This window comes from Anabrus simplex, chromosome 14, assembly GCF_040414725.1.
Source record: "Anabrus simplex isolate iqAnaSimp1 chromosome 14, ASM4041472v1, whole genome shotgun sequence".
NCBI lineage: Eukaryota > Metazoa > Arthropoda > Insecta > Orthoptera > Tettigoniidae > Anabrus > Anabrus simplex.
The window spans coordinates 83690074-83799407 of NC_090278.1; the positions used below are offsets into that span (position 1 = coordinate 83690074).

General features: G+C 40.2%; 1 protein-coding gene across 5 annotated transcripts; it reads right to left on the reverse strand.

Annotated features, from left to right (window-relative positions):
- Positions 1 to 42251: 42251 nt before the first annotated feature.
- On the reverse strand, positions 42252 to 104634 carry LOC136885723 (RCC1 and BTB domain-containing protein 1). Of its 5 annotated transcripts, none has more exons than XM_067158458.2 (12): positions 104560 to 104634; positions 101232 to 101326; positions 99759 to 99908; positions 97323 to 97534; positions 93123 to 93281; positions 87520 to 87770; positions 84469 to 84557; positions 81063 to 81220; positions 78731 to 78855; positions 74247 to 74344; positions 62844 to 62974; positions 42252 to 44618 (listed from the first exon to the last, which is right to left on the reverse strand). In XM_067158458.2, the coding sequence occupies exons 2-12, from the start codon at positions 101308 to 101310 to the stop codon at positions 44478 to 44480; spliced, it is 1593 nt and encodes a 530-aa protein (XP_067014559.1). In that variant the 5' UTR covers positions 101311 to 101326; positions 104560 to 104634; the 3' UTR covers positions 42252 to 44477. The 5 variants fall into 5 exon arrangements, with proteins under 5 accessions (XP_067014559.1, XP_067014557.1, XP_067014558.1 ...); XM_067158456.2 differs by lacking the exon at positions 104560 to 104634 and adding an exon at positions 103709 to 104037; XM_067158457.2 differs by lacking the exon at positions 104560 to 104634 and adding an exon at positions 102750 to 102870.
- Between the last annotated feature and the right edge of the window lie 4700 nt (positions 104635 to 109334).

Below are 109334 nucleotides of genomic sequence, written 5' to 3' on the forward strand. Positions count from 1 at the left end.
AAGTGAAAGCAATGCCAGGACTCAGCTGAGGGCCCCATGGTCGCCAACACACGCTCCAAAGTTCAGAGCCCCTGGGACCCCTTTTAGTCGCCTCTTACGACAGGCAGCGGATACCGTGGGTGTTATTCTACCGCCCCCACCGACAGGGGGTTACGGTTTTTGGAGATGCCGAGGAGCCTAAATGTTGTCCCACAGGAGTTCTTTTACATGCCAATAATTCTACCGACACGAGGCTTCATATACCACCGGACTGAACCAGGATCGAACCTGCCAAGTTCGGGTTAGCGCCTCAACCGTCTGAGCCACTCAGCCCGGCCGATTCTTCTTCTGCCTTTTGTTTTCAATGGGCGTATGTAATCATCCTGTTCCACAAGACTTTGTCGGTACAACTACAAAGAAGGCATATCCGACCATTGTCGAATAATTCTGAGCCACAAAGCCGGTCGTCTTCTACAGTGCGAGCCTCAGCCAAGTTGGCGGTTATTCTCCGTACCCTAACTGGGCGAGTGGTTGATGCAATAGCCGCCTAACCCTCATAGCTCGCCCAGTGATGTCCTAGTTTCAGCTAGTCTGCGATAAACTTTCCGTACAACGGTATTGCTTCTTACACAGCAGTAATTGATCGGTTCACTGCCTGTCATGGCTTCTGAATTAAATGAACAGGGTACAGTATGTCCATGTGCTGTGGATGTTAAACTGAAACTTGCATTGAAATCTTGAAGATTCTTGAGGCTGAATTGTGAAGGGTAAACGGCAATGCCACAGGCTGAGGAAGAACATTTTTAATACTTACTGCAAAGGCGGGCACAATGAGCATCACTCCAGCTCAGGCAAGTAAAGTAACAGAGCACAACCTAGCCGCTGCGTGTACGGCTCTCAGTTACAAGTAGTGAAGGGGTGCGTCTCTAAACAGATTTAAAATTATAACAGTTGTATTGTGCCTAATGTCTCGTTCTATTCGGTGCATTAGATTATGGTAAGGAAACAAAATAAGTTATTTTGTATGCAAACACAAATGGATCAAATTCTTGAAGTAGACAAATAAGCAGTTAAAACACGTCTTCACGTCTCCTTCGAAAACCCCAAAATCACGACAAACAACAAACAACCACGAAATACCTCAAAAGTTCAAAAAATAGTGAAAGAATTCAAATATCTCGGATAATGGATTAGTTGAAATCCTTTGAAATGCAAAGCAATGGAATCCAGGAAAAATAAACTTAGACAGGCCCTTCAACTAACAAAAAATACATACAAGGAATCCCTTTCATGGCCGTACAAAATTGAACATTATAAAACAGTGATTAAACCAGAAACACTATACGCAACAGAAACGCTAAACAAGAAGTTCAAAGGCCAGATGGAGAAACTCGAGCTAAAAGAAAGGAACATTTTAATAAAGATCATAGGACAAAAATTTCAGGATAATAAGATAACATACGTCAAGAATGCAACACACTACAAGAAAATTGAAAAACCTCTCAGATACCATGCGAAAAAGGAAGATAAATTTTTACGGTCATCTTCTCAGAATGAACTCTAATAGATTAACCAAACAAATCTTTGTCTTCTCCTGTAACCGAAAAACAAAACCCAACTGGTTTAAAGAACCTGAAAAAGACTCAGTGGAATTAAAAGTTATAGATTTCACTATTCGATCGAACAGCAAAAGTAAAAACTACAGACGAAAATATAAGGTTCTAAGACAAATCTACATTAGAAGCCAACCTTATTATCTCGGAAGACGAGAGGAAAGGAAGATCAGAGAGAATGAAGAAATACTGGGCACCAAGAAAAGAACAACACACAGGGAAATGATTGATTCAACGTACCTCAAAGAGAGTGAGAATAAAGAAGGAGAAACGCCAAGTGCTTTGACATGTGATGACTAGAGCCCGGATTTTTATGCATTAATAGGTTAGAATGCAAACTTACTGAAGCGAGTAGCAAGTATAGCCTACCTTCACAACGACTATGCTATGGGGTTTGCATAAACATTAGGGGTACGGCCCATCAGAACCCCTACAATTTACGTTACTCTTGCTACATTATGGAAGAGCGGGTGGCCGACATTTCCTACTAACAACATTAATTTGCAATCTAACCTGTTACTGCATTAAAATCCGGGCTTTAGTGAAGACTAAATAAGTCAGTTTGAGTACATAATGCATTTTGTACATTATCTCTTTTCATTTCCTTATTCCAGACAAGGTTTCTTACACTCCTTTAGAATGCATTGCTCTGTTGCACCCTCAAAATACAATTTATTCTCGGAAAATCGTCCATTAATTAATGCGAAAGAGCATCGTCTCTAGCAATGGCTAAGAAGAATTTTCAACAGTTCCAAGAATACAGGCGAGTGAAAAACACGCATACAATTTAATTTTATAACAAGGATTCATCAGCGGGGACTACATGACTTGCTTCTAACTGAAACAGCATCTAGGAGGCAACATTATATTAGGTGTTGTTCAATAATTATAGCAGGGGAGCCAGCATCCTCATGTTGTCTTTCCATTATCTAGAGTGGCGTGATCCTGTAGTACGTAAATCTATAGTGTTGTTATAGAAAACAGCTCAATATCTTTTTTAAAAACCGCTACTGTTCTTCCGTGTTTACATCCCCCATTCGGCCTCGGAGCCTAACGATTTAAAATTTGAATTTGTTTGGGAGTTTGTTTTCAATATCGGGTTTCCATCAGCGCTGATGGATGGAAGGAAGTCTTGGAAGATGTTTTTGTTAAGAAAGAAAAGACTAGGAATAGAATAGCAGCGAGGCAGCTCTCGCTTTGCATCATCTTATGTGTCGCGGTTATTGATTATCGTCTGTGGATAAACCTGCGTTTTGTCTACTACCAGCTTTATACTAACAAGGAAGACCTGGAGAATTGTACAGACAAATGTATCTTATAGCTCACCTCCACGGGTCAACAGTACAGCAGTGATGGTGATAACTATACCTCGAATTTTTAGGTGGTAATAGGTTAGAATGCAAAGTAATTTCGTTTGTAGAAAGTGTGATGCAACCCGTTGTACTACAATGTAGGAAGAGTAGCATCAATTCAAGGAGTTCTATAGGCTTTACCCCTAATATCTATGTAAATCTCATAGCATAACCGTTGTACAGTGTAGGGTATATTTGTCACTGGCTTAAGCAAGTTTGCATTCTAACCTATCAGTACCTAATAATCCGGACTCTAGTGATAACTCCTTTAACCCCTACGCCGCCGAGTGAAATCTGGAGCTTTACTGCATTAAGGATGTAAAGGAGAGAGCATATAAGTCTCTGGTAAGACCTAGTAGCGTAGCCAGGATCGGCCGCTCGGTGCTTGCGAGTGTGTGGTGCACGCATATTATAAGAACACTGGCACAAGTGAATTATGTTGATAATCAGGCACTACAAAACCTTACATTAATCCTTCTGAGTGGGAGCATTTAACATTCTAGCCTTCACTCGATGCGGGAAGAGCATTCACTGGGCATTTAAAGGCTAACATACCTTTACACCAAACTGTTTTATGATACCTTATCTTCCAACCAATTTTGATTATATTGGAAATAGCTTTTCAATCCACCATATATAGTGTGTTTAGTCTCGTTGTCGTTGAAGTGAGGTAATTTTCATACATACATACATACATACATACATACATACATACATACATACATACATACATACATACATACATACATACATACATACATACATACATACATTTTCTTTATAGACTGTTATGCCTTTCAGCGTTCAGTCTGCAAGCCTCTGTGAATTTACTAAACATCACCACAATCCTCGATTTGCAACTGGTGTTGGGGCCTCATTTAGTTCTATACCTCTTATCTTTAAATCATTAGAAGCCGAGTCTAACCATCGTCGTCTTGGTCTACCTCTACTTCTCTTACCCTCCATAGCAGAGTCCATTATTCTCCTAGGTAACCTATCCTCCTCCATTCGCCTCACATGACCCCACCACCGAAGCCGGTTTATGCGTACAATTTCATCCATCGAGTTAATTCCTAAATTAGCCTTTATCTCCTCATTCCGAGTACCCTCCTGCCATCGTTCCCACCTGTTTGTACCAGCAATCATTCTTGCTACTTTCATGTCTGAACTTCTAATTTATGAATAAGATATCCTGAGTCCACCCAGCTTTCGTTCCCGTAAAGCAAAGTTGGTCTGAAAACACACCGATGTAAAGATAGTTTCGTCTGGGAGCTGACTTCCTTCTTACAGAATACTGTTGATCGCAACTGCGAGCTCACTGCATTAGCTTTACGACACCTTGATTCAATCTCATTTACTATATTACCATCCTGGGAGAACACACAACCTAAATACTTGAAATTATCGACCTGTTCTAGCTTTGTATCACCAATCTGGCATTCAATTCTGTTGAATTTCTTACCTACTGACATCAATTTAGTCCTGGAGAGGCTAATTTTCATACCATACTCATTGCACCTATTTTCAAGTTCCAAGATATTAGACTGCAGGCTTTCGGCACAGTGTGCCAATAAAGACTAAGTCGTCAGCATAGGCCAGACTGCTTACTACATTTCAACCTAACTGAATCCCTCCTTGCCATTTTATACCTTTCAGCAGATGATCCATGTAAACTATGAACAGCAAAGATGGAAGATTACAGCCTTGTCTAACCCCCGTATGTACCCTGAACCAAGAACTCATTCTACCATCAATTCTCACTGAAGCCCAATTGTCAACATGAATGCCTTTGATCGATTTTAATAATCTACGTTGAATTCCATAGTCCCCCAGTATAGTGAACATCTTTTCCCTCGGTACCCTGTCATATGCTTTCTCTAGATCTACGAAACATAAACACAACTGCCTATTCCTCTCGTAGCAATTTTCATACGGATTCAAATTTGTCTAAAGATATGAATCAAATAAGGGGGTGACAATGGTACAATTTTTCGAAAGTAGGGCCTAAAATTTACTTTCTGTACTATTGCCATGAACATTATCTCATTTTAATTGATTGGATGCAATTCCGTCACCCTAGATCGAAATGGAAATAACATTCCTCGGGACTTATGTACGGTACCGCTAAGTGTAGTTTCCGTTACACTTCGCTGGACGAGTTCAAGTGAAAAAGGAACGCTTGAAAGAGTTCACTGGTTGCACGACATTTAGAGCTAAACCTTGGGGTGAAAAGACCTTACAAAATGTTTATTTCTGACGTAATTATCCATGTTGTGCCAGTAAACATTACACGCAGCACTACCAAATCTAGAACGAATAACAAAGCGAAGCCAGTCTAAGCCTTATTGCCGTCACCTCATCCCAACCCTCAAACCCTTCTAAGTGGCTTCCAGTGTGGTCAATTGCCATATTCCCATTTATATAAGTTATTAGTTTGCAGAGAGAATGGGATACAATTGGCAACATCTGTTTCTTAGCCCGGCGGTACTCCTTTCTTCTTTCTTTCTTAATCCATTTGCTATCCTGCGTTGGTCTTTCCCTCGGACTCAGCGAGAGATCCCACGCCTAGCGCCTCAAGGGCAGTGTTCTGTAACGTGAAACTTTGGGTCGGGGATACAACTGGGAAGGAGGACCATTACCTCACCCAGGCGGCCTCACATGCTACGCTGAACAGAGACCTTGTTGGGGAATGGGAAGATTGGAAGAAATATACAAGGAAGAGGGAAGGAAGCGGCCCTGGACTTAAGTAAGGTACCATTCGGGTATTTACCTGGTGGAGAAGTGGAACATGGAAAACCACTTCGAGGATGGCTGAGGAGGGAATCGAACCCACCTCTACTCAGTTCACCTCCCGAAGCTAAGTGGACCCCGTTCCAGCCCTCGCGCCACGTTTCAAATTTCGTGACAGAGCCAGAAATCGAACCAGGGCCTCCAGGGTTGGCAGCTAATCACACTAATCACTACACCACAGAGGCGGACGGCCTTCCTTCTGCCGTATTAAAATACTGTGTACTCTTAACATGAAAGCTCGCCGACTGGAAACCTCGTGGCTGAGGCGACTATACACTATCACCAAGCAAAATTAAATTAACTCCAGTAGAATTCAGCTTTCGTTGTAAGACGAGAGCACAGTGGTAATGTCGAAATAGATATGTGGCTACTTTAGAAAGTCTGCCAATGCGATTAAGTTACAACTATCATTGTCTGCCAGCCCCGTGGTGTACAGGTAACGTGCCTGTCTTTTACCCGAAGGCCCTGGGTTCGGTTGCCGGCCATTCCAAGGTCGTGGTGGTGATTATTGTTTTTAAGAGGAAGTACAAGTAAACAATCGTCCACCATTGACACTAAACAGAGATATAAAATGGAAGTAAAAAAGCAAAGTCATCTCCGTACAGGCCATGAAGGCCCTTGGAGGGGTGGAAGGTAAAGGCTTCCACTATCCGTAACCTCGGCACTTGATGGGATGGAGTGGTTATCTCTACGCCCGGCCGCCTTTGCCCCCAGGAATTAATCTGGTACTCATTTTTGGTGTAGGCTGAGTGAACCTCAGTGTCATGTGCACCTCCAGAAGTGGAAATCTCGTTTCTTAAATGTTACGACTTCCTGACGGGGATTCGAACGCACGTCCTTCCGGGCGAACCGAGCACGCCTTTACCTCCTCGGCCAGGCAGCCCCTATGAAATGGAAGTGATTGGAAAAATGAAAATATCAGCTCTAATAGCGGCGGGGTTGGAAAAGAACAAGAGTTGACCAAGGAATAGGATAAATGAAAGTGAGGTTACGTGCCACATGCGACCCATCAATCACTTACAATTGATCTGCATTAAGGGCTGTCACCAAGTGCCAGATTGCTTATACGTAACTAACTTGGTCTTTTCTAAAATAAAGGTCTGACACCGTGGTTAGCAGATTCGAGTGCCGTTGGTCGAAAGAAAAATATAATAATGTTGCTGGCTTTACGTCCCAGTAACTACTTTTATGGTTTAAGGAGACGCGGAGGTGCCGGAATTTAGTCCCGCGGGACTTATTTTACGTGCCAGTAAATCCACCGACACACCGGACTGAGCCAGAATCGACCCTGCCAAGTTGGAGTCGGAAGACCAGCATCTCAACCGTCTGAGCTGTCTGAGCCACTTAGCCTGGATGAAAAATAATGTTGGCCGGCAGGTAGGAAAGTTGGTGGTAGACAGTTTCTTTTTGCTAGAGGCTTTACGTCGCACCGACACAGATAGGTCTTATGGCGACGATGGGATAGGAAAGGCCTAGGAGTTGGAAGGAAGCCTCCGTGGCCTTAATTAAGGTACAGCCCCAGCATTTGCCTGGTGTTAAAATGGGAAACCACGGAAAACCCTCTTCAGGGCTGCCGATAGTGGGATTCAAACCTACTATCTCCCGGATGCAAGCTCACAGCCGCGCGCCTCTACGCGCACGGCCAACTCGCCCGGTAGGCAGTTTCTAATCACTAGATTGCATGCCAAAAGCCTGGATTCAAATCCAAAACTTTTCGCAGTATTCAAATGCAGTGAGGGGATATGATGCTGTTGATGGTGATTCGGCCGTCGGATGGAGACGTAAAGCATTGAGCAGACCGCTTGGTATTATTCGAGAGGAGTAGGCTGACCATGACTGAGAGACGTATTATCAAAGAAGGGCGTTAGAGTTCAGATAGTCCATGTGATCTTGCAGGCTGTGATGTGAAGTATTAATGGATGGCCATGACTGAGAGACAAAAAGAGTACAGATGGCCAATGTGATCTTGCAGGCTGTGATGTGAAGTATTAAAGGATGGCCATGACTGAGAGACATGTTATCAAAGAGGGGCGTTAGAGTACGGATGGTCGATGTAATATTGCAGGCTGTGATGTGAAGTATTGATGGATGGCCATGACTGAGAGACATATTATCAAAGAGGGCGTTAGAGTACAGATGGCCGATGAGATCGTGCAGGCTGTGATGTGAAGTATTGATGGATGGCCATGACTGAGAGACATATTATCAAAGAGGGGCGTTAGAGTACGGATGGTCGATGTAATATTGCAGGCTGTGATGTGAAGTATTGATGGATGGCCGTGACTGAGAGATATAGGGAAGACTCCTTTCAACGAAACGGTATCATCTCATTAGCTCTATTATTATTTCATTCGTGCTAGTTTCACAGGCCCTGATAGGTTTCTCCCACTCGATGCACTGAATCCTACACTTGTCGACTCCAAATTTCATACAGATGTCTCTGGAAAATGATTCGTTAGATGCAAATTAAGTAATCGTTATCAATTTCAATTTCAATTATTTATATTTGCTTTACGTCGCACCGACACAGATAGGTCTTATGGCGATGATGGGATAGGAAAGGCTTAGGAATTGGAAGGAATCGGCCATGGCGCCAACATTTGCCTGGTGTGAAAATAGGAAACCGCGGAAAACCATTTTCAGGGCTGCCGACAGTGGGGTTCAAACCCACTATCTCCCGGATGCAAGCTCACAGCTGCGCGGCCCTAACCGCACGACTAACTCGCCCGGTAGTTTCCTTTATTGAAAGACACATTTATGATCATTTGATTTTTCCAAAATTTAATCACACACCACTTGTTTCATAACGTACTGATTTCTACGTATGATGTTTACTTAAAAATTGTTTATTGTTTATATACTTGTTTATAGTTTCCACAAATTACTATTACTTTTTTTAGAGATGCCGAGGTACCATCAATTTGTCCCTTAGGAGTACTTTTTTATGGATGTTCACACTACTATAACTACTACTACAACGTTTTCATTCCTGCCCTGAAGGGGGAGGCGGGCCTCTCAGACCAGGAGATTTGTTACGGTGAAGGAGATGCTTGGAGAAGGTGAAGAGGTTGGCAGCCGTGGCCTATACTAGGAACTGTCCTGGCATTCGCCTTAGTACGGAGAATGGGAAACCATTCTCGGGACAGCCTTCTCCGTCTCCCGAATACAGAGGCGTAGAACCTCCTCTACTCGGTTGGCCGGTCCGAGTGCAGAGCTGTCGGACCACGGACCAGTCGTGAACACTTGTATACCGAAAGCTACTCTGCAAAATTATAGAATCTTCGCGCCAAGTAATCTGTGCAGAAATTTTCCTACAATCCTCGTTCAAACTTTGAGTTAATATCAAACTGTTGGACCAATGGTTATAGATCACAACCTTAACGGTCACGTAAGCCAGCGTTTCCAATCACAGCCTTTTATTATAATAATAAGATGACTGCAAACAGTGGGATTAGGCGAGTCTCCAAACTATGCAGTACATTTAGTACACATGACGCAGGTTCTGCCATCTATTGATTAGACCAGCAAGTCAAAAGAGCTTGTTATGTATTCCCTCTTCTTTTTGTTAATATACCACTACTGGACTGGCTTATAAACGTGAGACTGGGCGTATGATAATATAAATCGGATTAGTCCATTACGTTTCACTACCTTAAAGCTGGCTAATAGTTAATCTTCGCCGAGGATTTAAACTTCCACTGAGATTTCCATTAGCAACAGGAGTCTTAATTTTATGAAACGCCTGCGTAAGTGTGAACTTAAACGCAGAAGGAAATGGTATTCTTTATAATAAAATATATGTTTCTTGGCGAGTCGGCGTTTCTTCTTTCTTTCTTAATCTGTTTACCCTCCAGCGTTGGTTTATCCCTCGGACTCAGCGAGGGATCCCACTTCTACCGCCTCAAGGGCAGTGTCCTGGAGCTTCAGAATTTGGGTCGGTGGATACAACTAGAAAGGAGGACCAGTACCTCGGCCAAGTGACACACTGATCAGGAGCCTTGTGGGGGATGGGAGGATTGGAACGGATAGACGAGGAAGAGGGAAGGAAGCGGCCGTGATCTTAAGTTAGGTACTATCCCGGCATTTGCCTGGAGGAGACGTATGAAACCACTGAAAACCACTTGGAGGATGGCTGAGGAGAGAATCGAACGCCCCTCTTCTCAGTTGACCTGTCGAGGCTGAGTGGACCCCGTTCCAACCCTCGTACCACTTTTCAAACTTCGTGGCAGAGCCGGGAATCGAACCCGAACCTCTGGGGGTGGCAGCTGATCACATTAACACCACAGAGGCGGACCTCCGTAATATTTCTAAACAAAACTGAACCAATATTGATGAATGTCCACATGACATGAACCTGAATCCTTTGAGGTTTCTAGACAGATGCGATGATAGCTCGTTTTGCTAGAGTGGCCTCCACGAGAGAAATTTACGACGGCTTATAATGGGCAATCTGTGGAAGCCATGTTGTTTTGCTTGTGACTGTAAATGCGTACGTCAGCCATCCATCTTGTGAAGCTCGGACTGGCTGTGTGGAAGCGCCGCACTTTGTGTTACAAATTGCAGGCTGACATTTAAATAAAACCGACTCCATCATGATTTGGAATGTGTTTTCGCTCTAGCCTCCAATACCCGTACATCAGCGCACAGACAAAATGCCGTTCTTGGTTTCGGGTCGTCAACATTATCACTTGTTTATGGACTAGTAATTATGTGCCTATACAGTACACAGAGGGCGGTGGGCATAAAACTGCTGATTCTCGCTTGTTTCAAATACACAAACATATGAAAGCGTCTCATCCCTCAGTGGGATTGATGGCATAGCCCTCTGCGTCATATTAAGCGTCATAACACGCAACGTCGATAACTCACAGATGGCTTTGTTCTAGGTATTATTATTCCAGTGAAACTTCCCTTAACCCAGACATTTTTAACAAACAGAATCAGCTTCACCCGAAACGAGCAACTACCTTTATACAGAATGTATATGTTTTATATTAATATTATGTCTTAAGGCTGGCAGTCATCTGAAAATAGTGATACAAAATATATGACACGATGTTACCTAGCAACTGTGCAGGCTGTGATGTGAAGTATTGATGGATGGACATGGCTGAGAGACATATTATCAAAGAGGGGCGTTAGAGTACGGATGGTCGATATAATCTTACAGGCTGTGATGTGAAGTACTGATGGATGGTCATGACTGAGAAACAGATTATCAAAGAGGGGCGTTAGAGTACGGATGGTCGATATAATCTTACAGGCTGTGATGTGAAGTACTGATGGATGGCCATAGCTGAGAAACAGATTATCAAAAAGGGGCGTTGGAGTACAGACGGTCAAAGTTATCTTGCAGGCTGCGATGTGAAATATTAATGGATGGCCATGACTGAGGGACATATTATCAAAGAGGGGCGTTAGAGTACAGACGGTCAAAGTTATCTTGCAGGCTGTGATGCGAAGTATTGATGGATGGCCATGACTGAGAGACATTTTATCAAAGAGGGGCGTTAGAGTACAGATGGTCGATGTGATCTTGCAGGCTGTGATGTGAAATACTGATGTATGTCCATGACTGAGAGACATATTATCAAAGAGGGGCGTTACAGTACAGATGGTCGATAAGATCTTGCAGGCTGCGATGTGAAGTATTGATGGATGGCCATGACTAAGAGACATATTATCAAAGAGGGGCGTTAGAGTACGGATGGTCGATATAATCTTACAGGCTGTGATGTGAAGTATTGATGGATGGCCATGACTAAGAGACATATTATCAAAGAGGGGCGTTACAGTACAGATGGTCGATGTGATCTTGCAGGCTGTGATGTGAAGTATTGTTGGATGGCCATGACTAAGAGACATATTATCAAAGAGGGGCGTTAGAGTACGGATGGTCGATATAATCTTGCAGGCTGTGATGTGAAGTATTGATGGATGGCCATGACTAAAAGACATATTATCAAAGAGGGGCGTTAGAGTACGGATGGTCGATATAATCTTACAGGCTGTGATGTGAAGTACTGATGGATGGCCATGGCAGAGAGACATATTATCAAAAAGGGGCGTTGGAGTACAGATGGTCAAAGTTATCTTGCAGGCTGCGATGTGAAGTATTGATAGATGGCCATGACTGAGAAACATATCATCAAATAGGGGCGTCAGAGAGTACATATGGTCGATGTGATCTTTCAGACTATACAGAGTGTCCCAGCAGGAATGATCATTATTCAGGTATATGACAGAAACTACCATTTTAAGCAAACAACTTGATATAGACATATGCCCTTTTATCGACTGTATTCCGAGGTAGAACACATTTAAGGGGCATGTATGAGTCTTACCCACCCAACCTCTTTGACGTTTTGAAAAAGGTACAAGTTTCCCTCATGTAATGTTCGCCATACACGTGTTCGTGAGACGTTGATCCGTGCAGGAAGTCGCCCTGTGCCGGAAGCAGGACTACGCTGCTTCATTTCACACTGTGTTGCTATTCCTGCACAGCTTGTTGAACCACACGTTCAGAAGAAAAATGGGAACTTGAAGAATACCTGTTTCACGTGTAACGGACTCCTCACTTCACCGGCAACTACTGTTATGAACTTCGCCACGCACATAACCCTTTTCTACTATTAATATGGACTTACCCTCATCATGATATAAACCGCATTTTCTCTCTAACTGGAACTTACATACTTATGTGAATTTGCACACATCATACCTTGCATGAAATCTGCTCTATCCACCTTTACGATCTACGATAAACTAACTTCCTTTTCGCCGCCTGACGTCATGTGACATCGCCTGGTTTGTCACGCATGCTCCACTAACCTCTGGAATCTTCCAGACATATCTCTCATTATTTCCCCTCTACTCCACACTATAAATACCCGGTCTTCCTCTTAATGTATTGAGATGGACTTTGGCCTGTGTGGAGGGAGCAACATCCAACGTCAACTCTATCCTTAGGGGCATGTGCCCAGAAGTCTCCATTTTCGGGCAGTTGGTGCAATTTGGTTCATGATGAGGTATGACAAACTGATTTCTTCACTGTAAATACCTTTAGTTGCATTGGGAGATACTTTCCTTGCAAATTCTGACTGGGAGCACGGCATTTCCAGGCCGAAATTTCACTTGTCTTTTTTGTATTTAAACTTTTCGTTGACGAACCTAGTAACGACTTTCTTTCTAAATGTGCGTGGGGTGTATTGGCAACTGTGCGACTCCTACTGTACACACACTTCTACCCGTTCAGTGCTTCGCCATTTGAGTTTCTGAATGTTGTGAAACTGGTTCACTTGAAGTATATTGTGATCATTCGCCTGTAGAACTACATTACTTTGTGTCAATCGAGTGATAACGGAAGTGGTTGTGACTTGCATATAGCATTTAGATTTTGCTCAGAAGATTTTCTGCTGGCATACTCGAATTTGGTAACTGTAAACATCCCCTTTTTCTCGTTGTTCTGGGTTTCTCTTTTTACAGCTACATTTATCCTTTCCTTGTTCGTCCCTTTCCATTCCTGCGCTATTCTCTCTCATTTGATTTCTTTCTCTTGGATATTTTATTTTACTATAATGAATTTGTATTTTGTATATGTGGTTGGGAAATTTTCATATTTGTACAGTTCATGTAAATTGTTCGAGTTTTGATTTATTATTCTAATATACACTGACTGACAGAGCAAATGCAACACCAAGAAGGAGTGGTCAGAACTTTATGCCAATTTCAGGGTAGACTGACGTCACTGAGGTATGCTCATGATGTGAAATGCGCCGCTGTGCTGCGCACGTAGCGAACGATAAATGGGACACGGCGTTGGCGAATGGCCCACTTCGTACCGTGATTTCTCAGCCGACAGTCATTGTAGAACGTGTTGTCGTGTGCCACAGGACACGTGTATAGCTAAGAATGCCAGGCCGCCGTCAACGGAGGCATTTCCAGCAGACAGACGACTTTACGAGGGGTATGGTGATCGGGCTGAGAAGGGCAGGTTGGTCGCTTCGTCAAATCGCAGCCGATACCCATAGGGATGTGTCCACGGTGCAGCGCCTGTGGCGAAGATGGTTGGCGCAGGGACATGTGGCACGTGCGAGGGGTCCAGGCGCAGCCCGAGTGACGTCAGCACGCGAGGATCGGCGCATCCGCCGCCAAGCGGTGGCAGCCCCGCACGCCACGTCAACCGCCATTCTTCAGCATGTGCAAGACACCCTGGCTGTTCCAATATCGACCAGAACAATTTCCCGTCGATTGGTTGAAGGAGGCCTGCACTCCCGGCGTCCGCTCAGAAGACTACCATTGACTCCACAGCATAGACGTGCACGCCTGGCATGGTGCCGGGCTAGAGCGACTTGGTTGAGGGAATGGCGGAACGTCGTGTTCTCCGATGAGTCACGCTTCTGTTCTGTCAGTGATAGTCACCGCAGACGAGTGTGGCGTCGGCGTGGAGAAAGGTCAAATCCGGCAGTAACTGTGGAGCGCCCTACCGCTAGACAACGCGGCATCATGGTTTGGGGCGCTATTGCGTATGATTCCACGTCACCTCTAGTGCGTATTCAAGGCACGTTAAATGCCCACCGCTACGTGCAGCATGTGCTGCGGCCGGTGGCACTCCCGTACCTTCCGGGGCTGCCCAATGCTCTGTTTCAGCAGGATAATGCCCGCCCACATACTGCTCGCATCTCCCAACAGGCTCTACGAGGTGTACAGATGCTCCGGATCTCTCACCAATCGAACACGTGTGGGATCTCATTGGACGCCGTTTGCAAACTCTGCCCCAGCCTCGTACGGACGACCAACTGTGGCAAATGGTTGACAGAGAATGGAGAACCATCCCTCAGGACACCATCCGCACTCTTATTGACTCTGTACCTCGACGTGTTTCTGCGTGCATCGCCGCTCGCGGTGGTCCTACATCCTACTGAGTCGATGCCGTGCGCATTGTGTAACCTGCATATCGGTTTGAAATAAACATCAATTATTCGTCCGTGCCGTCTCTGTTTTTTCCCCAACTTTCATCCCTTTCGAACCACTCCTTGGTGTTGCATTTGCTCTGTCAGTCAGTGTATGTTTTCAAATTTTATCTTGGTTTCTCATCTATTTTCACCCGTCATGTCCCCTATTTCTCCTCACATTCTCTTTTAATTTTCTAATATTATCTAGCATGGTTTCCACTGCGCTATCTGCTGTTACTCTGGAATGCTTATTGGAGATATATATTTTTTTTTTACCACGGCCTCCATTCTCAATTTGGCGTTTAATTCGCTGCGTAATATTACTACCTACCGATTGAAAGTACTCGGTGTTACCGATACTTTGTGATTTCCCTCGGCAGTATTATTATAGATATATATATATATGCATATAACCCCTATGACGGATTACACACGCAATGTGCTGAAAACTCTGGTAAACACTCTACGATCCGGAATTCGGCGTGTTGGAAAGCGCTGACGGTATTCCTCGACAGCAGCAGGAGCATTATTACCGCAGAAACCGTAAACATCCACCATATCTGCATATTCCTCATTAGTGTAGATGTGTGGCATTTTAGCCAGCGCGTGAACAAGTACAGTTAACCAACGCTTCTCTCTGATACACTCTCAATCCCTCGCACTGCTTAACTCACAACACACCATGGACAACTGCGCGTTCATCGGACTAGTTTAATGACAGAAAGACATCCCGAGCAAAGTGACTGAAAACAACGAGGGAGGTTTTGCTAGAATAAAACGTGGTGGGTAAAACACATACGCGTGCAACACTTGCGCAAAAACAAATGTACATTAAAAGAGTCCCATGTCGAAAACCATTCGGAATAGAATATTTGCCCACATGAAGCTTTTTCAAAGTATCGTTCCTATCATATCCCTGAAAATTGACCATTTCTCCTGGGTCACTCTGTATATAGCTTATTCATGTTATGTTATTACCGAATAAATAAATATAAGGTACCAGCTATCCTCACTCGAACGCATAGCAACTAAAATAGGGCTGAAAATCGCTGTCAACAAAACAGAATTTCTGACCAGCATCAGAGAAGCACCCGACTTCATTCCTTTGGGGGACAAAATAACAAGAAAAGCCAACTCATTCAAATATCTTGGAGCATGGTTAACCCCAAATATTTATGAAGACCGCGCAATGAAGAGTAGAACAAATTAGTAAGAACATATACAAATCTAAATCCTTCTCCTTGAATCTTAGACAACACAACACCGTAGTAAGACCATCTGTACTGTACGCCTCAGAATGCCTAAACACGACCCGGAAAGGACAACTCAAAAAACTGGAACTGAAAGAGCGAAAGGTCCTCAGAAGGATTATGGGTCCAATTAAAGAAGGAGATGAGTACAGTAAAATAGAGAGCATTACAACAGCTATGAGGAAAAGAAGACTAATGTTCTATAGTCACGTAGTCAGGATGGACAGCCAGAGACTTACTTCAAGGATCTTCAACACTGTATCTATAGGGAAAGCAACAAATGCCAAATGGACGAATTCAGTTCGGAAAGATCTACGAAACATAAACATTTATCACATTGGAATTTACAACCAAGATAAGTTCAGAAAGTTAATCAAGACATCTGATTATCTCCAGTCACTAACAGCTAAATCACTGCATCCAGGCGTAAGAGTGAATTGAACTCAAGAAAGAAAAGACATCCATAGCGCTAGAATTAAGGAATACTGGGGAAAGAGGAAGAAAAAAAGCTCACCAGAGTTAAGAACCACGTGGTCCATTGTAGGCCTAAACGAAGAAGATATATAAATATAAACATCTCTATTCTGATTTTAGCAACATATTCAAAACGTGTTCATCTCAAGGCTCCTTACTCAAACAGACGCCATCTGCAGAATAATTATTCTAAAACAACCAAGTGGTAATCACGAGCAGGATAAAACGAGACAAAGATAATATCATGAGAACAACGAAACTCTTACTCTGTTTCAAACCCAAACACTTCGTAAAGGAACACAGCTAAGAAAACAAAGGAAAAAAACAATATCCTAATTTCTCTTCAACATTGCCGCTTACGTCAGGAGAGACAGATACCATAACAAGTTCAGACAAAGGAAGCAATAGCGCTTTCTCAGCGCAAAATTGAGTGAAGGAATAACTTCCACCGAAAAGTAACAAAGTCGATTAACAAGTTTTGTCGGAACTCTTTTGGGCAGATTCGACTGGTGTATGTACACTCAGCCACACAAAGATTGGCTGTCGCAGAAGATGACATTGTTTTGTTTGAAATGAGTTGAACATATCTTGGAGGTGCTAGGATTCCAAGTATCATCTGTTCGGTCACCGGCTATCCACAGTTGACGCAAAGGCCAATTTTTCTGCGGTGGAGTGTACAATATCTCCACACAATAGTGAGTAAGTCAGCCGACTTAAACGAACGGGATAAATTTGCAAAAAATGATTCTTACATTTCTTCCCTTACAATATAGACCGGTGGAGTTCAATCAATCAATCAATCAATCAATCAATCAATCAATCATCTGCATTTAGGGCACTTGCCCGGGTGACAGATTACCGATCAGTTGTTTATTTTTTTTTTCAAATGACTTCAAAGAACTTACAAATTTATCGAACAGCTCCCTTGATAAGGTATTCCAATCCCTAAACTCCTCTTCCGATAAGCGAATTTTTCCCCTAATTTGTCCTCTTAAATTCCAACTGTATCTTCATAATGCGATATTTCCTACTTTTAAAAACACCACTTAAACTTGTTCGTCTACTAATGTAATTCCACGCCAAGTCTCCACTGGCCACCTGTAGGTGGGGGGGGGCGGTGAAATAACACCCATAAAATCCCCTGACCGTCGTAAAAGGCGACTAAAAGGGGCTCCAGAGGCTCTTAAATTTGGAGCGTGAGTTGGCGACCATGGGTCCTTTAGCTGATTCCTGATATTGCTTCCACTTACTTGTACCAGGCTCCTCACTTTCATCTATCCTATTCGACCTCCCTTGGTCAACTCTTGTTCTTTTCCGACCCCGACGGTATTAAGTATGGAAGCCTAGGGAGTCTTTCATTTTCACGTCTTTCATGGCCCTTGTCGTTCTTTGGCCGATACCTTCATTTTTCGAAGTGTAGGAGCCTTCCATTTTTTCTCTCTGATTAGAGTTATATAGAAGTGTGTTGCCTAGTTGTACTTCCTCTTAAAACAATAATCACCACCACTCCGGCTCCGTGGCTAAATGCTTAGCGTGCTAGGCTTTGGTCCAGGGGTTCCCGGGTTCGATTCCAGTCTGGGTCGAGGATTTTAACCTTAATTGGTTTGTTTCGGGGGCTGGGTGCGTGTGCCGTCTTCATCATGAAATATCATCTTAGGAAGAGCCCAATACTCACAGATGTGCAGGTCGCCCATAGGCCATCTACTAGAGAAAGACCTGCACAAGGCATCTCCGGCGAACATACGCCATTAATTACCACCACCATCTTACACAGGCACAAAAAATCATCACAACACCGCAGGTCACCGTATCCGTTTTATACTCACAACAGCAAAATAGAATCGAATCTGTAAGTGGTTACAGTTCTAATCAGACTGTTAGAAATCGATTCCTAGAGATAGAGTTGCGTTCTAGGAAGCCATTCTGACGATAATACCGCATTACATGCAATCAGGAACATACCATTTGCAACGGACACGAAATAGTAACTTATCTGGTGAAGCGTGAGTTCAAGTCGAGGGCAGACACTTTTCAGTTATATCCATTTCTACGCAAATTATATTATAACTAATTTAATATTAAAATGAATTTCACATCATGTTAATATTTTAATGATAATACGTGTATTATCATTATTTTATAAATACAAGCAAATAATTTCATTTTGTACATTTGAAGGCACAATTTTTAAAACCTTTGGAAAAAACATATGCCAGGGTAGAGAGAGGAAATGTGTGGGAATGTTTAGAAAAACATAACATCCCAGAAACGCTAATTAAAAAAGTTCAGATGTTGTATGATGGTTGTGAAAGTAGTGTGCAAAGAGGAGATGGAAGATCTCAGTGGATTAAAACAAGAAGAGCTGTCCAACAAGGAAGTTCTCTTTCCCCATTACTTTTCATTTCACTCATGGATGCTATTATAAAGGAACTCAAAGAAATAGACAAGAAAGATCTTAACGCATTTGTTTTTCCTGATGATGTTGCCATTCGGGGAGAAACTGAGAGAGATGTTCAGAGGAGACTGGATCTTTGGTACACCAAGTTTAAATAATATAAGTTAATTGTGAGCAAGAGCAAAACAGTGGTAATGGAAGCTAGTAGGACAAGTACACCTTGTACCCTCACTCTAGAGGGAGAGAAGATTGAATGTGTGAAAACCTTTCATTATCTGGGGAGTACAATATCGAATGACGTAAGTGCTAAGAACGAAATGTTTAACAGGGTGCAAAAAGGTTCCAAATTCTTTCATCAAGTACGGAACATAGTATGGGACAAAGGAGTTTCTCAGAGGGCTAAACAGACCATGTTTAAGACTTACATCCTGCCCATCATGACGTATATTCTGAGAGTTGCGTCGTACATAAAAGAGAAGTCAGTCAACTGCAAGCTGCTGCAATGAAGTCCGGCTCCGAGGCTAAATGGTTAGCGTCCTGGCCTTTGGTCACAGGGGTCCCGGGTTCGATTCCCGGCAGGGTCTGGAATTTTAACCATCATTGGTTAATTTCGCTGACACGGGGGCTGGGTGTATGTGTTGTCTTCATCCTCATCATGACGCGCAGGTCACCTACGGGTGTCAAATCGAAAGACCTGCATCTGGCGAGCAGAACATATTCCTCGGACACTCCCGGCACTAAAAGCCATACGCCATTTCATTTCATGCTGCAATGAAGTTCCTTAGATCAGCTGTAGAGAAAACAAGGAAGGACAGCATTAGGAATGATCAGATACAAAGAGAGAGAAGAGAGGAGAAACATAGGATGCCCCAGAGAGAAATGGAGGCACATCATTCTTAAACATCCTACCCGGCTCTCTCGAAGGAATTCATGATGATGATGATGATGATGATGATTATGATGATGATGATGATGATGATGACTAAATTATTTATACGTGAAATCCAGCCGCCACTCCTTCACAAATGACTTAATGACGGCACCATAAAAAGCAGACAAACGATTTTCACACATGGAACTGTGTGCAGAGATTTCGATACTCTTTTTTTAGTTGCCTCACGTCGCACCGACACAGATAGGTCTTATGGCGACGATGGGATAGGAAAGACCTGGGAGTTGGAAGGAAGCGGCCGTGGCCTTAAGTTACAGCCTCAGCATTTGCCTGGTGTGAAAATGGGAAACCACGGAAAACCTCTTCAGGGCTGCTAACAGTGAGATTCTAACCCACCATCTCCCGGATGCAAGCTCACAGCCTCGTGCCCCTGACCGTACGGCCAACTCGCCCGATTTTGATACGTTTCAAAGTGGGGAAAGAGATTTTCCACGCCCAGTTAACCACGTATGTTCTTCAAACTGCGTTCTACTGCAAGACAGTTAAACCCTTTCTTATCGCATATCAAATGTGCTAATTTAGGCTTTTGTCTATCCCGAGATTAAGTATAATTTTTCCTCATAATGTACGGTATCCCTCTGCATGTCGTAATAAGCGACTAGAGGAGGCCCCAGGGGCTCTGAACTTTGGAGCGTGGGTTGGCGATCACGGGGCTCTCAGCTGATTCCTGGCATTGCTTCCACTTACTTGTGTCAGACTCCTCACTTTCATCTATCATATCCGACCTCTCTTGGTCAACTCTTGTTCTTTTCCGACCCCCACGCTATTAGGTTTGCGAGGGCTAGCGAGTCTTTCATTTTCACACCCTTCGCCCTTTGGCCGATATCTTCATTTTTCGAAGTGTCGGATCCCTTCCATTTCCGTCTGATTAGTGTTATATAGAGGATGGTTGCCTAGTTGTACTTCCTCTTAAAACAATAATCACCACCACCACCCCAGGGTCTCTTAACTTGGGAGTGTGGGTTGGCGGCCACGGGACCCTTAGCTGAGTCCTAGCATTGCTTACACTTACTTGTACCAGGCTCCTCACTTTCGTCTATCCTATCCGACCTCCCTTGGCCGACTCTTGTTCTTTTCCAAGGAGTAGGGAGTCTTTCATTTCCATGTAATGTCTGTACATTTTTTTCTATTTGTTTTACGTCGCACCGACACAGATATTTCTTATGGCGACGATGGGATAGGAAAGGCCTAGGAAGTGGAAGGAAGCAGCCGTGGCCTTAATTAAGATACAGCCTCAATATTTGCCTGGTGTGAAAATGGGAAATCACGGAAAACCATATTCAGGGCTCGAACCCACTATCTCCCGATTACTGGATACGGGCCGCGCTTAAGCGACTGCAGCTATCGAGCTCGATGTAAGTTATTCGAGGCCAACGGAGTCTTTCATTTTCATGTAATGTTTGTAATTTTAAGGCTATGTGTACAAAATAGTGTGGTGCCGTTTAAAAAGCGAAGGTAGTACCATGATCTCAGAAAATATTAACGCCATGAAGCAGTACCGTACTGTGAGTCCGATTAATTAGACCTTTGATACCTACCTTTACTGAAAATGAAAACAAAATGTCAATATCATTAACCATTCACGAGATAACTGAGGTGGACAACTTTGCTGAAAAACCCTGTGTATGGGAGGAATCTTTGCAATGAGCTCATAAATTCATTATTTTAAGTCATTTTATTTTTAAACTTACATTAAGTACTGTAAATAATTTGTATCCCGGAGACACGACACGGGTAATCACATTACGTTTGTTGATTTATTGCACATCATGTTAACAACCTTTTCCCCATGCATGATTAAAATTTTACATTTTATATATCAATATTATTTTTCCCACTTCGAATATCCCGAATCTTCCGAAAAATACTACCCGACAATGTCATTATATCAACTAGAAGCCGCCCGCGACCAAAGAGTGACCATGACGATAATCATATGCTTGTGCTTCCTGTGACTGACTCACAGATAAAAGTCACAGATATTTTTGTGTCACTGATACGCCGGTCACATATATTCTGAAATATCGTTTAAGCTCATCTCTAAATATGGCGAGTTCATCAGTTTGGCGTACGGCTTTTAGTGCCGGGAGTGTCCGAGGACATGTTCGGCTCGCAAGGTGCAGGTCTTTCAATTCGACTCCCGTAGGCGACCTGCGCGTCGTGATGAGGATGAAATTATGATGAAGACAACACACGCACCCAGCCCCCTTGCCAGTGAAATTAACCAATGATGGTGAAATTTCCCGACCCTGCCGGGAATCAAACCCGGGACCCTTGTGACCAAAGGCTAGCACGCTAACCATTTAGCTATGGAGCCGGACACCATTGTTGTTAACATAACACGAAGAGAATCCCTGATTATTTTTGTCGATATGGTTATGATACACTTTGTATTTGGGCTATTTTTAGGTCCTAACACTGCAGATCACCATGGCATCGGAAAGAAAAGTTGTGTAATACGTGCTGCAAAGCCACAGAACTCTAATTTGTCCACCCCTTCCCTATCACTGGCGGCCTGCATAAATGTATGCCCCATAAATGAAATCGGTGACATGAAATCTACTGGCATAGAACATATCAGTTGAATAGAGGCATCGTTAGGATGCTGATAGCTTACTCTTTCACTACTCCTCTTCATTAGCGCCATCCAGAACACGACATGTCAGTTAAAAGCAGATTTATGTTCGTATAGAAATCATTCGCTGGGTTACGTTGAAAATACATCACCCGATACATAACAGGGCGAAAATGACCCTCAAAAATAAAGTTGATTTACTATCTTTCATTTGACTTTTACCCACAGCAACACCGTAAAACGGGTATGCTTTGCATCTTTAGGGTTTAATTGCATGTATTATATTTCATTAGCTTTCTAGAAATTATCAGGGCTGCCACAAGATCAAAGACAAACAACAATACGGAAAAGACGGCTGCGATTCTATGGACACATGGTCAGAATGGATCCAGCAAGGTTAAATAAACAATTTTTTAATAAAATATACTACTTGAAGAGCCAGGGGGGATAGGCCAAGCAGATGAAGGAAGAACTCAAGAGGTGAGGAATTGCAGAAGAATATCGTGATAGAGATCAATTCAGGAAAAGACTTTCCAACATAAAAGTTCTTGTGGAAGAAAAGAAAGAGCGCAGAGGGGGAAGATGGACTGAAAAGAGAAGAGCGCAACATTCTGGAAGAAAGAAGGCACTGTAGAGAAAGAGGAAGGAAGAAGGGATGGTAAGAAGGAAGTGAAGTGGTATTGGCGTGGTCCTAAGTTTGGCCGATTCCCAAGAAAGAAAAGAAAGACAAATAATATTGTAATACAATTTTGATCTCCGACTTTTTCCGCACGACAGGTTCAGGTTCCCCAGAATCCGAAAACCTGCAAACGCCACCGCTGGTGGCGAGAGATTGGATAGTCCCCGGGGTAGTGACATCTATGTCGTTGTTTATCATCGCAGAAGAGATAATAAAGGGATTTGCTAAGGGTGAGGACCCAGTGCCTTCAAGGTTGGCCACTCCGAATCTTATTCAGGAGTGTCGATTATTCTTACAGAGCAATTGCCAGTCACTCCAACACTCCTCTTTTATCCGGGCTTGGGACCGGCTACAGCACTATTAAGCTACTGATGAACAGGAAAGGCACAATGGAGCACCTGGAAAAAGTCGAAAGATGTACCCTCCGGAAAATTCATGCGCCAAGAGTGTTCCCGGATGAAAGCGAACTGTGAACTGTACCAACAGTTGAAAACGGCTAACACTAGCATGCGACGTAGGCGGCTGAAGTTTTACGGCACCTTCTGAGAATGGATAACGGCAGCCTTAAGAAGATGTCCTCACTCATCAAAAGCTACAAGACTGGAAGCATGTGGCTCAATGAAGTAAAGAGAGACGTAGCTTCCACTGGGATTTCTGATACTGATGTCTCAGACCGCCCCAAATGTCGTAAAATGGTAAACTCGTGGTCGCCTCTGCCAAAGGTGGTTAAATCTCACAAACCTCTTTCACAGGAAAAAAGGAAAAACGAATATTAGGGCTCAAGAGATATTGGGAAAGAACGCGAACATCAAAAAATGAACTATATAGTGATAAGCGCTCCCTAGTGGGCTTAAATTATTAATAATAATAATAATAATAATAATAATAAAATAACCGTATGGCCTCAGCTACCGTGTGCAGACATTTCTATTTGACGCCATCTGGCTGTCTGCTCGTCAATTTCGACGTTCCGTTTTATTCTAGGCCCACTAGATGGCAGACCAAGTAAACCGAAACTCTCTTGGGCGTCTATGGCTGAGATTTAATTAATTTTGTCGGCTAAACACCAAATGTGTCACCAGAGATCTTTTACATGCCGATATTGTACGACATGGAGTGTCGAATGGACTTTTTTCCGCCCTTCAAAAATCCGACTACCTCTGCCGGGTTTAAACCAGCTCTCTTGGGATCCCGAGGCCGACACTCTACCGCTGATCCACCGAGGCAGCTTAAATTATTAATGAGTAATGGTTACACAGTCCGCCTCTGTGGTGTAGTGGTTAGCGTGATTAGCTGCCACCCCCCGGATGCCCGGGTTCGATTCCCGGCTCTGCCACGAAATTTGAAAAGTGGTACGAGGGCTGGAACGGGTTTCACTCAGCCTCGGGAGGTCAACTGAGTAGAGGTGGGTTCGATTCCCACCTCAGCCATCCTGGAAGTGGTTTTCCGTGGTTTCCCACTTCTCCTCCAGGCGAATGCCGGGATGGTAGCTAACTTAAGGCCACGGCCGCTTCCTTCCCTCTTCCTTGCCTATCCCTTCCAATCTTCCCATCCCTCCACAAGGCCCCTGTTCAGCATAGCAGGTGAGGCCGCCTGGGCGAGGTACTGGTCATTCTCCCCAGTTGTATCCTCGACCAAGAGTCTGAAGCTCCAGGACACTGCCCTTGAGATGGTAGAGGTGGGATCCCTCGCTGTGTCCGAGGGAAAAGCCGACCCTGGAAGATAAACAGATGATGATGATGAATGGTTACACAATTGCTGATGATAAATGATAGAAAAATAGTAGAAAATATTAAGGAAAATAGGACATTGTTTCATAGCATTTAAATGAATAATTTCGTAAAATCGCCACAGATCCCTTAACTGCCAAGAGTGCAATTCCTTTTATGGTATTATTTGGGATGGCTAACATTTTGCACGTCTTTACAAAAAAACAAAGCTTGGTATCGTTACACGAACACGCACCATCTACCCAGTCACCTCAATACGTTCAAGGTTGTGCTTTAGGGCACTGTGAAAGTGAAAAGAAATTTACCTTCATCTGTTGGACAAAAAGCTATTATAACCGAAGTTAATTAGTTTTGACACAGAACTTCAGAACATGCCTTGAACAACTTTATTTCTTGGTCACTCTGTTTGCATGCATTCATTGTTGTGACCACAAGCTATTCGGAAAAATCCATCAAAGTAATAAACTAGTCTATGAATGGAAGGATGTTATTGGAGGAATAGACCCCTAAAGAGACTGGGTAAACGGGGAATTTTTCAAATTCCTGAACTTGAAAGAAAATCGTAAAATTGAAGCCAGGCACTGCAACGTCGTACACAGTGTTTGCTGTTGTAAATTGTATTTTGTCGATTACATCGCTGTAAAATTTGGATTATAATTGCGGTGTTTAATTCCATAAAAATATACCAGCAGTTTCTCGCTGGCTCCGCCCGCAATGTGCAAAATATGTTGTTCGTTACTATTCTCACGGATGTATTTGCAAAGTTTCGAGTTAATGAAATAAAGCACATGAACTGCTGTGGTAATAGAATGTAATATTATGTCAACAAAACACTTGAAAATACATCACACAAAGAAATTGATTTAAAAGTTCCTCGGAACAACACTACGCCCCGAACTGTTGAAAAGTCCTTTGTCATGGAGACAAATGTACTCATAACTTTTCTCATAATCTACCAATTTAAGTAGTTATTACCTCAACAGAAAGCGCTTGATCCACTGAGTGTATTTAGACCAAAACGAACTGTGTACCTCAATTAAAACGACAGATATGATTGCTTCAAAGAGACAAAAAATTGAAAAATCATATAATTTGAGGAAGGCAGAAGTTAAGTGATTTATAGTACCTGATGACAAATCTGTGCATGAATAGCTTTCAGTAAAAAAAAAAAAGAATGAAGGAAATCGACCGGATAGAATGGCCGGACTGACTGACTTTAGTTTTCATAAAAATTTTAATATATAGATTATTACTTTCTTTAAATTTGTTCATGTCTAATGCGAAAGCCTATGTTAATATGCTCTAGTTCCATTACCCGGCGCTGCCCGGGCTATTTATTGACTGTTTACCTTCAGGTATTTTATTACCTGTTAATTACGTTTGAAGCCTTTTTATTTTTTTATTTTGTAGATTTCATTATTGTTACGTTGACTGACACTTCACTCCCTTTCCACCCCCGCCCAGAAGGGTGCACACACAAACCCTAAATCCATAAACTGGGCCATTTTGGACTATTTTCACCCCTCCTCCCCCCCCCCCCCAATGGGACTGAACTTGGACTTAAAAAACATGTGGAGTGTCACCTGTCATCTCAGTGGCCCCAAAACCTATGGATTCGACAATATTTTAATTATTTTTATATGCCACCCCCTCCCCATCTCCACCTCTCGGGGTGGCTTGCCCCCACAGTTCTTTTTTCGAGACAGTCATACGTTGCTGGTTATAAACTTCATTTTCCTTCTTCCGTATTGAAGATCTACTTGCGATACAATTCCTTTAGTTTTGCCAATTGCCACCTTTTCAATACAATAAAAATATATTACAAACATATTTATTATGATGTTTGCATGGTACATGTTTCGCTCCTTTTCGTGAGCATCATCAGCCAAACTATCATTAATCTAAGATTGTGTAAGATCATAAAACAATTCTTTTGGTTCAAGATTACTCCTATAAAACTAATTGACAATCTTATAACATTTTAAAAGTCACACAACAATAAAATTATGTCTTAAGTTAACACTTTTGTCTAAAATCTTCTTCAGTCCAAACATTTTATCGCCGAAACTCATCCGGTGAACATCTTTTAAAATTGTTTAAAAATATGAATAAAATAAAAAACTTTGAAATCTGGCTAGTTGTGTTGATTCCCATTGCTTAACTTGTATAATTGTCATTAAAACTTCATAACAGTATTGAATATTTACTGCAGTTGATAATTGTCATTATGGTCGATAGACTTGTTCTCGCTGCTGGAGTAACATTCATAAAATGTATTGGTATTAATTTATATTATCAAGAAGATGTACAATATTATAGGGAAGGATCCACCTTTCAATACTCCGTAGTAAGTTGAACTAAAAAGTAGTTACAACCTGTTTATTGGGACCGGTTTCAACACATTTCAAGTGTCATCATCAGCCAATTAGCGAAGATCTTAAAACAACTAATATATTGAACACAGGCAAAAAATTAACATTGTATCATATCGTAGATAGTGATGTTCTGTTTACTCTCTTGACTGTGATTATTGTGTTTTGAACATTAACTGAATTGCTACGATATGATACAATGTTAATTTTTTGCCTGTGTTCAGTATATTAGTTGTTTTAAGATCTTCACTAATTGGCTGATGATGACACTTGAAATGTGTTGAAACCGGTCCCAATAAACAGGTTGTAACTACTTTTTAGTTCAACTTACTACGGAGTATTGAAAGGTGGATCCTTCCCTATAATATTGTACGTCATCTTATTTCTCTATTCAATACGGAACAATCATGAAGTTTTTAACTTTAAATTATATTATCAATGCGGTAAAATTGTTCGTGAACAAACTTGTTGATGAAACACTTTTTGATATGATATTGGATTTATGGCTTATTGACACAAACAAACTCAACTCCTCCCCTCACTTCCCCTAGACTATCCCCTCCACAATCTACTGCAGCTACCAATGCGCCGCCTACCTTAACTTCCCCTTCCCCCTCCCCGCCAAAACGTAAACTCATCCACACTCGCTCATACAACACAAGAAGTGCAAACAGGATAACAAGTAGTTCTCAAGAGGCTAGGAGTAACACCAAACAATTACACTGTAGGAAGCGACAATTCTTCCAATAAGATGTTATACAGAAATACAATCAAAATCATAAACATATAATTTTTATCTTTCATTACAGATACACCAACGAGCCATTATGGAACGTTCGAGAACATTTTAAATCCAATATCATATCAAAAAGTGTTTCATCAACAAGTTTGTTCACGAACAATTTTACCCCATTGATAATATAAATTAATACCAATACATTTTATGAATGTTACTCCAGCAGCGAGAACAAGTCTATCGACCATAATGACAATTATCAACTGCAGAAAATATTCAATACTGTTATGAAGTTTTAATGACAATTATACAAGTTAAGCAATGGGAATCAACACAACTAGCCAGATTTCAAAGTTTTTTATTTTATTCTTATTTTTAAACAATTTTAAAAGATGTTCACCGGATGAGTTTCGGCGATAAAATGTTTGGACTGAAGAAGATTTTTGGACAAAAGTGTTAACTTAAGACATAATTTTATTGTTGTGTGACTTTTAAAATGTTATAAGATTGTCAATTAGTTTTATAGGAGTAATCTTGAACCAAAAGAATTGTTTTATGATCTTGCACAATCTGAGATTAATGATAGCTTGGCTGATGATGCTCACGAAAAGGAGCGAAACATGTACCATATAAACATCATAATAAATATGTAAGTTTGTAATATATTTTTATTGTATTGAAAAGGTGGCAATTGGCAAAACTAAAGGAATTGTATCAGTCATGTGTCGCGGAATCTCTCCTTGGTCTAGCCTACATTTACGCACATGCCTACTTCGAACACCAGACCTGTATTCTACTGTAGAATCCTTGAGCTAACGTTGCCATGGTTACGGCTGGTCATTCCTTCATCCCATTCCTAGAGCAGGGTAGTGTGACGGCAAAATCTCCATAACGGTTGGTTTTAGGCCCTTAAAACATGGTTTTAGGAGACCAAATAGGCTTACCAAGTTTTGTTCTTCATGTCGTGAGGCTTAAAATGAGTTTTGTCACGACAAATTCGATAGTTTGCCTATATTAGCCTATGTTAATGTGGCAAAGGGCCTAAATCAAGGAAATGGAGAAAACTGTTAGAATTTATTGTAGACGGGGTTACCCACAGGGTGTTAAAAGGTACCGGTAATACAAAATTTGGTTCAGTTTGGTGGAGCGGTTATACGGAACAGACAAAGAGACATTCTGCTTTATATAGAGAGAGATTAGATAATGTGATGCCCTTGCCATACAATTGGCCATTCCATACTATAACTTTGCATCTGGTCACATTGGTCATTGAAATATAAGCAATGATGCAAAGTTGCCAGCTCATATGAACGGCCACAATAAAATTAAAAATGGAATTGTTACGTGCATTACGCATGCATTTCTACTCATCCACACACCACGTTTAAAAAGTTCCATTTATTTTCTGTGGATGGGGCTGGTAGAATAACGCTCATGGTATATCCTGCCTGTCGTAAGAGGCCCCAGGTGCTCAACTTGGAAACCTGGGATGGCGACCACGGGGCCCTTAGCCGAGCCTTGGTACTGCGTCCACTTACTTGTGCCAGGTTCCTCACTTTCATCTGAACTATTTGATCTCCCTTTGCGACTTTTGCTCTTTTCCGACCCGGACAGAATTAGAGTCTTCGAGGAGTCATTTTCATGCACTTTGTGACCCCTGTCTTTCTTTCGCCCACACCTTTATTTTTTGAAGTGTCGGACCCCTTCCATTTTTTTCCCTGTGGTTAGTGTTAATAGAAGATGGTTGCCTAGTTGAATTTCCTCTTAAAACAATAATCACCACCACACCACCCCTTGTTCCTCAATCGCGCTTGTTTACAAGTATATTTAAATGTATTTAGTTATTTATTTATGGGTTGCCGAACATGACAAACTGTGCCGTAAGAACAGCGTTGAAAAATCATAACAAACAGTGGTTCTTCTATCCACAACCTCTTAGGGTTCCTTCTGCTGTCCACATCCTGCCTAGGTTTCCCTGTATTTTACTTTGTTTAATTTTGATTTTATGATATGGTTTTAACAATTCTAGATTGCACTTAATGTCTTCTTTTTTTTTTTTTTTTTTTTTTTTTTTTTTTTTTTTTTTTTTTTTTTTTTTTTTTTTTAAATAATTGTTTCATTAAAACCCCAAGAATTAGAATTGCTACAAGTTTCTTTCCACCTTTTCCTCTGATTAGTGTTGAATTCTCAAGGGAACTGGTGATTTAAAATTGCTACATCATTGGCCATTTAATGCACTAATATGTTCCAATCATTCCATGCACCTAAGAAGAAACACAACAATAACATAATCCAAGTCTCCAAAACCACAAAATGACACGCACATGCGACAGGAAATTAGGCACAGGAGCTGGTAGAGAAAAAGGTAATAAAAATTACAACATATCATATCAAGTTCCTATGCACCATGATACAGAAGACCAGAAAGGACAAGTTCAGGAGGTGCGAATAGGAGACTCCCTACTACAGAGAATCCAGAAAGCAAGACTGAAATGGTTCGGCCACTTAAGGATGGGTGCAAGCAGGACTGCAAGAAGAAAATATGAAAGAACTAAAAGGAAAAAGACCAGTGGGCAGACCCAGAGGAATCTGGACGAGATTGGGAGAATAATCTGAGAGAACAACGGTTCATGGACAGACACCACACCCGGGCAACTGGAGATGGTCAACAATGATGACGATAACATATCAATAAAGAAATCAGCTGATTTAACAATAAAAATCTTTATTATTCATTTTACACTCATATAAGCATTTAACATCTCATAGTTCATACTATAAACATCTCAATTACAATCAACAATATACATCAGAAGAAAGGAAAAGATGGTTCTTTTACAGGTCAATACGATCTATAAGGCGAGAGACGAATTTCCTCAACTTTAAAAACCTGCTGACATAGGCCAAGAACTATTCCATGACCTTCTGCAACTAGCTTACTATCACTACAGTAATTTTTGTACATTTTCCACTTGGTCAACTGAACATAATTCATAATATAAACAGAAAAGTAAGACACGAGTCCAATTTTTCTTCTGAATTTTCTATCTTTTATAGTTTTTGCCTCATTTACATCAAATTTGGTGAGGGAGTAGTTTAAATTAAGAAGAGACTTAAATTTTGGTTTAAACTGAGAAAGTTTCAGAATAAAGGCTTCTCTTCAATTTTTTTTAAACATGCTCTAGGTGCACCACTGTTTTCTGGCTTGAAATGTGTTTTAAGATACGGAAAGTCATAGCAATAATTTTTAGTATTATGTTTGTTATTAATTTAAAATTTATATTTTTAACACCATTTCTTTGTTAACAAGTGACATACAGTATATCTTAACAGTTGTTTTTCCATGAGTTGACTCAAGGTAATTCATAAAGTTTTCAGCTCTTTTAACAACAAATGATACTAGTTACCAGCAACATGTAGATGCATGTTTGTGCAAAGTTTGAAGCTAATCAGATTAAAACTGGTTGGTCTGGATATTTTGAACTTCTAGAAAAAGTTACTGTTGAGAAAAAAGACAAGTTAGAGTGTCATTTAAATATCCCTGCAGAACCACTAAAAACTGCCATAAAAGTATTTTTTTTTTTAAAGAATGGCTACGCGTATGACCATGTGCCTCAAAGTATGGAATATCTCAATTTTTGGTCCAAAATCTCAGTAGCTTTAAATAAATAATGGTACATTTCGTCCAACATCTTCAGAAATCATTCAAATGACAAAAAAAAAAATTAAAATCACAATAACAAAAATATACAAGTGTTATATGCTGGCCTAAGAAACCCCAAGGAGGGTGGAAGTGGGGTAAGATAGCAGAAATGAGGCCTGGAATGCTTTGAAAGACAAATATTGGTCGTGATCACTGAAACGGCCAGAAAATTAGAAAGTGAGACGGCAAACTCTGAATCCAAAACTATGTTAGGGCAGTCGAATGTTTTGTATCAGAATAGTACTTGCCTGTTGGTCACGTGTCCTTCCTGACAATCTCAATCAACATTCCCCCTGCACCCAGAGGTGCTTAAAACAGCACACAATAGAACACACACACTTTTACAGATTTTCAATTGCGATTTGTAATTTTTGACATGGTGTGCGGAATCTGAAGAAGCTGCCTAGCCAAGAGGTAAGACAGTCGGAAAAACATGGGGTCAATTCCTCGTCAGGATGTTGTAGAATTTAGAAATGATATTTCCAGTAATGAAATGAAATGGCGTATGGCTTTTAGTGCCGGGAGTGTCCGAGGACAAGTTCGGCCTGCCAGATACATGTCTTTTGATTCAACTCCCGTAGGCGACCTGCGCGTCGTGATAAGGATGAAATGATGATGAAGACGACACAAACACCCAGCCCCCATGCCAGCGAAATTAACCAATTATGGTTAAAATTTCCGACCCTGCCGGGAATCGAACCCGGGACCCCTGTGGCCAAAGGACAGCACGCTAACCATTTAGCCATAGAACCGGACGATATTTCCAGTTCTGCAGAGGTACACGGCCCTGACGTTCACTCGGCCTACACCAGAACTGAGTGGCAGGTAGACAAAGGTAGCCGAGCGAACAGCCAACCACTATCCCATTGGAGAGTAAGAAGCCATTATCCTTCACTCCCTGTACCGAGATAGCCTTTTTTTTTTTTTCCTTTTATGAGGAATCTGAAGACGTCCATATGACTGGACGAAAATTGTGTCTGTTTCAGTAATCTGTCATAATTTTTTGTTTATATTGCAAACTGTATTCGACTTACTGGTAAATCTTAACATTCAACAATTTCTGAATCAATCAAATAAATCCTAACAGATATCACAGATTTTTCAACAAATGAGCATTTTAAGGGGAGAGGTACACAATGTGATAGCTTAAATTTAGTACAATTCAAACATTTATATAGCATTGCATGCTTAACATACATTCCTTATCATGGTAAGTTTTACATGTGGTTTTTACCACAAATCAAATTCAGGAACTTTAATCAAACTCATCCTCACCCTACAAATATACAACAGCAGACGTGCAAAATCAGGAGATTTTTTCCTTTTGCATGTTCCCGTCACATCACTGATGACACAACTTTGAAAAATATTTAACCCACGAGGGGTCGCAAAACGGTCTTTTAGACCGGGCGCATACAATTTTTTATTCTTTCTTAATAGTTTCACGGTATAACGCTTCCTCCTCACCTCCTGTACCTTTCAATGGACTCGTCCTCTGCATGTGGAGATGTTCACCGTTACCCTTCCATCGCCAGTCAGTTTAGTGGAGAGCTTTACCTGTAAGCCTGGTTGTTTCCACAGTGCGCAACTCCTGGCGTTGCTGTATTACGCGATCCTTTATTGTTTCATGGGTATATTTTCATTTTCAATATAATGCGTTTCGCTTCATAAACTGGTATTTGATACTCCCCGGTCAAATCAACCGTGCGCGACCCATCACGTAACTTTTCTGACGCGACCCCTCGCGGGTTAACATATTATACTACGCAATTACATAATTTTCCTTATTTACATTTTTTATAAATACTGCATATATCAGAGCTTTAGAACACATGATTCATCATTATACCTGCCTTCGGCCTCTTCATAAATTTCTGAAGTATATTTAACATTTTTTCCAGAATTCTTTTTCAGGAAGCTTTGATCTGAATTGAAGTTTTGTCCCTGTAAATATGCTAAAAAATAGTCTCACTGTTTGCATTGCTATGTAGAAATGATAAAATAAAAAACATTACGTTCTGTCATATTTAAAGACACCACAACCTGATTGCATCTGCGTTCTCAGTGCCCAATGACAATTCTCTCGAGCTACTTAACGAGGAAAAACCTGGGATTTTTAAAAAATACAGGAAATACTAAATCTGCTCACAAAATCAGGAGAAGTCTGCGATAAGGAGGAGGGAGAAAGAACCAAAATAATAAGGCTCATGCTTAAAATAGGGCAGTTCGCATGTCTGCAACAGGAAAACACATACATTTGTGCAGTATTCCGTTGTATAAAGTTGAAACTCAAGTCGCTCAATTGGATTTATTTGTTGTAAAAACTACATCTAAACCGTAACACATTAGGGTAAATACCACAATATCTCTGTTACAACCATTAAACATTCATTATTATTCAAGAAATAACGGAGGATGGTTACCTAGCTGTACACACTTCCTCTTAAAACAACAATCACCACCACTCATGAAATAATGTTCAAATTTAACACTATAGGTCATTCCATGTTAAGAAAACAGTATTGCTCTTATGACGACAAGGTTGCCATATCGAACGGCTCTGCTCAAAAGCAACACGGGAAAACTACGGCAGGTATATTTGCGAAACTCTGTAATTAAGTTGAAAATAAAAGGAGTAAGAAACTAAGCTGCAAATTATTTTTATGAACTCAAGGGGACAGACTGTTTAGAGGGAGCTCGTTTTGGTTTCCAGGGCATGATGGGAAAATGGTGCTGCATATTTGTGAATTCTGTATTTAAGTTTCAAGATAGAAGGGGGATGATAATTTTTTTGAAATCTAGGGTACAGAAATAGACAAAAGATTATTTTACGGACTCAGGGTGGGGAAGCAATTAATTTCATCTAATAAATTTGCTCACGCAACACCGGGTACTACTGCAACGTCGTATCGCCCCATGAAAAGAATGCTAAAAATGAAATGTACTCGAGAAAAATGTGATACAACGGGGCTAAAAAATTGCACTTAAGAAACAACGGCTAAATAACAAAAGGAGACAAAGATAAAAATCACAGTGAATTTATGTATCAGTACAAGTCAAGTCGTGATGTATCGCTGCACACCACAGCATCAAAATCTTCAGAAACAAATATGAGAATATTGAAAAGGAAAAAAAAGACACACACAGATGATTTCTCTTCAACAGTAGCAAGCTGCAAGCCACACACAATGTAACAGATTACATGCTCCATGTACCAGAGCAACTCAGAAGGAAAAATGAAGGCAACAAAGTGATGGCTGTTACTACCATTGTGCTTCCTAACCGCAAAAGTATTCATGAAATAGAGAATGCTGAGGGGTTATTTTAATAACTCACTGGAACAAAAATGCCTTATTTTTTCTTTCGTTCATAATACAATATAAATTACGTTATAATATTCCATAATCATGAGGAATTATGGGTGTCTAAGAGGGGTTGTGTTCACTCATTGTAGGTCCATAAGAGCAGTGCTGTTTTCTTACTTGCCTACCCAGAAGAGCCGTACCAGTCATTCTAACCGGATGAGCTTTCCTCCACTTCTCTAAGGTTAACGGATAATGCGAGCTGGCAGCTTCGTGACCCAAACCGCACAGCCACTCTCTGTCTCTCTTTAGTAGTCCCAGTTCTTCTACATACATGTCTTCCGAGCCAACACGCTTGTTTCTGCTTTCCAGTTTTATCAGAAGCGAGAAGAGTCACACTCACTCAGTAGACCTTTCTTCATCTGAACATCTGCTGTGGAGAATGCTGGATAAGAAGAAAGCTGAATGAATGAACAAAAGAGTTAGGCAAAAAAGTTCCACCGCAAAAGAGTGAGGAAGCCCAACCCTTGGAAAGCAGAACCAAGATGCACACGCACACATTTTTCCTGCCTGCTGGCTCTTCAGAAATGTGTGCGCGTGCATTTTGTATTCAGGAATCATTCAAGGCGAATATTTTCGCACTGCAAGATGTGTGGTTAAGGTTATTTTTAATATGTATAACTTTTGCTTTCTCAACGATTCATTTGTTTCTATATCCGTCCATGCTTTTATCTCCTCGTAAGATGTGTATTGTTTAATGTAACGCCTTGTGTAATATAAATGTCTACATGCTAGCCTATTTCCCACATTTTGGCTGAAGATGACGCCAAACAGCGTCGAAACTAGTTCCAAGTGTAAATATATGTTGTAAATAAACTATAACATTTTTGTATTGAAAAGGTGGACCCCTTTTAAGGTTCCTATCTTCCATTCTCAGTTCAATACGGACAAAAATGAAATTCTTAGATTTGAACATCATAGCGTAAGGAAAAAATAAATCTAATACACGAGTTCATAGCACGTTGTAATCGGTTTAGTTGTTCTCTCGTGGCATCAATTAGTACTACGTCACAGTAGGAAAATATAGGGATGATAAGAGTATTTATAAGCCTAATTCTCATGTTTAGTGGCAGCATATTTTGATGATATTTTAGTGGGTGCTGCACATTTCTGAAACAGTTAACTCTCAGCAGCTGTTACGACGGCAGAATGAAATGTACAACTCTCTCTCTCTCTCTCTCTCTCTCTCTCTCTCTCTCTCTTTTTTAACAACACATTTAAGGAGATCCAAAGACAAAATTTGCACAAAAACTACAAGGTTCGCCTATTCTGCAACATATGAACCAAGTCCTTGGATATATTTTTCCCATCATATAAAGTTGAACATACCTCGTTCACAGAATGCCATTCCGTAGGAATATAAAATCCTGCATATGACTGATTTCATTTCTTCGTCAGAACTGAAGCACTGACCTCCTACGTGTTTCTATAGTGGTACATAGAAGTGAATACAGCATTACCCCGCATTTATGTTACCGTCTTTTACAACATTCTGTTGGTCCCCTGAGATTTTCTATATTTTCAATGTATTAAAATACTCAAATTCACGTTTGCGACAGGCCATTCGAGAGGAAAAAATCTGAGGTAAAATGGTGTTGCAACTAACATAAAACGCTTTGAGTAACCATGGCGTGCCGACCAAATCAAACAACCATGGTCTATAATAACTCTTAGAACTCTCAGGATTGAACTTCTGCTTAACCAACGTGGAGCATTCTTTGATATCAGGTGTTTCCCACAACTTCCTAAACCTTATTTGCAAATCCGACAATGAGTTGAATTAACTCTCTAAATCTCACATACACACAAACTTTCCACCACTTTTTAATACAAGTAAACAAACACCCAATAGAAATAAAAAACATGTATAACACTGCACACACAGTATCTGGGTAATGGCAAAATGGCAGAGCTCAACAAAACCGCAAAAGAGGACGAGGGCGACGAGGAGGAGAAGAAGAAGAAAAAGATATCAGGTGTTTGCTTTATAGCCAAGTACAGTATAACCTTACAAAGGTCTCTAGATTTTTATAATTTGCCGCCCAAATATCAATTTGCGTTTCTCCCGGGTCGCTCCGCCACGGATGCAATTAACCTCTTGGTAACTGACATCAACCTCGCACGCTGTCGGAAAGAACCCTTATTGGCTATCTTTTTTGATCTACGTGGAGCTTATAATAATGTTGACCTCCAAGTGCTATTCCGAAAATTGCTCCATTATAACTTCCCATCCCTTTTCGTTGATCTGCTCTTGAATATGTTGACAGAATGTTTCAATTAAAACATTTTCCTCATATTCAGGCACGTATGATGGCTACCCCCCCCCCCCCCCCGCCCCCTCAAGGAGACCTTCTCAGTCCTATTTTATTTAAACTTTATTCGATGTCCCTCGAGACAATTATAACCCGCAGCGCTCGCATGATGCAATTCGCCGATGATCTAGTGATATTTCCTAGTCTCCCAACCCTTGAAGCTATTTACAAGTCGTTACATACAATGCTTTCTGATTTTTCTACTTGGCTTCACGATCATCACTTAGAAGTGGCTTACGATAAATGTTGAGTGGTTCTTTTCTCTTGGTCCCAGCGTACTGATCACCCGCCAATACAATTTCAAGGTTTTTCGATCCCGATCGTCCAGTCAACTAAATATCTCGGTATTTACCTCAACAGGAAATTATTATGGCACTCTCACGTTAAACATCTTGTGGGAAAGTCTCTTCCAAAAACCCTCTATTTTTTGCCCTATGACCGAGATCTTGGGGATCAGATCCCAGTACTATGCTCCTGTTACATCGAGATATTATTCGTTCAACCTGGGATTATGACTCTGGTTTCATTGACACGGCAGCCCAGCGGAAGCTTGCTCAATTGGACTTGCTTCAGGTTCAATTTATTAAACTTTGTGTTGGGGCTTTGCAATCGTCCCCCAACAATGCAACATTGGTTGCGGCTGCAGAATTCCCATTAAATCTGAGGAGAAAATTGCTTGCCTCCAAGTTTCTACTAAAGACTCTCTCTCAACTCACACCCAATCCTCCCTAAATTATCATTACTAGTCCGTTACTATCAAGATAAAGGTACACCTCTACACCGTTACCCAGCACTTGTCTGGGCATATTATTACTTTAATTCCCTTCGCACTTCTATTATTCGTACCCCATCAACAACTAATTGCATTCTTCCCTATCAAGCAAATTATTTTGTCCCTGCTCTGATTTTACCAGCCTTAAGTGGTTCTCAACCCACTGGCCCAGCCCGGACACATGGTGCTAGGAAATATGTCCATCTAGCATTGTCCCAGGATGTTCATTCTCTTCCACCAATATTTTTTACTGACGGGTCCAAAACTTAAACCCCTCCAGGTGTGGGGGCGGCCTTAGTCTCACTCGAGTTACTCATTTCCAAACAATTCTCACTTCCATCGGAGACAACTATTTCTACGGCGGAGGCTTTTGCCATCCGTCAAGCCTTACTATACATCAAGTATTCGCATCTCGATAGTGCCTACATCGCATCAGATTCCCTGAGTGTGCTCCAAGCCTTACATAATCCCAGCTTCCGGTCCAATTGCTATATTCAAAATCTTCGTGTTTAGATCTACACCAACTAGGTAAAAGGATTACCTTACTTTGGGTTCCGGGCCATTCAAATATTGCAGGTAATGAACAGGCAGATGTCTTAGCTCAGGCGGCAGCTCAAAGTCAGGGTGTTGCGTACCATTTGGCATTACCCTTCACTGATTATTGGAGCGGTTGTCGAGAGAAGATAAGACAGTTATGGCAGGATGAGTGGAGTCATCCCTTGTGTCGTACAGGACGGACTTTGTTTAAGATCCTTCCGAACATCCCACGCTCTCCGTGGTTTACTGAACATTATTATACTAGACGTCACATTACTAATATTATCCGCTTGCGGCTCAATCATATGTGCACGCCTGACCAATTATTTCGTATGAAGTTGGTGAATTCTAACCTCTGTGAATGTCATACTTCAGTTGGTACAATCATTCATATTTTGTTTCAGTGTCCATTGCTCGAAGTTAGTAGGCAAAAATGGTTACAATTCACAATAACAATATTTTATAATAATGAAGTGTATATTTAATCGAAACAGAAAATTCAAAATTCAATATTCAATATTCATTGTATATTTAGTATTAAGACGTATAACAAGTGGACCTTTTACATAGTTTTGCTGTATTTTGATTATGTTTTTGTTAAATTGCATCAGCACATCCAGACTGAGGTGGATCGGGCATTTAACGAGGATGAAAGCGTTTCCAAAGTCAGAACAAGCAAGAGCTAACTTTTGCGCAACCAAGGTCACGCATACTGACGTCACACGAGTGCGCAGTGGCATTGATGAGGGACTCAGAAAATTGGCGCCAAGTCTTACAGCAGCATCTCTCATGGTCCTATTGTATACGGATACTTTATCTCTTAACGTCTCACGATAAAGGTCGCGAGCGCAGCCTTTTGTGGCTGGCACTTAACACTATCAAGAAAGTGCTTCAGTAGCTGTTTTAGAAACAATGCAGTCCTGAAGAGGACTATTTTAATTATTAAGATTAGAGTTGATAAACTTTAAAATATAAAACACAATTTCTATAGATGTAAACGTTGATTCTTCAGATTTTACATTTGAAACTAATGATAACAGATGACCGCTCCATAATTTTGCTTTACATTACAATACCAACGTAACTTGTTAGCAACAGTAGTAGCATCAGCAACCACTTGATCATCAATATTAGACAAGTGGTCAATAGTAGGTGTACCGGTTGGTACATCTCTACGCTGCAAATTTGAATTTTCCGCCTTAAAGTACCTCTCTCCAGGAGAAACCCTGAACTGTAACAACTGAATCAACTCTACTGTTTATCAGAAGATGTCACTGGGTGTTTTCGATTTGCTTTTGTTGATCAAGAAGTGTGGACATTCTGTAACAGGTGTCTCTACTAAAAAACTATGATAATGCACTCTGGTGCGAAGGAATGAACTTTCTTGGAGAAATTTTGTATTCATAAGTTTTGTCTTTACTAAATTTTGTTCTTTCATTTGGGGGTTGGCAATATTAAGCCTTATTTCCGCCTGTTTTGAATTTAACCAATCCTAAATTTCTGTAATTAATTTCCCACCAATTAGGTGTTTCTTCATCGATTTGTGTGTAACTTTTGCTGTTAGCCAATAAACGTTTGTGGGCGGGTCTTATTCATTCATGAAAGGTCTCGAATTTTCCGCAAGGGTATAAAAACTGCTGATTTTCTTGTCTCCGCACCACTCGTTCAACAGCTTAGTGTGTGGATACGTAGCATGAGGCGGGAAGCACCTCTTTCTTCTGGAAGCAGCTCTTAAAAAGGTAATGGCCATTTAACATCTTTTCTTGCTAGCTCAGCAGTTTAACTCGCGGGGAAGGTTCGAAACCTTTAATATGTAACCAACCATTTTAAAATGTAAATCCCATTTCAGTCTATGTAAAAACTACAAATCTCTAACTGTAAAGCAGGGATAGAGAGTGCTTTACCCTCTCGAGCTCCCCTTCATTTTGAAGTTGAGGTGACTACGTTTTCATAACCGTTTCTTCTCTTCCTAGCTTGGGATTAGCCCGTGTAATCGGCCGAGCGCCACTCAGGTTTTAAAATGTGTATTTAGGAGGGCGAGTTCACGCCTCCAGTCCTCACTGTACTTTGGGCCAGTAACTTAACCTGTTGTTTTCCTTCATGCAAAGGCCCTGTAGGTTGGGTACAAGTTACCCCTGTTTATAAGTGTGCCTTGAGGGCAGTTTGTAGTGAAGTCCGTTTATGGCCTCTTAATAGGCTTGAAAGATTGAGAGCGGGTCAGCTCTTTCTGGTATTTTGAAAGGTGCCTCGGGGAGGCGTGACATTTTGATTGCTGGGAGCTAGTGCTCCATGCAATTAGGGGCGTTCTGCCCTTTGGTATTTTGTGGTTGCGAGCTGAGAGCTCAAGGATTGACGAATTTGGGCTCGTAGCCCAGAATTTGTAAAGACCCCTTAACTTGTGCTTTCTTTCGTAAAGTTGCATTGTACCTGATTTTCTTTGTTATTTCACCTAGTGAAAATTGTTAAATGTTATCTGTTGAAAATATAACCTTTATTTAAATTTTAAATTCATCTTTAAGACTTGTAGTTAGACCCATTCCAGCCCGCACCTTCTTTCACCTCTGCCTTCCACGGATAACTCCGTAACAGTAGGTATAGCATCTCGAAATGTGCAGATGTACAAATTCAAACAAGCTTCACCTTTATCTCTTCAGGACAGCTTCTATTAACTTGGAGACATGTAACAGGAAAACAGATGGTGGGAAGATCAAGAACCCACTGGATGATCGTAATAAAGATGGACACTGCACATCGGGGAAAGACACTGGAGGACGTCATTAACAACAGAACGTATCTCAAAACAGAGTGGAAGAGGCTCGCCCACAGTACCCGGGAAACTGGAACTGTAAAATGATAATTGTGATCCATTGTATGTATCATTTCTGTAGTAATTTTTAGAATGTCTCGTCAATTTGTCAACCAGTTGGTGATGGTCCAATGGGAACCAAAACATGTCACTAAAAATGCCTTTCCATTATGTATTAATAGTGTACTAAAAGGTGAAACAATATTATCTTTCACTTAGAAGTATATGAAAAGTCAACCATTTAAAGAATTGTTTCAGGAATAGATAATTTACATTTCCATAAAGCATCAATCCTTGTATGAACTTGTCATATCGTAATTGTTACCAATGCGATAAAATAAACTAACTCTGAAACAAAAAAGCAGCATTGCCTCCAGCTCTATAACGTGAACAAACACTTAAAAAGCATAGTTTTTTTTAATAAAACTACTTTAACAACTGATCAGGATAATCAAAAAGCCACAGTGAACAACGCAATAACGATCACACTCACAGCAAACGAAAATACAAAGCACCACAAGGGAGAAGAACATTAGATCTGAGAATTGTAATATTCACTTTTCACTTGAAAGCTGCCAATCAAAACAGGACTTTTGGCCATACGGCAGATAAGAAGCACACCTTCAGCAACTTGTAACAACCAGCAAGAAAATGACCTTGAAGTCAATGAAGCAACTTCCTCAAATGGAAGGTTTTTAACACATTCTGATTTTGCAGTCATAGACTTAACCCTCTACTGCATGAATTATTTTTCGTTTTCGTTTGGTGAAGAAAATTTCAAGCTTTAATGTTCAACATACATTCAGTGTATTAGATTCTTAAATGGGGCTAATAGCTAAACACTCATATGTGATGTGGATTGCCATATACATATGATTTTTCACGATTTTACGCTAAGCTTTTAACATTCAAAGACCAAACATTACTACCTACTGGTCATGGGTACATACTGCAAGGCGCAAGTACAGCTTGCAGAACCGTAGATCGGTAATGTCTTTGAGGTTGAGCCAGAGGTACTCCTGAAGCCTGTGGTAATGTGATGGGGAGGGCCCACGTAAAATAAACGGTGGTTGGTTCGCGTGGATGTTGACGGGGTGGAAGGAGTACCTTTGGTTGTAGGGCTGTTTTGTCTTATGTTATGTAAAAAAAAAAAACAAGGCATCACTGGGATATGTGTTTAATTGACTGTACAGTTGAAGGTGTGCCGTTAAACTACCCCTGTCTACAATATTTATCCATTTATACAGGTGAAAAGTTATTTGTTGCCTAAAGGCAACAGTATGCAGGAATCTCCCACTAAAAATTGGAAGAGTTAGCGAGTATGCTCATTATATATATTTAATGTTGTACATTACTATCCGATGCACCCTCGTAGTTTGTGAGTATATTGTGTGTTTTGTTTGTCAAGACGTCTGTGCAGAATGAGCAGCTTATAGACATTCACTTACCGAGCTCGATAGCTGCAGTCGCTTAAGTGCGGCCAGTATCCAGTATTTAGGAGATAGTAGGTTCGAACCCCACTGTCGGCAGCCTTGAAAATGGTTTTCCGTGGTTTCCCTTTTTCACACCTTCCCACTCCTAGCCCAACCCTGTGCCATCGTCGCCATAAGACCTATCTGTGTCGGTGTGACATAAAGCAACTAGCAAAAAAAAAAATAGACATTCACTTTGCTTTCAAACTGGGGAAAATGTTTACAGACACACACAGTGGCACGGAAAAAATTCATCGGCACCGAAAGAGGAAAAGTCGAACCTGAAAGCGTAAACAAATTTGACCATTTTTGGTCCTATATTGGTTCGTGTTGACTGCTACAACCTAATAACACGAAGGGTTCTTAATGGGTCTGCCCTGTCAAACTATCTTTCAGTGACAGGGCAGACCCTTTAACAACCCTTTGTGTTATTTGGTCATGAAAGTGTAATCGATTGTGGGTTTTTTTTACATCAATTGTGTTGTGCACCATAAATTCCTATCTGAGGGTCGAACAGTGAACCGCTGGTGCCATCTCAACTCTTTGACCAAAAATGTTAGTACAAAAAGGAGGAAGGAACAACTCCTGGAGCCTCCAGTATGACAATATGCCGGCTCACAAGTCATAGTTGATTGTTGAATTTTTTACGAACTTGAAGACAACTGTGCATCCATAACCATCTTATTCACCTCACCTAGTCCCAGAATACTTTTTTCCTGTTCTCCAAACTGAAATTCGTCCTAAAAGGACAATGTTTTCAGTCAAGTGAAGAGATCAAACTGAAATTGCAGGCAGAACTGCGCATGATCTCTCAGATTGGAAAAACCAGGACTGCTTCCGTAAGTTGAGAACATTGCATTAATTAAAGAGGGAAGCACCTCAAATGAGACAAAGCTAATTAGGCACCAATCACAACATACAATCCACTCGCAAACTATGAGGCTGGATCGGATAGTAATGTACATCCTTTTAAATAAAATATAGTGTTCCAATGTGGGCATAAAATAAATAAAATATTTGATTAACATACCTGCCAACACTCCCGATTTAAGCGGGAGACTTTATTTCTTTTTACATTGCTTTCCAACCTCCTGATCAGTTCATTGTTTCTCCCGGTTTTAAGTCTCAGAACTTAAAATGTTTTAAAACCCCCTCCACTTTACGATGTCGCTTCAGTGACTTTAAGGTCGACAAGAGTTTTCAAAGTTTGGTTACTTTCTTAACAGGCTTCGCACTGATAAGAATACTGAACAATATATACAAACCGACAAAACGAATCTACATACAAATCATTCAACTTTCAAATAATTAAACGTAAAAGAATATTTTAAAAATTACCCATGCCGAACTGTAGGCAATACACACAAGGGTTCCCTGACTTCGTAAAGTGGAATGATAATCAAGATGTATAGGGCAGTATCAAAAAAGTGCTATTGACCTAAATTTATCCATACATAAAACAATTTATATGAAGGAATAGCCTAAATTTATAAAATGATTGACCATTATATCTTCTTTGTTTTCCTTTAAATGTGGAATTTTCTCCTTGCTTAAACCTAAAAATCAGTCAGATTAAAATTTTAAAAAGATATAGTTTATGAAAAGTCACCAGCTAAGGAAGGGAAGCAACTGAGACAAGTCGATGAGGTGAACCAGCACCATTCACGACTTGAATGCACCGGCTCTGGCTGCCTTACGAATGAAGTTCTTCAGCGTTTGCCCGTCTAAATTGTCAAAGCCTTCAGTCTGGATGATCGCTGTCATATGATTCAAGGAAAACTTGAAGCAAAAGTCTTCTAGTTCCTGAAACACACATTTTCAAAAATACAAAATAAAAACTATTGCAATACATAACAAAAATACAAGCAATGTACATGTAAAATACAAATGAAACCACTTATACTTTGACATTCAAAGAGCAATAATTATTTCTTTTTTCTTCTTCTTTTGAACAGGCCACCTGAAGACTACAATGCTGGACTTTTCCACTTAGAGAAGGACTCTACGTCCCCCAGTATTCGCACATTCTCTGGCTCTGTTTCTCCCTTCTCTTCTTTGACCAGAGGGCGCCTGTTTTCTTACAGGGTGCTTGTCCTGTTTGATTATTCTTCTGAGAGGTACTCTGTTTCTTCTGATGTTTTCAGTTACTCCCAGTTCCTGTATATCTTTCTTCACTTCTGTTAGTCATGGTGTCTGTATCTTCCTGTTCTTCCAGTAGCTGAGAAGCCGATAGGTCATCCTAGTAGGGCTCATCCTGGTGACATGTCCATAAAAAGTCAGACGCCTCTTCTTAGCTACGTATGTGATTTTTTCAGTTAAGTGTATAGCTCCTGGTCTGGTCGCCTTCTGTACTCGCCATCTACTTTGATTGGTCCTAGTTATCATTCGCAAGATTTTCTTCTTCTGGATGTCCACTTTGTCCAACAATCCTTTCCTGTTCAGTATGAAGCATTCCGTGGCATATAGGGCTTCTGGTCAGATAACTGATAGTGCCTGAATTTGGTGTCACGCAAGTTACTTATTTTATACATTATTCACTAATCTGCCACCTAGGAGCCACGATGTTTCATCTTACATTCTGGTGTTTATTCAATTTTCATTTGAACCAGTAGGTTTTCATTAGCTTGCTGGGTAGAGCATAGCATTCATCTAACTACTCTGCACCAGTTGTTCGTTTCTCATCTCAACTTCGTTTGGGCGCTTCCCGCTGCTATACACGTGTCAACAGTGCATAGGAAGTGCCCAAAGTTATACGTTCTGAATTTTAGAATGCTGTGTCGTTGGCCAAAAGATGTGGAAAACTTTAATTCTTTTTTTTTTAATATTTAGATTGATGCTTTCACAGCTCATAATTGCAGACATCATTACAGCTTTTGGGCTTTTGCCGCGTCAAGAAAACAAGGTGAAATTAGTAACGGCAATTGGGAATTAGAAACTGCGGGGGAGAGGCACCAAAATTTATACAGGTTGGGCAGGAAGTCCGCATACCCCTATAACTGGTTAATATCAAATGTTCTTTAGGTTATGTTACTTATGCAAGTTTGTAGCTAAATCATTTCTTATCGTCGCCATAAGACCTATCTGTGTCGGTGCGACGTAAAGCCCCTAGCAAAAAAAAAAAAAAATCATTTCTTATTAACTGTTGGAATCAAGTGTTAGTGTGAAGCTATGACATATGTAAGCGGTAAGAGTTATACTATTGAGAAGCGGTTGGTGGCAAGTGTGTGGATGCACGGATGACAACACAGGCCAGACAATGAGAGAGATTATGGGAGCATTCCAGGAAAGCTTTACCAAGGCTCCGCTGCGAAAAGCAACTTATCAATTGGGACAGACATGCTTTTGCCTCTGGCAGTGTTAAAGACAGGCCGCGCGAGTGGAAGGAAGAAGATACGAGAAAAAACATGTGCTTCGAGTGAACAATCTGTTACGAAATCGGCACGTAAACGTGCTTCGGAACTCAGTAGACCGAGAACAACGCGAGATTACATTAAAACAGACCTTCAGTTCAGACCTTTTCACCAACGTTCGTAAACCAGTTACCGGATGGAGACCTGAACGAGCACGTTCTAGGATGCCATGCTTTGTTAACTACAAAGAACTGCACAATGATGTTGAAGATTCATTTTGCACTGTAACATTGGACATGCTCAGAAATATATTGAGGACATGGAGACGTACAGAACTGTGTTTCCAGCATGATGGGTCATATACAGATATAATGGACCCTTAATACATAAATAACATAGGACTTCCTGCTCACCCTGTAGAAAACAAGAAGTGCAGGGGGCCTGGGTAATACAGTGGTGGATAGACAACAAAACAAACAAGCAAATTTTGACAGAAGTAAATGTTGACAGTTTACCAACTTAACTGCAGTAATAATAGATTTTTAAAGATCTTTATTCAATACTACACAATAAAACGTTTACCACAGGAACAACTACACATGTGCGCAACAAAGGTTCTGTACCATAAGATGATTATCACCACGCAAGTCTCCGCTACACGGTGTGGCAGTGAAAAATCAGTTAGCTGCGTCGAATGACATTTTGTGCGTATTTGCGCTGAGTATTCTTTTAATATTTAAAGAAAGGAAAGAAATAGGTAATGGACAATATGGTTTGTATTAATTGCTATTTTTCCTTTTCTTTTTTTAATACAATCGAACCTCGACACCTCAAAACCTCCATTACTTCAATTTTCATATCTTGATGCAACTTAAATTTCCCAGCCGTATGTCCTATTCTTCATGTAAATTTATTTCTCTATTACTCAAAATTCAGTTACACAAATTTCTCGATTTCTCGAAACAAACATATCCTGCCTTGAAGCAAAAACTACTCTGCAACTCGAAATTTTGTGCAACATTAACTGTGCAATGCGGCATTTATGGTTTGTGAGGAACAGTAAGAAGTGAAAAAAAAAAAAAAAAAAAACGAGTTACAGTGAAGCTGGAAGCTAATACGAAGGGAACCGAAAAATTAAATCTACTGATTGGAAAATTGGAGAAGCCTTGCTGTTTCTCGAGTGTGAATTACCGGTCACGGACGAAAGCAGCCCCAGAAGTCACGGATGACAAGCTCCATTTACGAATCTCGGCTGCCTGGTATTGACGAGAAATTTCAATGTGAACGGAGGAAAGGTTAACAGTAACAAACGGGAGACACTAACGTTTTTTTCCAAAGGTGTTAACAGAGGCGTGTTTCTTGTTTCACTATTGCTTGTACTGTACCCTGTCTTCTAAAAAGTTGCTATAATAAGGGCTATATTTAAAGTGATACCATAAAATAGTTCCTTTTAACACTATTTAAAAATACACAATCAATGTATTCAGTTTAAGCCCGTAGATAAATATGATTCAATGATTTGCTATACGTGCTCAAAAATGGTAATCTCTATATCTCAAAATTTCTATAATTCAAAATAAAATTTAGCTCCCGAGGCGATTCGAGATAGAGGTTTCACTGTAATTCCTGCATTTAAGGGGTTAAAACGGAATACAAAATTTTTCTCTCCGCCCTAATCGTTGCTACTGGGTGAACTTTGCTCTGTGTCGTCAGAAGAAAATCTCGTCTGTTCACGAGTTAAGAACTGGTCTAAGTAAGTGGTACCGTCGTTTGTCACCAGGTGGCTTGCCGAGCTCTAGCCTTCTGAGTGGGAGGTGGCGACTCTATCTGAGCAACAATTAAGATGTTACTTGCTGTGCGGTGGGAAGTAAACAGAAAGATCATCAGATGAATTGGGGATGAATGTGGCAGAACAACTAAATTAAATAAAAATAAAGTGTAACTGGAAGCAGTTTATTTCTGTGACCTTATCCATTTTAGATTATCATTTAAATTACAAAAACCCTCGCATAACTGGACTAACTGGATCAAGGACAATCCGGATAATCAGGATTATATGGATTATAATCAAAACAAAATCCTTAAATAAGCAGACTTACCATTTTTGACGACAAAAAACTATGTTTTGTAACAAAAATTATGTACAGAGTATTTCTTGTTTATGAGCCATTAAAAAAATTTATAAAAATCTTAATCATACAAAATCACATCATTTGTTAACAAAGAATTGGTCCACTGTCTTCTGTTTCAGACACGTGTGGCATTTGAATGAAGCACAGTCACACAAACGCTTATCATTCAGAGTTTAACTGGAGTGGTGTAGATGCGCATGCCGCTACAATTTCTTCTTCCGTCGTAGTGCCACATAGACAGTCATACCACATCAGCGCCGTGTGACACTCTAGTAAATCTTTCTTAAACTGAACAAAAAGCATTTTATAGTACAGAATTACCATAATTTATTGTACAATCTATGCAGGAAGTGTACACTGAATCAAACAAAAAAGTAATATTTGGCGTACTTCAGTTACATTCTTGCTATCATAGTTAAAAATTATCTAATGTGAACACTAAATTTTAAAAATGTCTACAAATCTGATCCGGATGATACGGAGATACAGATCAACGAGGGCCGGATAAACGAGGTTTACCTGTATTCCAATAACATTTCTGTATACGGGAGCCATGACGGACACAGTGTGCTGCAGCATATGCGTCATGACAGATAATGAAATGGAATCGGGGAAAAGAATGTTTTGTACATTTGTAGATATTCAATAACTTTCCTACGAAAGATAATTCCGGCCGGGTCGAGGTTTTTAACCTTAATTGGTTAATTCCCGTGGTATGGGGGCTGGGTGTATGTGTTGTCTTCATCATCATTTCATCCTCATCACAACGTGCAGGTCGCCTACGGGTGTCAAATAGAAAGACCTGCACCTGGCGAGTCGAACCCGTCCTGGGATATCCCGACACTAAAAGCCATACGACATTTCATTTTATAACATGCGGAAACAAACGCACGTAGATATGGCATTGTTTGGAGTCAATTACTTCTGTCTTTTGCAGAATTCCACAAAGTATTGCTCAATACACATGCCTGGCCATCCCGGACACACTCTACAGTAGAACATGCAGTCCTACGGCGCCACCCCCGTTCCCCCTTTTGTTACAATGTCAGCAAAGCTTCCACGGTCTATGCCAACTCTCCTTTGCCACACATTTACGGGCAAAATGTGAAAATGTGTTCCTCTAGGCGGTAAGGTAGATATTTGGAGCCTACGAGACTGTTTCTTCCGCTGAGAAGCCCTGCAATCTCATTCCCTGTTAACATTGCCGAAAATTATGTTTAATTGTAACAACTTCAGAGATAGTAACAAATTATTATTATTATTATTATTATTATTATTATTATTATTATTATTATTATTATTATTATTATTATTATTATTTTATGACCACATAGGATCACTTTAGTCAGTCCATCCTCCAGGTCTCGAAGGATTGTTTGGGCTTTGCGTTCTTCCCAGTACTTCTTCAGACAATCCGATCTTCGTGCCCTTTCCTCGATTGAAAATGTGCATGTTGGTTTGTTTCGCGTAAGGGTAAAGCGGAGGTGTGTATTCTTGAGTTTTGTATTCAATTTTATCTTATTTGTGGTGTCTTCTGTTGTAAGGCCTATTTCCTTCAGATCCTCCCTTATTTATCTATAGCAATTGTGCCATGTGTTTTAGGCAATTCCCCTTATTTATTATTATTATTATTAGCTATGTTCGGCCTTTTACAGGTTATTATTTATAAATGGGTCACTAACTAGCACGTTCTTTCGACGTTGATTTTCTCCCTTCATCCTGCCGCCGCGCTACTATGGCAACGTGCCTTCCCCGCTTTTCCAGCCAATTGGGCTGGCCTTCCTCCTCTCCCTCCCGTCCGCCACTCGCTTGTTGAGCTACGGACGGAGGTGAGGGACTTGACTTGCCTGATAGCCAGCAGTTGCAGACGTACTCAGTGCCTTGAGTGACGGCGGCTGGTCCGTTTGGGTTTTGAACCCTGCCTTGTCCATGGTGTGGAGGTAAGCGCTTCTACTAGATAAAACTGAAGTACTAGCGCGGGGCAGAACGAAGGGAGGATCTCACTATTGGGATTCCGAAATATTCAGCCCTACGACATGAGTGTAATTCAGTGCCTTTTAATGTTATTGTATACGTGGAGGCACCTTGAAAATTAGCTGCCACCTCCATCGTCATTGGTTAAAGACAATAGATTCTCTGCTATTGTATGCACTGCGTGCTTTTGAACGGAGGACAGTTTTGATAGGTTGAATTTTGTTTTTAATGTTCTGGCTCAATGCCCAGTATTAATGTACTTAGTTCACAGCCTGAGGCTGTCTTGAGATTTAAACTATATTGTACGTGTTAACACCCTAAAGGAAAACCCACTAAGGGGATCTGTATTGAAATAAATGTGGTTATTTGCTAAAAGGAATGTTAGCTTGAAACAGGCCCAAGCCTGTGCACTTTTCCTTCATTCCTTCTGTGGGAATGTTTGTAAACCTACAAAGGGTACAGCAATAACTGAATTTTCTCCAACCACACTGAGCAACCTCCTGAACACCATAAAAATGTATACCATGACAAGCAAACATGAGAAAAGGCAACGGAGAAAAAGAACACCTGATGTGACCATCGAGATATTCACTTTTCCCATTTAAAGAACAGGACTCCTGGTCCCAGGGCAGCTAACAACAGACCTTCAGCTACTCACAGCAACCAATGAAAGACGGACCTTCAAGCTCTGAAGCAACATCCTCAAACAATGGGATCTTCAAAATATATTCTAAGTTCTGCAGATATTGACTTTAAATAGGAAGAAACAATTAACACACCACAGAGTCAGGAAGCAGTGACAAAATCGGGAGGTTCCCCCCCACCTTATTTAGGAGAGTTGGCAGGTATAATATGACCCAAAAGATTTTTAATGTCCCATGGGTGTAGGACTGTAGCTCCATAACCTGCTGGAATGTAATGATATGGAGAAGTTCCATTCAAACACCCTTAAATGCCACAGACCACATTCTTTACTGAACCATGATCGTGCAAGGAGACATCATTGGGAGAAGAGCACCTGGAAGGAGGAGAATTTCTGGGCCACATAACGCTCGCAAATGGTGCGACATGACATCCGAGGAGCTGTCCAGGGCTGTTGAATAAAAAAGACATCCGCAACTGATAAGGCACCAAGAGGTGGAAAAAGAACTCGGCAACAGACAGCTAGCAACCAACCAACAATTGCACCAATTAGGCCAGCTTTAGTGGTTCCCTTTTAGATGCCTTTCTTTCAGATTTAGCCATTCAGCATTTGGACTACACAGCTAAAGGTGGTGGTGGTGGTTGCTGTTACTTATTTAAGTGGAAGTACAACTGGATAGCTATCCTTGTAACACAGTTAAAGCATTACAGGTTAATTCATGCAAGCGTAAGGCACGCACTTTTGTATGCAACTGACCAGCTAGTTGTTCTTTAAATATCCAACTCTCAATCAATAACCCGTATTATTAATAATTTTCACCATTTATATCAACTGTCAATAGCCACAAAAATAACGCTCCTCTAAAGGATCCTGGATTTCATGGTAATAGCCGTGAATGTACCACGAAAATCTGACGATCATCAACCCAAGCAAGGGACTCCCTCGGCTCAAACAATGTGATTGAGAGTCCCTATGAAGATCAAAGATGTCAATGAAACTAATGTCTCATTACCAAAAATTGATGCCTGCTTGGCCATCAGATGATATAGATCTTGATTCCCATAGCGAGGCAAAGTCTCTCATAGTGCACTGGCATTGTCGGTGGCTCCAAGTAGCCTACACAGTGGCCTCCACGGTATGCACTAACCGTGCGTCTTTGTGGGTGTGCTAGGTACCAACTGATGAGCCCAACTTAGCATACAGGGGCAAAACACTGGCAACCAGGAATGAGATAGGTGGAAAATTTATAATTTGCAATAACAGACCATTTACAGTATATTGGTATTATTCAATGATTCAGCCCAAATCTCAGAGCCATATAAAAGAATAGATTGGACAGTCATCATCATAATAATAAACAGCAACTAAAGTAGAATAGACGATTGCAATTAACAAAACCGAGATCACCAACATCCGATATGCACCCGACACAACCCCACTCGAGGATACAGTAATAAAGAAGACTACTTCCTTCTCTACTGCTTTTCCCACAACTGTAGGGTCGCGGGTGCGAACTGCAGCTCACATGTGGATATCGCCCTGTTTTTACGGCCAGACGCCAACCCTATATGGAGGGATGTAACCATTATTGAGCGTTTCTGTGGTGGTTGGTAATGGGATATGTTGTCTGAATATGAAGAGGAGTGTGTTGGGAAGGACACGAACACCCAGTTCCCGAGTCAGAAGAATTAACCAGGAGCGATGAAAATCCCCGACCTGGCCGGGAATCGAACCCGGGACCCTCTGAACTGAAGGCCGGTATGCTGACTATTCAGCCAAGTCGGACACAGTAATAAAAAAGACTAACTCCCACAAATACCTCGGAAAATGTATGAACTCTAACGTTAGTGAAGATCTAGCCATGAAAGCTAAGTGTACCAACCTGGAGAGAGCTTTCCATGCCTGTAAGAATGTTTAAAAGTCCAAATCTCTTTCCCATTGTCTTAAACTTTGACCCTATGAAACCGTAGTAAGACCTTTGGAACTGTAACATGGTCAAAAAGGGACAACTCACAAATTTGAAACTGAAAGAACAAAAGTTCCCCAGACAAATTATGGGCCCCATTGTAAAGGGAGGTGAATACAGATTCAGGCATAACAACGAACTTTATCAACACTTAGAGAGCAGAATATCAGCGATAAGAAAAAGGAGACTTATCTTCTATGGTCACGTAGTAAGAATGGAGAACAAGAGACCGATCTCATTTCTAGAGAGAAGTGGGCAAATGCTAAGAGCACGAATGTTTAAAAATTTATCCGAAGGATCAGAACATCCGACACTCTCCAGTCTCTGCGTCCATGTTTACCAAATGGCCTCTCCAAAGCAATAATACAAAACAAACAAAACACATAGCGCAACAGCCTGAAGTGCCATGGCTTACCAAGCAATCGCTGCTCACCCCGAAGGCCTGCCGATTACGATATGTCGTGTGGTCAGCACGACAAATCCTCTCGACCGTTATTCTTAGCTTCCTAGACCGGGTCCGCAATCTCACCATCCAGTAGCTCCTCAATTGAAATCATGCAGGCTGAGTAGACCTTGAACCAGCCTTCAGACCCAGTTAAAAATCCCTGACCTGGGCGGGAATCGAACCCGGGGCCTCCGGATAAGAGACAGGAACGCTACCCCTACTCCACATGGCCACCCAATAATAACAACAACGTATGTACACGTATGTCAAAATGGTGTACATTCTAAGATCTCTCCCTTCTACAATGAGAAAAGTTCTTGCCAATGAACAATAAAACTGTTGTGCACAGATGCTGGCTTCTGTTAGAAAAAAATATATATTTTCAAGAGAAGAACGCGTAAGTTAAATTTGAGAAAAACACTTTGGAGACTCACAATGCTACTGGTAGGATATGGTGACTCTACTATGGCATAATCAAACGTGTTTGAATAGCAAGACAGTAAATAGAAACTACCCTTTAAATGTTCCTTTGATACACAGCCTAGCAGTGGGCATTAATATGGGATGGGATGGGATTATTCTTTATAACAGCTTGGACTATTTGGGGGAGATTGTCTAGCAGATGTCCGAATGTCTCCGGAAGAATGGTAGACCATTCTTTCTGCAAAGCAAAGCGAAGTCTTCTCCGTACAGGCCATGAAGGCCATTGGAGGGGTGGAAGGTAAAGGCTTCCACTACCCGTAACCTCGGCACTTGATGGGGTAGAGTGGTTAGCTCTACGCCCGGCCGCCTTTGCCCCCCGGAATCAACCTGGTACTAATTTTTGGTGTAGGCTGAGTGAACCTCAGGACCATATGCACCTCCGGAAGTGGAAAGCTCATTTCTTAAATTTTACGACTTCCCTGACGGAGATTCAAACCCACGTCCTTCCGGGGGAACCGAGCACGCCTTTACCGCCTCGGCCAGGCAGCCCCTATTCTTTCTGCAGCATAGTTAATTATGTGCATCGCTGGGGGGTCTGAAACAGAGTCGCTGTTCATGAATTAAAGAGGAGACCCCATTTTATGGCAGGAAGCATTCATGCTGAGAACGATCTCCAATCTGGTTTTCCACCATTGACAACATGCAGGTGGTCAAAATGTAATTATAATCATCCTCCTTTTAACGTACAAGAGAACCAAGTCACTTCAATGAAAAGCACCCCACACTATCACCTTAACCCTGCTGAATTTCATTGTTGTACTGTACAGGCTGGCATTTACCACACACAAACTCTCCAACAAAACCGACCTCGATATAGCGTGGTTCGTCACTCCAAATCACACGTCTCCAGTTGTCCATGTTCCAATGGCAGTGCTCTTTACTACACCAAAGGTGGCGCTAAACATTCATCGGGAAAATTTGCAGTCATTTTGTTAAATGCACAATTAATGGTACTGTGGAATTCACAGATGGTAGTAGCACACAATGTAATGCAATTACCCCACACCACCACCTGCAACGCTCAACATGCTTGGCCCAACCATGCTTTGTATGTCTCTTCCCACTTCAACTTCACAATCAAGTCCCTGGAGCATCTGTAGCTCAGGTGGCAGAGTGCCGGCCTCTCACCGCTGGGCTCCACGATTCAAATCTCGGTCACTCCAAAAGAGATTTGCACTGGGCAAAGCGGAGGTGGAACAGCATTTTCTCTGGGTACTCCGGTTTTCCCCCGTCATCTTTCATTCCACCAACACACTAATATATATAGGCAATCATTTTCTTATTGAGGCCTCTATTGATAGATATGATTTTATAAGAATAGGAGGTTTTATTGTACCTAATCAGAACATTAATTTTTGTTAATGAGTTAATGACAATGACATCAAATTAATGTACTGATTATGTGGAATAAAACCTCTTCTCATAAATAAACTCTCCAATATACAGTAGAACCTCGATAATTCGAAATCGGTTAATTCAAAATCCCGCCTAATTCGAAGAAGCTCTCGTTCCCGGAAACATGAGATACAGTTTTGCATGTTATTTCAATTGTTTAATTTGAAATACGGATAATTCGTAATTCGAAGTACAATGTCGGCCCCATTACCGAAATTCAGACTTTTAATTCGAAACTGCCCTTACATTTTAAAACAATAGTATGTTACAGAGTAATTTCAACTCGAAATTTATCCGCTCCGCATCATAATAGAACGCACGTTCCGGAACGTGAAGGGGTAGCTTTCCGCACTTACACTCACTTCGGTGGATCTACAGTGCGCTTCATGATTGCTAAGTTGAATGAAATCGGAATTCTTTTGTGTTCAACCTTTTAACGAACGCCGTAATATCACACAACAGGCAGTGTGCGGGAAAACAGAATCCGCGAACATTGGCGATGCCGACAGTTGACGAAAAAACGTGGCAAATATAATAAATTCGTAGGCACTGAACAATATTGTCATTGCCGGTGAAACTGCATTGCTTTATTTTAATGCGAGCCCAAACGGTCTAATGGTTTTAAAGGAGAATTGCCAGCCGGGAAATTGTACAGTGTGAGAGATGGGGGTCATAGTAGTGCGTTGCAATGCACATGGAAGCGAGATACTTTATCCCCTCGTCATAGGAAACTTCGATAAGTCACGATGTTTTAACGTCGGGCACTTTCCATGCCAGTACAAAGCATCTATAATAAAAATGCAAACAGTAAAGAAATCCAAAAAATAATGCATTTGCACAGGGGAACCGGCATAATTTATCCTCGTCTTTGAATTGTGCGATTTTTTTTTTTCTTTAGTTGCGTGAGGTTATGTTTGTCAGTGATTTATCCAAATGCATTATTTGAACATTGTAAATGCACCTTGTTGGATACATTTCGGAAATAGTTTTTCCATGGCACTGGAAAGGTTTAAACTGTGAATCGAGGTGATTGCATGTATTAATGGGTCTTACAATACTTCGTGACGCGGCAAGTGTTTACATTTCTGAAGTACGAGAGAAGTGCCATGGCGGGAAATCGCACAAGGATAGAGTCATAGGAAAGTTCGATTTTAAGGGCATCGGGTACTTTCTGTGTATACACAAGGCATCTAAAATGCATACAGTATAGTAATCCAATTAATAAAGCACTTGCACATGAGAGCGAGCATAGATTTCTCCTCGTCTTTGAATCGTGCTTTTTCTTCTTTCTTTCGTTCGTTGCGTGAGGTTATGTTTACCAACGAGATATCCGAGTGCATTATTTGAATACTGTAAATGCACCTTCTTGGATACATTTTTGAAATAGTTCTTTTTTCATGGCATTTCAAGGTATAAACTGTGAATCAAGGTTAACTGCATGCAGTAACGGGCCTTTTGTAACGCGGCAAGGGTTGGTACTTCTGAATTGCAAATTGGCGGTTAATTCGAAATCACGTAATTCGAAGTCCGATTTTTGAGTCCCAACGACTTCGAATTAACGAGGTTTTACTGTAATTTCATTTTTTTGTCTGCCAGTCATTAATCATTGCCCCAGGAGTGCGATAGGCACAATTCCTCTCTTCATCGCTACATGGGGCCTTTGTACATTCCATTCCTGACCCAGTCCAACAACTGGAAACTGGCTGAGGACTTTTTTCAATCATGTCCCTGACATCTGACTTGGGCGGAAATGGCTCTGACTCACCGCTTACCGACAAGGCAACCAATAACCCTTCAACACTCCAAGTCACTAAGCTCCCTTGCTCCATTCATTCTGCAGATATCTTGCAGCAATGGACAACATCAAGCCCTCAGCCACCTTTTCTAGCAGCATCGGCAGTCACTGTGCCATCTAAACTCTAGAGAGAAGTCCATGTTCTATAGATCAGATAATATTTTGGGTACCATTACCTGAACTATATCCTCGTGGCTTCCCCAATTCTGCACATCACCAGAACTTTTGGATCCTTGTTTGTTCCATTACATGTGGATCAGTTGGTAAGATGTTACTTTCAATTCATTAGTTTCTTCAATCGCATGCTATTAGCCAGTTAATTGATTCACTATTAAAGAACATGCTAGGCTAATATCTGCACAGAACAATTGTCTTACTTCAACTCTGTTGCGATGAGAGGCTTACGTATTTTCTTCTGAAACAGAAAAGGGTAAAAATGTATACAGTGTAGCATCATTTACTGCTGTGGGTGTTAGGATATGAAAAAATTGCAAGCTGAAAGGAAGTGTCGAAAAATCTCACAAGAGACCATTCTACAATAAATAGATTCAAAACGTATAGTGTGTCTCATAAACTAGGACCGTCGAAGCGGCTTTCTTACTCCCCGATACATAAGCTACAGTATGGGAGGCGCGCGCATAGTTCTTGACCTTGCCAGCAGCCTGCACGTGTTCGACCTGGCAAGCATCACTATTAAGTTAAAAGAAGATAAGTGATGGTTCAACCTTTCAATACTATTAAAATAAGAAATGTAAGTTTACATCCCTATTTAATTATAAGTGGTACCAGTTTAGACCAGTATTCTTGGTCATCATCAGCCCATCACAAATAAGTATAAAACAATGCACAGATAAAAAAAATGCGAAGTTAATATAATTCTGTCAGCTGCTGTTAGTGAAGCACTAAAACCTTGAGGAAGCACTGTGCGTTGAGATTTAGTCAATCACAAGTAAGATGCACAGGTAAAAAATAAGTTTAAAATCAGTCGCCAGTCTGAATCTCCGCTGTTAACGTGGTGAGACGGCGACTGTGCAACACAGTATATTTGCATGTAAAAAAGTCCTAGTTTCATCTTAATGGTCATGTGAACCGACATAACTCTCGATATTGGTGTGGAGAAAATACCAATGGTGTTTATGAAGTTCTCTTCTTACGATAATCAAAAATTGCTTTATATATCTTGACCAATGCTTTAACCCTAATTTTAATCTAAATGGAATTGCAGAGAAGCCTAATAATGTTTTCAATTTCCTCATTATCATTTTAAAAAGTATCTTGAAATCTGAGCTCGACCTTCCAAGCCTGCATAGTACCCAACCACGTCGGACACCCCCACTGCCCCATCCCAATGCCCCGCCTTAAAACTAATCCGTTACTTTCCCCTCTCCCCCCCCCCCCCTCATTCCACAGCTATTGCCTTCTGCTCTTGCATACAATCAGTCGTCCAGCTCCTCTCTGCACGCTGTGCAAGGCGAGTTCAATATTTTCTTCCCCCCCCCCCACTTACCTTTAATCCTTCATGCCTAATTTCGCTTTCATTTTCTTATTAGGTCATTCTGGTCCCACAACAAGCTGGGAATCCAACTATGGCTCTATAACAATATACATATATGACCTTCAGATGAACACCTCAAGAACCTCCTGACCAAAGACTTATGACACCGTCGAACACCACTATTGTCAAAAAACAGTTTTATTCATCACATACATGGTTTATTTTAACTTTTCCCTCATAACAAGGCATAAGCCTTAATATATTTATAAGCCTAATGTACCAAATACGTGTGCATAAGACTACACATGAAGATCAAAATAGACTTAACACAACAGTCTAATGACACTTCACTCATAATTCAAGTTTTTATCATATTTATTTTAACTTAACATTACCTATTGTACATTTCTTGTTATGTGTTTTTGTATTGACTTTAGGAATCTGAAACCTGTACCTTTTGACGCAGACTTGTTGTCGAAACTAGTACCATCTATTTGTTAAAGACTTGCAATGTAATTCACATCAAAACTATTTGCACTGAAAAAGGTGGAACCAAAATATACCTATTTTTACTGTTTATGAAGTCCCTCATTATGATAGGAAGATTGGTGTTTGGTGTGCTGTAAGTGCAAGACGAATAATTGGGCCTACTTTTCGAGACAACAGTAAATGCAGAGACGTACCAAGATGACATTTTGACGCAGTTTATCCCATCAGTTAACGGAAGAAGAAAAATCGTGCGGGTGGTTTCAACAAGATTCAGCTCCTTCTCATACAGAAGAAGATTCCCTTCTTACAATCTCTGAAGTGTCTGCAGGCAGAGTGATCAGTACTCGTCTATTTCCTCCTCATTCTCCAGATCTAACAGTGTGTGATTTTTAGTTGTGGGGTAAACTGAAAGAAACGTGTATCCAACAAATCCTCACACATTGGAGGAACTGAAAAAAAACATTACAGTGGCAAAACTCGTTCGTGACAGCCAGATACACAGGAAGGATGACATTCCCAGCATCTTTTATAAGGTAAGATTCCATATAAGATTGCATACTCGCTTAAAGCTGGGAGGCTGTGCGGGACATCAGTTCGACTGAGGCAGCTGCCGAGGCGCAGAGTACAAACACCGTGTTTATATGAGAGACCCTGTAGACGTACAATTTGCACAATTCTGCAGATGTTTAACCCACTACAATCACGGGCCAGGTTAGTTTGCCAGCATGTATTTCCTGTTCTGCTCCCAAGTCAGGCATAGACCACATCTGTATTTATCAATCTCTGGCATGTGGCAGGAGTGGCTTTTGTACAAACTCCACCTTCTGGTGTGTACAGCCACGTGCAGTTAAATATCGTCGTGGATGCAAAATATGACCCTGCAACTCTGATGGCTCTTGGCCAACCAAAAGGCCTGCAGATTACGAGGTGATGTGTGGTCAATGCGATAAATCCTTTCAGCTGTTATCCGTTGTTTCTAGAACAGGGATGCTATCTAACCATCAGATAGTTCCTCACTGCACGACATGAATCTCATTCCGTATCGGCGGCTATTTCTTTACAAATAATGAAGTCTTATACGGTCCTTTTCAATACAAAAAACCATCCATATTGGATGGGATAATGTCTAAACATGTTTCAGCCTATCTAAAGCCCATCTTCAGTAGAAGCTAAAATATTATATGTATATGCAAATTTTAAAAAAAGCACTGGAAAATGAGTGGAATTAAAAGACAATTAACATATCAAAACCACATGTAAATGTTTAGGTAGAATACTACATTTACCTTTAATAATAATAATATCTTCTTGGATGCAAAATACGACTCTGCAACTCTGATGGCTCTCGGCCAACCAAAAGGCCTGCAGATTACACGTTTTTCCGCGTTTTTGTTTGTTTCCATATACGTGTATTACTTTAGACTCTACTGAAGACGACCTTTAGATAGTCGTGCTTTTTTTGTACTGAAAAGGAGGACAGTGTAAGACATTTTTTATTTGTAAATGAATAGCTCCTCAGTCGTAATCATGTAGGATGACTAAACCTCTAACCAGCCCTCAGATCAGGTAAAAATCCCCCTATACCACTCATGGAAATGATTATTAAGTAAATTAAACTAATGGATGTTGGGGATATGTTCCTAATGATTATGACATCTGGGGAAAGAAATAATGTTATTGTTTTTATGTCCCACTAATGACTTTTGACAATTTTTGGAGATGCCAAGGTGACAATTTAGTCCCGCAGGAATTAATTTACATGCCAGTAAATCTACAAACATGAAGATGACATATTTGAGCACCTTCAAATACCACCGGACTGAGCCAGGATCGAACCTACCAAGTTGGGGTCAAGAGGCCAGCGCCTCAATCATCCGAGCCACTCAGCTGGCATCTGGGGAAAGAGAAAAATAGGAGGTATGAAAGAGATTCGATTGTTGGTGCCCCAAATTTAACCCTGACCTACTGATGTGAGATCTTAGGAACTGCTCAGCCCTCAATTTTCCACCCTCTCCTTGTATCAATGGCCTAGCAAATATTTCTGTCTAACTTTCCAACTACCAGTCATTTCTGTGTTCGTATTTTGTTCAAAGCTGCCAGTGTGTCTGAAGGCGACTCTTGTAATAGCATGGTTTTCAGGACGATCCAAATTGAAATTGTGTAACTAAGCAAAATTCATCATATTCCTCATCTGGGAAGTACAGACATAGTCGCACTGAAATGGCATATAGATGATAACCCTAGACTTTTTTTGTAATTGGCTTTACGTTGCACAGATAGGTCTTATGGCGACAATGAGATAGGAAAGGGCTAGGAGTGGGAAGGAAACAGCCATGGCCTTAAGATACAACCCCAACATTTACCTGGTATGAAAATGGGAAACCATGGAAAATCCTCTTTAATGCTGCCCACTATCTCCCAAATGTCAGCTCACAGCCATGGGCCCCTAACCGCACGGCCAACTCGCTTGCTTCCTAGAATTCTCAGTTTTTCTCAACTTCTCAATGCTTTTCCCTCCTTATGCTGTAAGTGAGAAGCGCCGTGCTCGCCCATCTTCACCCCAAATGGTACTTTAAAAAAGGTTATATAAATGTAAATTAAATCAGTTAACTAAATCCTAAACACGAAGACAAAGACTGACTACCAACTTAATTAATAACAATCTATTACTAAATATTAGCACGAAAGAAACTCGTAATAATATGCACAGTCTCTTGCATGTCAATAATACCCGGAACACAGCAGTAAACAGACAGCACATGGGTTGTATGTTAGCTATATGAGCCGCTACTGAATACTGCAATGGCTGTTCCACTTTTGACACATCACCCCTCTCAAAATGCACGAGTATCAATTATAAATTGAAACTAAACAGATTTTCTAAAGTGGAAAGTGAAGTGAACAAATTTAGATGATGTACATAACTTTTACACGCAAATAATATTACTTAAGGCATGTAAAGTATTTTCAACACCTTACCAAAAGATAGAGAGTACCACCACATTTACCACGTGTTTTGGTGTTTACTTTATCTCCCAGGTTATTTGAGATAGGGTATAGATGGCAGACAGAGTAAACCGAACTCTCTTTGGCATCTGCAGCTGAGATTTAAATAATTTTGTCGAGTAAACCCCAAATGTGTAACCAAACATCTTTTACATGTCGACGTCGTACGACATGGAGTGTTGAATGGACTTTCTTCTGCCCTTCAAAAATCCCAATAATTATTAAATTAATGTCATAATGGTCCACCTTTTCAATACTATAATATGCAATATTTTTGAATTACATTACAAAAGAAAAAAAAATACTGCAAAAAATATATATATTGCATATTATAGCGTTGAATAGGTGGACCATTACAACATTAATTTAATTATTATTATTATTGTAATCACAATTCAATTCGGATCAAAACCATCAAGTTTATATCATATGACTTCAAAAATCCAGCTACCTCTGCTGGTCTTAAACACGCTGTCTTGGGATCCGGAGGCCGACACTCTACCACTGATAAATATCTCCATTTTATCTGGCAGAAGATCGAATTTATCCACAACATTTTCAAGTTTTTTGTAACCAATTTGCTGTAGGTCCCACCAATGCAGATACGTCTTATGGCGACGATGGGATAGGCAGCAGCCTTAATTAAGATACAGCCCCGGCATCTGCCTGGAGTGAAAACGGGACACCTTGCAAAACCACCTTCAGGGATGCCGAGGGTGGGATTCAAACCCACCATCTCCTGAATGCAAGCTCACAGCTACGCGACCCTAACCACGCAGCCAACTCGCTCAGTGTCCTGATGAGGTTCATAAAACATGTTGGATAGTGGTAAACATTCTTGAAATAATAACCTACCTTGGCATGATACTCTATGGCAGCTGCATACAGCATGGCAGCATTCTCAACCGTGATACCCTGTTTGATGATCTGTTCGCATCGCCACTTCAGATCTGTTTCGCAGTATGCGCTAGCTAGCACCAGCAGCTCTGAAACACAAACACAACATATCAACCCCTTATAAGAAATAAATTGACAAGAGGTCCACCTTTTCAATATATAATTGCACTTCAATACAGAACAAAAATAAAATTTACAGCTTATATCAACCCCTTCCTACAGGCAAGAGAAACATAATACAAAAAAAAAAAAATTCTCAATACAAATGGCAAGAGAGACTGAAAATCCCCACAAAAAATAGCCAAATATGGATTTAACATGGCCTCAAACTCTGAAAATACCATTTTTTTACACATCCAATGGCAAAATATACCTGAAATTTGGAATGCAGGTATTATTTGGAATATAATATGAGGCGAGTCATAAGTCATGGCAACTTTTTTTTTTCACGCGAACAGGAGACAACACGGAAAATCTAAGATATGCATTTGGAAACTTACAGTATGTACTTGCGTATGATGCCACTAGATGGTGTATGTAAACAACAGTGTGGGTCTAGGCATGCCCCCAAATTCAGTGTGTGAGTGAGTGTCACAAAATGAAAGTCAACAAGCAGGAGCAACGATCGTATATTCAAATAGCAGTTCTCCACGGCAGAAATGCACGCCAATGCCATGCACAGCTGCGGGAAGCATTAAGTGTGCATGCCATGCCGTACAGAACAATGGCGAGGTGAGTGGAGATAATCAAATGGGGTAGAGTATCAACTGTCGATTTGCCTCGCCCAGGCCGTCCAGTGTCCATGTACAAAGATGTACGATAATGGTGATCGATCAGTGTTTACGTGAGGACAAGCGCTGGACTCCAGCAGAATTGCAAGAACACACAGCAATACCAGCGGCAACAATACGGCGCATTTTACACAAGGACCTACAGATACGTAATCTTTGTGCAAAGTGGGTGCCACGTCACTTAACTGAGGAACAGAAGTGGACTCGTTACGGCACATGTCGCATCAATCTGGAGAGGTTTCAGGAAGAAGGACAAGCCATGTTTTATCACATTATTGCAGTCGATGAAACATGGGTACGTGCTTATGAACCTGAACTGAAGAGACAGTCAAGTGAACGGCGTCGTAAGGGGTCACCACGGAAACACGAGGTTCGACAAAATCAGTCGCAGATCGTTGCTCCTGCTTGCTGACTTCCATTCTGTGACGCCCCCCACTCACACACTGAACTTGGGAGAATGCTTAGACTCACACTGTTTACATACACCATCTAGTGGCATCATAAACAAGTACATACCATACAATTCCAAATGCATATCTCAGATTTTCTGTGTTGTCTCCTGTTCGCCAAAAAAAAAAATACTTGCCATGACTTATGACTCGACCTCCGTAAATAAGCAAAAACAGTCCCTTATACAACTTGATATACAGGCCATAAGGCTCCCCATCCACTTCCGGCGCAACGTCACACGAAGAGCCATCCACTTCATTTTTCGCCAGTGACTTGTAGGCTGATATGAACCTCGCAACAGTAAGGCTATCAATGGTGTTGAATGACTTAAACGTGTGTGAACATTGTGAATTATGCCCACGTCGTGTTGTGTACCTGGTTGTAGAAGCAACTATAGTTCAGAAGAGCCCAGTATTTCAGTGTTTAAATTTCCTACTGATTTGGTTCGGAAACAAAAGTGGATCCATCGAACAGAATTTGTCCCTTCAGCAAGCTAAGTTGTGTGCATAAAACACTTCGACGAACATTTCGTAATTAGGGAGGATTCTGTTAAAAGACCTGATGGGTCTATTTTAACAGTAACATTTTGATCACACAGTTTAAATTATTTAGTGTACTTATAAGAGATAAATTTGAATCGAGGTTTTTACATGGTGATTCTCAAAGAAACATTCTGATTTTGCTTGTCAACAAAGTTCTGGAAAATGAAAACGTCATGTTTGAAACATGCAGCGATTGTAGAAGTAGTTTTAAAGATTACGTTGACAAATGTATATACATCTTTTGTAATATATTATTGAATAACTATAGAAAAGTTATCGCAGACAAACTCGTTGCTGTATGTATGTATGTTTAGTCATCAGCCCGAAGGCTGGTTGGATCCTCAACAGTTCCGCCATGAGCTGTCATAGATGGCCTAGGCATCACTGAAGAGGCGTACTAGGGAAATGAGGAGTGAGGTAGTTTCCCGTTGCTTTCCTCACCGAGCCAGAAGTTGCTATTACATATCAGTCTGCCAAGCCCACTGAAATGGATGCACCAACCGACCCTGTGAGCAACAGTTTCACACCATTATAGCAGGGACTGGCTGCGTAAGGAATGGTATTACTATCATCGCTCATACCTCAGTCACTTTCATTTTGTCAAAGCCAAGGTTAAGACAGAGACAGATCAATGAAAGTAACAAAATTGCTCTAGCCCATAACAGAAGACTTAGTGCAGTGTAAACACTAGGTCCCGCCAGCAAAGGCATAACTCATTGCTAAGAAGAAGAAATCCTCAAGTAAGGATAGCCATAAATCGGCGAAGAAAAGGAAAATTGATAAACTGAAACCTTAAGAATTGCTAGATAAGTTTTAAGTTGAAGCCTAATTTCTAAGAAAGGTTCCAGACTATTGTTGTGAATTGCTATCATGTATTTGCATAGTAACATTAAAACTATTTTTATACGTATTATGGGTTTTAATCTTTTGCATGAAACCGTGTTCCGTTACAAATGACAGATGTCAGCTTAATTTTACGTAATTAAATGTACATAAACTGTTCCGCTAGTTTTCCCCTGCATAAAACTGATGTAGTGCACAAGCCTAAATAAAACCACAATTAAAGGCGTGTTCAGTTATATCGTTAAAGTTCAATAAATTAATAATATCATGGAAACAGTGAGAGCGGGCCGTATACTCCCATGCTGAACGCCAGCCACTGGCGTGACGTCACGGTCCGAGCCTTGTGGCCTGTCTATCTAGTGCGGCCTTGCCCTTATCCTATTATTTCTCAAAATATTTAAATCTGAACAATTCACAGAAGCTTAACAACACTGACCACATTGTGACAGTTTCCAGAATTTTATCAGTTACCTGTATAAATCGCCACAAAATCGATTTCCACCCATACGAAACTGCGAGCCGAAACTAGTCTTTCTACACTGCCTGACAAAAAATTGAACCACCCAGAAGAAATCATATGACAATGTAACTTCGTACACATACACACCAATGCTCTGTGACAGGTAGAACAACAAGCAGAGTGCATTACTGTTGTTACCAGGCTTGATAGCATACGTAAGGGGCGTGAACAGCGTCAGATGTAGAGGTGGGAAGATTCTGAATGAGTGATTTAGAATGAACGAATCGTTGCACTGAACGAAGGAATCATGATTCAGTGTACAAAATTAATCGGCATGTTCATGAATCAAAAGTTCAATTGAAACATGGCAGCCGAGGCAGTCGCTACTTGTTCCTTAACGTTTGATTCCTTCTGATTCATATTGAGTATCCACCATTTTTTAATGAATGTTAACCACCTCACCTCAAAGTCCGGTTCAAAAGTAAAATACTCCTAACCTAACCTTACAGGAAAAACAAATTACTTTTAAAAGAAATCATCACTTTGCTTCAAGACATATACGACACAAAACTGTAATACATACTCGACGTCCAACTGGTTGTGAAATGTTAGGTTAAGTTCCCTTCAAAGTTCCCGTTCTCGTTCTGAACCCATAGAATATGAAGAATCGATAGAAGTAATTTTTATCGAAATACACTGTTTTATCTTGTCATGATGTATGTATGCAAGTGAAATAGCAAAGCATGATTTCTTTGTAGAAAAAGATAATGCCCATTACTCATAGGCTTCTCTTCATGAGAAAGAAGGGAGTGAATAAAGCAAGACAAGTCCTCCAAATGAATGTGAAACGTACACCGGTTAGTTTCTATTTGACACATAACATCAATTCACATGGTAGTATATCTCGAGCATTTTCGTAAATTGTTCCGATGCTTTTACCTCTAGTTTCTACAGTTACTATGAGGAGCAGCCATATACATTAGGTGACCTTTAGAATGGTAATAAAATATTCAATTATAAATTTCAAATTCGATTGTCGTATCGATTTGAACAGCAGCAATGAAGATCGCATGTTACTTTGTTACAACTTAAAATTTGGCAGTTACCAACATACCTTTGAAAATAATTAGTCGGATAGCGGTGTAGCATTTCGCGATGGTAACCTTTTTAAAAAAAAAATGTTACTTAATAATGATAATTACTTTGAACATTTCACTTCTTGTAACTTGTGAAGCAGCAGCAATTATAAAGAACATAACGGACTGGTTCATCTGATTCCATGGTTTCACTCTTAAGCACGCGGTAACCGAATGAACGAATCAAGTGAACGAATATTAAGTTGAAAGAAGATATATGATGGTTCAACCTTTCAATACTATTAAAATAAGAAATGTAAGTTTTACATTCTTACTTAATTATAATTGGTACCGATTTCGACCATTATTCTTGGTCAGTCCCATTACCGAAATTCAGACTTTTGATTCAAAACTGAGTTTACATTTTTTTTAAATACAGTATTTTACAGAGTAATTTAAATTCAAAATTTCTCCGCATCATGAAAGAACATGTCTTCCAGAACGTGCAGGGGTAGCTTCCCACACTTTCACTCACTTCGGTGTGTCTAAAGTGTACTTCATATTTGCTAAGTTCGAGTGAAATCATAATTATTTTGTATTCAGCGTTTTAAGAAACCCCACAATACCACATAGCAGGCAGTCTGCGGAGAAGCAGAATCCGCGAACACTGGCGATGACCCCTCCCGCCGCCATTGCCAACCGCATGTGCGTATTACCGACTGAGCCTCCTTCATAGTGCACCAATATTCATCAACAATTACCTCTCAGCGACACATCAGATAACTTCCACTTCATACAATAAAACTTTCAACAACACGCCAGAACCCAGCGCACATCGGCACAAAAATGGCGTGCCACTACGGCTCCTCTTCGCAGTCAGAATGAGAAGATGCCTCATCCCAGCTACAACGCTCTGACTCTGCAGTTACCGTACACATTCTAATCTCTCCACCGCAGTTCACAACACAAGCAACTCTACTCTATTTCACCAGACCCGCAACAAAAAACAATAACTTCATCCCGAGGTCCGTCATACTTTTTCCACGGAATAATATCAATTTAGTCTCACCGGCATCTCACACCGACGTCTTCACATAACATTCGAAGCTACAGAAGTCAACTAAAAGAATAAGCGAAAGTTTCAACCCGCAACATATTCCTAATAAGCAATTACCTACAAATAACTGTCATCATTGTTGCCATTCAAACGCACTGAATACCCATGAGTCTCCATCCACACTGACCAGTCTCCGTACCGATCTCGGTGCTGCAACCAGACAACTTTCAGCTTGAGTCCTATAAAACCTGATTTGGCTATGAACATTTCCCTACCCCCGGTGATTTTAACTAAGATAAACCACTCTGCATATTGTGAAATGTCAATGCTTCATTCTCCTTCCAACCTTTAAAACAACAGGACGCACTTGGTACTAGATTTTTTTACATCCTTGCTCACCAAGCTACTTTTGTGTAAATATGTATATAAATTGTAAAATTCTCAACTGTTCACTTGGACAATGTAAATACTGTATAGTCACCAACCACTGACATTAATTTTTGGTTACAAACATTGACGCCGAGCACTACACCCTTTCTCCCTTGATTGTTCTAATGTAAATATTTTTAAAACTTTATATTTTCCTATGATTGCGTCAACTGTTCTCCAGAGCACCACCGCCGAACTCTACTATTTTAATTTTACGCTTGGTGCTGACTTCTTATTCTATAAACCTATATGTTCAACCATTACTATTGTACAACTGTTTCTCATACTTAATTTTTGTAATGTGTATTAATAATATGTATTAATTTGTGCATGTCAACTACTAACCAGGTACCTGATTTTTGCCTTGAGGAGATAATTTGACTGATGATGCCCTCAATGAAGGGCGAAACATGTCTCAAGTGGAATGAATAATAAATTCCTAAATTGTAAAATTTATATGTATTGAATAGGTGACAAAACGAACCTTTTAGCATCTTACATACCGACAGTCTGCCGAAAAGCATGGCTCGTAATCAATTTGCACACACCAAACAATATTATCAACGCTGATGAAACAGCACAGTTCCTTTTAATGCCCAGCCCAAACAGACTTATTGTTTTAAAGCAGAGAAGTGCCAGCTGGGAAATCATACAAGGGTGGAGGTCATTGTACTGTGTTGCAATGCACACTGAAGCGAGAGACGTTCTTCCCTCGTCATAGAAAAGTTTGATAAACCACGATGTTTTAAGGGCGTCGGGCTATTTTTGTTCAAGTACAAGGCATCTAAAATGCATACTGTACAGTAATAGGGGAGCCGGTATAGATTTCTGTTCATCCTTGAAACTTTTTTTTTTTCAGTGTGTGAGATTCATTCATTCATTCATTTCAATTAATTCCAACGAGCCTGCAGGCTCATACAGAGGAATTGTACAGAACATTACATACTGGCGGGCACTTACACAACAGAATATAGTTTGTGTATATAAGATTATTAGTAAACGGTTGAGCATATAAACACATACAATATATAAAATATGTATATCATCAATATGAGGATTACAGAGAATTATTTCTGACTGTATTTACATTTACATAACATGAAAGTTGCAGAAGTACGAGAATAGATTTCAGATTATTTACGATTATAACATAAAAGTTGCAGAGGTACAAGAATAGTTCCAGACAGTTTGCAAAAATGTTTCGGAGAATGACTTAAATGACAACTGATATTTTGATTTAAACAGCATTGTACCTTTCCCAAAAATAATGCTTGACTCTTTGTTTGAATTTTGCCAAAGTTGGTGCTGTTTTTACCTCCACAGGGATGTCATTAAATAACTGAATCACATAGAACTTCAAGCTGTTTATACCATATTTATAAAAGCGAACATTGTATAAGGCCAAGTCATTTGCATGCCTAGTACTATATGGATGGTTGTCAGAATTCAGAATATATGTAGTGTTGTGGTGTATAAATTTATGTTTTATTTTATACATGAGTACAGCTGTAATGAATTCTGTAGTCATGCTTAGGGATGCTATTTTAGCACTTAGGTATTTATGTTTGCAAGTGATTTATCCAAGTTCATTATTTGAATAATATAAATGCACCTTGTTGGATACATTTCAGAAATATTTTTTTCCACAGCATTTGAAAGGTTTAAACTGAGAATCAAGGTGATTGCATACATTAACGGTTCTTCGACTAATTTGTGATGCCCCAAGGGTTGGCATTTCTCCATTACGAGTTTGTAGTTAATTGGAAATCATCATCATCATCGGTTTGCCCTTCCAGAGAGCTGGGTAGGGTGTTTGAAAACAAGCGCCTTCCAAATTTGCCTATTCAAAAAGATTTCTTTGTCCAAGACAGAATCCCAATTCCGTCCTCTTCTCTCCATGTCTTCCCTCAGTTGGTCCATCCATCTTCTTCTTGGTCTTCCAGCTGGTCTTAACCTGTTATTCTCTTTTCCAAATAAGCACATGGTAACCTTGTGCTATTCATTCGTTTAACATGCCCAAACCATTTAAGTCTAGATGAACTAAGTCTTTCCTCCATCGATTCATTTAGACCTAGGTTAGATCGGATCTCATTTTTCACATGATCGCGTCGGGTCTTTTGGAGGGAATTTATATCCGTCCTCTTAACATTCTTGTGTTGCAACCTTTCCATTTGGTTTCACTTAGCCCTAGGATGTGAATATGTCTACAGTTCATTAAATCCGTGATTTCGTTACATTTTCCTGTTAGTCATAACTGTTTAAGGTTCCAATCCGAAGCTTGTTTCTATGATCAGTTCTTCTCGTGCATCGTGAATGAACATCGGACATGACGTCATTACTTTCAAGAGTACTTGAAGTATTGTCGACATTCAGAATATGTTTCTTTCCGAGGCTCGTTTTTGTTTTGAAAGTAACTGCATTGTATTCCTGTACTGACTTGCTAGGCCTAACGTACTGAAGGATTTTCTTTCAAGGTGGTCTCCCTTAGCCTTTGGCAGTCCCCTGCCTCACTGCAAGGCAGCAGCTGATGAATTTATGTGTTATTTCCCACACACAGGTCTCATCTTATCCAACCTTCTAAGGGAAAACTCCTCTGCTCGCAGCTATTGGTTTTCCCTTAGTTTGCCTGGTTTGGTATCGGCCGCCAGACCCTTGGCCAGACAGTTGCAGGTAATACCGTCTACTGTCGCATACGATAGCAGAATATATTCTGACCTCACGCAATTCAAAGTCCGATAGGTCTTTTTTTTGCAAGTTGCTTCACGTCGCAGCGGCACAGATAGGTCTTATTGCGACGATGGGACAGGAAAGGGCTAGAGTGGGAAGGAAGCGTCCGTGGAATTAAGGTACAACCTCAGCATTTGCCTGGTGTGAAAATGGGAAACCACGGAAAACCATCTTCAAGGCTGCCGACAGTGGGGTTCGAACCCACTATCTCCCGAATACTGGATATCGAGCTCGGTACAGGCCTCTTCTAACAAGTAAGATCTGCAGTCATTTGCATATATTCAATGGGGTTGACTGGCATACAGCCTGGTTCAAGTTTTCGAAACCGACTTTCAACCTATTAAGTCGTGTTACGTACATTTAGTACGTGTTGAAGAGATGTTAAGTTTTATTTGCAGATTGCTCTAATTAATATATTCTTTGGTGAGACACAAAGGATCTTTCTGGGATTTAAGATTGAGGCTACTAACTGGGGTTTTTTTTTTTCCCAGGTAATTTGGGAAAGGAAGACTGGAGGGCAAGAAACAGGGAGGTAGTCCACGGTACACTTTTTGATAGCCAGGCAGGCATCAATTTTTGAAAATGAGATGAAGTCTTTATCAGTGCTGTTGGCTCCAAGTAGCCTACGCAGTGGCCTCTACGGTAAGCACTAGCCATTCATCTTGGTAGGTGTGCTATTTTCCAACTGATGAGCCCAACTTAGCACACTGGGGTGAAACGCTGGCAACCAGAAATGAGTTCGCTGGAAAATTTATTATGTCCAATAACGGACCAGCTATATTGGTATTACACTTCTGTTGACCAATTGAAGCAAGAAGTGGGCATTCGCACGTTTTGGCAATTAAAAGAGAAGGGTCCACTGCCGTGATAAGTGGAGAGCTGTTATTAGAGGAACAAACCAACCACATGGAAGCTAGGAAGCCCCATACAACAGCTTGCCAACTTGTTGCTCCCTGAATTTTGTTGCCATAGTGGAAATGTTTAGACAAGAGAGATCATGGAAGAGTTCCCACTCGATGGTCGAACATAATCAAGATTATAACTGGGTTGAACATCTTTGGTGCAGCATGTCTGGCAGAGGACTGCAAGAAATGGAGACAGCTGACCACTAGCCTCCTCGGAGATCACAATCCTCTGAATTGAGAGAACGATAAGAGAGAGAGAGAGAGTTGCAGCATCAGATCTCCACACACCTAGCACAAAGCCATGTGTTCTAAACTCTCATACTCTAAAATGACCCTAAATATCAATCTGGGCTAAAACCGTTTCAGTTTCTGAGAAACACACCACCTCAGCCAGCTACCAGTCCCACCACGAACGAAATCCCAGTTTTGAACTAGATGACTGTTAATCAGTTCTTTCAGGTTGAAACAGTCGTGTTGTTTTCTGCGCATTCCATACAGTTCGCCAACGTTTCAAATACATTGCAGTATTCTTTGTCAAGGCAACTGAATAATCAGTTTCCCCGACAGCCTACGCTGATCGAGTAGGGGTATTTCAGAATTAATTATTTTAACCATAATGGTCAACTAATTAGGTCTGTACTGACTTCAGCTTAACCTTACATTCAATATACAACACTAATCCACCCTGTCAATAATTACCAGTTTATTTTACTACCATAATTTCAATAGTAGACTATGAAATTATGTCAGTGTCTTTTTCCTTTATAGAAAGATCAAGCAGGAATAAAGGAAAGGAGGAGATGCAAGAAAAGAGCTGACAACAATTAATATTGTAACATTTTTATTTGAATTATTTTATTTTATTGAAAATTTTTTAGATTTTTAATACTGTTTTTTACAAGATGGCATTTTAAAGTTTGTAAATTAATGAATCGTTTTATTCAGGAAAGATGTTAGTTTTTTAAAAAATTTCGAGATATCATTTTTCATTTGTTTTATTATTTATAGATTTTGTACAAGTGGTATCATAAGGAGGTACATTTTGGAGTTTTACAGAATTGATCGATATTTTTACAGTTTTATGGATGTCTGAATGACGTTAATGTGGCAGGATAAAGAATTAAGTGTTGTATAGATGTAACAAGTCCAAAGTATGTTGATGTTTTGCACCAATGAAAGAACAGAGCATTTGGAGCTCTCGAAACATGTAAAAATTACTTTTTTAAATAAATTTTTAAAATGATAGGTAGTAAACTGTGAAGTACTGACAGGGTGGAATAAAGTGTTATATGTAAGAATGTTAGGTTCTGGTCCACCCAATCAAAACACGTCACTTTACAAGTGATCTAGTTAATTAAAAACATATTTTAAAAATTTAGGGACATAATTTATCTCCATATGAGAGGTCAATTTGTGTAAATAATGCATATACATTTATATCTTTTGCATTTCCCAAATAGTCCTTAAAAAGACGTTGGGTTCTTCCATTTATTTATTTATTTATTTATTTATTTATTTATTTTTTACATTTTCTTCAGCTTCTGATTTGAGTTTTGTAATCTACCACGTGATTTTATGGCAGTTGAAGTCTCAAATGGAGATGAAACATGTCCCTAAATATTTTTAATATGTTTTTAAGTAAATAGTTCACTTGTAAAGTGACGTGTATTGATTGGGTGGACCAAAACCTGACATTGTTTCTTAGTTTTAACTGTATCAAAACGGATCTACACGATGAAGTTCGTAAATTGTACTAAATGTTATATATCGAATGTAAGAGTAGGGGTATTTCAGTTGCCTTGACAAAAGGCTGCAACTTTTTCGAAATGCCTGCAAATTGCAAGGAATCTACAGAAAACAACAACGCAGTTCAACCCACAAGAAGAACTAAATACCTCTATACATCGTGGAAGCTTAACTGTTAATTGAGACTAACCTAGCCCATTACTGGATAGAAACTAGTCTGGCTTCACTAACCTTGATATTAAATAGGAAAATAACAGAACTAAATAGGATAATTCAAAACTGCATACGAACTTCACTGTCAAGATCCAGTAACGTCAGTGACCTGGTTCACTTACCGAGAGCACCTTCTGGAGAAAGGTTCACCTCATCTGTATAGAGGTAGTGGAGGAAAGCGTAGTACACGCTGTACGAGAACTGGTCCATTTCTATAATCCTGAAACAGGGTATAACAAATTGTTCAACAATCAAGTTGGGCAAGTAACAGAAAGCATTCAAAAAATTAATAATAACAGTAATAATAATAAAGGTCGATTTCCGATGAAGAAAGATAATATCCGAGAGAATGAAGAAGTACTGCGTTGGCAGGAAACTGAAAAATTCTTTGTATAAAGTTGGCTAGAGTGGTCCAATGAAGGCCATAAAATGTTAATAATAATAATAATAATAATAATAATAATAATAATAATAATAATAATGTTTTTACATCCCACTACTTTGAATGTTTCGGAGACACAGTGGTGCCGGAATTTTGTGCCCAAGGAGTTATTTCACATGCCAGTAAACCTAGCGACATGAGGCTGATGTATCTGAGCACCTTCAAATACCACCGGACTGAGCCAGGATCAAACCCGCGAAGTTCGGGTCAGAAGGCCAGCGCCTCAACCATGCGAGCCAATCCGTCCGGCATTCAAGAAAATAATCTGAAGAACTAAAGGCCCATTTACAATGAAAATGTTACGGTAACATGTGAAAAACATACAGCATAGTTGTAATCAGCCTTGTCAATACACTTATTAATGAATTATTTATTCAACCAAACATGTTTCAGGAATTCAACCATCGAATTCCATTTCATTTACCAAGTTGTTTCCAAGGAGTCCCTCGCCTGTCAAACTGTACTATGACCTAAATAAATTACTATATAACTATAACTACAGTAGATAATATATTACAATAAATAACTCAAATGCATCTGTTAGAATGTAAAATTATTGAAAACAAATCACAACCCGCACACATAAACAAGGCGAATGTCATACTGGATGTTAGATGTCAAGCACTCACCGACTATACACTCTCAACAGATGAACAGATCAGCAAAAATAAAGCTATGTCAGTGCCATCTAATGACATAAGCGAATATTTGCCGTGTGACTCCCTACAGTACATCCGGATTAGGAACATAATCGTGTGAAGTTGACCAGCATATTACATATTTGTCTTAAGATAGCCTAGTTATGGATACAGAAAAAGTCTGAAATCCCCTACTATGAAGACAAAATTAAATCTCTCAGAAAGTGGACTGGCATGCGCATCTTTAAGCATGCAGAGGTGGCGCAAACGTCGAAACTCTGAGGTGCGGGTTTCGACTCGATTACTCGAGTCAGTCGAAGTTTCGTTGCATTAAAAATGGCAGCCAAAATCATTCTCTCGCAGTCGCACATGATCAGGTGTAACCTCCAATACAATGTCTAAGAGTGTGACCAGAAAATAATGCTTAATAACCGACCAGTCCAAAATGAGAGGCTTCTACTAACAGTTTAAAAAAGAGCGTGATGTACAATAATACTTTATGGCCTTACAGTGCACTGATATTTTATAAGCCCCAGTGGTAAAGCTTTTCATATTTCTTCATGTTTTTCATTCCTTTTAACTCCTATGCACCTGTAAGTGGATTGATACGCACTCGAGCGACTGGGCCAGGACTGCACAAGCGGCCTGAAGCGCCGGGGTGCAAGATCGCATATCGGAGACATTTGTGACATCTGTTGGCTTTTTATGGAAACATTTCTACTTGAAATCCGTTCTTGGTGTCTCAAAATGTCACCAGAGTGTTCTGGTATGTTTCTTTGGCAAAGAGAATTGATTAAAATATCAATCAAGAAATCTGTATTCTGTTGTTGACAAGATGACTGAGGAGGAAGTTGCTTGCTCACGCGATATGCTCAGTAATAGCGAAATTCAAAGCTCACTTGATGTTTTAGGCTCTGATTTCAGCAGTGATAGTGAGGAAGTTATTAGAGATCCTGTGCATGAATGAACATGAAATATATCACCAGAGATCTTTCACGTAGTAATATCGTACGACATGGAATGCCGAATGGACTTTCTCCCGCCCCCCAAGATCAGATTACGACTGCCGCATTTGAACTTACGATCTTGGTACCCGGATGCGAACACTTCACCACTGATCCTCAGACTGAATCTTAATAATATACTGAGATATACGGTTGTGACTTCGTATTTGGGAGATAGATTCAAATCTCATTCGCTGCCTCGCGATTGGTTTCCCATTATTTCCTTATTTCCAAATCAGGCAAATGTTAGGCTCGTGTCGTATTGGTTTCCGATTATTTCCTTATTTCCAAATCGGGCAAATATTAGGCTCATGTCGTATAATTAAGGCCATACCAAACACTAAAGAACTTCCGAGGTAAGGTAAGTTAATGAAAAATTTAATCTTTCAAAGGGATTTTTTGTGTGTTATATTTCTGTATTGTTCTGTTTTTTGTGTCGTACGTTGAGCCCAAATTTCCATGCACTATTAAATCTCAAAATATGCATAAATTCATGCACTATCATATGGCAAAATAAGCACAATAAACTGGAAAATATGCACTATCAAAATATTGCACAAAAATTACTGTAACTTGTCCAAATTGTCTTGATTTAAGCTCATCCGTTTATCTCTCAGCATATCCTTCAACACAGAGAATGATCTTTCTACACCACATGAAGTGACAGATGCATACTTAAATGGACATTTGGGACAAAGTGAGGTCTTTGCATTTTCATCACAATACATCTTTTATAAGCTTAACGAATTCAAAATCAGAATTTGAACAAATTATCTGTTCAACCTATCTCTAGCTGCCACAGCTACTTCACCATGCCATGATTGGCAGGCACATCTGAATGTCCTCAATAACTGGTAACGATTGCCTGCTGCGACAACAAAGACGTGTGACGAGTGAGAGTTCTGGGTAGGAAATTCCAGGATAACAACGGAAGAGAGTTCAATGCAAACCCAGGGTTTGTAAGCTGCTATTTCAGTAACGCGGCGTCACAGTGTGAAACAAGTTTTGTTTTGTTCGTCTAACATAGACTAAAACATGAGCCGTCAATGAGTAATACATAATTTATGGTTCAATTTATAGCAACGTAAACTGCAAAACTGGGACACTTTTTTCCTAAGAATTAGATATCGACGTGGATCCTTCCGACTTATGTGATTGTTTACTCAAGCAACAAAAAGTGTTTGGTTAATTCGATTATAAGACCTCTACCGCATGTAGGCTACTAACTTTGGTTGTCACATTGGATGCCAGGAACGCATTCTCTGTCTCTCAGTAATAGACATACTGTAGTCTATAACAGCGGAAAAATTGTCCCAAATTCTGCAAACTAACACTCAGAAAAGGCACTATCATGTAAGTTAAAAATATATACGCGCCAAAGTCAGAAGTCATATTATGCAATATTAAACGTTCAAATATTCGCTATTAAATCCAAAATCTTCCAAATATGCATTGTCCATCAATTTTCTCCTAAAAGGGCCAAAACATGCAAACATGCACAGAAAAAGAACAGTTATTTGGAATTGTTAAACCATAAAACTAATATTTGCAAAGTTTGAGAAGTGTAACTAGCTTGTTTAAAAAACTTGCATTTGCATGGAAATCCGCGCTCTAATCATGAGCAATACATTGGAATTTCTCAACAATATAAAATAGGTCCCGTGATAATACGTGCAGTCAATCACCCACTATACTGTTTTAACCGAAAGCTTGCAACGCCAAGGTTGCATACTAAAAAGTTGGCAGATTCCTAGCAATGTTAGAGCAAAGGGCAGGTGGGTGCATATGGGTTAATGCTCTCTTTTCATCTTTAGAAATGGTATTGATAGTTTATTTATACCAGGTGAATTGGCAGTGCGGATATGGGCGCGCGGCTGTGAGCTTGCATCCGGGAGATAGTGGGTTCGAACCCCACTGTCGGCAGACCTGAAGATGGTTTTCCATTTTCACACCAGGCCAATGCTGGGGTTGAACCTGAATTAAGACCACGGCCGCTTCCTTCTAACTCCTAGGCCTTTCCTATCCCAATGTCGCCATAAGACCTGAGTCGGTGCAACGCAAAGCCACTAGCAAGAAAAAAATATATAGTTTATACTGTACCCTCGGATACATCATGTAAAATGCCCTCATGTCAGAAAAAAATCTTTTGTATTGTTGCCCTTATTTTATTTGTGTATTCTCTTGTTTAACACGTTCTTTTTACCTTGTCCCCTACCGATAAGTATTGATGAGGTTTTACGGTATTAAATACAGGTACCACTCTTCAGTCCTTTGGTCCAATCAATAAGCGGCCACCTGTGTCCGCTGGCTTCAACTCTGACATCACCTTGGCGACTTTATTATTGTTCTACGCTAGTTGGTTCTTATGCACTGCGACTGTGCTTTTACTCTAATCCTGTCAACGTGAATAAATGTTCACGAAAAACATTTATTTACTCGTAAAATTTCTGTATCTCAGACTGAAGGACTAGTGTCGTTATCCTCAGAAATAAATGAAAAAATAAATATGGAAGTCTACTCACCTTTGGCTATCCTCCTGCCAATGATCTTGAAACATGGACCGAAAATGCTGACAACGGATTTTCAGAATTGACTTGTGAACGTGGATGGACTGCCCTGACACCATGATTGTTAGATCACTCGTGTCCTGTTAGCATACAGAGCTGTTTCAACATAATGAACCAAGAGATTACAACTGAACCTAAAATTATGTTAGTGTGTTGGGTGGAGAAGATTTAATTCAATCCATTTATTACATCAAAATGACAAAACCGTGGATGTCGTACTCAACAAGACGAGCCAAATTACCTCTTGTCGTAGGTACGACATCATAACTGTTGTAAAACCTTCAATTATTATGTAAAATATATTTAAATTATATTTTATTAAATTTTAAATTATCCTTTATTAAATGTTAAATATGATAATACATGGTTTACCTGTAAATATGTATTATAAATTTGTATAACCCCAAATACGTGTTGTGTATAATCTAACCTCAAAATCTGTATAGTCGAAAGCTGTACAAAACTCTATAATGTTCGTATGTTAGGTGTATTCTGCTATAATTTGGTACATATGGAGGGTTATGAAAACTTACTGTAAGGTTTATTATCCAGACACGTAGAGACATTAAGAATGTTGGAGAGATCTCCATGTGTATTGGTAAAGAGTAATCAAAAGTTTGAGCTGGATGCATGACTGGAGTACTCCATTCAACCAGCTAGTCGATCGATGTTTCGAGTATGTTTCGTTTAGAGTGTTGTAAGAACCCTTCCATAAATCGAGACGGTTGATTGAACAGTGTATATATCGAGCTGTCAGTCAGAGAAAGTGTGAGTGTGTGTGTGTGTGTTTTTTTTTATTATAACGAACGAGTCAGTGTTGATATCTGTACTTGTCAGAATAGACTTCAGGGTACTCCGCTTTTAAGTGTTGTAGTGTCACTTACTACTGTGTGTAATTGTGTGTTGTGACTTACAGTGACAAAGTAGTTTACACAAGGAAGTGAACGTGTTCTTGTGTGATATTTATTTATCGTCAAATAAAATCGCATTTAAGAGCGATACATTGACTGTCTATGTCTCACACCTCTGGAATAAGCTCCATTGCCTTACAGCTATAAAAACTCTGGACTTCTGTCAAGAAATAGATGTCGGAAAAGAGATGAACAACACAATGACATTAGGTCCAACCTGTTCAGAAATCAGCCAACTTGCCAGCATCTCAGATGAAGAAATTTCGTAATATTTTTAGAACAAAGAATTTCCACAAGTAAATACAAACATCCACCTGTTCAATACTGTACAACTAAGTTATAACAATAGTCAATATCTCAAATTAGGACATACTTTGGTCCTTGTACGGACAATCTTCAGCTAACGACAACAGTACAAGATAAAATTAAAAGATTACAAAGGCATTTGAACAAAAATAAAACACTGATAAATTTTAAAACATTTCATAAAATAATCGCTGTTTTGCATCTAAGAAGGATAAAAACAACTAATTCCTTCAGTGTTATTTGAAAGTAACAACTAACAAGTTAAACTGAAAATTAAACACATGGACAAGTTAAAAACATCTTTAAAATTTCTTGCAGAATAATGTCTAAAATTAGGATGAAGTAAGAGGATAAAACTTAATGTTTATGGTGTTCAAAACAGTCTAACATTCATTAATGAGGTAAGCAGTTCCAACTCTTCCCTGGTTGTGTTTTAAAAGGTATTTCTGAGCCAAAATGAAATATTTATACTATAGTTCTTGTCATCTATCTTCTTGTGAGGTTATTATTATTGTTATAAATAATAATAATAATAATAATAATAATAATAATAATAATAATAATAATAAAATGAGTTTCTTGTCAACCTCCTTTTGAACATCATTTCCTTCAAACAGCACGATATTTTGTTGGAGGGTCATCGAACTTAACATAATTATAATATGAATATTTGATTTTAAGATTGATAATTATTATACAATTATGTTATTACTTGTTCCCTTAAACAACATTTCAAAATTACTTATAGTATTAATATTATTGTTCTGGGAGAAAAGAATTTGTTCTGCATGATATGCATATTACTAGAACAGACAATTGCTTTAGCATCGTCAGATGCACAATTACTGCCATCCTAGCAGCATACAGTTGTTGTACAAAAGCAGTAGTGAACTGGACAGTACTTTTGGCTTTGTTATCTTCCTTTTCATCTCCTTGACTTGTGCCATACAGGAGAGAAGCATCTTGTATATTTACATGCTTGTGTTCCATTCTAGATAATATTCACACTGTATATTACACCACAGAACCATTAAAGTGAACTTCTCACGTGTTTTACTCTATATACTCACAGGATCATTAAATGCATTCCGTACACTGTCAGCGACCTTCTCACTAGCTTGATCGTCCACCTCCATCGGCTGCCACATGACGCTAGGAGTAGCGAACGAAGCAAATACATCATGAAGGGATGGAAAGGGGGTGAGAACAGGTGTCGATACACTTTGACCTGGAAATAATCAGGAAAAATTAGAAGAAGTAACAAAAATAATATCAAAGAATGTTTATAACAAAAAATGCTTGTCCTGGAACAGTAAAATTCGTCAATACTTGACAGTGATCAAACATGAATCTCCTTATGCTTCAGAAACGCTAAGTAAGTTGATTGTCCCAATCCATGTTAGTCTCCTCTGGGATGTTTGCATTTTTGCAAGACTATCATCAGGCTATAAACCATCATACCTGATATGAGTCTGCTCATGCTAGTTTCTTAATTTAGTTCATAAATATGTTCTGAGGCTCCTATATGTTTTGAAAGCACCTACAAATAAGCTCTTTTACTGACTTGCTAGACCTAACGTAATTGAGGATTTTCTTTTGGAGTTTACTCTCTTAGCCTTTGAGGATCCCTCCTCATCACACAAGGCAGTGGGTTACATCCATACTACCCCCAGAGGAATGGGTCGCCTCCTCTGCCAGCTCCACCATACGTAATCATATTCTCCGCTTTTCCTACCGTTGAGGTCTTCACTCGTTACCGGGAGTTGGGACCCTTTACCACATGTTACACACGCAGTCAGTGTGCTCTGGGACTCGCATAGGCAGGGGCACCTGTGGCTGAATAAAGAAAGGAATTGTTTTTCAGCGTTCCATGAATGGTAGAATGTATTGAAGTACAGTACTGGGGTAGAAACCTGGAAAAAAAACATTGCTGCATCATGTACATGTATCCGTATATGACTCTCTGAAATGCATAAAAAATGCAACCATTAAGTCATTATGTGTACAATTGTACACATCCTGTATTTTCTAAAATATGGAAAATAAATTTTTGAAAATTTGTACTCAAGCCTATTTTATATATTCTAACCTACTGCCAAAATATCAGAATTCTTCGATCAGTAGAATTAACATGTTACAAATTTCATATTTGGTCCGTATTGAAATGTACGTCAATTTAAGATATTACTAAAATTTGTTAGGATCAACCTATTACTAAGCTACTAAGCTCCATTAACCTTCTCTTCAACATGTAAATCAAGTTGCTATAAGCCGAATTTCACTCGAACTTCGATACGGCAACTTTAGCCATAGACCTTCTTGTTATTATGTGGTTAAGGCCTAGTTTGTCTAATTTATAAAATCATTTTTTAAATCACTGGTGTAATATCATACCAACTTTAAATATTTTTTCTTCACAAACATTTTAAATCAAGTTTTAATTGTAAATTATTATTTAAGAACTCATAACAATTTCTCACATTGTATAATTTCACTCTAATCTTATATTCTCATTTTATATTTTTTACCATGACAATCAGGATCCTGATTTTTATCTTTAAGTATGAGTGTAAAAAGACTGATGATGCCCTTTTAAAGGGCGAAACATGTCAAAAAAAAAAAAAATGAATAGGTTGATCCTAATAAATTTTAGTAATATCTTAAATTCAGTAGAATTAAATCGTGAATGATTGTTTTGATAATCCTTCTGTCAACCTTCTGCAGTCTCTCCATTGTGGATTGGTGTTCAATTTAAATACTGTTCCAATAGGGTAAGTGACTTCAGGCTTAATGACGGAATAATAGGCCTAATGTTGAAATCTGGCATTCAAAGGACTACGGATCCAAATTATATTCTATTGTTTTTAGTGCATAATTTTATGATACAGCTTTCATGAAGCTTCGACTCAAATAGAACATTTCAACGTACTATATTCTTAGACAATGTGCTGATGTGAACAAATGGGGCAAAAATTATCCTCCCTGGATATGACTGCAGTGTGGCAAGCACACCGTCCAACACATCGCCCAAGAGTGCCCCTGGTGACTTTCTAATGGCAAAACAATTAAAATGAAACAACAAATAATGTGGTTCAACCTATTCAATACAAGTAAATAAGAAATGTGTTACATTCTTATTTGATTATGAGCGTAAGCGGTACCGGTTTCGACCACCAATCTGGGTCACCAGCCGAATAAAAATACAAAAAACAATGCATAGGAAAACAAGAAATTAAAGGATGAGTCTTTCACATACTTCAATTATATTCAATTATATTAAATTGTATTATATATATTTTTGCAACCGAAACAATTACACGCTTGATCATCAAGCTATTCACCGAGTTTCTCGTTGGCATTTGAAAGCACAGTGCTGGACATTTGAGTATGTTGTGCTGATCTCCAGGAGCTAGCATCTTGCTTCAAGCAACTCGTCTTCGACTTCTACACAATTTTGGAACTTCATATTCATTAAATCGTGTTGTGACTTCGTGCCTGATAGTATATGCAGGCTGGCTAACTTAACTGTTCATCTCTTCTTGTAAACATTTTGAGGCACAGTGCCGAATATTGCGTGTGTTGTGCTACTCTTCAGAGGATTGCACCTTACTTCATGTAAGTGACTGACCTTCAACTGCTAGCTTTTATGATTTAAAATTGCGCAGTGCTAATCCCTACTATCTTATATTGCTTCTTCAACTGCTTTTGTGAAAGACTCATCCTTTAATTTCTTGTTTTCCTATGCATTGTTTTTGTATTTTTATTTGGCTGACGACCCAGATTGGTGGACGAAACCAGTACCAAGTCTCTCCTATTTCAATTTAATTGTAACACAGTTCAATACGGAACAACATGAAAATTTTTATCTTTAATTGGCAAAACAGTCATCCCTGTGATTTTGTCACTGTGCATTGTATGTCTTCTTATTTTTTTTTTTTATTTTTGATTTAACTTTTGTAGGATCATTATAAATAAATATGCATTTACTATTATACTCCTGCTTAAAAAATTATCTGCCCTCAGTCTGAATTCCTCTCCCCTGCATTATAGTACACCCATACTCTATTATTCCTTCATATCTGTCTATTAAGGACCACGTTATTTCAGCTGTCTTCTCTGGGCTTTGATCTTTGCCCGGTGCTCCTTCATTCGTTGCTGGTGTTGCTCTTTCCTCCATCCACGTCTTTCCCATCTTCAACTTTAGCCTTTCTTGAAAACCATGGTGGTCTTAGTTTCCTCCTGGGTGTGTTACATTGTTATATATCTTCATAAGAGATGTCCATCTCCTGTAGGTTCTTTTCACCTTCTTGAACCAAGTTGGCTGGGTCATCTTATCGTTAAAATAGTAAAAGATCTGGTTCGATAACCATGTTGGTTTCATTATTATTATTATTATTATTATTATTATTATTATTATTATTATTATTATTATTACTACTACTACTACTATTAATAAGGTAAAATGTATTGACTTACCTCGACACTGGCCCCACATATAGACCCTGAAGCTTTGGGTCATCACAGCCGAGATATGAGTATAATGTGTAGCTGCAATATCTACTATCCTGGAATTAGAACAGACCCAAAATATTGGAAATTAAAAATTACTCTCATGAGGAGTTTTAAAATAGAATAAAAACAAATGAAAACATCAAATCCTATGAGTGGCGAGTTCTTCCGCTCACAACAAATCTCTTCCAAGGAGGTTCCATGTGTATTAAATATTAGAATAGCAGCATTTTTTTCTGTGCTAAGTACAAGCTGTGGCCAAAACTAACTGTATTGAAATTACAGCTCCGAACATCAAGGTACGTCATTATAAGATGCAATGAGACAGCAGCAACACATATCAAACTGCATCGGTACGCTTCACACATTTCCAATAAGGGACCATTTATATTAGAATTACAAATTTACTCAATAAGGACAAATATTTCAGATTCCCTATGGGAATCAAACTCTGTATCATGTGATGGCCTAGCAGGGATCAATTTTTTGTAAAAGATACCAAGTCTCTCCTAGTGCATTGGCACTGCCTGTGGCTCCAAGGAGCCTATGCAGTGGCCTCCACTAAATGCACTAGCCTTGCATCTTGGTAGGTGTGTTAGTTACCCAATTGGCACACAGAAGCGAAACGCTGGCAACCAAGAATGCCTGTTATTTGCTTTACGTTGCAACAACACCGATAGGTCTTATGGCAACGATGGGATAGGAAGGGCCTAGGAATGGGGAGGAAGCGGCCGTGGCCTCAATTAAGGTACAGCCCCAGCATTCGCCTGGTGTGAAAATGGGAAACCATGGTAAACTATCTTCAGGGCTGCCGACAGTGGGACACTAACCAAGAATGAATTAGCCAGGAAATTGTACAATTTCAAGTAATGGACCATTTATATTCTTCAAACTTCATTGGATTTTGGGGGTGGGATCTTTATTAATAATAGTATAACTGCTATTAGCAAAGAAATCTTCGATTTTCTTAATGTAATCATCTTTATGTAGTAATACTATGGTGGGACCTTTATCAGCTTTAATTTTATTTCTTATGTCATGTATTTGTTTGCTAAGAGTCAGATTCGAGGTAGTTTTCAGTTCCTTCACCAGAAAAGGGAGCTTCTTCTTTATCTCATATTTAATGTCTTTATGCACTTCTACAGGGAGTTTTTGAATGTTAGATTCGATTTCCGCGACTGTAGTAATCGGATAGTCTGTTTTTTTCGGGTTAGGCCAATTAAATTTCAGCCCTTTATCAAGGAGGGATAGTTCATTATCTAAAAAGTTAGTATTAGATAAGTTCACTGTTGTAGGAAAATGATTTAAGCCAGTGGAGGGGGGGGGTTAGTTTTACTGTTAACATTACTCAGTTCATTCTTGGTGTTTTGCAATTGTAACCGTTTATTGTCTAATGTTGTCTGTTTCTTATTCACTATGTCATGTACCTTTTCGTTAACAAACGTAGAGTATGAATTCCATTCTAATGGGGACATACTAGAGGATATTTCAAGATGCGTCTTATAAAGCTGTAGGTTTAGGAACGATTTCTTTTTGTAATGCGCCTTGATTTCATTTTTTAACCAAAATTCATTAACTTTCTTTGAAGGTGTTTTAGAAATTTGGGAATTAGTCCATGCTTCATACGTTCTTTTAAAAACTGATTATCTCTAGATATTTTGCTGACCTTGACTTTGAGATTAAGATATCTATTGCTTTTTGTAGCCTGGTAGGATGCTAAGTTACATGTACTTAATCTCATAATAGAACCGTATTGAGGATGATATATTAAAATTATAAATTCTTTTTATTTACAACCATCTACTCAATACAATACAAAACACTCATTGAATTATAAAATAATCATGAGGTGTCTTAAATAATGGGACATGTTTCGAGTTTTCCTGGCATAAAAAGTTCAAAGAAGGACGAGAATTTGTACAAAATCAGCACAAAATCAACAAGACGATCACTGTCCTCGGACCAGCATTACAGACAAACATTTGTGTGGTTAAAGACATTATTGACGACGGTGACAGTATCAGAAATTGCAGAACAAGAATCAGTTATGGGAGCTGTCAAGCAATCATCACAAATGATCTAGAGTTCTGTGAAGTGTGTTCCAGATGGCTCCCTCACCTTTTGAACAAAAATCTGAAGTTGAAACGTTTGGAGGTCTGTCAGAGGCTTACAGCAAGGTTTGCGGAAGAAGGTGATGCATTTTTGAGTCAGATCGTCACCTGCGACAAAACATGGGTCCACCACTACATTCCTGAATCCAAACAAGCCAGTAAGGATTAGCGGAGGAAAAGGGAGGCAGCTAAGACTCCACTGTCACCTGGCAAGGTTCTTGCACCCATTTTTTTTCAACTGGTGAGAGGTTTTGCTGATTAGTTTTTGCATGAGCGATGCACAATCAATGCTGCTTACTACTGCAAGCTGTTTAACAAGGCGAGGTTTGCGTATTGCCGCAAAAGACAAGACCAACTGAGTCGACAGGTCATTCTCCTCCACAACAATGTGCAGTTCCATACTGCAGCTCTGTCTCCAAGCTACAGGAAATGCACTGGACTGCACTTGATCATCCTCCTTAGAGCCCAGACTTATCACCCTGCGATTTCCATTTGTTCGGACCGCTTAAAGAAGCTCTAGGAGGGCAACAATTTGAAGATGAGGAGAGTGTAGAAGACTTCATGCACAACTGGCTGGTGACATGACCCTGTTCATTTTACAATGAGGGCATCAAAAAGCTGCCCATACGCTGGGACAAACGCATTTCCCGAGCAGGAAACTATGTGGAAAAATAAACTGTAATCACCTTGTGTTTATCAATAAATGAATTCAAATAAAAAATAAAATCCTGTTTATATTTGATCCCCCCCTCATAAATCTAATCCTTTACTCACATCAATGGTATGCATGTACATAGAAATGGGATAATATTGGACCACTCCTTCTGGGTGTTTAACTTTTCTTGTCAGGCAGTGTATATTGTGAATAAATCAAACACAGAGATAATCACTAATGAAATGTACCTACCTCCCAATGTCGGCTGCTACAAGGACAGGTAAGTTAGAGTTGGTCTTGTTGCCTGTACCGAGCTGACCGTAGCTGTTAGCTCCCCACGTGTACAACATGCCCACGTCCGACATGGCCATAGTGTGAGCATACCCGCACACTATTTTAGTGACCACCACTCCTTGAAGAGTGGCCACACGGTTCGGACTCATCTGGTTGATGTTATTTCCGAGGCCTAGTTGTCCATTCCCGTTGTAGCCCCAGCCATACACCTGGAGAAAGAATTGGAAATTTCTCTCATTCAATGCACTTACATAAGATACTTCAAGAACAAGAAATAATAATAATAATAATAATAATAATAATAATAATAATAATAATAATAATAATACATCTTATAAAATTTTATCTTTTATTCTACTAAATCGCCTGAAACCATATGCAGAGAACATCACTGATGATTACCAAAATGGATTTTGCAGCAACAGATCCATGACTGATAAAATATTTGCAATCAAAATAAGTGAGAAAGTGTGGGAATATAATCAAAGTATTCACTATTTGTTCATTGATTTCCCAAAAGCATATGACTCAATTCATAGAGATAGTCTTTCCCTTTTAAACTCATTAACCTGTGTAGACTGTGTATGGATGACAATACAAGGAGAATTCTCCTGAATGGGAAAAGATCTGACCCTTTCTAAAACAGAACTGGTTTAAGACAAGACTATGCTTTATCTGCTCTTTTCAATATTGCTCTTGAAAAAGTTATTAGATCACTGAAATTAGTTCCGGAGGGAATACATCTGACAGTGCTTGCGTTCGCAGATGATATTGTACTCGCAGGGAGAAAGGAGATTGAAATACGGAAATTGTTCACTGAACTTGAGGAGACAGCACTGAAATCAGGCCTCAGAATAAACAACCAAAAGACTTGGTACATGACAATAAAGAGGAATATTGACGTGAATGAGAACTGGTCACCTGTGATTATTGGTAACATACTTTTGAACGAGGTCAGCTTTTCAAGTTCCTAGGAGTTATGATTAACGAACAGACTCAAAGAAGTGGAAATCAGTGTTAGAATACGTCTTGGGTGGTGTGCTAAGTCCCAACTGATGAGCCTAACTTAGCACACGAGGGCGAAACGCAGGCAACCAAGAATGAGTTAGCTGGAAAATTTATAATGTCCAATAACGGACCATTATATTGGTATTATCCCTTTTTATAGTTCGCGTGATTTGATCCAGAAATTTCACTTTGTCACTAGAGGCAGAACATTCCCATTGATTCTCCAAGAAACTCTCCAGTAAGCCAGCCGCTGAGAACAATACACGGAAAAGCTGGTCCCACCCCACAATCCGGCTGCGAGATCCCAGGGCGTCTGTCACCAGCCCTTTCCTGGAAGTCCCGAAATGAGCTACCACGGGGCTGGCAAGTAACACTGCATCCCTTTGAGAGCTGATCGTCACGATCGGTAACCTTCTCAGCTGTTCTTCGGTATGGTGCCCGTCAGTCTAGATGTACCACCATCTTGCACCTTGGCCTCCGTCGCACTCTGTAGCCGATGTCGTTTATTCCTCTCAGAACGTAAGGGCGTTTCCACATCCTCTGGAGCTTGAAAGACAAGCATTTCTTCCTTGTGGAATTATACAGCAATCCTAGGTCGCCCTCGTGATTTCCCGTGGTGTCCGCTCAATGGTCGTGCCGCACCTTCACCCGGTCGCTCTCTATGGTCGAACTCTTCTTGATAGCGGCGCTCACATCCTCCGGTCTCCTTGTCAGGTCCAGGTAGTACCTATTGGTCGGGGTAGGATGGTCCTAAGGCTGACCGAACCCCAAATCCACTGGAAGTCGCAGCTCTCTTTCAGACGGCATCCTCGCTGGAGAAGATCCGGTGGCCTTGTGCACTATGGACTGGTAAGACCAGGGGACCAGGGGAAGGTGACGATCCCCGTCCCTCTGCATTTCCATCCAGACATCACGGCTCCAGTTTCCTTCGAACCCCCACGGTGATTAATCGGCAGGAAACTTCGTGTTCAGCCTCCCTCCTGAAACAGAACTTGCAGTCTTCTGGACAAGGTCTACGGGACAGAGTGTTGACCTGCGGAACACGCTTTATCTCGCGTGGACCCTCGTCGATATTCTTCTGTCCGTCACCCATCTTCTGGCCGTCCGTTGTCTTCTGGTCGTCCATCTTCTGGCCATCCTTCATCTTATTTTAATAGTCTTCAGTTTACATTCAGCCGTCTTCTAGCATCTTCTGTCCTTTTCTGGTCGTCTCCCATCTTCTATCTTCCGTCTTCTCCTGGTGGTCTTCAATCTTCTTCTGACCATCTTCTGTCTTCTCTTGGTCGTCATCTTCCAACTTCTTCTGACCATCTTTTTTTTTCCTTTATCATCCTCTTCTGGCTTTCGACTATCCTCTCCTGGCTTTCTCCCATTTTATAGCCTTCTTCTAACTTCACAATCGTCATTTTCTGGCCTTCTTCTGTCTTCTTTTGCCCGTCCATCTCATTCTGGTAGTCTTCCATCTTCTCCATCTTTTGATTTTCTTCCAATTTCTCCTTCATCTACTTCATCATCATGTTGAAGAGAGCATTTCACTGTGCCTCCATTTTTGTGTGGCCTCTGGTCACAACTGGCATGCAGTAATTAACAAAAGATTTTAAAAATATTTATGCGAGTGCATTCACTATACACCAACGTTCTGGAATGTTCCTGGCGGCGGACGAAACCTGCAGTATGTGGTCCGCTGATTCACAATGATGTATCACACATGGGGTCTATTCTAACTTCTGACACAATTTTGTTATAACACCAGTTGAACATTGTTTATGCAATGGAAGATCATGCCCGATTTAGACGTCGTTTAGGTAGACGTTGTCTAAGTCTTAAAACTAGTCATCGTTTCTGCAATCGGCCCAAACAATTCTAACCAGTTATGAATGGCCACAACAATTACCAATCTATTCACAATTCTCTCTTCTGTACGTACATCCGGGAGTCCCGGCCGGTTGTTACCTGGGAACGGCTATAATCCTTTCACTTTCCCCAAGTTCAGTCACCTCCTACAGCCGCTATACGTAAACAGCTGGATTTGACAGAGTGCCCCTGGCCATACAACACACGATGACTGTTCGTTGGTTTGACCCCACATATAGTCCAGTACTTGACACAGTCCCATGCAGTGAACAACTAAACAGTATTCAACAGCAGGACGATACTCACAACAGCTAACATTAACAGGTCCATTTACTAGCGTTGGGCAGACCGGAACATTCAGCTGTTCCGCAACATTAGGACCTTGAGACGGAGTGTTTCGGTACAGAGTCCCGGCACACGGGACTGCAACTGCGGTAGTAGAAAACTTCCAAAGGTAACATGACATGCTCCGCGTCAGTTGGAATGCGCCTGTACCGGACGTGCTGTGTCAAGACCGCACTAGATAGACTAGCTGGCCTTGGCTGTGTGCAGTGGGCACATGGGACTATAACTGCACAGTAGAGAGAACATCAAGAGGCAATATTACATGTTCAGGAATGTGCCTGTACCGAACCTGCTGTGTGTAGTTATGGCCATGGCCAGCATAAAGCTGCACGGAATGGGAACGAACAATCGGAACACAAATTCACGCCCAATAATCACGTTTAAAGGTTGCGTTTAGGTTAAGATTTTTCGGTCAATATGAAATGCAGATAACAATTACAATGACAGTACAGGTGTTTAAAAATAACTAATACAAGGATATTTTCACCAGCTGAATGTATCGGCCGGTATTATGAGCAATTAGGGCCAGGACAAAACTTCACGGCACATGAAAAACCAGTATTCATAATTCTTGTATTTATTATCCACACAATTCAATACAAGTACAAAACACGTCATTCTATTTTAATCAAGATTTTGGTTTTTTTTTCTTTAGGTATAATCTGTTCTTATGTTTTCTTTTCCAGAAATGTTCAAAACTTTATTTTTTCATAAATTAGTTTTGACAGACTAAAAATCCTAAAAGTTATTAAAAACAAAACAAGAAATGGTGAGATCGTTGCACCCAAAGGCATTTTTATACCTGACTGCCAGGTTTGAATAAAGCCGCCCCAAACCTGGAGAACAGAAGACTTTTGCAGCCACCCTTAACATTATACTTCTGGATTTCAATGGTATTTCCTCCACTGGAGCTAAAGGAGCTTCTCTACCCAAAGCCACTGGCCCGTTTAGAGGTCAGGTTATTTAAACCTGACCAGATAGATTCTGTAACGTCTACTGCTATAGGGCAAAAGAAAGGAAGCAATAATATGAATGTAGGAGTTCGTTCAACTGTTAGGTTCTTGATTCCCCCCTGGGTGGGGATGGTAGATTAACAATCATGGTAGGCGACCATGGGGTCCTTAGCTGAGTCCTGGCATTACTTCCACTTGTGCCAGGTTCCTCACTTTCATCAATCCTACCCTAGCTCCCTTGGTCAACTCTCGTTCTTTTACGACCCTAAAGGTATTAGAGCATTCGAGGCCTAGTGGGTCTCATTTTCACATTCTTTGTGGTCCCTGTCTTCTTTGGCCGATACCATCATTTTTTGAAGTGTTGGACCCCTTGCATTTCTTCTCTGTAGTTATACTTCCTCTTAAAACAATAATCACCACCACCACATTAGATTCTTCAGTCTGTCGAAACTAATTAGGTCATTTCTTTTACAGGTATAATTCTGTTACCGTATGTGTTTTTTTTTTTTTTTTCCAGGTAGGTTATAAATTTATTTGTTCAAAAATTAGATTCGGAAAGTACAAGAGGCTGGATTATTTTAGCATCTCCAATTATACCGGACTATCTGCCATATTGGGCCAGAAAGTCACTGCTTCAACCATCTGAGCAACTCCACCCAGCAATGCTTACTTCTTAACTGAACCAATATGCATATTAAAATACAGGGTGGCCCGAAAGTCTATTTCATTTGACGAAGCAATACTTCAGGAATATTCGAGGTAGAGAGGTAAAAACTGACACATGATTGGCATGACATGGGGTTTTATTGACACCAAAATAGAGTAAATAAATATTCACTAACAGTGCCTTTTCTGGTAACGTCAACACACTACGACTGCAGGCACTTCTAACGTCCTCCCTCATGACAGCCCCTTTTATACCGTACACGGGTCTCATGTGGCATCACTTACGTGTTGCCGTCCAGCATCATCTGTGGGCCTGTTTGTGCACTCGGTGTCAAGAAAACCACATGCCATGTCAAGCATGTGTGGCCATTTGTACCTGACGTGTTACTGTCCAGCACCATCTGTTGGTCATTTTATGTACTCATTTTATGTACTTTATTTTAGTATCAACCACATGTCGTGCCAATCATGTGTGTCAATTATTACCTCTCTACCTCCACTATTCCGTGAAGTATTCCCTCGTCAAATATTAACGGGCTTTTGGGTCATCCTGTATGTTTCCACTGTGGACCAATGCATGAAAATAACAGCTCTCCGATCTCCTGCCAGGTCAGTCACGTTCTCCTGTACGAATATCTATGTAAAAGAGTACGTTTTAAGAATAAGCTGATCAATCTGGATAAATCAGGCAGGCTGGACCAATACTAAGAGCAATATATAAACAAAAACACTCACCTCTCCAGCATCCGTCACAGCCATAGACGACGTCTGACCACATGCGATGGACACACACCGTTTGGTACTGATACCAGAATTAACTCGCCTTGGAGCACTCTGGTTGGTACTGACACCAGATCCGACCTGGCCACAGTTGTTCTGACCCCAAGCGAACACCTACAACAAAAAACACAACTTTCATCCAAACTAGTAGCTATACAAGGAATCACCTTTGATCCAAAGATTAATATTTTCTTTCTTTGTTATGCCCGACTAAGGACCGCAGTTTAATTTATTTAGTTTATGTAGTTGCCTTTTCGTTCTCCCAAAATCTCATCTTCTCGCTGTGGCTTTTCTTGCAATTTTCTGACCAGGTTTTGTTGGTCGTAGTGCTTGGATGGTGTGTAAAGTGATGATTGTCGACTAATTTTCTGAACTTAGTTAGATCTGTCTAACACAATGTCATCTGTAATGCCTATTTTCTGAAGATCTTTTCCAACTTCGATCAGCCAATTGTTTCTTACTCTCACTGACAAGGCAAGGTTAAGAATTCTTATGGTCTAACTCTGATTAATCATTCTGAGACTATGTCCGTAAAATTTCGAACTTCTTTTCCTAAATGTATCCGAGATATTTTGTAAGTGTTGGTACTGTTGGTATAGGTCATGAGATTTCCTTATCTAGATTACCCCTGTACAGATTGGTCCATATTTATTTTAATTATTATTATTACTGTATTTAAATCCAGGTACAGCATATGTTTAAATAAAACAGCTACTAGCTTTCATCCTTTATCTCATATTATGATTGCAGTTATAAACTAAAAACAATTTGGAAGAGCGTAAAGTTGTAGATTCAGACAATGCGATGCAGTCGCCATCATAAATCGCAACTTCTATGATCAAGGTTGTAGGTTCAAATTGAAGCATAATTCATTTGACTTTTCAAGTACTTACATAGCACATTCTCCTGCTGTAACAGATGACCTGACACAAAGTACTTTTATTTCTCAGGACAATATTCTGCTACTTGAGCGCCTCTATTTGATCTTTCACAAATTAAGGATCTAATTTTATCAGTAGTAGTAGTACATATTTGATTCCACCCGAGAGTAGCCTAATGTTGTTGTCGTCGGCAGCAACTCATATCCAAGTAAACATTCTTCAGCAGTTTACATTTTCACACTCGCAAACCTTTGTGAATATGTTTCATATGATTTAGCAGCACAATCTTGGCATGAAACATACGTCCCCACAGATCACAAGAAATAGTTGGGGAGGGCGGAAATGAGCTCGACGGAGCTTTGATGCTTATCGTTTATCATCTTCACGTTGCCGTCATTCAGACCCCAAAACGGATGTAGAAACAGTGCTGCGCCAAAGTGAACGATTCTCAGCAAGCGTATCCCAGGATTGAGTGTTAATTCTAACTCTTTTCACAGTATGCTTTAGCTGATCCTTAAAACACCTCAAAGGAGCTCTATGAGGTCTTGTGATGGAACAGAGTTCACATACAGAAGTCGACAAGGAAGCCTGGTTTCACTCATGCGATGGACGTGCCCTATCCACCTGGGACAGTGGCCAATGATGGTATCCTCAATGCTTATAGCATATGCTTTCTCAAGAACGGCACGGTTGGTATGACCCAGTCCTACCATCTGATGTTCAAGATGGATCTAAGTTTTTGCAGATGAGCCTAATGTACATAAGAGTAAAACTTCTGCACTGTAGTATCAAGACAATGATCTTGATAGTGCTTAGAGGGAACTTGAGATGGAACATGATCAATTGTATTTAAACACTGGATAAAGAGCAACATTATGCACGCTAAATCATTTGGTGTTCTGTGATCGATCTTAAAAACGGATGAATATACTCTTTGGGATGGATGAGTGATAAGATTCCTGTTGTTAACCATAGGATATTGCACAGATTTATGCAGCAATTTGAGGGGCTTTGAAAAAACAGGTTACAATGGGATTCTAACTATATCCTGTATTCGCTATAGTGGACGACTACTGTACGAGTTGTTTTAATTACTTATAACGAACTCCAAATTAGCAATATTGTGACAAATTAAAATGGTGAGTAAACTACTGTTGTTTCTTTTTTCGACCGAAAGAAATTTTGTGTGCAGATTGTATTTGGGATTACACGGTATTCATCAAGAGATCTATGTTACTATGGTACAGGTCTCACTATTGAACATTTCAGTCAACACCTCTCACTTTTGGTGGTAGTCTGAAACGCCAAAAACTAACACTTTCACCTCAGTTGACTGCTGTACAAGTCGCGTGTCTTTTGGTCGTTTTCCATTTCGCTACAATAGACTGCTGGGGAAGTTCGGCCTTGGAGGTCTCTCGTTGCTGACTTGCGAGTCTATAGTTAAGACTACGATCACCAGATGACAGGAGTAACCAGTTCAAAGACAAAAGCAATGTGTCCGGTACGCTACTCACGTTGTGCCTAGTTGCTCCCCTGTGCTGAATTGCTTGTGCTTCTTGACTTAGCTTTCAACGGTTTTAAATTGTGAAAAGCCTGATGACGGAGGAAAGGTATACTGCGGAGCAAGCTCTTGCCCACACACTGGGTGGTGACTGAAAAAAACGATGATTGTGATGATTTATCATCTGATTCTTGCGACAGAATGACATCAATCACACCTACTTCAGGCACGTTTTCTACTTCAGTTACTACTTCATCATCTAAAAGGTCGGCCTAGTTTGACAATTCGACTGGAGATTAAATAAACTTTATTGCACACAAGTTGTGCATATAGGATACATTATTTAATACAGAGGTCTACGATTGATTTCACCCGCTTTTTACACGTCAGTACGTGATATCGATCACAATGTTTTCCACAGAGTTCACACATATGAAGACCAGGTGCCTGAACCACTAAGCAGAAAATTAAATTGGAAAAATCAGGACCTGAATCCGAAGAAACGTAATTTCAATGCAGCTAATTCCGGACTGAAAAGTTTCTTTCAACTGTTTTAACAGGGGGCATTTAAAACAAAATACATTTAACCTCTACCTGTTCTCTCCTCACGTTGCGAGCCATATAAGACGAGAGAGGGCGGAGCGAGATAAGTACCCCGTACAGTGGGCTCTGTGAGCCACTCGCTGCTCACGTCCAGAGAGTCATGCCACTGTACTCGCTTTGCCGGAGTGAAAGGGTTAATAGCAGAAGACTTCGCAAGTTCCACTCATTAAAAGTACCTCAGGGTTTAAATAATTGCGTGAGAGTGGTAATTGTTAATGTAAGCCACTTACTTGTGCCAGGCTCCTCACTTTCATCTATCCTGTCCGACCTCCCTTGGTCAACTCTTGTTCTTTTCCGACCCCGATGCTATTAGGTTTGCGAGGGCTAGGGAGTCTTTCATTTTCACGCCCTTCGTGGCCCTTGTCTTCCTTTAACCGATATCTTCATTTTTCGAAGTGTCGGTTCTCTTCCTCTTTTTTTCCTCGAATTAGTGTTATATAAAGGATTGTTGCCCAATTGTATTTCCTCTAATAACAATAACCACCATCACCACCCTCTAATAAACGTCCCCCACCCCCTTTCTCTATTTATCATTTCTTTATCAATTACTACGGCAAGTTGTTTCGAGTTGAACCTCGTATTTCTTTCATTATTTCTTCCCATTTTTAATATATTTTTATTTGGCTTTATTCTTTTTTACGTTTTAAATTATTTTAAAACCTATATATCCACTTTGATTTTGACGAAATTAAATCCTACACTGTTTCCCTAAGACTTCATTCACGTCACCTTTTACTCTTCGGCCGGAGAAAACAAATGCCTACAAGACCTGCCTAGCAACGACTTTACATAAGTGCATACTTGATCTGCTTATGAACTTCAAATATATTTGTTTTCGGCGCAAGATAGTGATGTTCTGTTTACTCTCTTGACTGTTTTGAACATTAACTGAATTGCCACGATGTGATACAATGTTAATATTTTGCCTGTGTTTAATATGTTAGTTATTTTTAAGATCTTCGCTAATTGGCTGATGATGACACTCTAAATGTGTTGAAACCGGTCCCATTAAACAGGTTGTAACTACTTTTTACTACGGAGTATTGAAAGGTGGATCCTTCCCTTTAATATTGTACATCTTTTTTCTCTATTCAATACGGAACAATCATGAAGTTTTTAACTTTAAATACAAAATCTAAGTCGTAAGGTAAAGTGAAGATTCTTTCTTACCTCCCCCTCATCGGTGAGAGCCAAAGAGTGATGGCTTCCACAAGCTACCTCTATAATGTGCTTGGTTGACAGTGCATTCTGTACTAAGATGGGCGCCAAACACTGATTGGAAGAGCCATTGCCCAGCTCACAGTAACCGTTATGGCCCCAGGAATACAGTTCACCAGCTTCAGTGAAGGCAATCACATGTGGTCCACTCCCATAGGCAAAACCTGCAAGCAATCCATTTTTATTATTGAATGTAGATAATTACAACATAGACCAAAGTCTATAGTTATTTTGGAGTCTATAAAAGTGTGAGAGGGGCCATACAATTTAAATTTTAAAATGTCACATTCTCTATCCTCAACAAATACCATATATATTTCTTAATTTTCAATCTTCTACGAGGTTGACCACGAAAATACATATGAAAATTAAAAATGAAAATCCATAGCCTGTTTCCAGTCATTCAACCGGGTCAGGAATGGAATGAATGAAGCCCCCATCTAGCGGCAAAGATAGGGATTGTGCCGGCTGCCGAAGCCTCTCGCACTCCTCTGGGGCAATGATTAATGATACTGGAGAGTGTTGATGGAATGAAAGATGACAGGAAAAACCGGAGTACCCAGAGAAAAACCTGTCCTGCCTCCGCTTTGTCCAGTACAAATCTCACATGGAGTGACCAGGATTTGAACCACGGTATCCAGCGGTGAGAGGGTGGCACGCTGTCGCTTGAGCCACGGAGACCACTATGAAAGTAATTTCCGATTATGTCCACCCCCTAGTCCTGTTTCCTGATTGGGGTTGGGGATGAGGTGAGAAAGTTATATGCCATGTTTTACGGATGGATGTCGTTCCCGATGCCAGCCTCAGTTGAGGAGCTAATGAAGAAGTGAATAATATTCTGCGAGGAGGTGGAAGGAATCGTCTGTGGTCTACGAATAGAAACCAGGAAGTGAAAATATGAAACTACAGAAAAGCATTCTCAGGACAGCCGACGATAGGGCTCAAAAACACTCATCCTTCAAATGCAGATCTTGGTTCCATAACCGTAGTGTATTAACACGCGCAGCCACACGGCTCCATTAAAAGAGAATGAGCACGGAGAATATTGAGAATTAAAGGAGTTGCAGAGGAGAGGGTATACATAATCCAGCAACGAGTGGTGATGAGAACTGGTTTGAAATGAAGACAGGACTCCAACAAGGAAGTGTGTTGTCCCCTCTCTTCTTTGTCATTGTAATGGGTGAACTACAGAAGGAAGTCAAAAGTAAGATGGAGACAGAGCATATAAGAGGTTAGTTATTTGTTGATGACATTGTCATACGGGGTGATCAGATAGCAGGTAGGGATCCTGCCTATGCGAGTCCCAGAGCACACTGACCCAGTGTGTAATCATCTGGTAAGAGTCCTTGCTCAGAGTTACAAGTGAAGACCTCAACGGAATCTACAACCGAGAAGATGAACTTCAAAAAGGTGTTTTTATTGTGTGCTCCTTCAACCACTAGGGGTTACCTGGCCGAGGCGGTAATGGCGGGCTCGGTTCACCCGGAAGGACGTGGGTTCGATTCCTCGTCAGCAAGTCATAACATTTAAGAAAAGAGATTTCCACTTCCGGAGACGCACATGGCCCTGAGGTTCACTCAACCTACAGGAAAACTGAGTACCAGGTTAATTCCTGGGGGCAAAGACAGACAGACTTAGAGTTAACCCCTCTACCCCACCAAGTGCCAAGGTTATGGATATTGGAAGCCTTTACCTTCCACCCCTCCAGGGGCCTTCATGGCCTGTACGGAGATTACTGTGCTCCTTCAACCACTCAATTGACTCATTCCTTCTAACCGCCACTGTTGGTGCTTTGTCCAGAATGACCAAGCGGCAGGGGACATTGTCCACGATTACTATGCTCTTTCCAAACAAGATGCTCAGCAGTTTTTCCTCAAATATTTCTGCAATGTGCCACTATTGATTTCCTTGTGGTAATCTCTACTTTTCTTAGACCGGAACACACACAAGCAGTTTGGCACAAAACCTTGCTAAGTACTGGCGAGAAAATGAAGTGAAATTTCTACTCACCATCTAGAAGAGCTTGTTTGCTGACAGATTCAGTTTCTCCTAAGGAAGGAAAAAATCCTACAAAGCGAATACACCATCGGCATTGTTATCATCTGTTCTCTGGGAAACAAAGAGTTTCACCTTGTTTCCTTGACACAGCATAAGCCCAAGAGCGTATATCATGTCTAGAAGTACGGGCCGTGAAAGCATCAATGTTAACCTTTTATTTGACATGATCATTCCAGTCTACAATAACCACAACTCTAGTACAAACAGGAACTTGATGAGAAGCTAGTACCAATTCCACTAGACTTTCATGTCTCTTATTTACACAGCAAAGCCCAAGACAAAATTTATCATGCCTTGAAAAAATAGACTAAGACACTATGTCCAACATACCTTTCACTTTCTTTTGACACAAGCCCTCTACTTTCCTGGGTTCTAGGGTGCTGTTCAAATCGCCGAGTCCCAGACAGCCAGCTGCATTGGAACCAATAGCAAACACTTCATCATCTTTTGTCACCACGATTGCTTCATTACCAAGGTTACCTACAATAACCATTTAAATACACACAAACTGTCATGCACAGTTATGGCTTTATTACATTACACATTTCAGTTTAAAAAATGAACAAGAACACTTATGATAACACTGTGGTGAAAATAAGTTATTCTGCACCACAGCCAGTCATAAAATTATCATAGGCACATCACAAACATTCAAAAGAAAATTAAGTGATTATTGTAACCTTACTTTTCTTTTACTTGTAGCAGCACAGTTGACACCTTGCCACCCAACATTTGTAACATTATAAGGACCTATAAATTATGCAAATCTTACTTGAAATTCCTTACAGAGGAAATTGCGATGTCTAGGAACCTTTTAGCATCCTACATTCGGTATCTTCAATACGGATAGCAATGATTTTTATCACTTGCAACGTCTAGAAACTCTCCATTCCGCCCCCAGAAATACATTTACTTTTATAACCTAATAAAGAGCATCACCTGCCATCGTCCACTGCTGAAGTAGCTACTTGCACTCCTCTTGGTCAACGTGAAAAGGGATAGGTCATCATTCCCATCAAGAATGATAATTACATTGCGATACTAACCTCGACAGAATGAAAGAACAAATAAATAGGACAGGTAAAGGTAACAATGTGGAATACAGAACAGCAAATATTCACAGGGACGTGTCAAATCGAATGCACTGCACTCGCCCACATTGAATGCTCTATCGCCCTAGGTGAAATAGAATGCACTGTTATCACCGTACAGAATGTTGGAGATCCAAAAGCTATTTCGCGGCCCATAACTGGGGACTTACACCCAGCCCCTCCTTTGCTTGATAAAAGACCAATGGTTTCGACACTACCCGGACCTAACCAATCCAGACCAGTGATTTTATCACTAACCAGACCTAACCAATCCAGATCAATCGCTTTGTCACTGACCCGTATTATAAATTAATTCAGCTTTTCAGCACTGTTCAACATAGCATGCATAGCCCGACAGAGTGCTAGATACCTAAAAGACGCTTTGCAGCCTTAACCTGAGGCTTCTGCAGAACCCCTTTTCTCAGTCACAGTTCAATGGTCTTATCACTAGCCAGAACGATAATTAATTTATCTACACAATAAACAGGTTGGCAGCACTATTGCCCGCCTGACCACATCCTCTACGAGAAGGCCGCAAGATGTAAACAAAGTATAGTCATTCTACGCATAGCTGAATGTAGCACTGGGTGGCACGGCATCAACTATTAATCTGGTGTCTTAACTATTAAGATCCTTTTGATGTTCCTATCTCTGAATATATGACTATCAACAATATAATAACATTCAAAAGATTACAAGCAAATGTCATTACCAAACACACAAGCCATTTTGATTTTCGAAATAAAGTCTGATCCAAGAAGATTAAATATTGTCCAGTTCTTAAGATCCATTTTTGTGCTTCTCTGCCTGTAAAGAAAAAAGGTAACATATATATTTTTTTTAAATTACATCATATTTATCATAGAAACAAAACTACGTCATATTATCATGAGTGGTAGACAGAGCCTGGTAAGACTACAGATGCGCCTACCAAGACCTGCTAACAGAGCTACAAGCTAAGAAGAAAGAAATGTCGAGTTCTACGCAACTGAAGCCACGACATCTTCAGACAGAAAAGCGTCCAAGTATGATCTTTGACATAATTATGATAACTCGTTTCTCAGTGCATGGATTCCACTTTCGAGTGTGTAAAACCAAAGCCTTCCACGAGCCAGCCTTACAGTGCATCTATGAACTGCGCGGACAGAAATATGAACGACATCACGCTGATTGGTGTAATAGAAGATACGGTTCTCTTGAGGTCTTATGAAGTGAATAACCTTTCATTTTTGCTATAATTGATTTTTTGATTAATGCCAATTTGCTGCAATAAATCTATTATTAATTTGTCTAGCTTTTTATGTTCATCGTAACACCCTTCTCTTCATCTACACGACACCCTCGGAACCTCCACAGTAGTGAATACATCCCCCCTCCACGTAGAGGTGGAATCACGAAGAGAACTAGCAATAAAACTGGAGCAAATCTCCATAAGAGTCAACCCTAATAAACAGGGGATAAATCCAGAAAGAAAATGAAGATCTGCCTCCAATCTGAGTAAAGAACCTCACCTTTATAACGAACTTATAAATATTTTAGCATACTGAAGTTACAGGAGCCTCTGTGGCTCAGCCAGCAGCACGTCGGCTTCTCACCACTGGATACCGTGGTTCAAATCCTGGTCACTCCACGTGACCATTGTGCTGGACAAAGCAGAGGCGGAACAGGTTTCTCTCCGGGTACTTTTCTTTTCTCTGTCATCTGAGTCCAGCAACGCTCTTCATTAACATTTCATTTCAACTGTCAGTCATTTATCATTGCCCAAGAGGAGTGTGACAGGCTTCGGCAGCCGGCACATTTCCCATCCTTGCCACTAGATGGGGGCTTTATTCATTCCACTCCTGACCCAGTCAAATGACTGGAAACAGGCTGTGGAATTTCACTGAAGTTACTGCTAATTTCACATATCCCTACCCATCTCTAATAATAGACATAACTTAATATACATGAATGGTCAGACCGATATAACACCAACCAGCATACTAGCCATAATAACCACAGAAGGAAACTAAATTTCTCTTCCTGAATGTCACTAAGGCAAGAAAGCATTTCTTAATTTGAAGGAAAAACATACCTTGGAGGCAAGAGCTAATATTAGTTACTGATGACAAAGGCATACTCTACTTATTGACCTTCACCTATAGCAAAAAAAAAAAAAAGCATCAAATAGGTTCGTTTTAAGTTTTTATAAAGCTCAGCAACCTTTGGAAAAGCTCTGTCATAGACCTACTCCGTTCTCACGGTGTGACTTCCAGAAACTTTATAGTTACACTACTTTCTACTATTTTCGTCTACATAACAATTCTGCATGCTTGTTTCACCACTGCACTAATGAATTACTTAAGATACCGGTATTCACAACGCAAGCTATCACATGCCAAAACCTGGTGATTCATCACCATGATTCACAGCATACAATATTGTACTCTGGCTAAATGATACTTCCTCCTATGCCTCCACACAAAAATTATATTACAAAAATATTAAATGGTAAATGTTAAGTAATTCACCCAAGAAATGCTGATGAAACAGACTTGCTTAAGGCACATAACAAGTTTATATGAGTAACACAATCCACTGAAAAAACATTGACAACAAAAATCAACAGATTCAGTACAATCATACCTTCTATATAAAAATAAAACTTATTAAAAATGCACTCTTAAATTTGAAGGAAAAAACATACCTTGGAGGCACACTACTATTATTAGATCCTGATGATGAAGACATACTTCACATGTAGAACTTCCAATTACAGCAAAAAACGAATCAAATAGGAGTGTTTTCGATTAAGAAATTTATCTTGGTAATGAAATGTACTCAATTTTTAAACAGTATAATACACTAGAAGACAATAATAAAAGTCTTATTTCCAACTGCCATCATCCTCCCTTCCAGACAGACAGTAACATGCTCAATATAGATACATGAAATATATGTTTTTTAACACCATAAATTTAGAAAACACCAAAATTTAACGTATCTCAGAGAGAATGCTTATGTTCAACCACAATTCAAAGCCATTTTTAGAGTCAATAAAAGGCAGTGCAAACAATGAAATCCTTTCCGTTAGATGTATCATTGTCAGAGTGGTAAAGAATCACTCTTTAATAAATAATACCAAATAGCGTTCCCATTATTACAAAAACCGTCTGATTGTGTGAGAAATGTGTACAGTATAGTACTTACCGCTAAGGCTCGATTAAGTTTATTCGCTATCCTGTGTAATAAAATACTTCGAAGAAAATTGAAACGATATTCTGTCTAGTCTGCTACATATCTAAGAAATATTCAGAAGTATTGTAGTTCTGAAGCGGTCAAAATGATATAGAAAAGAAGTATGCCCGTCAAGAAATATACAGTCCTGAAGGTTATAAACTTGTCACTGGATCCCACTATGAGGCAGAAAACACTACACAGAGTCGAATGAGTGAAACATGCCGCCAATGCTTTCGAAGTCAACCTACATCAAATTATTTTCAATACTTTTAAAGTCTTCAGTCAAGAATCTCTGTCAGTTAAGCTTTGCCGACAACGAGATGTTTCTTCATGTTATCTGCGCGTATTCTGATATGCCAGTGTGACCAATACACCGAATCATTAATGAATAACGTCCATTTGAAATACTTAAGTAATATGCAGCACAAAGAAATAAAGAGCAGCTAATATCACAGATTAAGATAATTTAATTATTGCACATGTGTGGAATTAGTCATAATTAGTGAGATAAAAAAGAATAATGTTTAATCTCATGAGGTTGCACTCACTGACTATCAGCTGTTCTTGAGTTAGCTGTCAGATTCAAATCGTGAAGGTGTGAATTATGAAAACATTTCGGATGAACCAAGTAAATACTGCAGAAATTGGGAAATTATGCTGACGACTAAACTGAGCTAACTATTGTTTGCATTTTGAAATAATTTTCAGTTCTATAATTAATCATGTTCCACAATTAATAACGTGTTGCTGTCTTTAACACCGTGTATCTAGATAAATTTGTATTTCATATACGGGCGAATGGATTACAGTATTACATCCACCTGGCTCATAATTCACGGCAAGTAACTGAGTATTTTTCCCAGCAAGGTTTCCTGGCTAAGTTGTAGGAATTTCCCGCATCTTCTCGTTCCAGTTAGGGCTGTTTATGTTACGGGAGTCCGACTCCGTGGCTGAATGGTTAGAGGGGTCCCGGGTTCGATTCCCGGCAGGGTCAGGAATTTTAACCACCATTGGTTAATTTCGTTGGCACGGGGACTGGGTGTATATGCCGTCTTCATCATCACTTAAAGTGCGGCCAGTATGCAGTATTCGGGAGATAGTAGGTTCGAACCCCACTGTCGGCAGCCCTGAAGATTGTTTTCCGTGGTTTCCCATTTTCACACCAGGCAAATGCTGGGGCTGTACCTTCATTAAGGCCACGGCCGCTTCCTTTCCGCTCCTAGGCCTTCCCTGTCCCATCGTCGCCATAAGACCTATCTGTGTCGGTGCGACGTAAAGCAACTAGCAAAAAAGCATTATCACTTCATCCTCATCATGACGTGCAGGTAGCCTACGGGTGTCGAATCAAAAGACCTGCACTTGGCGAACCGAACTTGTCCTCGGACACTCCCGGCACTAAAAGCCATACGCCATTTCATGTAAACGGGACTAACTCAGCATCCAACCATTTTCATCGAACTAAGTATTGATGAGCGATTCTATTCGCTGGCAGACGAGTATTACTCCGATAAAATTATGACCATGAATAACAATGGAAACTGCAAATAGATAGTTAAAGAAAGATACTACAACATTCTTCTTTCTTACGCACACACACACACACACACGCACGAAAAAAAAAAGAGCCACGTTAAACTCACATCCTCGTCTTCTAAGTTACCGGAAGGATTGAAGTTAAAACTTGTAGCTGGTAGTGAACAATGACATTTTACCCCCTGTAGGTGGGAGTGGTAGAATACACCCACGGTATCCCCTGCCTGGCGTAAGAGGCAACTAAAAGGGTGGATCAGGGGCTCTCAACTTAGAAGCGTGGGTGGCAACCACGGTTCCCTTAGTTGATTCTGGCATTGCTTCCGCTTACTTGTGCCAGGCTCCTCGCGTTCATCTTTCGTATCCAAACTACTGTTCTCTTCCGTCCCCCACGGTATTTCGGTTTGTGAAGTCTAGGGAATCTTTAATTTTCACGCCCTTCGTGGGCTTTCCCTTTCTTTTGTTGATACCTTCATTCTTAGAAATGTCGGATCTCTTTAACTTTCCCTCTAATTAGTGTTAATAGCGGACGGTTGCCCAGTTGTAGTTCCTCTTAAAACAATCATCACCACCCTCACCACAATTGTATTGTACGATTTCTTTCTTTAACACAATGGTGGGAGCGCTCCCCTGGGGAGGCGTTGAAGTAGTTGAAAAAAAACAGACGAATTTGCTAAACAGTAAAATGTTGTGACAAAGAAAATAATTTACTACAAAAATTTATCCTCGTCGCCGCTACATCGTTAACGTAAGATTCTTTTTTTTTTTTTCCTAAAATTATCATACTTATACATACGTATAACAAAATGTGTATAAAAATACAAGAATTTCTATCATGAAGTGTAGTGCTTTTTTTTTTTTACTTCTATAAGAAATGCCATCATCATCACCATCTGTTTACCCTCCAGGGTTTTCCCTCGGACGCAGCGAGGGATCCCACCTCTACCGCCTCAAGGGAAGTGTCCAGGAGCTTCAGACTCTTGGTCGGGGGGATACAACTGGTGAGAATGACCAGTACCTCGCCCAGGCGGCCTCACCTGCTATGCTGAACAGGGGCCTTGTGGAGGGATGGGAAGATTGGAAGGGATTGACAAGGAAGCGGGAAGGAAGCGGCCGTGGCCTTAAGTTAGGTACCATCCCGGCATTCGCCTGGAGGAGAAGTGGGGAAACCACGGAAAACCACTTCGAGGATGACTGAGGTGGGAATCGAACCCACCTCTACTCAGTTGACCTCCCGAGGCTGAGTGGACCCCGTTCCAGCCCTCGTACCACTTTTCAAACTTTTCAAATTTTCGTGGCAGAGCCGGGAATCGAACCCGGACCTCCGGGGGTGGCAGCTAATAACGCTAACCACTACACCACAGAGGCGGACTATAAGAAATGTAATAAAATTAAAATAACAACCCCTTGTAAGGCAGACGCTCCTATGAGGGTGGGCGGCATCTGCCAAGTGTAGGTAACTGCGTGTCATTGTAGTGGAGTTGCAGGGATGTTCGGGGCAGCACAAACAGCCAGCCTCCGGGCCACACCCGGCCGGGAATCGAACCCGGGACCCTCTGAACCGAAGGCCAGTACGCTGACCATTCAGCTAACGAGTAGGACGAATAAATCAACTGATAAATATGAATGTATGCCAATTTTACAGGAAATAACTTTAACATTTTTAATTTATTTTCATTTATTTTATTTTCAGATTGTATTGTGTAGTTTCCATCTGAGTTTTCCACGCTGGCTTACATCAAATCAAAATACAGAGCACGGCTAGATGTAGAAAGTGATCTGAGGTGTTCAGTCCCACAGTTGGAATCAAACATTTAAACATTTGTGAAAGAAAAACAGTGCCAGCCCTCTCATTATTCATTAATTCTGTTCTTACAAAATCTAATCAGATGATGAAGTTTGAAATGTTAAATACAGTGTGTCTCATAGAATCCTCCATAATATATTTATCGTCATTTGTTTTATTCTCTTGTTTCATTACTTTTTGTGTTATTCATGACGTTATTTGTGAAATGACTGCATTATAATCATTACTTAAAATATGTAATATTATGTATTAAGCACTCATAATTAATAATGTACCGGGAGGTACGCCTCAACGCCGCGCATTCAAAATTAGCGCCTAAATGAACTCCTCTATCGAACAAAAGTGGAAACTACTACAATGGGAACTTAGAACTTTAATCAGAAGATGTCACCACTGAAAAATTAAGTAATTGTTTTGTTGTGAAGTTTCCTAAACTGACCGAATTTCTCCTTGTTTTGTTTGCCATTCATCAAGAAGTGTGGACATTAGTCTACAGATGACACTACTAAAAATTATGATCATGCACTCTGGTGCAAAGTGAAAGAACTTATCATTTAAAGAAGTTTTGTATTTCTAGGTTGTCCATAACTGATCTATGTTCATTTATTTTTGGATTGGCAACACTTCCTTTCCTTTCCGCCAGTTTTGAATCGGACCAATCATAAATTTTGGTAATTAATTTTCAACCAATCCCGTATTTCTTGTTAACTTTGTATCTGCAAATAAAATTTAAGAGGGTGTGTCCTGATTAATCTTGAATGATCTCGAACCTTCCCTGAGGGTTTATAAACTGTGGCTTTTCACGTTTCTTGGCCAATTGATCTTCGTCTTTCTGAGTGTGTGTGTTAAAGCAGGAGGCGGGGCAGCCTCTTTCTTCGGTCAGCAGAACATCTATAAGGTAATGGCCACATAACTTCATTCTTTCTTGCTACCTCCGCAGCTTGATCCGAGGGAAAGGTCCGACTCTTTAATTATGTAACCATACTTTTCAAAAATGTAACTTTGCTAATGTAAAAACTTCATAACATCTTTAACTGTAAATCGGGGATAGAGAGTGAGTTACCCTCTCGAGCTCCCTTTGATCTTGGTTTGAGGTGGCTACGTTTTCACAACCTTTCGTTTCTGTAATGTATTAAAGTTATTTCCATCCGCGCCACCTCAGTAGTGGGGGAATAGCCCCAGTTTCATCGGCCAAGAGCCCTCTAGTATTTTAAGTGTTCATTATCTTGGAGCGCAGTGTGCGCCTCCATTCATTTTGTGTTTGGGCCAGTTATTTAACCTGTTCTTTTCCGTGAAGGCATCGTAAGTTGGGTATTAAATACCCATGTAAAAGTAAGTTCAATTTGTAAATGGTGGTTTGAGAGACCAGAGATTGATGTAATGTTGCCTTCAGTAGGCAGTAAGGAACTGAGAGCCCGTTTGCTCTTTTTCAAAGGTTTTGTAAGATTAACAAGTGCCTCTGGAAGGCTAGAAATGGCATTTTGGGAGCGAGTGCTCTGTGAATTAGGGGATTTCTGCCCTTGAATAAATTTGTGCTCTTTCGTAAATTTGAGCTGGGAGCTCAGGAATTGTAAAGCGAGCAGCTTGAAGCCCAGGATCCGTAAAGTTCACTAATCTTGGATTTTCCTAGACTTGTTTCAAGATTGTCATTGTACCTGATGTTTCATTGTTATGAAAAATTGTTAAGTTTGAAGTTCTAAAATAAATATAACCTTCAGTTCAAGTTTTAAATTAATTTTGATATTGTAAATAGATTCTCCGGGTACTCCGGTTTTCCCTGTCATCTTTCATTCCAGCAACACTCTCCATTCTCATTTCATAGCATCTATCAGTCATTAATATACATCACTTTGGGAGTGGCGACCCCATCGTAAAAATAGCCTATATATAATTCATTCATTACATCCCTGACCCGGTCAATGACTGGAAAACAGGTTGTAGGTTTTTTCATTTTCATTGTAAATAGACCCATTCCCCCGGCACCTTTTTTAACCCTTTGAGCCCCATGAAAAGAAGTTAAAGTTGAAAATTTATTTTATTCACAAGATGACTATACAATAGGTACACAGAATCATAAAGCACACTCAGTTTGTTCGTCACAAATATAGGGTGTCCATACCAGGTGTGGTTTCATCAGGAAACTACTGGGAAGATAGTGCACTTTTGCAGTTCTTGTGATACTCGCCAAAACAGTTTCTTTCGTTGTTCAGGCACAAACCTACGTCACATACAAGACATGCCCATTTGGTTCGGTGGGGA

Coding starts and splice junctions, on each gene's coding strand:
- LOC136885723 (XM_067158455.2), bottom strand. CDS start 102,741: ATGACAGAGCTTTTCCAAAG. Junction 78,856..81,062: donor GGAATGCATTTAATGATCCT/GTGAGTATATAG, acceptor GTATGCTAACAG/GACACGAGTGATCTAACAAT. Junction 74,345..78,730: donor TGGCAGGAGGATAGCCAAAG/GTGAGTAGACTT, acceptor ACCCTGTTTCAG/GATTATAGAAATGGACCAGT.